At 39.2% G+C, this 144,179-nt stretch overlaps 1 protein-coding gene, 1 long non-coding RNA gene and 1 pseudogene across 7 annotated transcripts; 1 reads left to right on the top strand and 2 right to left on the bottom strand.

The window, feature by feature from the left end:
* Positions 1-31,732: 31,732 nt before the first annotated feature.
* On the top strand, positions 31,733-130,179 carry SOCS5 (suppressor of cytokine signaling 5). Of its 6 annotated transcripts, none has more exons than XM_043918090.1 (3): positions 31,733-31,966; positions 60,058-60,520; positions 126,014-130,179. In XM_043918090.1, exon 3 carries the CDS (start codon positions 126,026-126,028, stop codon positions 127,634-127,636), a length of 1,611 nt encoding a protein of 536 aa, XP_043774025.1. In that variant the 5' UTR covers positions 31,733-31,966; positions 60,058-60,520; positions 126,014-126,025; the 3' UTR covers positions 127,637-130,179. The 6 variants fall into 6 exon arrangements, with proteins under 6 accessions (XP_043774025.1, XP_043774024.1, XP_043774023.1 ...); XM_043918089.1 differs by having other exon boundaries at positions 31,734-31,966; positions 60,058-60,470; XM_043918092.1 differs by lacking the exons at positions 31,733-31,966; positions 60,058-60,520 and adding exons at positions 60,681-60,806; positions 78,639-78,700.
* Positions 46,298-48,440, bottom strand: LOC122703676. The gene is made up of 3 exons (XR_006343560.1): positions 48,195-48,440; positions 47,456-47,510; positions 46,298-46,749 (listed from the first exon to the last, which is right to left on the bottom strand). It is a non-coding gene; the product is annotated as an uncharacterized LOC122703676 (long non-coding RNA).
* Positions 79,826-90,315, bottom strand: LOC122703127 (annotated as a pseudogene).
* Positions 130,180-144,179: the final 14,000 nt, after the last annotated feature.

Raw genomic sequence — 144,179 nt, 5'->3', positions numbered from 1 at the left:
TTCTCCAAAGATCCTTAGTTTTTTTTTAGTGGACAATGGTATTTAGAAACTAAGATCTAGACCTGCTGGCTTGTCATTGCTTATAGGGTCCTTCAACAGAAAGAACTAAGAAACATTTATTAGAAATCACCAGTTTCTCTAATACCTTCAATTCCAAACCAGCCCCACAGGGTTCTTTCTTGCCTTTACCCATTTGATATTTGTATCTTCTTCCACAGTGAGAACCTGGGTCTCCAGCATCATTATTGCAGAACTCTGAATTGTTTAATACTGCTCATGTATTTTGCAATTAAAAATTGTTTCTTAAAAAAAGTTTCTTAAAAATCTAAGTAAGCCAACAGAATGATACATGTGAATGTCGTTCATCAGTATGTTAGTGCAGGATAAAAGCTTGGGAATTTTTGTGCTTACACTGCCTCCCAGATAAATTTGGTAAGTGAATAACTGGTACTAAATACTTGTTTCAATTCACCTAACGTTTATTAAATCTATACTATGTTCTCATCCCTAATCAGAATACTTTTATTGGCTACAAGTTTTTTGCTGATAACCATCAGCAAGACTGTCATAAACAACCTATCAATTAATATAGTATTATAAAAGTAAGGTACAAAGAAAATATATTGAAAGAATAGTAACTAAAGAGAGAGACCGTTTCAAAAACAGCAATTCTAGCAGAAAAAAAAGGAACTCTACTAAGGTGAGACTCAGAGAATGGAAATGAAGGGACAGATTCGAATGACCTGTTAAAAGATTTGACTGCCTTGTTGACTAAATGAGGAAATGAGAAGTTGAGTTATAGTGGGTCTCCTTTATATGTTCTAATAGTAAGTTCCTCCACTAGAGGGCAATGGTGTTCTTTCTTGGTTTTTAATTTTCCATCATGCTATAAAAGATTTGCAGTTTGGGACTTCCCTGGTGGTCCAGTGGCTAAGACTCTGTGCTCCCAATGCAGGGGGCCAGGGTTCAATCCCTGGTCAGGGAACTTGATCCCACATGCTGCAGCTAAGGCCGGGAACAGCCAAATAAATAAATAAAATAAATAAATATATTAAAAAAAAAAAAAAAAAGATTTGCAGTTTTAGACGGACAAATAGAGGGACTTAAGTCTCCAACAACATTGTGAAAAGATAGCCAGAGAAACTTAGTCATACAATAAAAATACTGTAAGCCATTTATTTACATGTATACATATTCATATAAGTATATAAAATTTCTGTGTACCTATTAACTGGCAGGAAATAATGATGATTCTTAGAGCCCAGAAACAAAGAAAAAGAAGTCCAAAATGTACATTAGTACCAAAGCCCATGCTTGCCTTAAAAGAATTATCTTCCAACCTGTCAGTGTCTAAAACCTACTTAAAGCATCAAGTGCATAGATGACAAAGCCCTGGACTTGAGCAAGGTGGGAAGGTTAGATCAGACATAGGTGCATAAAGCATGGATCCCTACAAGGCAGTGTTTTCAGTGTATTTACTATAAAACTCCTCTTAGAAAAAGGCAGTGGGAATATGTTTTTATCCTAGCCTTAGCCTTGGGAAGACATGGGGAAGAAAATTAAAATCTCTCCTTAAGAACAAGGATGAGATAGACATTTTTAGGCAAGCAGGTGACTTTAAATCAACCAAATCCTCAGTAGAGGACATTCAAAAAGGCATATTTCAGGAAGAAGAAAATGAGCTCAAAAATTAATGAAATACAAGAGAGAATGGTCAGTTCCATAAAATAATAAATATGCAGCTAAGTATGGACAAACATTGATTATGAAACATGTTAACATGTAGTTTGTGGAGTTAATAACTAAAATACTGGAAAATAATAAAATAGTTGATCAGATTAACTACTCAAGAAGAAAAAGGTATTGACAGATTTTCAACTTGGTTAAGTTAAAAAATACATTTTAAAGCATACATGTTAAAATTTCTTAACAAAGAATAAAATAAAGAGTATATTTTCCAAACTGAGGTATATGGAGTAAGAGAAAATATATCAATCCAAAAGAAGTCAAAAAAGGAGAGTGCTGGGAAAAGACATTTAGAAAACAGACGGAGCAAAGTAATATGGAGGAAATAAATTCAAATGTATCTCTAACACAAATGATGTGAATATACTAAATTTTCCAGTTAAAGGAAACAAATTATCACATTTCTTTTAAAGTTCCAGCCATTTGCTGAATGTACATTTATAGTAAAAGGATGGGAAAGTATACCAGGCAAACATTAATTAAAAGAAAACTAACGTGGCTATAGTAATATAGAGAAAGAAAGTCTTCAGGTCAGAAGCATTACTAGAGGAAAAAAAGACCATTACATACTGATAAAAGGTTCAAGTTTTCAAGAAGATAAAAACAAGTCTTGGTTGTATACTGCTGATATCTTCAAAATATATAAAGGAAGAATTGAAGAAACTGTTGTAGTGAAAGGTTTTATATACTTCTTGCACTAATTGATCAAACAGCAGAAATATTAAAAATTCAGTAAGATTTGAACAGTACAATTAATAACTTGATCTAATGGACACAGAAAAGATCATCTCAGTAACTGAATAATATGCATTGTTAAGCATACAACCATTAGCAAAAAATCATCTACTAAGCCATAAGACGTATGTCAACAATTTTCAGAGATTTGATACCAGAAAGACCAATGTCTAATCATAACACAGGTTAGAAATCAACAACAGAAAGATAATTTTTTTTAGAGTGTGTATAGTCGGCCCTCTATCCTTGGGTTCTGCATCCACAAATTCAACCAACCACGGATTGAAAATATTCCCCCCAAAATTTCCAGAAAGTTCTGAAAAGCAAAACTTGGATTTGCCATGTGCTGGCAACTATTTAGACAGCCTTTACACTGTATTTACAACTATTTACATAGTATTATAGGCATTATAAGTAATCTAGAGATGATTCAAAGTATATGGTAGGAAAGCTGTGCATAGTTTATATGGAAATACTACACCATTTGATATAAGGGACTTGAACATCTGCAAATTGTGGTGTATTGTGGAGGGTGATCCTGAAAACAGTCCCCTGCAGATACGGAGGGACAACTGTATTTGGATAAAACATGCTTCTAAATAACTGAGTCCAAACAGTCATTGTTGAATTAGAATTTACTTAAGATCAAATAATAATTATCAAAACTTGTGGGATACAACTAAAGTGGAATTCAGAGGGTTGTGTATAGCTTTAAATGCTTATCTAGAAAGAAAAGAAAGTCTGACAGTGAGCTAAGAATTGAAGTTAGAAAACAAATCCAAAGAAAGTAAGGGTAAGGAATTAATAAAAATAAGATTATAAATGAATCACATGTAAAACTAAGGTACAATAGGAAATGAATAGAGCTCAAAAAATTCATTCTTTATAAAGACCAGTACTCAAACCTATAGCAAGACTGATTTTTAAAAAATCAGAAATAGACAATTTTAATAGATATTAGAGCTTAATTCTAGACACAGCAAAGAAAAAGAATACCGTGGACACATGTCAGTATATTTGAAAAATAGATGAAATGGATATTTTCCTATAAAAATAATTATTGAAATTGACAAGAATAAATTTAAAACCTGAAAGATCCTATAGTCACTAAAGAAATTTTATCAGGAATCAAACATAAGAATGAGATAATTTTGCAGGTGAATTATACCAAAATTCTATTAAGTGATTCCAGACTTACACAAACCTTTTCAAACGAGAAAAAGTGGGACTACTTAACTCACTTTATAAGGCTAGTATAACCTTGTTACCCAAATCAGGCAAGTACTGTAAAGAAAAGAAAATTACAGAGCATTATCAGTCATGAGCAAAGATGGAAAATATTAGAAAACTAATTGCTCAATTCTTAACAGTTGATAATATTTTGTGACCAATACAGGTTTATCCCAGAAATGCAAGATTGGCCAACATTTTTTAAAAATCTGTCATTTACCCACATTAAGAAATAAATGGGAAAAAAAATACTATATGATCATTTTTGGTAAAATCCAACAAACAATGAAAACTAGAATGGAAATTCTTAACCTCCTAAAAGGTAACATCAAAGTCCACAGCAAAGATCATGTCAAGTGTTAAATGTATCACCTCTGAAACTAATAACAAGACAAGAATGCCTACTCTCACCACTTCTTTTTTATTTGGGCTTCCTTGGTGACTCAGATGGTAAAGAATCTGCCTTTTTTTATTTGGCTGTTCTGGGTCTTAGTTGCACCACATGTGATCTAGTTCCCTGACCAAGGATCAAACCCAGGTCCCCTGCGTTGTGAGTGCAGCCTTTACCACTGGGCCACCAAGGAAGTCCCTCACCATTTCTGTTCACATTGCACTAGAGATTCAAAGCCAGTGCAGTTAAACAAGACAAAGAGGAAAAAAGTATAGAGGTCAGAAAGAAAAAACAAAACTAATTGTTTGCAGTATTTCACTGTGTTGTGGCTTTCCAAAGAATCCCCAATGAATTATTACACTGAATAAAGAGTTTATGCAATTTACTGCTAAGGAGATCAGTATACAAAAGCAGAATGCATTTAAGCATACCAGCAAAAACTAAATGTAATTTGAAAATATATATAATAGAAACTATATAAAAATAAATATAACAAAAGGTGTTCAAGTCCTTTTGGAGAAAGTTATAAAATTTATTGAACAAGACAGAACTCAGCAAGCTGATAATGAAGTTTATATGGAAGAGCAAAGGGCCAAAAGACAATTTTAATGATTAATAAGTTGGAGGGACTTGATGTACCAAATATCAAATTTTGTTATAAAACTGAATTATGAGGACAGTATTATACCAGCACAAAGACAGAAACAGAGCAACAAAGAGTAGATGAATACATGTGTGGAAAGGTGGCATGTGACGCAAGTGGCGTTATAAATCAGTGGGGAAATTCTTCAGTAAATTAAAACTGGATCCTTGTAAACAAAAGTCAAATCCAGGACTTAGATGTGAAAGTCAGTCCTGTTGTCCAATGTCAGAAAACAGTTTTCTAGACTTGTCTGGATTCCTAATTGTTTGGCCCCTGGTAGTCCATCATGGTCGTAAGTGGGAGGCAAGTGTAGTTTTGTAGTTTTTTTCTTCCCGCAGTCTCTGTTTCCTCCATGTTGCTTTTATCTGTTTGTTTAGGTCTCTGTTCTTGTTTTCCTCAAGTGTCTGGTCTTTTTTTCTTTCTTGGAGAGACTATTGGAAACTCTGCTTGTGTTGGTAGAAGTTGACTATGAGTTTCATGTAAGGCAGAGGTTATCAGCAGTAACACTACTGATGTTTTAGATTGGGTAATCATTTGTTGTGGGAGGCTTTTCTTGTGCATTGTAGGATATTTTAGCAGCATCCCTTACCTCTACCCTTTAGATGCTAGAACCCCCCACCCCACCAAGTTTTGTGAAAAAAAAAAAATGCCTCCAGACTTTGCCATATATGTCTTAGGTTTAGAATCACTGATTTGGGGTGATCTATCTAAGGTATTTGCAAAGGGACTCCTAAAGTCAGTATGTTTAGATACTTCTTTTTGAGATGGTCATATTCTGCACAGATTAGTCCTCTGGTTTCTCTTGGCTGAAGGATAAAGTGTCAGAAGAAGCAGAAAGTCTTAGTATTCAATATACATGCATCCACTTATTTTTCTTGTTTTAAGTACTACCCACCCTCAACCATGACTGGTTTTCCTCCAACCAGAAACCATCTGTTTTCCCATCTCTGAAGCCTAAACCTCTAGACTTCGGCCAAAGTGTGGGAGGGGTGATCAACCAGTGATGTGGAGTGGGAAGAGGAGAAATCCAGGAAGCTACCTGATCCTCAAGCAACCTTAATTCAACCAGTCTTCCTTATTTCAACACCTCATTTAACCCCTCTTCTGGAGATGCCATCAATCCTTGAGTTTTTTGAGGATTCTAGAGTCCAGTAGTCATGTATGGATATGATAGTTGGACCATAAAGAAAGCTGAACGCCAAAGAATTGATGCTTTTGGACTGTGGTGTTGGAGAAGACTCTCAAGAGTCCCTTGGACAGCAAGGAGATCAAACCAGTCAATCCTAAAGGAAATCAGTCCTGAATATTCATTGGAAGGACTGATGCTGAAGCTCCAATATTCTGGCCACCAGATGCGAAGAAGTGACTCATTAGAAAAGACCCTGATGCTGGGAAAGATTGAAGATGGGAGGAGAAGAGGATGACAGAGGATGAGATGGTTGGACGGCATCACCGACTCAATGGACATGAGCCTGAGCAAGCTCCAAGAGTTGGTGAAGGACAGAGAAGCCTGGAGTGCTGCAGTCCATGGAGTCGCAAAGAGTCGGACACGACTGAGCAACTGAACTGAACTGAGAGTGCTTATACAATTTGTCTTCACTTAATGTCAGCTTACTAACTTACTTGTGGTCTCTCAAAGTTTGCCAAGTCCATTACTATTTGTCTGTTTTCTACTCCAAAATTTGGTTCTTTTGGTATCCTCTTTCACTCTCTTTATCCTTAGGATTTATGCCACCCCTTTATTGTATTTTTATGTGGGGAGATTGAGAAGGATGAAAACTAGATGTGTTTCATCCCACTGTCTTTATCCAGAAGCTTCAATTTCATGTACTTTTAATACTTGTTATGTTTCTAATTGTATTCAGACACTTACCCTTTGGAATGTGGACTATCAGGTGGAAGAGAACAGATACAGCCTTTTTTTCCTTCCCATCCTTTCTTATAGATAATATTATAATTAGGAAGTAGGAATGAAGAGAAAGATGTTAACAGAGCTTATTGGAGATTAAGTGGTTGAAATTGAAGTTCATCTTGAAGGATTATGGGAGATATGAATACAATAAATAAGGTGGGATCAGATTATGAAGCCTAAAAGACTGGTTTGTTGATATCATATTGAATCCAGGAGGCAGTCAGAAAGCATTATGGACTTTTTAATCTGGAAAGTGATTTGATGAAAGTAGATTTTATAAGTATTAATCTCAGAGCTCGGACAACAGATGGAGAAGAATAGGGAATGAGCAGAGGCAAAGGAGCCTTCCAGGACTGTGGCTGAAATTCAGATAGAGTGATAAACTAGGCCACACTGGGAACATGGGAATGGGAAGGACAGACTAAAAGTCACTGACAGGGAAAATTTGATTGTTACCTCCAGCAGGAATAGAAGTTAGGTCATAGTCGGATGTATAGAATCTTACATTCATGGGTGGTAGATCTGAAACACCAAATAAAATGTCATTTGTGGCAAGAAATGTGCCTGGTTGAGCACCACATGCTTTACTGAGAAAAGGCCCAATCAAGACAAGTCAAGAAAAGGGAAAGGGAGGCTATTATAAATTCACAGAGTGGTTGCACTGGAATATCAAGATTCCTGAAGAATAGCCAGTCCTCTGGAACTGGAAACAGAAACGCTTTCTCTTTTTTACTTCTGCTTTTATCGTGAACACATCTGGCACAAGGACCACAAAGGGCCATTCTAATTCCCGAGGTCACGTGACCTTTTTGGCTTCATCTCTCCCACCAGCTATTTCTTTCCTCTAGTGTTTCAGTTCAAACTACTGAAAGAGAATTAGGGCCCGCTCTACGTTTCAATTCAGGGTACATGTTACACATGCCTGAGCCTCAGTGGCCAGTAGTGACAGAGGATGGGTTGTGCTGTCCATTCAACAGCAACAGCAAATGTGGCAGGCACATTGATTTGCCCAGACAAAAGAGTTGTTTTAATGACTCTGAATTAGAACAGAAATGAACCTTTTTGGTGTACAATTTTACCTTTTGAAGTTGGTGTCAGCTACAGCATCCCCAAGCTACCTTACAAAGCTACCATGAGTGGTGGAAATGTGAAAAGACTATGGGATTGGCTTAGTGTGTTTATTCCTTCTGTGTAAGTAGTTTGCACTTCAGACTAACAACTCTCTGAATCCAGCACCAGATCTGCTGCTTGCAAGCCAACTAGCCTTATGACAGCACCTCATCCAGATTTTCTTATGTAATGTTTGTAGAAAAAGGGCACAGTTTGCTGACAAATGGACCAATACACCCTCATCTCAGCCCTACAGAAACCGATCTGCTGAGGTGCTCCAGGAAACTTGTAATTCTTTCAAATGAGCTTGCAGTTTTTCTACATCTATGTAGTTGTTCAAGAGTCAGCAAATTATGACCCACAGACTAGTTGCCTGCTTTTGTGTATACATTTTTATTGGAACACAGTTATGACTATTCATTAATAGATTGTCTGTGGTTGCTGTTGTGGTACAACAGCAGAGTTGCAAAGCTAAAATATTTACTACCTGACCCTTCAAGAAAAATTTTGCTGACTCTTGTTCTAGATAGTTCTAGAAATGATCAGCATTTTGGGAAAAATCTGGAGTAGATATAAATGGTTAGTGGCTGCACAGTAGTGGCACAATGTTTTCCCATGCTGCTACTTTTATTGTTTCTTAATTCCTTCATCACCTTATGGGCCACATTTGGCCAGAAGTCTTTCAGACATCTCTCAGGGTTATCTTACTGGCCTAAGCTAAAGCTCATGTTATTCTATACTGATGGATTAAACTGTTAAGTAATTCAATCTAGATGACTGTTTACAGTTTAATGCAAATGTCTTTAGTTTGTTCCGATTATTTACCCCAGGATTTTCTTTTCTTGCTACATGCACTCAAGAGTAATAGTACATCGTTTCCTGTGTGATCTGGAACGTTGAGGTCTCTTGCCAAATGCAGTCCTTTGATTTGTTTCCACATCACCGAGTTGGCCTTCAGGTGATGTTGTTGAAGTTCCCCAAACAGGATATTAAGTTTTGCACAGCTGGAGAAACATCATCCTATTTCATGATATAGTGGGCCAGAGATCCTCCTGCCTTCTCATACTATCCTTCATCTATAAAATAAGTGTTAATTTGCTTTCTTTGTGGATCGTTTGCAACAAACCTCTATTTTCAAAACTCTCTCCTCAAACTCAGGTGAGCATACTCAACTAAGATAGTCCATTTGGAACACTTGAGCTTTGGCCAAGAGTTTAATGATAAAAATACATTGCTTACAAAAGTTGTCTGGTGTCTGTTGGTTTTGCCAACAGATTCTTCTTCTCTTGAAATATAGGATCTTTTCTTAATTTAAAAAAAAATTTTTACTTTTATTTATTTGGCTGCCCCGGATCTTAGCTGCAGCACGTGGGATCTTTAGATGTGGCATGTTAACTGTTAGTTGCAGCATGTGGAATCTAGTTCCCTGACAAGGGGTGGAACCTGGACCTCTGTATCAGGAGCACAGAGTCGTAGGCACTGGGCCACCAGGGAAGTCCCTGAAATACAGGATCTTTTAAGTCAACTGCCATTCTGTCTCCAAGAGGCCAGGGGGAGAGTTTGTGGCTGTTGCATGATGAAGGACCCACCCCACTCTCACACCCACCCATTTCTCCCCTGCTGCTGCTGCTGCTAAGTCACTTCAGTCATGTCTGACTCTGTGCGACCCCATAGATGGCAGCCCACCAGGCTCCCGTCCCTGGGATTCTCCAGGCAAGAACACTGGAATGGGTTGCCATTTCCTTCTCCAGTGCATGAAAGTGAAAAGTGAAAGTGAAGTCACTCAGTCATGTCCGACTCTTGCAACCCTGTGGACTGTAGCCCACCAGGCTCCTCCATCCATGGGATTTTCCAGGCAAGAGTACTGGAGTGGGGTGCCATTGCCTTCTCCACTAGGCTCTTGATTTAGCACAAGTTGAGAAACAGGGAAATGGAACATTCTGGCTTAGGCTTGCAGTTAACAAGAGCCTTCTGAATGAGAAAAACATATGTTCATAATCATCAAATTTGAAAGGTATGGCTACTGGAAATTTGGGCTGTTTCAGAGCCTCCCGAGTTTGCCCTGCCCCCAAAGCCCTGGTGCTCCTTCTCTCAAGTTCTACTTGTTCCTTCTTCTTCTACCCCAGAAGCCTTCTCTGGCACCTCCAGGCTTGACGCAGCGTTTCACTACAGCCTGCATTTTCCCGTCATGATATTGACATCACTCCTTCTCCTGTCCTTTCCATGGGTTCCACTCCCTCCCCAACTGAATTGTAAGGTCTTGAAATCCAGTGACCATGCCTTTTCTGTTCAACAAGACTCTTAAATAAATTCACCAAGACCAAAGCAGGGTTGCTTGTTCTCTAGAACATAGGATAGGAATTCAGTGGTTATGAATGAATGAATGAACTGAACAAACACACTTCAGATCTACCTAGGGCAGGAATATCAGAGTTAGTGGCAGTTGCCTTTCCAACAGCCCTAGGGGCAAGGAAGTTCCAGAGAGAGCCTGAGAGGAGAGCCACAAGTGATACCCTGGCAGTGTACAGCACCTCCCCTTTCTTCCCATCCTTACCCTTCCTCTCCCAACATCCAGTCTGACTGGTTGGAGAGCCTTCATATTCCACAGAGGGAGCTTTCAACCTTCACCTCATCCCTAGAAAAGATCCTTTTATTATTCAGCATCATGTCTAAAAGTCATTTAGTCTTGGATACAAACACTGCAGAAAACGTGAAGAGCCTTAGAAAACCTGCACCACTGCTGGGAGTCTTATTTTAATTATTCTTTAAAAGTTCACTCTTTGCTCAGTGTCTGATTTCATTTGGGGCTGGTTTCTTCCCTTGCAGGCCCTGGACCCATGAAATTTGTCTTAATTTATATATGTGGCAGAATAGTACCAGCCTATCCCTTTCCCTGTGTTTAACTGCCTTGTTTCTTCCCCTCACTCAAGCAACTAACCTACTTTTTGCTTCTTACCCAGAGGAGGGTTGTGATAGCTAGAAGTAGAGAAATGACTGTCAGAGAAAATGGCTTTTGGTTTCAAAAGTTGCACTTAGGATAAAGAAGAAGAAAACTTACACCATAGACAAAATATTTGGAGGAAAAGATAATAAGCATAGAAAAGAGCCTCCTTATTCCTGGTGTGGGGCGGGGGCAGTGAATTCCTGGGAAAAGACCAAGGGCAGAAACGTTTCCAGGTCCTGTGCACCACTCTACAGGCTCACCCAGGAAAGGAGGCACAATCCTGGATGGTTGTATGGGGTCTGGGAGTAGAGAAAGTGTTTCTTACACCCGCAGGAGAGCCCCAGGAAGGCTTCAAGACCTCAGAGAAGGACTAGGTGCCTGGTGGCTCCCTGATGAAGGGGCTTTAGGTAGGCTAGTAGAATTTTTCATACCCCAGTGAGACATAAAGCTTTCCTCCTTGTGCCTGAGAGGATGCCAGAGAAATGGAGGGTGCTTCTGAACCTGAAGGGGTCATGCAACCAGGGTAATGGATGTCTCAGTAAATACCAGCATGTGTGGTAGAACAACCTTGGGGAGCAGATTCAGCACTCCCTCCACTCCCCCTCCTCCACCACATACCTTGACACCTCATAAACCCCTCCTAGGAACTAGACACAATCAGGGGAAAGGGGAGGCTGAAATCTACAAATTCACTGAGATTAAGTTACTGACAATGCCAAGAAATGGAAGACTGGAATAAAATTTAGGTTCTACTTCTTAAATAAATTTGTGGATTAAGACATGTATCCACTATTCATACCTTATATTTAGGGGTGACATTTCCCACAGAGCAGCTGTGTTCAAGTAGCCAATAAAATGTCTTCTTAGGTTTTAAGTTTCTAGAAACCAAATGGTGAGTGTACTACCCAACATATGCCATGAAAGTGGAGCCAATAACTGGAGGGAAAGGTTCTCTCCTAATGGTAAAGTGTCCAAATTCCCTGACCCAATAACAAAGTCAAATGATCCAAGTATAAAGACTGCATGTCAACGTTGAAAAAAATGTTTTTGCTTAAATTCAAGCATGATATTAACTCTACTTTTTTTAGTATCTACCTGATTAAGAAAATACATAACAAAAAGCTGAGATATATTCGGCAACATTGTAAGATCATTTCACTCATCATAAAAACATTTATGCGTGTTTGAGAAGGAATCCATATGGATGCGCACATTTTTCACTTAGTCTACAGACAGAACACGCATGTGGGTTTGCAGATCCCCTCAGGTAACTCCTCCGCTCCCAGGGGTCTGAGGTCCACAAGTGGGAACCTGCTGGGCCAATTCATTTAAAATTAGTCTTATTTGGCAACTCCAATATCTGTGATGGCGATGTCTTGCAGAAATACCTCTTTTAGTATTCCAGTCTGTGGACTCTGGCAGAAATAATAGTTTGTTGCAAAACAGATCACTCTTTTTTGTTTGCAAAGTCTTCATACCAGCTGAATCACAGCTTGCTTTTCACTTCTCCTAACACCTTGCAACATCGCAAAATATTTGCTGGAGTTTGTGAAGGGCGGCTACAGAATTAGTAAACTGAAAGGAAGCCTGCCTTCACTCCCACCCCTGTCAGCACCTTCTGTTCTAGCAGACCGAAAGGCAGCTTGAGAACTCTGATTGCTTCTCCAGATAAGGACTACTCTTGGCACCGTTGCCTCGGCGAGAATGGAAGCAAAGGAAACATTAGGGAGCTGTGCAGGTGCCAGTTCATGATACTGTCACTTCACAGAATGAAATCAGTCAATGACTCCATAAAGGTGAATTGCTATGGTAACCAACCTTCTCAACTTCTCTATCTGTAAGTGAAGACAATATGGACCGTCTCTATTTGGGAGTATATAATCTGGTTTCAGTGAATGACCACCATGCTCTAACTCCTACTTAACTAGGCTTATACAACGCTAAACCAGGGAGGGACCTTAGCAAGTATCTAGCTCACATCCCAGGTTGATAGATGAGGAACTGACACTCAGAGAAGTGAAGATATACAGCTAACATGTCTCAGACCTGATCCCTTGTTTTCTCATTAGTTTTCTAGCGCTCGTTTCCTTTTTCCATGCTGCCTTCTGAATGGACTCACCCAGCTTCCATGAGTGGATAAGAGGAATGGGACCACTGTTAGACCTAAGGCCACCATCACTTCTTACTGAGAGGTCAAAGCAAATGTTATGGATATGCTGGTGTCTTAACTTTCTCCAGAGTTATCACAGATTTCATATTCCAACAATTTTCATTTATCCAGCTGATATGAGTAGAGTTAATATCACACTTGAGTTTAAGCAAAAATATTTTTTTCAATGTTAAAATGTAGGCTTCACACTTAATCAGATCATTTGACTTGATATTATTGGGTCAGGGAAGTTGTACACTTTACTATTAGGAGAGAACATTTCCTCCAGTTATTGGCTCTACTTTCATGGCATATGTTGGGTCATCAAAGGTACTAGGGGAAGACATAGCGTGGAGAGGTAGGGTGTGACCTGAGGAGATGATCCAGTGTTATGGTTCTATCATACATAGGTTAGAAAAGAATTAGAATGTACCAAAATTAAATTGAACAGAGTAAGAATAAAATAAACTTCTTTGGTTTATTGTCAATTTTTATTTATTTGTTTATTTTTGGCTACACTGGGTCTTCAATGCTGAGTGTAGGCTTTCTCTAAATACAGTGGGCGGGGAGCTACTCTAGTTGAGGTGCATGGGCTTCTCATTGTGGTGGCTTCTCCTGGTGGAGCACGGGCTCTAGGGCATGCAGGCTTAGTAGTTGTGGTTCGTGGTTTAGTTGCCCTGAGGCATATGGAATCTTACTGGACCAGGGATTGAACCGGAGTCCCCTGCATTAGCAGGTGAATTCTTATCCTCTGTACCATCAGGGAAGTCATACACTTCAGTGATTCGGAAAACATCCTGTAGGAATATGCAAAGCCTAGTTTCCTCAACAACAGTTTCCACTGTATAAATACATGTGAAGGTGCTCTGAATTAAAGATTTCCTTTCAGTTAGTGAATCACAAGCCCACAGACAGTGTGGCTATTAGGAATCTTCATAGGTTCTCATAGACAGAAATGGCAGAAATTTGAAGTACTTAATACTATTCTTTTAAAAGCAAATCAAATGCCCTGTGGTGACCTGAATGGGGAGGAAGTCCAAAAGGGAGAGGACATATGTGTATGTGTGACCGATCATTTTGGTATATAGTAGAGACTAACACATTGTAAAGCGACTATATGCCAATAAAAATTAATTTTTAAAAAAGCAAATAAAAATCTAAAGTTAAACTTAACAGTAAAATTGAGGAGCATTTTAGAGAGAGTTCTACTTCATTTTAAAGGGACATGTGAATACTGATACTTAGTCCCCAAAAGTCTGAAACCATCTGGAGATCCTGTTAAAATGCAGATTCTGGTTCAGCAGGTCCAAGACGAGACCCACAGTTCTACACTTCTAACAAGCTCTCAGTGGTGTCAAAGCAACTAGTCCTGTGTCCACACCTCTAAGAGAAAGGGACGAATTTACTTGGTGCCCATATCTTTAAATGTGTATTCTGTGGAGGTCGACCCTGACTTTTTCAAATCTACGACTACCCTCAGTCATAGGAATATTTCTGCTTCTGAATTCCTAGTACACTTATTATAAATACCATCCACAAGCTCTTAGGTACTACAGTGTATTATGTCCTGTAGAGGCATGTCTTGTATCCCCTACTAGATTATAAGCCTATCTGTGTTTGCTCAGCCCTGTGTATACATACATAGATGCTGAGTGAAGAACTACTGATGACTGATCGATACACTGAAGATCATTCCCCACTTCCTCAGAATGCTCCACCTAGCTCATGAATGAGCTCAGGACTTAAATCAAATGTCTGGTCCAAGAGACACTGAGTCTATTCTGCCTCTCATTTCCCCTCTCCAAGTTGGTGTTTTAGAAACCAGTGGTTGTGTGGAGAGTTCTGCTTGGGTATGTGATAAAACCACAACCAGCTGTGAGGGAAAAAAAGGTCGGGGTAAGAGTGGGGAGACCGTCGCAGCAGGAAGCATGTCCACGGGCTGCATTAGACTACCAAAGTAAAAACCCTGGAAAGAGCAGAGGATTGGAGGCCGACATCCAGTGTTCAGAGCCTCACGTCTCCCGGAAGTCGTGTTGGATAGTTTTCATGCAGGGAAGTAGCACCATCTAGTGGCTTACTGCTGCCTAAGTTCCCTCCCAAAACTATGTCTTCTCCTAGTACAGTTGATGGTCATTTGATTCATCCATTCATTTCATTCAACAGCATTTACTGAATGCTTACTGTATGCTGAGCATTTGTCTGCTAAATCTACAACAGTGAACAAGACAGACAAGGTTCCTGCCTTAAGTGAGTTTGTGGTCAGATGGGAAAGACAGAAATTAAATAGTTTGTCAAGTACATTTTTGTTTTGATTTTTGTCTTTTTAATTTTTACTATTTTTAATTGAAGTATAGTTGATGTATAACCTTATAGAAGTTACGAGTGCACACTATAGTGATGCATAACTTTTAAAGGCTGTCTTCCATTTGTAGTTATTATAAAACACTGGCTATATTCCCCAGATTGTGTAATATATTCTTGTAGGCTATTTTATACAGGACAGTTTGTACCTCTTAATCCCCTTCCCTCTTGCCTCTCACTACTGGTAATCACTAGTTTGTTTTTTATATCTGTGAGTCTGCTTCTTCTTCTTATAGTCACTAGTTGGTTGTATTTTTAAGATTCCAAGTAAATTTGAATTCAAATTACAAAAAGTCATATGAAAAAGTATAGGATCCTTCTTATGAGTCTGTAGTAAGGCTTCCTTAAGGAAGTGATGTTGAAGGTAAGAAGAGAAGAAGTTGGCCAAGAGACAACATCAGGCATGAACCAAACACCCAGCAGCGTCTCTCTGGAGACCTCAGCTCCCGTTTCAGATCAGGACCAGTTCATTGGCAGCTCCACCCTTGAGCTACGGCCTCTTTCATCAGCCATTTAGCATCTATCAGTCCACCCTGTGCAAATCACTTTATATACCATCACTGGTCTTCTTATATTATCCTTTTACGACAAAATTCAGAGAGGTTAACTTACTCGCACAAAGGTCTAAAATGACACATCAGAGACAGGATTCATACCTTAATCTCTCTGCCTCCAAAGTCCATATTCTTTCTTCTACTCATGGGGTCTCCCTAAAGTCAAGGCCAGATCTCTTTATTCTGCTGCTTGCCTTCCCCTAAAAGGAAATCATTATGAGAAGTGTTTAGGAAGAGTGAAAATGTGAAAGGAAAACAAAATAATAGCTTGGTGGGTCATGTTGAAGCGCCTCTTACTGAGGGACCTGAGTCACTCTTTGTCTCACCTTGTCTGCCATGGTCTATGAGCAAGCCCTGTACTGGACCCCAGGTTTCAATAACTGCCCCAGCCTAACTTTCAGACTCTCCCAGTCTGGCCCATCTCTAGGGTGGCCAAATCAACATGGTTTGCTAAGAAATGTCCCAGTTGTAAGGCTGAAAGTCCTGTGTTACAGAAAACCTCTTAATCCTGGGCAAACCAGAATGGTTGGTCACCCTACACACCACACAAGCCTGCAGCCATTTTTTGACCCATTGAAGTTTTGCTCTTGGTGTTAAATCACAAGATCATAGGAACATTGTTGGGGAGACTTTCTTTCCTAATGGAGGAGATTGCTCCAGTTTACTTTTTTTAAAAAAACACACTGATCGACCATAACTAGCCAAGCCAGCAGAGCAGCAGTGCCTAGCCCATAAGAATACGTGAACTGTCACAGTGGAATTCTCAGGAAGAGAAACTCATGTGTCACCCTGTTCTGATCACTTCTGTAGCTCAGTCTGCCCATCTTTGTAAAGTGGAAATCAAAAGCCCTGTGAAAATTTCCAGAAGAAACAAAACGGGCCATGATCAACAAGGAAATGGATCACGGTTAGTAATATGTGCTCTGAAATCAAACCGCCTGGGTTCTGCCCTGCTCTGCCAGAAGGTCATTTGTTATTTCACCAACACTTATGGGCCAGGCACTATTCTGAGCACTTAAACATTCAGCTCCTTTAAACCTCATAGAAGTCTTATCAGGTTGGTACTGTTATTCATCCCATTTTACAGAGACTGAGGTGAAGCCCAGAGAGGTTATTTAACTTGTTCAACTCACACAGGAGTGAGAATCTTGGACTGGTTTGTTGACATGTCTGTTCCCCTACTTCCCCCAGAAAAGTGGGGATAATAAATTATGATGCCTACTTCATTGGGTTGTTATGCAGATTAGCTGAGAGAGTCTGTAAAGCCCTTAGCAAAGGGTCTAGACCATAGCAGGCTCTCCATACTGAATCACAAAGTATGTACTACTTAATTGGAGTGACAAAACACATGTGCTGTAATGATCAAAAAATATAACTGGCAGTTTAGGATAATGGCTAAATGAGTAAAGTAGAAGTCTGGGGTGAGGCAGATACATAAAAAGCCCTGAGTTTAGGAAAAGGAGGGCACAATTAAAGATCTTATTTACATGAAAGACAATTCTCCCATCTCTTTGGGGAGAAATGGCAAGGAAGGCTTCTAAGGATTGATGATTGGTCCCAAAGCCCCAGGCTTTCCTTTCCCAAAAGAGGAACAGTAAACAAGTCCTCAGTTCTGGGAATAAGTTCTTGAAAGCCCCAGATAGGTGAGCTGAGGTACCTGGAGAAGCCCAAACCTGGGCCTGAGCTGGACTGGCCAGGGAGGCCTGAACATGCTACCTTTTTGGGCCGCTGGGGCAGGGCTCCAGCCCACACCCCAGATTTCTACCAGGACTTGCTGGCCAGTGTGAAGCCACAGTTGTCTTGGCATTGTCTCCCTGGCTTCATCCACTTAGACTCTCATCTTTGGCTCATAGAACTCAGTCCTGTCTTCTTTACCTGTTCTGGTTTTTTTTTTTTTTTTGCTCCCCTGATTCCAGGGAAGACACAGGACTATCTGTCCCAAGAAGGGGGGAACTTGAAGGCAGAGGGAACTGGCAGGGTGAGAGGAGTAATGCTGATCAGAGATGCGGCAAGGTTGCTCACAAATAGCTTTAGACTCTTGGCAGGGTCCTAGAAACTCACCCAGGTCCTTCATCAGAGAGGGCATTTTCATTTCAGCAACCTAGTAAGTTGTAATTAGCAGCATGGGGAGAACAAGAATCTTCTCTTCTGGGCTGAGTGACCAGAGCAGTAAGCCTTGAATGGACATTGCTTATCCAGTCAACCCATGGTCCCTTTCTTCTTCTTCTCCCACTTCTTACAACGTGGGTGAAGCTGTGCTCTCAGGCTCAGGGACTTCGTCCTGGTTGCACTGCTTTGCCTGCAAATGGATTCTCCATCTCTCCAAAGCCCTTTTGGATTGATGACTACATTGGATGGGACCAGGTTTGCATTTCCATTTCTCGTCTGGATGTTGCTCTCTTCAAATCTTTGGCATCCAGGACTGGAGATTCTATTTCTCCCCCTTGTGTGGATGCTACACCCTGCCCGGAGCCAATGCCTCTGGACCCCTTGTCTGTGTGGAGGATTCAGATGATGGTTGGTGCCTGACACATCAACCTTGGTTTCTGGGGTCTTTAACTGTGGGTTTCTGGGGTCTTTAACTGTTGCAGAATGGAGCCACCACATGGCAGGGTGGGTGGGGTACAACAATGGGGAGATTCCCTTACAGTGATTTTTGGGGGAGGAAAGGAGCACATGGGAACCCAGGTGGTCAAAGGCAATTGAATTGTAACCAACAAATTAATGTTGCCCAGGGAGACACAGTAAGGTCATCATGTGCCTCTAGATTTCCTCTAAAGAAGCTTTCAAGAAGAGACCGGAATTGAGCTTCAGTTGGGCTTGAAGGATGGACCACCCACATCGTGCATTCAGGTCTGCATTTCAGCTCAAGGTGTTGCAGGGAAGTGGAGCTGGAGAGGATGGTCGTGTCCCAGGTTGCGGATAAGTACCCGGGATGGGCTGCCAAGTGAGGCTCCTCGGCTTTGTGCAGGAAAGAACTCAAGACTGAGCCACGGCAAAGTGAAAGCAGATTTATCCAGCATGATACACACTCCATTGACAGAGTGTGGATCATCTCAGAAAGCAAGAGGCAGCCCCAGGGCATGGGGTCATCTGGGAAAGTGAGAGCAGCCGTAGAGTTGGTTAGTTTTTATGGGCCAGGTAATTTTATAGGCTGACCAGTGGGAGGGATATTCTAACTATCTTGGAGAAGGGGTGGGGGTTTCCAGGAATTGGGGCACGACCCACTTTTGGCCTTTTATGGTTGGCCTCAGAACTGTTCTGGAGCCTGTGGGTGTGTTATTTAGCATAGGCTAATATATTATGATGAGTGTATATTGAGGCTCAAGGTCTATTAAGTCGAATGTTCCTCCATCTTGGATCTAATCAGTTCTAACCACTTTTTTGTCATATCCTCTCGGATTTGAGGTGAGCCTGTCTATGAAATAAGGTGTGGACATATTTTTGTTTATTGTGATTTCAAAGGGCAAGGAGGAGAAAATGAAGATGAGAGAAGGAATGAGGAACTAGCATTTGTTGAGCCCTTTGAGTGCTTGAGATAGAGGCCTCACATGCATTAACTTTCTCTTCCTCACACTGATCTTGGGAGGTGTTGTTTATTCCACTTCACAGAGGAGGAAACAGAAGGTGCATTATAGCACAAGTACCACAGCTAGTAAACAGAGAAGCCAGTTGCTACTTTGTTCTTTATTTAGTGTAAAAATTGATGAAAACATTTTGAACAATTCAGTCCTAAAAAATAAAAAAAGACTTCATGAAGCATGCCATCCAATCCAATGAGCTGTGTGACCTGGGACAAGTCAGTGAACCTCTCTGGGCTATTGTTTGAATATCTCTATCAAGAAGCTATTCTGGAATGATCTATCATCTCAGAGCTTCTGACCCAGTCTCTAATTACTCTTGTTCTCAAAGAAGGACTTCCTCTTGCCCAGTCCGAATCTCTCAATGACCTAAATTGTACTGATAGGAAATAAGGGATTAGGACTCATCAGGAGTACATCAGGAGTTCACATCCTCCTTGGCTGGACAGCACTTGCAGAGCTATGCTATAACTCTCCTAAATCAGGCCCTTGAATAGGCAGGAGAATGAAAACACATAGTGAGTGCTGAAGGGGTTCTGCATCACCTGGGTTTCTACCTCACTGCTCCCCCACAGCCACCGCGCAGTGTACCTTCACCCTGCCACGGGTCCCTCTGCAGCTCAGGAGCTCCCCACAGCTGGCCACCTGCACCAAGGCAAGAGCCAGGGGCCACCATGCTTTATGCCAGGGCAGGCCTAGCCAAGACAAACAGGTTGGAGTTGCATGGCCTCCCCTGTCCCCTGGGAGAGCACCGCCCAGGTAGGGACAACAAGAGAATATTTATGAGAAAAAGTATAATCTATAGCAGCACATGCACCTTGACATTCTGGGAGCTCTGCACTGCAAAGGCACTCCCTGGTTCCCTGTGCAATTCGTACTCACTTGGTCTCAGTGGGCAAGGGAGCACACATCCACACACATATATGCAAGTACATGGACACACATACACACATATGTATTTATATGCATGTATGCATACCAAATGTCTCCTTGGGGTTTGCTAAGCCTCTCACATGAAGCACCAACAGCCCTAGGAAATTGTACTTATGAACTCTAATTCCACTGGAGCTTGCCAGCATTCCAGGGCCAAGTCAAGGCTTTTAAATAGCTGTGGACTAGATTCTAACCTTGGAGCACAGACTGGACAAAAAAGGGCCTAAAAATGCCAGGGAAGCCAAAGTCTACCTTCCTCACCATCCATGTCCCTCTCTCCTACCCAGCCTCCTGTATTTACCCTACAATACATACACGAAAAAATCAGTAAATCCCAAAATGAGCAATTGGCTGTAAGAGAGACAGATGCCAGTTGAAGCTTTGTGTGAGGGTGTGTGTAGCTGTGCCCAGAGCTTGATCCAGGGATGGCCACCAGAGGCAGTGTCATAATTTAAGTTCAAGTTGTCTTTGGCACCCGCCTGCGGCTCACAGATTAGCCTCTTTGTTCCCATCCCAGCCCTCCTCAGGCACCCATCCAAGCTGCTCTGTGCACTTCAACTAAATTTATAGGACACTGCTCCACTCGGCACTGTGCTGAGGAGTACAAAGTCATTCTGGTATCAGGTCTGTTGCAAGCTCTGCAACCTTGGGCTTCTCAAGTGACTATGCTCTTGCTCCACCTTAGAGATGCTGGCATGATGCAAGAAAGAGGATGAGGAACTCATGCTCAGAGGAAAAGCCTAGGCTTCTCACCAAAAGACTGGCAAATAACCCCCTACCTGTATGTTTTAAGTTAAAATAAGGCTCCTCAGGTGGCACTAGTGGTAAAGAACCTGCCTGGGAATGCAGGAGATAGAAAAGATGCTGGTTTGATCCCTGGGTCCAGAAGATCCCCTGGAGAAGGGAATGACAACCCACTCCAGTGTTCTTGCCTGGAGAATTCCATAGACACAGGAGCCTGGAGGGCTACAGTCCTTGGGGTCACAAAGAGTTGGACACAGCTTAGCAACTAACGCTTTGTTTCTTTCAAGAAGCTTAAGGCTTATGTATTTCATTGTCTTATCTGCTCTAACCAATGTTTTCAAGTAACTGATCAACAACAGTCCCAATTGCATTTGATGAGAACATCTACAATAATATCCTAATTCTCTTTTTTTAAATTAGCACCTACAATTTGTAAGAGACTAAGGAGGCACTAAAGAGACCCTGATGCTGGGAGGGATTGGGGCAGGAGGAGAAGGGGACTACAGAGGATGAGAGGGCTGGATGGCATCACCAAATTGATGGACATGAGTTTGAGTAAACTCCGGGAGTTGGTGATGGACAGGGAGGCCTGGCGTGCGGCGATTCATGGGGTCGCAAAGAGTCGGACATGACTGAGCAACCGAACTGAACTGAACAAGGAGGCACAGTGCTGGAGGGGAAAAGGAGGAGTTACTTGGAGGGGTGGGGCTTGGGGGTGGGACTAGAGCCAGGCTGATTGACAGGAGAAAGCATCAGGCTGAGGAAGGACGCAGCGCATGAACCCAGGCCTGGATGCAAGGCCAGAGTTGGGGGTCAGGGAGGAGATGGGGTTGCTGGGACACTGGAACTTGTAAGAGAGTAAACAATAGGACATAGAACTGGATTAGATAAAATAGAGAAGAAGAAAAGACTATTTATTATGCACCAATTAGTGCATAATGATTTTACATATTAATTTCATTTAATCTGAACATCCCTGGGAAAAGGTGGGGCTGGGGACGGTGGTTCTCAGCCTTTAACAGGGTTCATCAAGGAAACTAACCTATTGGCTTAATCTCAAACAGCTAGTTAGCAGTAAAACCTAGGTTCTAACCTTCCATTTCCATCTCCAGGTCCAATGGCTATTTCTTTTCATTTTACTGCACCTACCAAGTTTCTATCATGTTAACTTTCTAAAAACAGAATGTGACATGGATTGTATGTGCAAATAAATAGAAATAATATAACATGTATTGTTTAAGAAAATTAAGTCCTTATGAACCCACCCCTCAAGTTAAGGAATAATATACTACCAATGTGATTGAAGTCCCATATTCCCCTCTGTTCCCAGTCCTGGAGGTAACCACAATCCTGACATGTGTTCCAGCGATCACTTTGTGCCTTATAATTTTACCACATGTGTTTGCTGTGGCTTTGCCACTTGCCCCTCCAGTTCCATTCTCCAGTCTTCTTCATCATTCCCGGTGTCCCCTGAAGCTGCCCTGTATTGCCTGTCCTGGGAGGCTCCCTTGATCCCTGGCTTCCTGATGGGTTTGGCTAAAGTGAAGTGCTGGCAGGAGATCAGAGGATGAGGAGAGTGAGGCCGGGTGTTAGCCCCCCTGCCCCTCCCTGCTGGGTCACCCACTGTAATAAATCAGTTGCATTCCTCTACTAAAGGTAGGCAGCCTTCCATGCAGCTATTCCCTCCCTGTCCTTCCCCCTGCCCCCACCAGCTCCTTCAGGCTTAGGGATGGTAATGCTTCTGGACTGTTTTGCTAGCCCCAGAGCACTACACCATTCTTTGTGGTTACCCAAACCTAGTGTTTCTCAAATATTTTTTTTCCCATTTTCACCACCCACCTCAACCACCAAGTAGCCTTTTCAGACTTTTTTCCTAATCTTCTTTCCCACCATGAAATTTTAATACCACAGATGTACTATGTATCTGTTTATGTACTATACATATCTCTGCTTTACACATGAAAAGAATAATACTTCTTTGCCCCCTTAGGGATAATATGGCTCCTCATTGAGAATGTATACCTCAAACCAACTCATGTTTTTTGTAAAGAGTTCCTTTAAAAAGTGTCCTCAGCCACCCAGCTTGTGTAGGCCAGTTCTTTCTTGCCAGAGCACTGATTGACGAGAGAGTACATACCTGTGTCCCTGAACAATGCATCTTTAGTTTTTCTGGGTTTTGTCTTTACATAAATGAAATGACATGGTGTATTTTTCTTGGTCTTGCTTTTCTTAATGTAGTTTGTGGTAGTCATCCATAATGAGGTGTGAAGCTATTGTTTATTTGCTGTATAATACTGCATTGAAAGGAACACGTCAACATTGACCTGTTCACTTAGTGTTGATGGATATTTGGGTTGGTTATTCTGAACATGTGGCACAAAACATTCTTGGACGTGTCTCTGGGTTTAGATACAGATATCCATGAATGTGGATATGGATATAGGTATAGGCATAGATATAAACATAGATACAGAATGTCTACGGTACATACCTGCATGTAGAATTACTGGATGGTAGGGTATGCCTGTCTTGACCCTAAGCAGGAAATACCAAATTTTTTTCCTGTACCTGTACCAGTGTACATTCACACTAATAAGGAGTTTTGGTTGCTCCACATTCTTTTCAGCATTTGTTGTTGTTAGACTTTAAAATTTTTGCTCATTGGTTGGGTATGAGATGGGTATCTCATTGTAGCATCTTTTTACTTTTTCATTAGCTATTTGTCTTTCCTTTTCTGTGAATGCCCGCTTATGACTTTTGTCCATTTTTCTATTGGGGTGTTTCTCTCTCTTCTTGATTCATTGGTATCCTCCTTATATTGCAGGCAATAATTCTTTACCAGTTATATATGTTGCAAATACTTTCCCAGACTGTGACTTATCTTTTTGCTCTCTTTAAGGTGAATTCTGATTAATAGGAAATTAAAAATGCAATGTAGAAAAAATGTACTATTCATTTCCTTAATGGTATATGCCTTTTGTGACTTATTTGAGATACTCTTTCCAGTGCTGAGTTTCTAAACTTATTTTGTAGTTCTTTTTTAAGATCTTTTAAATTGTGCCTTTTACGTTTAAATTTTTATTCTATCAGAAATTCATTTTTGTACATAGTAGGGATCAAGTTTCTTTTTTTTCTTATGATAAAAGGAACTAATTTTCCAGTATCACTTACTGAATAGACCCCTCATCTCCTTTTCCTATCTTTAGTGCTTTCTCAGTCATGTATTTATGTGTGTGTGGGTCTGTTTCTGAGTTCTTCCTTATATTCCATTAGTCTAGTAATATATCCTCATACCAATAATAGTTTTAATTTCTATAAGCTTAATAATAAGCCTTGATATCTGGTAGAGTAAATCTCTTTACTTTTTTAGAAGTATCTTATCTATTCTTTGCTCTTGGCTCATCCCTGAAAAAAGTTTTAAATGGTTTGTCAAGTTCCTGAAAGGACTTGTCATGGGTAGAAGCAGGAGCAGGGGGGCATCCACATGCACACCAGTGAGGACCACTTGAGGCAGAGTAGGTGATGAAAGGTGCTACCAGTCACCACAGCATATCTGAAATCCAGAAACCAAGGCCTCTGGAGCCAGAATACCACCCAGCATGGGAAAGCTCAGCCAATGTCAAAAAGTGATATGAGGCTGTCTCTGCTTATTTTTCTTAACCCAGTGGCCCAGGGATATCATAAAGGTACTAAACCTCCACGTTTGGGGAGGTTTCTTGAAGAACCATGGCTCAGGTGTTCCAGGTGGCACAGTGGTGAAGAATTTGCCTGCCAATGCTGGAGACACACGTTCAATCCCTGGGTTGGGAGATACTCTGGGAGAGGGCATGGCAAGCCACTCCAGTATTCATGCCAGGAGAATCCCATGGACTGGCGGGCTACAGTCCATAGGGTTGCACAGAGGTGGACATGACTGAAGTGACTTCACAAGCATGTATACACTGAAGAACTGGAATTACTTATCCTGAAAAAAGAGGAAAACTAGGAGTGACTTAATTGTTGAATACTGTTCTAGGCTGAGGAGATTAATGAAAATTGGAAAAGAAGCCAGAGTTGGGGATTCAGACTCATAGGCATCAATTAATATCACAAGAGACAAACCTAGTTGAACCCACAGCACCAGCCTGTTTTCTTCCAAAAAGAACATAGATGGTTCTGGTGTGAATCCTTGTCCATTTACTGATATTTGTGTTTGTTTGTTTAGACACCACTGATCATTTACTATGGGCCTATCTCTATTCCAGGCACTTACTCCATGTAGTAATTTATTTAAATCTCACCTACTCCAACCTAAATCAACTCAGAGTATGTATCCAGCTTATGCTTTTTCTGTTGGTGTTCTCGCATGAGGAATAGATCACTGAGGGAGGTTGAAGAATTCTATGTATAGACCGTCCACGACCACTCCTCAAACCAGGCTTTCAAACGTTTTCTAGTGGGTCTTGTTTATTTGACCTAAATGGGACATTGTAAAGCCAGGTGTCAAGTCATGCAGTTTAAAAATAAAAAGCAACAGGATCGTGGTGACTATGTTTTCTCTGAGGAAGCAGGTAGAAGGAAGGGGGTGAGCAGGAAGACGGGGTGCTCAACAACAGGCTGCCTGGAGCAGCCATTGTATCCTCCGCAGAGACTGTACAAGTAAGACTGGACCCTCTGCTCCAGGCGGGGATGTCCACGGCATCGAGGATTTTTTCAGCAAGAAGGCAGCGCCTCAAATCCTTTGTGGAGCAAGACAGGTTATAAATAGATCTATAAATTTTTTTTAACTAGAAGGCAACAGGCTTAGCACAGCTATTCTTCCCCGTTGGTTCTCTTCCCTGGACCGCTTTGCCTGTTAAATCCCTGCTACCAGGCAGATCCACCTGCCTCTTAGCCAATCCGCTGCAGGAGCCTCAGGAGAGCCAGGCTGCAAACTGGCTTCTATCAGGGCTCCAGGTTGTGACCTTGCTTGTGGAAAAGACTAAATCTTCCTATCTTATCTCTGGCTAATTGGGCAGGAGGTAGAGGAGACAAGAATTTATGGGCCAATTTGCCACCTGCTGACCGAAACACTAATGTCTCCATTTCAGAGGCAGGCTCTGATTTTAGTGACAGGCTGAGGAGAAAAATGATGTAGGCTGGTTTTCTGGAAAATGTAGTGAAGACCGGCTCGTGGGGCTTTTAACTACAAAATCCGAAGACTGGTATTTTATTGGCCAAGTTATATGTGGCTTGTGTTTTGTGTGTGCATGTGTGTGTGTGTGAGAGAGAGAGAAACAGAGAGAGAAGCAGAGAGATTGATTTCCTCTCTCCTAACAGATCCAAAGGCATTTGAGCATGCAGGGACTTAGAAATTATTTAGCCCAGGGCATCTCAAACTTTGTTGTACATCAGGATCACCTGCAGGCTTGTTAAAGCGCTGACTGCTAGGTCTCGACCCTGTGTTTCTGACTCCGGGTGAGGCCTGAGAATTTGTAGTTCTCACAAGCTACTAAGTGACGCTAATGCTGCAAGTCTGAGGACCACACTTTGAAAACCACTAATTTAGTCCAATGTCCAGATCACCGATGAGGAAACTGAAGCTCAAGAATTAAAACTACATGTTTAAGGGCCCACAACTGATTACCAGCTAAAGCCGGACAAGAACAGAGACACCTGACCTCTAATCTGGTGCTTTCCCACTGCTTCAAGCCGGTGCATGGTCAGAGTGCCAGGGAGGCGCCATTCCAACGATACACATGTTATCCTTTATGGCTGGAGATGACCAGTGTCCACGCTGTTTTCTGCTGTCCTCCCTAGCCGAACATCACTGGCTCTGCTGGCTCAGTACATAAATAGACCAGCCCAGCCCACTTGCTCCACCATCCAGTGGGACTGACAACCAAGGTGCCTACTCACTCCCCTCATATCCTCACGGGCAACTGAGCTGAGATCTGAGGCCTCTGTGGTGACCACTGGTCATGCATATTGGCCCTGAGGAATAGCTCTTTCTACATCCTCCCACATTCACCAGAACTTTGACCTTAGTGTCTGACATTTAAGCCCTTTATCCTGCTTAGCAACTAAGTCCCCTTCTGAGGCTGGAGCTCACTCTGAATGACCATCCAGCACTGGGGGACTATCCTTCTGTTGGTCCCCTTCCTGGGCTGGAGTGTTGGCCTATACCCAAATCCTGTGGTTGGGTCCTACATCCCATGGGCCAGCCTCCTACATGGTGTTTGTTCATTCAGAGGTCTTCTGAGCACTAATTGTCTTCTGAATTCCCAGGGTCTGTGCTCTGCCTGCCAGATTGGAAATCCCAAGTTTGACCTGGTATAAGTCAAAGCTGGGATTTTCATCAAGCCTTGGGATGCTTGTCTACCTATCATGGGCCAGTTTCTCCATTGGATCAGTTCCCCAACTCCATATAATCCTAGCCACATTCCTTGGTTTGCCCAGTGAGACCCAGCACAAGGATGTCCTAAAGAGGACAAGTGCTTTGAGTGGGTTTTCCCCACCATGGAGAAGGGATACACTGACCCATCCACAGTGGTACCTTACAGGCCTCTTTTCATTTGGAAGTGATGCTCCAAAGACATGGTCTGATAGGAGACAAAGAATTGGCTAGATTATTCTGCATAAGGAGTTGGTAGATACTAGAGATGAAGGAAAGAATACAAAAGAGAGGGCCCTGGAGAAGTTTGGAGTAGTTTGAGTGACATAGAAAGATGCTGGAACCTAGGGGGAAAGGAGCCAATAAGAGATTCCCTATGTGACATGGCCAGAGGACTTTTGCTGTTGAATTTTAATTTGCCTGCTGTCAGGCAAGATGATCTCTTCCCTGCTCCAAATCTAGATACACCTCGATAGCTTTTGTGGTGGAGACATGAGGAGGGAGACAGCAGGACAGTATAGAGAAACATGGTCTGCTCCACTCACCTCTGCTGAGACTCATGTAGCTAGGAGGGCTGGATCTCGACTTTAGGCTGGAAACTGCTAGTTCCAGCTGGTCAACACTAGTGGGGTGAGCAGAAGCTAAAAGTGGGTCTGGGAGAAGCAGGGAGGAGTGCTTGACACAGAAGCAACTGCCAGGTAGACTTAGGCAGGGACAGGGAGCATATGCCCTGTTTGCCAAACACACCAGAGGCTTTAAAGGCAACTCTTAGACAACTGTGCTGGGTTGTTCTGGGATTCATTGTCATTACACTCTCACCATTTGAGAGAGCTAGCCTGATATCAGACACTCTAGAGTCTCTTAAATTTGGATCCAATTAACTTGGAATCTGTATTCCCATGGTAAGGGGTTTGGGTGAGATTACCTTTTTCTTGTCTGTGAAGAAACAAATCAGACAAGATGACAAGATGGTAGGAAACATGTTTAGCCTATGCAAATCCTTGGCTTACTGCCTTGGGGGGAAAAGGCAATAAATGCATTGATAGTTGATGGGGGTTTACAGTTTTAGGGAAAAAAAATTTAAAACACTTGATTCTATTCTTTTTTTTTTTACAATTTGAGGATGGTTCTGAACCTCTTTTCTAGTGACTCCCTCCCCTGTAGAGTTGATTCTTTTGTTTCTCCCAAGCATACCTTACCTGGTGAGAAGATGGTGTGGGAAGTCAGGTTGCCATTTTAAAGTGTCCCTCAAACATCCTAGAATGGGACAGCTTTTCCTTCTCCCCTTCAAGTAAGTGTCAACCATCAGGGCTGCAGTAGACTGTCAGGATGTGGCAGTGGGAATGAAAAGGAAGGCGAGGAAAAGGTTCTTGCTGCAACCATTCCCTTCCCTTCATTTGTTCCTAGTCCAAGAGCGGCTGGAATGAGTCACTCAGAACACACCTTGGTCCTTTTCCTGAGAAAGCCAAACTTGGAAGTGACTAGCAGGTCTAATTGTGCCTCTGTGGAATCTAAATTCTGGAAGGAGACAAAGAGAGGCCTGGAGGCCTCTGACTGGAGAGCCTGATGGATTAAATCCAAGCCGCCAACCGTCCCAAGAAGCTGTCAGGGTGCCTGGGCCGTGTGGAGTCGATCTGGACGATGCATTCCAGATGGTTTGCCTTTTTTCCTTGGGTTTGGGGCCAGTTGGAGCTCCTGGGCGGTCTCCCAAGGTAGACCCCCAGAGAGCATAGGGCAACTGTCCAGATGGGAGGGACCAAGCTGAGGATCACTGTGGCAGGCTTGAAATTAGAGGGAAGAGCCCCCCTCCTTTGTGTCGAGCATCTGGATATCATTTTTCAGGCTATTAAAAACACTAACTCTACTTTGCTAAATGCAGCCAATTCATTTTTTTCAAAAAGCAGTTGGGGGCCAAGCAGTTGCCCCAAAAGGGATCCAAATAACTTCGGGCTGTGATATGCGGTGGCTCAGAAAAGGGGCTCCAAACCTTGCTAACAAGCATCCAACCACCACCTCCACTCCAACCTCCCAACTTCACCAGTTCACAGGCAATGACCCCACCTATGACAAAGACTCAGGACAGTGCCAGGGTTTTGCAGTGTATTTTACTTTTGGTTTTTGTGCAAAATGTATGAGGCAGATGAAGAACCTTTTCTTCCACATCGAAGGCTTTCCGATTAGGTTACTAAAAAGAAGCAGGAGATAGACAGAAGGGTGGGGGCAGGAAGAGCATGCGAGAGAACAGAGAGAAGGAACAGACTAGATGAACCACTGAAAATTCTCTATGGACTCCAAGGTCCGTGAATCAGCTCTAGCCATGACTGAATTTGCTGCCGTGGAAAGAAGGCCTGTTTACCTGTGGTCCTGTTGCAACAATGTGGTTGGCCAGCAACCTGAGGGCAAGCAGCTAAGAGCAGCCCACTTCCCAAGGGGCCTGGGGAAGAGACAGGAGGTGAAGGATGAGCTTCTACCCATGAGCGTCCCAGGCTGGTTGGAAGAGAAGTGGTCCCAGCTCTGGGGAAATCCTGGCTACCGAGGCAGCAGGCCCCAGCACTGGGTAGCTTCTGGCTTACTAGAAAGAGAATAATTGCAAAGTACCATGGAATAAACAACTGCAAGGGAAGGGAGTTCGTAAGTACCAAGGGGACGCAGGGACAGGGTGGACAGAATCGTTTGGGATGCTTTGGAAGGAGAAAAGCTGCCAACAAAGAAAAACCTTTCCAACCCAATAACCTTACCCAGAGGAATCAGAGGAAGCCCAAGGATAGATCCTGCCCAACCATCCCAATGTCTGCTCTGTTGCTCTGAGAACTGTGCTTTAGTCAAACTATTTTGGACACATTTCTAGAGGGTAGATGTCAGAAAGTAAAAACCTTACACATCCAATCAATCCCTGAAAGTATCCTGTTTGAGGGGTGGAAATGTCTTCTATATATATCTCCTAGCTCCAGGCACTACCTGTGATGGCAAAAGCAAGCTTCCTAAAATTTTCAGCCTAGTCCATATTGGGGGAAAGTGATGACATTCAGGACATAAATGCTTACTGTAAATATACATCATTATACATGAACAAACCAGAAGTAATCAAGTACACAAGTCTGTACACTGCAAACTTGTGATGACACGCCCCTATGCAATGTATCCATGCCCCTAACTCTTATTCATGCTTTGTCCTTAGGAATCAGCCAAGAGGATTGCTCTCCCCATTATTTAGAGACCTCACTTGACCCTGGTCCTCACGGGTGCCTCAGCATGAAAATCTCCAGCTCCAAGGCCCAGACCCTCGCCTATCTTGACAGGGCAAACAGCTCCTGTTGTGTGCCAAAGTGTTATTAATGAGCTCTGATCTCACTCATGGCAGCTCTGCTGTGAAATGCCAGTCCTGTTAATAGCTCACCGCCAGGCTCTGTGCTTGTCTTCGTGGAGTCGCACCTCAGGACTAACCTTTATCTTCCTTTTATGATCCCAGAACATTGACAGATTCTCAAATGCCATAACAAGAAAATACGTCATGAGCACCAGCCAGTCCTTCTGAGATAATATTGATGTCAGTGACAGGCACGCTATTTTCACCTCCAGATTTAAATGGGAGTGTTTTGATATGGTCTCCCAGACCAGGAGACTTACATAGTAGAGAACTTCCACAGACTGGATCTTTCTTGCTCACTTGAATTTTAAGAGAAATTTTCTCAAGGGACTCAGATAAGTGTTGCTCTCACTCTTTACACAGAGCAACATTAGTGCTTGTCTTGTTCACACTTGCTAACCAGCATTACTCTTCTGCGTGAAGTTACATCCTTTCCCGCTGTGGTTGGATCTCCACCTTTGTGACTCCTGCTTCTCCACAGTAAGTTGATGAGGGAGCCTGGGATTCTCCCAATGAGTAAAACCTGAGCCTGGCCCCAAATCAGGCTGCCTAGGGAACAGAAACAACAGGTGAAGGGCATTGCTACCCAGCCCCAACTCCACGGCCATCCCATCCTCATTTTTTTCCTGGAGTTGCCACGAGCTTTACTTGAGGCGGAAGCTCTGGTACTTGCTCAGGAAGGAGATGTGTGGGGAACTACTCCCTGATGAACTGGAGTCCTTGAGTCCCTATTCCATAGGGGTTTCTTCTAGATTTTCTAGGATAACTCATCCCACCAGAGGAAATGAGCTCATGTAGTCACTGGCCTGACAGATGGCAATGACTTTGGTCAAGAGTGCCAAGGAAAACACCCCAGAAGACGGCTGCTCCTCCCTGTGGCTTTGGTGGCAGCGCCACGTGGATGGGTCTGTCTGCCTATAGCCTTCTCATACCCGCAGAGTGTAAACACCAGGAGCAGCCACATTCCTTGGGCTCTGCATACGGGGTGCCTCAGTGGGCATCTGACCTGATCTGAGTCCACAGAGAAGACGCTGTCAAGCCAACTCTCATCTGGGAAATGCAGAGCTGTTTTTAGACTCTGACCTGGTCGAGTCCATCCTGGAAACATGAGCCAAGGAAAGTTGGCTGAAACGAGCAAGACTCATTTAAGAAGCTGTAATGGAGGAATGCCCATTCTGCCCTGTTGGCTGGCTGCCAAAGTAGATTGGCTCCAGGTAAGTCACTGGCAAGGACAACGATGCTTCTTCCTGCTCCGCATCAGTAACCTGCGCGTGGGTCGTGTGCTGCAGGAGGAAGGGCACGGTGTGGAGCTGGAAGGGCGCCAGAGGTTTATGTAGTCTGTAATCCTGGGGCTCAGTGACTTCTTCTATCTGATCTCTTACTTCCAGGAGGCTTCCTCTCCTCACTTCTCTCCAGGTACTGTGATGATTTGATATCGAGGCTCTCATTTAATATTTCCATTCCATCTCTGTCCATGCTTTCATCTGAGATTTTGTTGTGTTCTTGGCTGACCCAAATGATCATAATTCTGAGTTGTTTCCTCCAGTTTCTTCCACTTGTAACTGAGAAATGAGATTATCATGTAGTAAGTACTCTAAGAAAAAGGTACACAGGTTTGCTGTTACCAAGATTATCTAAACTGACTTTAGTCCATACAGTTCATGTTAGAGGGAAAGGCACAGCAGTTTCCTTTTTCAAGAGTTTTCCCTCTGATTGTTCATTTTGTCCTTGTAACTCTTAGGACCATGTAGAGATGAGTCAGATTACCTCTGTTTGACAGCTGAGGACAATTCAGCTCCGTAGTGACTTGTTTGAGGGAGTCCAGGTAATTGGTGACAAAGCTGATGTCTGGTCTCCTGATTTCCATTCTGGGGTTCTTTTTACCCATCTTCCTTATTTCATTCATGCATGTGTGCTAGGTCACTTCAGTTGTGTCCTACTCTTTGCAACCCTACGGACTGTAGCCTGCCAGGCTCATCTGTCTAGGGGATTCTCCAGGCAAAAATATTGGAATGGGTTGCCATGCCCTCCCCCGGGGGATCTTCCTGACCCAGAGATTGAACCCTTGTCTCCTGAGGCTCCTGCACTGCAGGTGGATTTTTCACCGCTGAGCCACCCGGGAAGCCCTTTTCATTCATTCAGTGTAGCGATTGAAATAAAAAATTGCCCCTATATGCCATGGTAGAAACAGGTCTGTAGTCTTATCTCCTAGCCCGCCCACAGAAACCATCTGTCCAGTCACACAAAAATAGCACCGTATTTCAGCCTCTGCACCTTTGCTCCTGCCATCACTTGCTTGAACTGCCCTCCCTCAGTTCTCTGCTTAATGAAATTTAACTGTCCCTTAAGCCCAAGATTAACTGTCTTCTCTTCTATATTGCTCTTCTGATTATAGCAGCAAAAGTAGTTTTTCTTACTTGGGACAGAGTTAATTAAAAAAAAAAGGTGTACAAAGCCATCATATACTGCCTTGGATTATAGCTTTTTTTGCAGGTGAATTTTTTTCTCCACAAATAAACTGTGAGTCCAAAAAGACAGAAATTGTGTCACACATCTTGTGTTCTCTGGAGAGTCTCACATAGACTGTAAGCCCAGTCTTTATTGAATGAGCAAATGTGACCTGGAGGAGGTTAGCTGGCTCCTCGACATAGTCACAGTACTGAGACTTGAATTCTGAATTCCAGAAGCTGGCCTCCATGTTCTTTCCACCAAGAAAACAGTGCAGTTTTCACTATGATTAGCCTCTTTGCAGGTCGACAATGGTTGAAAATAGGCTACTTCATATGGATCAGTCTAATACAATGCATATTGAGTTATTCTAAAAAAAAAATAGAATAGGTTAAAAAAAACCCCGAATTTCCTGGGTTGTTGACTAGTGGTAAATGAGTAGCCCTCTTTCAAGGATGCTGCTTTCTCTCACAAACTTGAAAATTGATTCTCACCATGAGTCAGTGTGGGAATAAAGTATGGTGGTCATTAGGCTGGCTTCGTGGGCCAAAGAAAGAGGAGACTGAGAGTGACCCAGTGTTAATCTTCTTTTTTTTCTCAATCACTTTTTAAAAATTTAATTAACTCGTTTTTCATCTGTGCCGGGCTTTCTCTGGTTACCGTGCAGGGGCTTCTCACTGCGGTGGCCTCTCTCCTTGCAGAGCACGGGCTCTGGAGTGCGAGCTTTAGTAGTTGCAGCACGTACGCTTCCTTGCCCTGCAGCCTGTGGGATCTTCCTGGACCAGGTATCGTGCCTGTGTCTCCTGCATTGACAGGTGGATTCTTAACCACTGGACCACCAGGGAAGTCCCAGTATTACCTGCTTTTATCACCCATGCACTGTTTCCATCTGCATTGAACTAAGCATGCTCTGTCTGCCCACAGTGGACCAATTTATGTAGATACAGAAATAGCATGGAAATCCCTCATGGAATGCCAATCTTGTGATCATCTGTTGCTATTGCAAGTCATTTTAGTAAAAAGCTTTGATTTAGTGGATATCTTTTGTCTCTCTTCTTTTTGTTTTATCTTAAGGGTTGAATTAAGGGTAGAACTCCAGGCCTCATTCTATAGATGAAATGTACACTCAGTCTATATACTGAATCAATCTGTATACTGAAATAGAATGAAATAGAATAAAATAGAAATAATTACGCTTACTTGAAACCTCTCAGGAAGCTGCTTGGGTTCGAAGACTCCCAAGGGAATTATGCAAGTGACAACGGTATTTCACTCACCTGCCTTTAGAGTGGGGTGGGATATGGTCAGGTGTAGAGCTCACTTCTGCTGAGCAGTACAAGTTCGGGTCAGAATTAAATGGCTCAAGCCAATAGAGGAGAGACAGATTCTATCCTCTTTCACTTGTGGTTATGAAGCTGTCTTTAAATAAATATTAAGCACATATTTAAATATATGTGTTTGAAGCAATACAAAGTTGTCCCATTAAGGCATCTGTCTGTCTTGGTCTGGCCTTGTTTATCAGTGTCATTTTACTTATCAAAGGGAATGGACCACTCCTTGAACAGTCACAGAAACCACAGTGGAACTCAGGAATCTTAACCCAGTCTTGCATCCTATGCATTCACATCCTGTTGCTAAATAACAATTCATTCCATTTGTTTATTTATTAATGACAATTATCTGCATTGCTCAAATGACTTCCTCATTCAAATTAAATATTAGGATACTAGGTCACATACCATTCATACTGTTCATGGGGTTCTCAAGGCAAGAATACTGAAGTGGTTTGCCATTCCCTTCTCCAGTGGACCACATTCTGTCAGAACTCTCCATCAAGGCAAATCGGAAGTGGTCAAACAGGAGATGGCAAGAGTGAACGTCGACATTCTAGGAATCAGCGAACTAAAATGGACTGGAATGGGTGAATTTAACTCAGATGACCATTATATCTACTACTGTGGGCAAGAATCCCTTAGAAGAAATGGAGTAGCCATCATGGTCAACAAAAGAATCCAAAATGCAGTACTTGGATGCAATCTCAAAAATGACAGAATGATGTCTGTTCATTTCAAAGGCAAACCATTCAATATCACAGTAATTCAAGCCTATGCCCCAACCAGTAATGCTGAAGAAGCTGAAGTTGAACGGTTCTATGAAGACCTACAAGACCTTTTACAACTAACACCCAAAAAAGATGTCCTTCTCATCACAAGAGAAGACTCTACACATGGACATCACCAGATGGTCAACACCCAAATCAGACTGATTATATTCTTTGCAGCCAAAGATGGAGAAGCTCTATACAGTCAGCAAAAACAAGACCGGGAGCTGACTGTGGCTCAGATCATGAACTCCTCATTGCCAAATTCAGACTGAAATTGAAGAAAGTAGGGAAAACCACTAGACCATTCAGGTATGACCTAAATCAAATCCCTTACAATTATGCAGTGGAAGTGAGAAATAGATTTAAGGGACTAGATCTGATAGAGTGCCTGATAAACTATGGACGGAGGTTCGTGACATTGTACAGGAGATAGGGATCAAGACCATCCCCATGGAAAAGAAATGCAAAAAAGCAAAATGGCTGCCTGAGGAGGCCTTACAAATAGCTGCAAAAAGAAGTGAAAAGCAAAAGCAAAGGAGAAAAGGAAAGATATTCCCATGTGAACGCAGAGTTCCAAAGAATAGCAAGGAGAGATAAGAAAGCCTTCCTTAGCGATCAATGCAAAGAAATAAAGGGAAACAACAGAATAGGAAAGACTAGAGATCTCTTCAAGAAAATTAGAGATACCAAGGGAATATTTCATGCAAAGATGGGCTCAATAAAGGACAGAAATGGTAGGGACCTAACAGAAGCAGAAGATATTAAGAAGAGGTGGCAAGAATACACAGAAGAACTGTATAAAAAAGATCTTCACGACCCAGATAATCATGACGGTGTGATCACTCAACTAGAGCCAGACATCCTGGAATGTGAAGTCAAGTGGGCCTTAGGAAGCATCACTATATCACTAAGAACAAAGCTAGTGGAGGTGATGGAATTCCAGTTGAGCTATTTCAAATCCTGAAAGATGATACTGTGAAAGTGCTGCACTCAATATGCCAGCAAATTTTGAAAACTCAGCAGTGACCACAGGACTGGAAAAGGTCAGTTTTCATTCCAATCCCCAAGAAAGGCAATCCCAAAGAATGCTCAAACTACCGCACAATTGCGCTCATCTCACACGCTAGTAAAGTAATGCTCAAAATTCTCCAAGCCAGGCTTCAGCAATACGTGAACCATGAACTTCCAGATGTTCAAGCTGGTTTTAGAAAAGGCAGAGGAACCAAAGATCAAATGGCCAACATCCGCTGGATCATCACAAGAGAGTTCCAGAAAAACATCTATTTCTGCTTTATTGACTATCCCAAAGCCTTTGACTGTGTGGATCACACTAAACTGTGGAAAATTCTGAAAAAGATGGGAATACCAGACGACCTGACCTGCCTCTTGAAAAACCTGTATGCAGGTCAGGAAGCACCAGTTAGAATTGGACATGGAACAACAGACTGGTTCCAAACAGGAAAAGGAGTATGTCAAGGCTGTGAAGTAGGGTGAAAACCCTGCTTATTTAACTTATATGCAGAGTACATCATGAGAAATGTTGAGCCGGAAGAAGCACAAGCTGGAATCAAGATTGCCAGGAGAAATATCAATAACCTCAGATATGCAGATAACACCACCCTTATGGCAGAAAGTGAAGAGGAACTAAAGAGCCTCTTGATGAAAGTGAAAGAGGAGAGTGAAAAAGTTGGCTTAAAGCTCAACATTCAGAAAACTAAGATCATGGCATCTGGTCCCATCACTTCATGGCAAATAGATGTGGAAACAGTGTCAGACTTTATTTTTTGGTCTCCAAAATCACTGCAGATCGTGATTGCAGCCATGAAATTAAAAGATGCTTACTCCTTGGAAGGAAAGTTATGACCAACCTAGATAGCATATTAAAAAGCAGAGACATTACTTTGTCAACAAAGGTCTGTCTGGTCAAGGCTATGGTTTTTCCAGTAGTCATGTATGGATGTGAGAGTTGGACTGTGAAGAAAGCTGAGCACCAAAGAATAGATGCTTTTGAATTGTGGTGTTGGAGAAGACTCTTGAGAGTCCCTTGGACTGCAAGGAGATCCAACCAGTCCATCCTAAAGGAGATCAGTCCTGGGCGTTCACCAGAAGGACTGATGCTGAAGCTGAAACTCCAATACTTTGGCCACCTGATGTGAAGAGCTGACTCATTGGAAAAGACCCTGATGCTGGGAGGGATTGGGGGCAGGAGGAGAAGGGGTCGACAGAGGATGAGATGGCTGGGTGGCATCACTGACTTGATGGACATGAGTTTGAGTAAACTCCGGGAGTTGGTGATGGACAGGGAGGCCTGGCGTGCTGCAGTCCATGGGGTCGCAAAGACTTGGACACAACTGAGCGACTGAACTGACTGACCTGAACTGAGGTCACCACATGGCCTTTCTGAAGGCCATACCTCTCTGATGTACAAAAGAGAATCAACAAACCAAGCAAAGACTAACAGCCTACTTCCTACCAGGCACTGTGCTAGGTACTGGATAGTACAATACGTTGGATCTAGTTTGGCTTATTCAGAAGACAACCCTGAGGCAAACCAAGGACTGTTTTTATAGAAGGATAAAAATAGTCTTCAATACATCATCTTTACAAAATTATAAAGCAGCTCTTGCTTCCTTTAACAACTCATTATGAATTCTTTATGCATGCAGTTACCTACATTGCAGTCGCATTTATTTTGTTCATGTCTCTAGTGCTTCTTGGTATGATGAATTTATAACGCAAAGACTAAAAGTAGAATCCCCTCTTACGTGTTCTAAAATTACTCCTTTCAAAGTTCAAAAGCTCCTTCTCCCTTTTAGTTTTAGTGGTGGAAAATCTGGTGAATCATTCCTGATTACACAGTATATAAACTTCATAGTTTCATAAAATCTAATCATGTTCCTGTTCAGTCTTCCTGCCAAAGAGCTTTACCCCATTCAGTAAGTCATCACTCCTCAAGTCATTTCTGAGACCCTTCTGGAGCTTTTCTAGATTTTCATATTTGTATTGATGTGTACGGTTTCCAGGAGAGAAATCAATAACTTTTTGAGGTTTAGACTGCCATGCTTCTACAAATATCCAGGTTGATGTTTACATGGCTCTTTAATAATAAACAGGTCAGCAATTCACAACATCATTTGTCATTAATCCTTGCTTCTTACCCAGATATTTCTTGCTGTATAAATGTTCTTACTGCAAAAATAAAACAGTTATACTGAAGCAAACACCTGTCTAGAACACTCCTTCAAAACTCCTTGTCTGCTGCTGCATTCTCTTCCCTGATTTTGGTTTTCTGTGTACATTTAAACACTCATCCATGTGCTCAAAATAAACAAAGATGCAAAACAAAACAACCAATATATTCTTCCTTTCCTCCTGCAGAATCCCAATCAACAAACCTTCTCGTTATGCCCTACCCATCCTCATTTTTCTCTTTACCCTATTTCTACACCCTCACTAAACTCTCTTTTCTCTTCATTCTTTGTCATCGTTGTTTGTCACAGGGTATACGTTGAAAACACAACAAAAAGAAAAGACTTCCCATTCTCCAGTTAATGTGTAGCCAATGCAGTGAGGAGAAAATAGCTCTCTTAGGCCAAATAAATTTTAGCAATTAACAATATCTTCTGTGAATCATACTTAAAAATGTAGCTTTCGACATTTCATACTTCACAAATGTCAATTGTGAGACTTGCACTTAGGTAATAATTAACTACTTTAAAACTACTCCACAAACATTGAATATGATTTAGCATGGCGCCTTGAGTATAGGAAATGTATCGTAAATAATTGATGAGGCTTTACTCTGATAACTATATGAGAAATGCCTACTGTCCTGTAGGTTATACTACTTAATGCAGATGTCTGGCGGCAGTTTAGTTAGCTTTATGAATGTTCTTGATGGATGAATAGAAATCACGTAGTGGATTGATAAGGAATGGATGGAGTGTATGGGTTTAAGATTTTAGGAGGTAATAGTCCCGTTGGGATCTTCTAGATAGTTTGTGGGCTAGTACTCTGCAGAATTAACACAAATAAGACAGCAATATATATTTAAGGAAATTAATTAGTTCTAGAAAATGATGCTTTTTAATATTTAATTGGTGTATTTTCTAAAAAGGCAGGATTGCACCCATTCATTCAGGAAAAGCATTTTTAAAAAAAAAAAAAAAACAGGTTAAAATTAGAAAATTGTCCAGAGTGTCTTTAATCTTTCATTGAACTGTCCACTCTTAAGTACTTCTATTCTAAGGACTCATCACTGCTCTCCAAACTTCCCCAAAAAAGCCTCTACTGAAGTTTCATCCTGAGTTTTCTAGTGACAAGTTCAATGCCAGCAGGGCTCCATGGACATGTAAATGGGATCTTCACCTTTACATACAAAAGCCACTGAGTAGGTGGCATCATATTTCAGTGAATTGGGAGTGAACACGAAATTCATAGGGACAAGCATGTTGACCCAAACATATGAAGATTGCTGAGTCTAATATTCTAAAATACGTAATTAGTCAATGACTAGGAAACCTTCCTCACATCAGTCTGGAAAGATAGTCAAATACAGAATGTTTTCTTTTTCTTAGATAACTGCGCTAGTTGACTAGTCAATACTATGAGAGTTGCTAATTTTAGAGGTTTTGGGCTCAATTTAACAGTATAGACATAAACAAAATATAAGGACCAAAAAAGGCAATTTTTTTTGAGACCATAACAGAAGTCCCTGTCAGTGGCTGCACATCATTCATGAAAAGTCTGTTGAAATAGAAGAATATAATAAAAGCCAACTGTCCCTCCCAGCTGACTTAAGAAAGCTGAAAAAAAACACAGACATATGACCCGTGGTTTGAGAGATGCCCAAATAGACTCCTCTAACATATTCGTATTAAAACTTGACCCCATGAGTTCTTCAGTTTCTGCTTCAAAGACTCTGTGACTTATGGAAGGATCCATAGGCACGTCCTCCTGATTTGGTCTCTGAAAGGCAGTGAGTCCCCTGGCCTCCAGCTGCATTGTTCATCTCAGAGCAGTGCATAAAGATTCTATAAAGATCCTACAGAACTGGAGATCCTACCAGCTCTTATTCACAAACTTCTTTGATATCTATTCACAGACTTTGGTTCAGAATGAAAATGCATAGGACATACAGTCTCTTCCTAAGATTTCACTATTCTCTTTCTGCTATTTAGGAATAGGAAGTCTATTAATTTAAAGTAAATGTCCATGATTTCCCTGGTGGTCCAGTGGTTAAGAATCTGCCTGCCAATGCGGGAGACATGAGTTTGATCCCTGGTCCGGGAAGATTCCACATGCTACTGGGTGACTAAGCCTGTGAGCTGCAACTACTGAAGCCTGCACATTCTAGACGGTGTGCACTTCAACGAGAGAAGCCACCATAAGCAGAAGCCGTGCACAGCAACTAGAGAAAGCCTGCGCAGCAATGAAGACCCAGCACGGTCAAAAGTAAATACGTACTTTTTAAATATTAGGCAAATGTCCACAGAAAGCACATCATCCTCCAGGTAATTTGATCACATCTACCAAATTCTAATTAATTTGCGAAAGCAAAGAGGAACTGAGGACCCTCTTGATGAAAGTGAAAGAGGAGAGTGAAAAAGCTGGTTTAAAACTCAACATTCAGAAAACTAAGATCATGGCATCCAGTCCCATCACTTCATGGCAAATAGATGGGGAAACAATGGAAACAGTGACAGACTATTTTCTTGGGCTCCAAAATCACTGCAGATGGTGACTGCAGCCATGAGATTAAAAGACACTTGGTCCTTGGAAGAAAAGCCATGACAAACTGAGACAGCATATTAAAAAGCAGAGGCATTACTTTGCGGACAAGGGTCCATCTAGTTAAAGGTATGGTTTTTCCAGTAGTAGTTTATGGATGTGAGAGTTGGACCATAAAGAAAGCTGAGCGTAAAGAATTGATGCTTTTGAACTGTGGTGTTGAAGACTCTTGATAGTCCCTTGGACTGCAAGGAGATCCAACCAGTCCGTCCTAAAGGAAATATCAGTCCTGAATATTCACTGGAAGGACTGATGCTGAAGCTTAAACTCCAATACTTTAGTCATCTGATGCAAAGAACTGACTCATTGGAAAAGACCCTGATGCTGGGAAAGATTGATGGCAGGAGGAGAAGGGGACAATGGAGGATGAGATGGTTGGATGGCATCACCAACTTGATGGACATGAGTTTGAGCAGGCTCTGGGAGTTGGTGATGGACAGGAAAGCCTGGCATGCTGCAGTCCATGGGGTCGCAAAGAGTTGGACACGACTGAGCAACTGAATGAACTGAACCAAATTTTAAAATGAGGAGGAAATTCTGGGAAGATGGAGGAAGTGGTAGCATAGCTTTAAATCTCCCTGGATCCCTTCCCCAAAATAAATAACTGGATAGCAGAACTCAAAACCCTTGAAAATATTTACAGTAAAGCTTAGGTGATAAAGTAGCTTTGTGAACATCAAAATACCAACCAAATGGGATAGCCAGAAGACATGCCGGTTATCAGCACCTATGCATGAGGAAGCAGAGAGATCCATGAGAAACAGTGTATCCAAAAGGTCAGGGGACGGAAAAGTTCAATAACAACCAAGAGGTATTTGCTGAAAAGCATTTGGGCTCGGGTGATAATAGCCCTTGCATGGAAAAGAAAAATTTGAAAGGGAAAACTGCAAATTTAAAGAGATTTGAAAGATATATCCATAGTTTTTTTTTTTTTTTTTAATGGACAAAACTAAACTATCATATTTATGGATGACACTTGGGTGGTAAAACCACAAAAGAAATTGATTTCTATAAAAATCAGTATAGTGGTTAATATCAAGGAGGGAGGCAGTTGTGATCATGGAGCACATGGAAGGCTGGCAAAGTTCTCTTTCTTGACCTGAGTGATGGTTAAAGGGGTGTTGCCTTATAACAATCCATTAAACTCTGCATTTATTTTGTTTGGTTTTCTGTATTTGTATTTTATAATAAAAAGAGGCTTTAAATTTTTTAAATGAACATATCCTTTGGCCTAGTAATTTCACTGCTAGGGATCTGTCTGTAAGAGAAATTCACCAAAGTATGCAGAGATAGGCATGCCCATTGCAGCATTGTTTGAAATAGCCAAAAAGTTGGGGGAGGGGTGGATATGAATGTCTATTAGGTGGAGACTCAGTAAATAAATTATAAAACAGCCAACCATTTAAGAGAATACTATGCAGTCAAGAAAAAAAATTGAGATGGGTCTCATCTATACACGTTCCCAGACATATCATTATGCTTTTTTTAAAAACCAAGATATACAACAAAATTATTATGATCCCATATATGTAAATACATACACAGACACACAAGTGTGTCTTCACACTTAAAATATTTGGAGGAATATCTAAGAAACAGTTAAAAATCTTTACCCTTAAAGTTGAGTGGGAGTAGGGAGGGAGTCAAAGGGTGAGAATTCAATTGTCATTTTGTGTGCTTTTGTATTTTTCAAAAGTATGTGTGTATTTTATTGTTATTTTTAAAAAGCTGATGCCTTGATTGCAGTCTTGTAAAAGGCCCTGAGAGGGAGAAACCAGCTAAGCTGTACCTGTATTTCTGACAGAAAGAAACTGTAAGATAATAAATTTTGTTGTAAGCTCTGTTTTAGAATATTTGTTACACAGTAACATAGAACTAACACAGTTGACTAAATCCATTCCCTTTTGGAACTAGAGCACATATGCTAAAACACTTGCCTTTGGGAGGCTATATGATACATTGGGTGGATGTAGCAAAGTCAGTATGGTTTGTTTTTTTTAGCAAATGTCCTCACCTGTGCCACTTTGTTTTGTTTCAACTCTTTTCTAGCCAGGTGACCTTATCTCTGAAGACTTTATTCAAAATGGGCTTTCTTTACAAATTCATTTTGTTTTCTTTTCTAGCAGTGAGTTTTTTCAATCTCATCTTTTATTTGAAAATTGCAGTTTGAAAGTGATTTAGTTAAGAATCATCCCAGATTCCAACTTATTACTCCACACACTTCTTACTTTCTGTCCTTGACTGCTTTGCTCCATTGTCTGCATTCTTCTACCTTTCTTTAGAGCTTTTCTTAATTCTTTCAGTGCTTGGATGGAGCATAGGAATCTGCTTGAGTAAGCCCTCCTATTATTTCCATATTTCAACATTTTTTTCTTTTCTTTCTTTCCCTGGAACTACATTTTTTATATTATAGTCATTGCTCTGAAAGCTTGTACATGACTTCCTTTTATTTCTCACTTAATTAAGAAAGAAGGAATAAATCCTCCTGTAAGAGATAGACCATATGACCACATTTAGTAGTTCTATTGGGAGAACAATATTTGCATTAATTTTTGCAGAATTTCCAGAATGCTTAGTTCTTTGAGCAACATAAGGAATCCCAGATTTAGGAGGCCTGAAATTAGAGGAATGCTCTTCCCTCCCCTCCCCCAGCTTCTCAGAATGGCAATTCCTCAGCTATATAGGAGAATTCAGAAAGGTAAGTGGAAAGGGAAGATTTTTGAATACCATTTTCCTTTGTTTACCAAGTTGGTGTGAAATACAAAGGGACCTAAGGATTTATTTTGGATGAATAAAAATTATAGGCTCTCTAAGTTACAAATAATAACAATAACAACAAAACAAAACAAAACACGTCACTTTTCCTTCCAAAATATTTGAGATGCACTCTATATGAGGAAAATGGCCTTAAGAAGAACATAGCAATATATATCTTCTGCCACGAAAAACTCAGATGAGATTGTGTCAAATAAGAGATCAAAAAAGCTGGCAACCTATCCGGCAAGGTTTTGACTTGCACTAAGTGTTTTACCCCTTTCTAAGGGCAGCACGGTCCTGACATAATAAACACATTCTTCGGCAATCAAACCGCAGCAGTAACAACAATGAAGACAGACACATAAAAGATTTGTTAGGTTTTATTTTGTTTGTTTGTTTTATTAGCACATGGCCTCAGAGAAGCTAAGTGAAGATTCGCCCCTCCAGCTGTTGGTGTTGCTCCTCAGGGCAAGGCTGACATTAGATACAGGTATTTGGAAATGAAAGATACTCCCTTCCAACCTCGAAGAAATTATTCAGGAATCTGGGAGACAGCATATGATATTTTGCCAGGTGCCACCAGTCTTTCTCAATAAAACATCCCTAGTGAAAAAACGTGGAGGCCAGAAAGGGCTGGTGAGGGAAAGCAGGACGAGGAGGCTGGCAGCAGTATACCCTCAGTGAATTCAATGCAAGGGAGAACATGCAGAGAGACGCCATAAACGTGCTTTCTCACCAAGTTCCTTTCGTTTTAGAGCTGGGAAAACTGAGGTGCAGGCATAATCACCAAAGGCATACAGCTAGTTGCTGACAGAGCTGGCTGTCTCTACTCTATCACACTGCTTCTTCATTTTCCTGATTTCCTACCTCTGTTCTGTTCTGGTCTAAACTGCCTTTGTTAATTGGCACTAAAGCCTCTGCACCTAGAGTTTCAGACATGTTTGGAAACTTCCTTTAAATGTGTTGATCGACTGAGCGCTGAATTATTTGTGAGAGCAAGAACAACTCCCTCCAGGATGAGGTATTCAGAGATCAGTCATGATATGTTCCATTCTTCCAGGCTCTCTACATTTTCACACAGGAGGAATCAGTTTCTTGAGAGTGCACAGGCCCCCAAAAGCCATTGTAAAGGTATCTGTGGAGAAAACAAGGCAAAATCCCATGGGTCCAGCTACGCTCCACAGTCATCCTTAGGATGACCTTGGAGAACCTGATTCCTCCTGTGGTGATGATGTGTGTGGACTGGGTGATTTGTGAGAGACAGGTGAATGAGCTCTATGTACAGCTGGTCCTTGAGTCTTCGGTCCTCCTCAGCATCAGCTGGCAAGACGGTGTCCTTGTCCCACTGCCTCTGAGAGACACGGAATCTTGGCAGGGAGAGGAAGAGGGAGTGATACTGCATCTAACTTTGAGAATGATCATTACCATATCAGTGTGCAAACGACATGTTCCAATGGGCAGTGTAGGAGTATGCACGTTTGTCTAGTTATCTTGAATATTATAGGCATGGTCTAATTCTTCTTTATATTTTCTTCTAATAACGAACTGCAAAAGAACAAGATGTACGGTTGTGCTTTATAGTTCAGGCAAACAATACAGGTTTTGGCTAACATGGTTTGATATGATCAGCTTTTTTTTTTTAAAGCCGATCTGGCAGAAAAGCAGTGGACTATTGCAGGAGTTGCATTGGCCCTTCCAACACTTCTCTGTCCAGTCCATTAATCAGTGGCCAAATCGCCAAGACACCACATTACTGCGCTGTAGCTCAAAGAGGTCTGTGGTTGTAATTGGGTTGACTGGGAACAAAGTTATATCATTCTAATTCTGATTGATTAATGCTGAAGTCCTTGCTAAAAAGTGGTTACCAGTCTGTCTCCACAAATCATTCAGTGGTGAAGGAGGACTAAGCTAAACAAACTTGGGCCTGTGAACACAGATTTTTCTTGCAGTGTGGGGCAGAGGTGTAGAGATGGTGGAAAGGGAAGAAAAAAAACTAGATTTGACCGAAGGAGAAAAAAAACCCTGCAGTCTAGGTTCTTATGGCATCTTGGGCACTTCCCTTTCTTTTGTTACCTTGTTCCCATCTCTGCATTCACTGTCTCTCTGCAGTCAGATTACCACCAAATGGTACCACCATAGTCATTCCTTTCTATCACCCTTGGCTCTTTCTTTACAGATGCTCATTATTAGCCAGATAGAGTTATTGCCTAGTCAAATGATTTAAACCTCCCCTCTCTGAAAGCTTTTCTACCCAAATTCTCCAACTCCACCCAATTCCTCCCAATTACTTTTTTCTAGTGAAGCACACTCCCAGTCATCCCCTTTGTCTCTCTCAGTTTCTCTTTTTCATCACTCCCATATCTAAATTTGCTCATTCATGGAAAGATAACATTCCTCTACTTGGGTTAGATAATCTTTTCAAAAATGCTTAGTGTATTTCCACCAGTCCTGGACACAGAGTAGGTAGGGTATTAGAATTGCAAGAATGTTTTGGACAAAATCAAATTTAAATATTGCTTTTCTGTTTGGGGTTCTTCGAGATATATCCAAACAAATAATAGGGGGAAATGTTTTTTCAATTTTAAGTACGCTCTGGTTCAGTGTCAGCAATCTCAAGCATTACTTCTTGCCAGCTTTCCATTTGGTAGAAGGTGCTTCCTAAAGATGAACTTCTGTGGAGTCAGAACAAGCACTGATGAGCCAAATCACGATTAAAATGCTTGCTGGCTGCTGCTTTTTGCCAGTGTAGCTCTGTGTTTCCACTTGTTGGAAATCCATCTGCCTGTCAGTGTTTATGAACGCCAGTACCTTTTTTGATATAACTCACAGTGTTCCGCTTCAAGAACGCCATAATTTTTAAGTCTCCAACTTTAAAGAAATGGAAGCAACTGAATTTCTCTTCATTTAAAAGTAGAAATAGAAAAAAAAAAAAAGTAGAAATAGTAGTATTACATAGCTAGAAATTTCTGTAAAGTGGATTAGCAATAACGTTACTTATGCTTTCAAAAATAGGGTTCTTTGAAGTTTATGCCTGTGTATCGGTCACAAGATAATACATTCTTTGACTTTAAACTATTTTCTTTCTTGTCCTAGAAATCCTGAATGATTGTTACTCTGTGGACATTTACAGGAATTTGGCTTGAGAAAAAATGTTTCAAAACTCAGGTAGAGGTAAATTATAACTTATTACTGGGAGGAAAACACTCTTAGTTGCAACATCTAACTGGAAAGCTTTTGAATTTTCTAGATATGACATAAAGATTTATTAGGTGTGATTTCACAGAAGAAAAAACATTTTGGTAAAAACTTTTTTTTGGTAGGTAAAATAGGAACTCACAAGAGTAACTAGATGAACTTTAGTGGAAGTCCTCTGTGAACTTAATTGAGCAAATGAAATCCATTAAACTCCAGGAAACTAAACCTGCATGTTTATTATTTATTTCTGGCACTGAGTCCTTTCCATTTCCCTACAGAGTTGTTTGAGGAATCTAATATTTTGAAAACATGCTATTTTAACTTGAGTTAAAAACTTGATCCTAGTAATTTGGTGAAAGGGCATGAGATCAGAGTATGGCCAGGGTCTCATTCTCACTCTGCTACTCACCGGATTTGTGACTGTGGTCATCTCTCTTCCATATTTTGGACTTCTGTCTTCTCATCTGTTTGACAAGAATAAGAAATACCTGATCTCGTTGCCTCTTAACATTGTTGTGAAGATCAAATAAAGTCCTAGTTGTTAAATCATTTTGAAACTATCCAGTGCTATACAATATAAGGCAGTCTATTCATTATCACCTCAGAATTCCTCTCCGATTACATTGCTTCAAATGCATTATTTAGGAAAAGTACAAACTTGAATGCCATATGGAGTCCCTGTTGACACTGCAGATGTTGGTTAATTTTAGATTCTAAAAGAACAAAAGAACAGAAGCAGTACCAAGCAAATTAGCCTCTCTTTAGCTTTTTCTTCGAAATCTCCTATTATACAAATACCAAACTAAAAATGGCAGGCTAAATATTATAGAAAATTACATCATTTGAAGCATCGAAATTCTGTATATCCAAGCCTTTTTGCAGTTTATTTTTGCGGGAGTTTATTCCCTTCAAAACACATCACCAATGAATTTAATGCTATAAGATTAATCATGGTTATTTCTTCAAGGACCAAGTAAGAGGATTTTAATCTTAAATTTTAACCACAAATAACAGAGTCAAGGGAAATAGAAAAGTCTCAGAAAGACTCACAAAAAGCCATTTTGGTGGTCATAGTCTCTCTTGAACTAATGGGAAACTGAACTAAGCTCAGCTAGCCTTGGTCTCTGATTCTGAAGATTCATATTTACCAGTGGGAATTTCCTTGAAGAACAGGTGTGGCAGACTTGCACATACTCATGACAACTGCTTTTACAGCCTCATCAGCTTGAGAAGACCTGTCCTCCTCACATGCGCCATCTGTAAGACATCTCTTTGCATTTTGTCAAACCTGACTCTGCTTACACATGCACAAGCAAGAGGTGTTTTTGTAAAACATATAGATGGCATCTGTCATTCTATCTCTTGTTTGTACACCACCCACTAACAAAAAAATATCCTGGAACAAGCTGAGCATTCTTTAAGTGCCTTGTAATTATTTATATTATATATAACATTTTTATATTATATATTATTAATATAATATTGCTTATATTATATATATACAAAGGTCCAGTTGATATTCTGAACCTAGATTTTTACTTTCTAGAGGATAATCATGTCCCCAAATTGTTCACTAAGTCTATCACTTTAATTAGAAATAATTTTCAAACACAGGCCATAAGTGTTTCAACTATAAGGCACCTGCTCCTCTAAAAGAGGCAAAAATTTTAAAAGTTTGTCTTAACCTATCTTTTAGTCATTTGGTGGATACAGTCTGATGTTTCAAAGTATACTCTCATGTGGATTAGAATTATTAAAAGCAAACCCAAAGAGTAGATTTTATGACACAGCTTATTATGGATGCAGTCTAGGCTGATTATTTTTGTATTAAGTATATTAGTAATCACCTCCCTATCCTGCCCATATACTGCCCCTATTAGCACAAAAGGCCTAATAAGACAGGTGCAACTTGATTCTACATTACATGGTTCCCTCAAACTGGAACAAACTTTTAACTCCCTCAAATATTTTCCCCAGTGAAGGACTTTGGATTACTGCAGATGATTACAGGCCTAAAGAAGAAATGGATTCAAACAACTCTCATTCACTGCTGAAACTGAACTGGAACTGACCCCTAAAAGCAATTGGCTTAATTCCTATAAGAGGAATATGAATCAGGTTGCCATCTGTTCCCTTCCTTCTTTAACTTCCCCAGTGAGCTGGGTTTAAGCATAGAACTGGAGGAGTCTTTCAGGGAAGGGAAAGAAGACTCAGGTTTGGTGTTTAGATGGGTTTGCTGCAAGGCTTAAGTCACTCTAGATGTGAGAAGAAAGGAGTCTGGGAATTAGCTGGGGAAATCACAAAATTTGGCAAACCATGGGCACAACATGAGTTTAATTTGCCAAATTTTGTTTGAAGATGTTACATTAATCAAAAATCCTTTGCTCGCCAAAGTTGAAAAAACATAACCCAAAGTAGCTGAATCAAAAGGTAAATTTATTGACCCATGTAACTGGATAATTTAGAGTATCTGGTGCAGGTGAAGCTTGATCCAGGCCTCAAACAATATGACCTAGGACTTGCTTTCTCTCTCTCCATTTCTCAGCTCAGCATCTTCCATCTGGGCTTCATTCTTGGACAAGCTCTCACCTTCTGTACCCAATACGGATGCAAGCTGCTACTTACCCCTAGGTTCAAATCCAGGACCAAATTTTCTAGCAGATCTAGAAAGGATCACTGTGACCAGGGGAGTAGGATATACTAGATGACCTAGACCAAGGTCACATGTGTCACCCCACAGCATGGTGGTGGAGACATCACTATTCTCACCAAGCCCTGAGAGGAGGGAGGACCAGAGTCCACAGAACAAAATTAAGAGTGTGGTGAGTAGAACTGATGTTCTCCACAAACACGCAGGAACCAGACGCACAAATAAATTTACTGAGTATTATCCCTCACTTAAGAAGGAATTCTGGATATCTTCTAGAATCCAAGTCTTACCAGCTGAAGAGAAAAAAAGGAGAATGTATAACTCACATTTCCTAATGTTTACATAGAAGAATTAGTGCTTAATGAAAACTTGAAGGATAAATATTGCAAGTACAGAAACCAAAATATATGAGAAGGAATTTAAATTTAATTAATTTAAAACAAAAAAAGAAGTGGATTCCATTTTAAAAAAAGAAAAAGATAATGGCCAAAGGAGAGACTATAGAATCCTCATGTGAGACATTTTAAAAATTGAAGGTAGTTTCAATTAGAGCTACAAGTAGATACTCTTCAAAGATACTGGGCAGTTCTAGCTTCATGATTTGTAGATTTTGCAGTTTCTGAGGAAGAGAACTTTAGAGCTAAGGAAAGCTTTATAGGTGGCTATTTGTTGAAATTGTCAACTCATAGTTTGTTTTTAAATACTTTCATTCTATAATTGAAACAAACAAACAAACCTCCCCATACATGAAATGGAACCAAAGAGAAGTCCTATGTGGAAAGAAAATTTTATTTTCTAATAGTGATAGTAATATGGCTAGGCTAGCTTGTTACGATATTTACATATATTTCTTAAATGGCAGCTTTCACTGCCATGTTACTTGTACATATTTCTACATCTGTATGTTCTCCTAAATTTGTTGTTCAGTCACTAAGTGTGTCTGACTCTCTGCAACCACATGGACTGCAGCATGCCAGGCTTCCCTGTCCTTCACTATCTCCTGGAGTTAGCTCAAACTCATGTCCATTGAGTTGATGATGCCCTAAATAGTTCTAAATATTTCATGTAAATTAAGTACCCTAGGATTTTTCCATCCTGGTCTCATGTATCTGGAATCTAATAATAAAAAAAGTATGGAGGGAGGTGCCTAACATAAAGACAGTATGCTCACTTTACAAGGCTCAGTTATAAAGCACATTTACCAAAGTCTATCCATTTTACCAGGCCCTTAAACCTATTTTCCAAAAGCAACCATGGGAAACTGAAGAATTACAGAGACAAATGCAAAGGGATGCTAATTAAAAAAAAAAATGGCTGAAGGATATTTGAACCTGGGGCTAGGGTAGCACTAGAGCTGTTTGGGGCAGTCTATACCTTATAAGCTCTCAACTCCAAGCCCATTAATCCCATCATAGTCTTCATTCAAAAGATGCTTCCATATGTTGAATTAAGAAAACTCAAGTATTTTCTAGAGCTTGCAATTTATTAACTGGCACAGAATCAAGCTGAATATTATTCTTTCTTTTCTTCTTTTTAAAAGTACGCCAGCCATTACTGGTTATAGGAGAAGCAGATTAAATATTTTAAAATTTTCTGGACTTCCCTGGTGGTCTAGTGGTTGAGAATCTGTCTGCCAATACAGGGGACATGGGTTAGATCTCTGATCCAGGAAGATTCCACATGCCACAGGGCAACGGAGCCCATGCACCATAACTACTGAAGCCCAGGTGCCCTGGAGCCCGTGCTGAGCAATAAGAGAAGACTACACACTGCAACTAGAGAAAGCAGGCTTGCAGCAACAAAGACACAGCCCAGCCAAAAATAAATAAGTAAATAGATCATTTTAAAAAATAGTTAAACATGATGAAATACCAGTAAATGCTCATTGCAGAAGTTTTTTTTTTTTAAAATTATTAGGAAATGATAAAAGCTATAATTTGCAGACCAAAGAATGAGGAATTATTTTTAATAGAACGTGAGAGCTAATCCTTTGAAAGTTGATGTTCTACTTTGGAAACCTAGTCATGCCACCTTAGAATATTCCTTTGGAAGATTTCGTTAAAGTGTTTGGGAGACTTCTGGGGATTTATCCTAAAGATATACCTGCAGACATATGTGTTGGGTTATTCATCTCAGCATTGTTTATAATAAATAGCAAAGACTGTAAACAGCTCAAGTGTTCATCGATAGGGGAATGGTTAAATAAACTGTAGTGTAATGTTATGCAGCTGTTAAAAAGAATCAGGAAGCTCTCTCAGTACTGATATGAAAGAGCTCGAAGAGACATTGTCAACAGGAAAAGCAATACACAGTTCAGGAGATATAATATGCCACCTTTTGTGTAAGCAGGGAAGAAAAGAACTGCTTACATGTGCATGAAAATCAGGACACATGGAAAATCCAATATAAGTAACTATCTCTACCCAGGAGGGTGGGTGGGCATGAAGAAGGGGTGGAAAAAGCAGGGTGGGAGGGAGAATTTTCACCATACACCTTTTTATTTTGTTTTGATCTTTTTTAAAATTTCTGATGGAAATTTTTTTTACGTTTATTTATTTATGTATTTATTTTTGTCTGCATGGGTCTTTGTTGCCCTGCACAGACCTTCTAGGGGCTACTCTCTAGTTGCGGTGCCCAGGCTTCTCATTGCTGTGGCTTCCCTTGTTGCAGAGCACAGGCTCTACAGTGTGGGCTCAGCAGTTGTGGTGCACAGGCTTAGTTGCTCCATGGCACGTGGGAATCTTCCTAGACAGGGATCAAACCTATGTCCCCTGCATCGGCAGGCGGATTCTCAACCACTGGTCCACCAGGGAAGTCCTGTTTTGATTTCTGAAACATCTGAACGTATCAACTGGTCAAATATTAAAAATTAAATAAATACCAGAAAGAAAAAAGCTTGAGAGAACTCATTCAGGAGTCACACAGTAATTTCATGAAAGTTATACTTACAATAAAAAGAAAAAGAAATCTGAATTCATCCTCAACCATAGGTATTCTGTTGGTCAGGTATGAGTAGGTGGAAACAGCAGAAGCTCAGACCACAGAGACTCCCATTCCTGTTAGCAGAGCACCTTGCTTCTGTCCAGTATCTTAACCTTGTGGTTCTTTTTCCATATCCTTCTTTTCTCTTCTCTCAAGAAAAAAAAAAAAAAAAATCCAAGCTCTCAGAAGATGCCACCAACAGAAAAGTTACCAACAGAAATTACCAGGGTAATTCTATTGGTAGAGGCAGTCCTCCCCACTAGCCTGGGTTGTTTGAGGACAAGTACGTTTCTTACTCAATGGGCTTTGTAGTCTCAGAGCCTAGTGCAGCACCTCCATAGGCACTGTGTAAATTCAGTAAGCTGAACTTCTATCTGCCTGCTTAGCTCCTAATCCTAAGAGTCATCTTTTAGCATCTTTCCCTCACTTGCTGTCATTAAATCCATCAGTTAGACTCATCAGTTCTATCTGCCAAACATACCCCCAAACTACTACCCTTCACCATCTTCAGCACTACCACCCTAATCAAGATCAGCATCTCTGTTCTGGACAGAAATAACTAGTCTGCCTTTGGATCCTCACTCCCAACTCCCCTGGAACACATTCTTCATATGTAGTTAGGGCTATTTTTTAAAAAACCAATCAGATCATACCATACTCCTGCTTATAATCCTCCAGTAGTTTCTATTATGATTAGAATATGATTTAAAGTCTCTGCCAGTCCAAGCTCTGTCTGCTTCTTTGACTTCACCTCCTACCACCTCCCCTCCCTCCCTCCACACCGTATCAGCTAACCTTCAGTTCCTCACAGAGACTTTGCCTTCCCCTGTCTCAGGGTATCGTCTGTGCTCTTCCCTCTGCCTGGAAGGCTATTCCTCCTTCTTTCTGTAGGACTGTCTCCTTCTCATTCGGAGAAGGCAATGGCAACCCACTCCAGTACTCTTGCCTGGAAAATCGCATGGGCAGAGGAGCCTGGTAGGCTGCAGTCCATGGGGTCTCGAAGAGTCGGACATGACTGAGCGACCTCACTTTCACTTTTCACTTTCATGCATTGGAGAAGGAAATGGCAGCCCACTCCAGCGTTCTTGCCTGGAGAATTCCAGGGACGGCGGAGTCTGGTGGGCTGCCGTCTAAGGGGTCACACAGAGTCGGACATGACTGAAGCGACTTAGAGCAGCAGCAGCAGCTCCTTCTCATTATTGATGCTCAAAGGCCACTTTCTCAGAGAGGCTTTTTATGACCACTCCAGTTACGTCAGTACCAACTCCCCATGCTCTTTCTGTAGAACCTTTAACTATATAGATTAAATATCATTCAGTGGCTCTGAAAAGTTTTTGTTGAATAAAGATAAAGACTTTTAAAATTAATCAGGGATAGACTATATAGTTTATTTCCTCAGAGACCTTTTGATGAAACTATTTAATTACAAAGGCAATAAACAATTATAAAGGGCTTTCCAGGTGTTGCTAGTGGTAAAGAATCTGCCTGTCAATGCAGGTGACATGGGTTTGATTCCTGGGTCAGGAAGATCCCCTGGAGTAGAAAGTAGCCACCCACTCCAGTATTCTTGCTTGGAAAATTCCATGGACAGAGGAACCTGACAGGCTACAGTCCATGGGGTCTCAAAGAGATGGATACAACAAAAAAAGAAATTAAGTGTCATGATTTGCTTTTATATTGTACAAAGTAGGCTAAGAGAATAAATGAAGAGAATATGGTTCTATTAATAGAAGAAATAGTAACATGTCATAAACCAATCTAGGCAACAGGCAGCTCGAGCACTAAGTTAAGTAGAAGGAATATAAAGATGGCCAGATGTTGATTTTGCACTCAAGGAGCTCAAAATCTAGCAGAAGACATTTTAAATATCTTAGTTGCTCAGTAGTGTCCAACTCTTTGCTACCCCATGGACTGTAGTCCACCAGGCTCCTCTGTCTATGGGGATTCTCCAGGCAAGAATACTGGAGTGGGTTGCCATGCCCTCCTTCAGGGGGTCTTCCCAACCCAGGGACTGAACCCAGGTCTCCCACATTGCAGGCGGATTCTTTACCATCTGAGCTACCAGAGAAGCCCAGCAGAAGATATAGCTTTGTCGTTATAGTCTCTAATAATCTGTATAGTGCAAGATACATTCACATTTATAATTATACTTAGCTCATTTAATCACCAGAACAGTCTTTTGTGGGGGTATTATTAAAAGTGTTATCTCAGTTTTGTAGTTAAATAACCAAGATTCAGAGAGGTTATGTGACTTGCCCTAGACGGTGCAGCAAGTGGTGAATGAGATTTTTAAGTTAGATCCAGATCTTCTGACTCAGCTTTCCCGTTCTTTTGTTGTTGTTCAGTGTTCACTTGCTAAGTCATGTCCAACTCTTTGTGACCCCATGGACTGCAGCATGCCAGACTCCTCTGTCCTCCACTATCTCCCAGAGTTTGCTCAAATAAATTCATGTTCATTGAGTGGGTGATGCCATCCAACCATCTCATCCTCTGCTGCCCACTTCTCCTTTTACTTTCAATCTCTCCTAGCATCAGAGTCTTTTCCAATGAATCAACTATTCACATCAGGTGGCCAAAATATTGGAGCTTCAGTTTCAACATCAATCCTTCCAATGAACATGGAGGGTTGATTTCCTTTAGGATTGACTGGTTTGATCTCCCTACAGTCCAAAAGACTCTCAAGAGTCTTATCCAGCACTACAATTCAAAAGCATTCATTCTTTGGCACTTAGCTTTCTTTATGGTCCAACTCTCACATCCGTATACAAATACAAGAAAAACCACAGCTTTGACTGTATGGACCTTTGTTGGCCAAGTGATGTCTCTGCTTTTTAATATGTCTAGGTTTGTCATAGCCTTCCTTTGAAGGAGCAAGCATCTTTTAATTTCATGGCTTCAGTCACCGTCCACAGTGATCTCCTGTTCTAATTCATCACTGTGTCTGTTCAGTGTGATAAATATATGTGCAGCATGCTATGGGAGGTCAAGTGTAACAGATGGAATGACTATTTTTATCTGGAGAGGTCTAGGAAGGCTTTATTGAGGAAAGTCATATAAGTGGGGCTATGAAAGGTGGAGGAGTTTCCAGGTGGAGGAAGAAGCACATTTCAGACAGAAATCTGATACAAAGCACAGAAAGATGAAAATGTATAGCACGCTTTATGTGGCAGGGAGCAGAGGAATCCAGGAGGGGAGGTTGGGGCCATACTGTGAAAGATTTTCAGTGCTACTTTGTATGCAGTTCGGCAGTCTCTGAATGCAGAGGTTTGCAACAGTCAGCTCTGGGTTTTCAAAAGAGAATTAGAGTGGCAGATTGGTGGATGAATTCGATCATGAAGAATCTAGTTAGGAGGTTTTTTTTTATAGTGATCGTGTGAGCAAGCTGTATCTGAATGATGGTATTAGAAATGGAAAGGACTGATTACAAAATGTTTGTGTGAAATAGAATCCCTTTTTTGGGAGGTTGAAGAGAGGGAAGAATGAAGATTATTATTTTTTTTAAATTTTCTTGCTTATATGACTCAGTGGATGACGACTTCTTCAGCAGAATTGAAGAATGCAGAAAAATGATTTGAAAAGGGAATTGGAGGAGATGGTGGTTTTCTTGTAGCTAAGATAAAGCTTTTAGTCCTATTTGGTTTGAGGAGCCTGCTGGCCTCCTCTGTCTATGGGATTCTCCAGGAAAAGAATATTGGAGTGGGTTGCCATGCTCTCCTCTAGGGTAGTTTCCCAATCCAGGGATCGAATTCACGCTGGCTCCTGCATTGGCAGGTAGTTTCTTTTACCACTAGTGTCACCTTGGAAGCCCAGCTCTGTCAAGTAGATGGCTATAAATATGGGTCTAGAATTTGAAAGCAAGGTTGAAGTTAGAGACTAGATTTTGGAGTATTCAAAATATAAGTTGTATTAAAATTTCTGCTGTGAAAGGGGCACAAGGGAACTTTTGGGGATGAAGTAAATGTTCTATTTCATGATTATGACAGTGATTACAAGGGTATACATGTCTCAAAACAAATCAAATGGTGCACTTTAAATGGGTTCATTTTATATAATCTTGAATTCCTTAAAAAAAAAAACTGCTAAAAATAAAAGTGAACTGCCTTGTATAACATACTGCTAAATTGTTTTTTAAAACTGTTGTTTTATAAGAAAGAAGAGAATAAGAAACTGTTCTATACACATCAGTTAAAAACAACTGATAGGCAGCAAGGAAAGCTGCCATGGTTTCATTGGTTCCAGAAGCCAGTGCCTGAGGTGCCAGTTTATGGGCCGTTTGGGAGTCCTCCATTCAAAAACTTATTCCCTCCCCAAACCACCCTCTTTCATCCTCAGCCCACCCTTGTACCACCTGGGTTGACTTCCCCATTTGGAAGAGCTGAGATAATAAAGGTACTTGAAGAATACAATATGACTCACTGCTGAACAAGAAATCTTTCCATATTGATTGATTTCAGGCTTATGGCCAATTTGGCCTCCTTGTTTGGCACCATTCCCTCAGCATCACTTCTGAATTGTTCTTTCAATGTTCAGCTTAAAATCTACTTTGTTCAAAAAACCATGTTTAATTTGACAGGAGGAGGAGGAGTCTGATACCTGTATTCACCACCCAGTGTGAACACATCTACCATGAATATACAGTAACCAAATTTGTACATTTATGTTGGAATCGCAGTTCTGTCACTAAGTCTTTGAGACCTTGAAGAAAACAAGGATTATAAGAGGCACCTTGCAGGGTGGTATGGATCAAGTCAGTTAGCATATGTGAAAATGCCAAGTATGGCATTGAGTAGGCGCTCAATAAAAGGCAGATGCCTTGTCAAGTCTGACTATACTTTCTGAATTATTTAGTCTGTATTATAAGTTTCTTGAAAGTAAAAGCACTCTTTTCTGCATTCTGCACTCCCACTCTAATATATCCTCCAGAGACATGGGTGAATGATGCTTAGAAAGCTGGCAGGTCAAGGATAAAGTTGAAAAAGATTTACACAATAAATATGTAGATGAGAAGAGATCATTCTGGGGACGTGGAGAAAATGGAACTCCATTTAGAGGAGGTGGCAAAGGTCTTTCTTTACATTTCCTCTTTTCATTCATTTAAAATTTTATCTTGCCAAGAAGAGGGGACAGAAGGTTTCATCTTGATGAGCTGCAGGACTGTGTGCCAATACACCTGGTATTGATTCATGCCAGCTGGGAGAGGAGCTTGGCTTCTCCGTGTTTTACTACTGTGGTTTTCTGGGCTGGGCAGCTGGGTGCCTAATAATGATAAAAACCATAATAGTACTTCATAATTATGCACTGCCCTTTGCCAGAACTTGGGTTTAATTACAATGACTATGACGGAACTGGCAACATCTCACTCCCTGTTGGGGTGCAACACCCAAGGGCCTGGAAATAGAGTCAAGTGGCAACTGCAACCCTTCTCCTGCAGAGCCTCTCCTGGCAATTTACCCAGAGTGCTCTGGGTTTGAAGCTCCTCATCAGAAACAAAGAGTACTTTTAAACTGCCCACGTGTACTTGGCACTGTCAAGTAAAGTAGTGTTTATGATGCAACTCCTGCCCCACATGGGATACAGCATCATGGAATCCCAGGCCTGGAAGCAACCAACAGAGGTAATCTCATTCATTTATTACTCTGCCCCCTGCCAGGAGGCATCCCAGCCTCTACCCTCTAATAGATGAGCTTACTGACCTACCATTCTGATTGGGCTCAAGATGCTTTTATGGAGCCTGCTTCAGGGGTCAGGAGATTTCACCAGTTCATTTCAATATGCATTTTGTGAGTCCTATTCTGAGCCAAAACACTGTGAAGGCCCAAAGATGTATAAGGTGTGACCCCTGCCCTCAAAGTAGCTTATCTCCTAGCTGGGGGGTTGGTATTAAGGCAGCCCTACCCAAAAGATAGAGGGAAGTCCTCACAGATGAAAGGACATAAAACTGCTCCGGATGAAACAATCAGGGCCATCTTTTCTTGGAGAACAAGAAGGAAGGATGAGAAGATACTAAGCAGGGTGGGGAGGCTGAGGGGGGTGGGGTGGATGGAGGGGGAGACTGAGGTGAAGAGCTGGGCAACAACTTCAGGAGGTTCTTGCATGTTTCTCTGTTTTTTGGTGGGAGATCTTTATAGTATCTATTACCCCCTGAATTATTAATTTGCTACTTTACTCATATATGCTTTATTTCGCCCTATTCAGGAACTTTGTCAATTTTGTTCACCACTATATCCTAAGCACCTCAAACAGTGCCTGGCACATTGTATAATGCTTAGTAAATACTGGGCTAATGAATAAACGGCCCGGTGAGGCAATGGCTGTTGAAATTGAGAGGAAAGAGCAATTAGAAAAGATAATCAACAGGACAAAGCTCAAAGAGGTACAGAAGTGTTACAGCAAGGAGGGAGTAGCCTGGAGGATTGCTCCCAGGTTCTGGTTTGGTTAAGTGAATGAATGGTGATGTTATCAAAGAAGATAACAGACAGGGAGGAACAGGTTTTGTGGACTTCTTAGGGTATTTCAGTTCCGATTTGGATGTGTCAAGATTAGATGTAAGTGGAAATATCCAAAAGCACTAAGACAGGCAGATTGGAACCTCATTAAAGGTACACTCAGTCATCAGAATGGTTAGACCACCTTAGTGTGCAGCAGAATAACTCTGTACCTACTGAGGAGAGGACTAAGGATTAGATCCTGGGATTCTCTTCAAAAGCCAACACGATTGAATTAGCAAGGTTAACTGAAAAGAAATACAATCTGAGAGTTTATGGTCTCAGGGAAACTGGAGTGAGGGGAGACCTTAGAAACTACCGCAAAAGAGATCACCTTATACAAGCGACCCTTGAACTCGATCATATGGATGTCACTGGTGGCCTTGAGAGGGGCACTTTCAGTGGATTAGTAAGGAACATAATTTAGTCTGTACTGGAAGCACGAATTGAAATACGACTGAGAGCTAGACAGGGTCTCATAGTCAAGCTTGTTTTGTTTGGAGGTGTTGTGATACGACCATGGGTATGTCTAACACAAAAGTGGCCGGTAAATTTGTGAATGACAAGGCTTCTATAAGTTCAGATGGCCTGTCCTGGTGGAGTCAGATTGCCTCAATTATGTTTTTATCCTTTTAGCCATTTCTAGGGCGGGGGCCCTTCCATTCAAACTGCAAGCAAAAAGTGGGAGACACCCCTCCATCCGATCTGAGTCATGTTTGTGACAGCTGGCAATAGGGATGGGAATACCTGAATTAACCTAAGTGCCTAGGTTCCCCTGAATCTTGGAATTTAGTAATAGGCTCCTTGCTGGAGGGACTAGGGAGACTCATTCACATTTTTCGACAAGGAACTCACGCCTCCATTCAACATTTTTCCTTTCCTTTTCCCTAACAGAGTTGAAACCAGGGACAAAGCGTTCTTCCTCCTACCATTTCAAGGCTGACCTTCCGCCCTCAAGCCCACCGCTGCCCCTTCTTGGACCACGTGACCCTGCTCAGACCCAGTGACTCGCCGCCACCGACCCCTCCCCTTGGGCCCGTTTTACTCCGCCCCTCAAGCCCACGTGACCTTATATCGCCCATCTGACTGGCTCCTCCCTTTCCCCGGGCCGGACCCGGCCGCCGTCGCAGCGGCCCGACTCCAAAATGGCAGCCGCGCACAGAGCGTACCCGAGCGGCCGGACCTCCCTGACTCCCGGGCCGCCCAACTCTCGCTCCCAGCCTCCCTCCTTCGGCCTTCACCTACACGCCTTCGGATTGGCCGCTAGGAATCCCGCCCCTTCAGAGCCCCGCCTGCTATTGGTCACGGTAGGCTGCCCTTCAGAGAGGCGTGCCGCCGCCGCCCCCCGCCCCGGGAGGTATTTTCCATTCCGGTGGGGGTTGGGGGGTGGGGGGAGGGGTAAAGGGTGAAGAGGGGGAGGCGGCCCGGGAAAGGGGTGGGGGCTTGGAGGGGGCATCCGGCTGAGCTCGGGTCCCCGGGCTCCGTCCGGAGGAAGCGAGACTGCGCTCACTCGGGCAGTCGCTGAGAGCCGGACGGGACCGGCGGGCTGGCCAGGGGACTCGCTCTCGGTGACTGCGCCGTCCGGGCCCGTCCTGCCTGGCCGCAGGTGCCCCTGGATGAGGCCGCCCCGCGCGCCCCGACCGGTGAGTGTCCCCGCGGCCGACCTGGTTGGTGAGCGCTCCCCGGCCCCCGCGCCGCCGTTAGATGCCGCCTCTCCGGCCCCAGGTGCTCGCGCCGGGTGCAGTCCGTCTCCGGCCGGCGCCTCCACATCCCGGGCGGAGGCAGCGCCGGCCCTCCGGCCGGGAAGAGGACGACGGGCGGGGGACGGCGGACCCGGGCCGCGAGCCCGGTGCAGACCGTGCGGCGCATAGTGGGAGCTTGCGCTTGGTAGGCTTTCGATGCATTTCGTTGAATTATTTTTCTGGTTGGAGGAATGTGGGGCGCCGAAGGGGAGAGGGATCTCTCCAGGCTAGTCAGAGGGCGTTCATGATCAGGGTCGTGGCCAACCTCGGGGGTCACCAGAGACTGGGGCATTTGCACGCGCTGCCTGGAAGAGGGCACCCGTCAAAATACTGGGCTCTGAGGCTCCAATCCGGGGGTCCTCAAGGTCGACGAGAAGGTCCACCGGGAGATGAGAGAGGGAACTGGGAAACTTGGATGGGGGAAGTGGCTGGAGCACCTCCGGAGTTTAACCCGAGGTGGAAAGGGATGCTCAGGCGGGCTCTGGAAGACCTTCTGCAACTACTTGGGGTCCTAAGATTCTTTGGTACTGGGATTTGGGGATTCAAGTAGCTGAGGCGAAGTGACTTTCTGGAGAGGGAGTTTTATTTAAAGAAGGATGCTCAGAAACAGTTTAAGCGCTCATCTTGGCTTGGTTCTCAACTTTGAGAGGCTGGAGGATTGGAGTCGCGAGGTGATTTTTGACATTTTCTTTCGGCATTCCAACCAAAAGGTGGACCTTGGCAGCTACCTTCTAAAATGTATGTATGCGTTCGATGGTGTTTTACCGGTTATTATTTTTACTGGAAATTCTCAAACTGCACCTTGAAATTCACAAACTGCACCTCTTGTAGCACCTTCTCCATCTGCTGAAGATCTCACCTTCAGGTCTCTCCATCCATAGCAGTAGTTTACTTCCTTTCAATTTAACATTTAGACTGGTGTGTGCTATTATTACAGTTTGCTAATGATTTTTATTCTATAAGATTAATAAGTAATTCACGGACTTTCTTTCCCTTGTTATTGTTTCTTTACAAGGTCATATAAAATTGAACCACAAATTTTATAGAAGTTTAAAAGAATTTAACTTTGTTGAGCTGGGAAGATGTTTGGTAGGCTAGCAGCTCTAGAAAGCAATACGAAAATCAGGTTCATTTTTCTAACAGTTGGGAATTTTAATGCCTGAAGCTTAGTTTAACTTTAATAATCTTGTATTTTGCATAACACTCTTGAGAATGAGTTAAGAGCATAGAAAATGCATACCAGGGTTAGTCCACAGAATCCACTTCTGTGGCAGCCCACGGAGGTTCTTCATGTCGTTTAGAAGATGAAGCTAAGAATTTCACAGCTAGATTTTTAATCTTTTCACAATCATATATCTTACTGATTCATCACAATTTATAAAATAAAAGCTTTTTTATTTTTTTAAGGGCATATTTAAGCATAAGAGAAAATTTTGTAGATCGTATTTTCACTTTGATGTAAAATGTAATTCATCCGTCAGAGAAAACATTTCTGCAAAAGGTTGTTAGTATATTCACTTGGCACCTTCTTAGTTATTGAATAAATAATAGAAAATTAAAATTTTTTCTCTCTATTGTCCTTGAATTTTACTATTTGTCCTTAGGGAGAATGTACTGGCACACAAAACAGTAGCCTAAAATATTGAAACCTAACACCTTTTAACATTATAATAGCTTCTACATTATTCACCTTCTGATTCATTTATGGCAAACCAGTGGTCAGAAAGGCTTTCTCCTCTTAGCTTTGTTTAGAATGGGATATTCTCCCATTGTAAAAATAAGGAAAAATAATGCTTAATACCTGCAAAGTAATGGTAATAACTAAAGAGGGTGAGAATAGGAAGCTTGGAAAAAAGATTTATGTGTATGAGTCACATTTCTTTTAGAGCTGGAACAGTAGAATTTGGATATAATTATTTTGCAGATCAGGAACTGAGACCCAGACCAGTGGAAGGGTCTAAAATGCTAGCTAGTGATGAGCCAGAATTGGTGGGCAGGTCTCTGGACTCTAGTGCAGGGTTTTTCTACTTTATCATGTTCACATTGTTTATTTCTAAAGCATTCTAGTGCCCACAATAAGTGGTTTTAGGATTATGGGTGATGTTCCCTTCTAAGGATGGCAAAACTTGGGTTGACTACCATTATACATGAAATGATAGACAATAAGATGAGCTTTTATTGAAAATTTTACAACAGTCTGCAGCCTTGTTAGTGCAAGTGCTGACATTTCCCTCTCATTGTCATCTAGATTGAAATATTAGGTGAACTAGTGTTCTATAATTTTTGTGCTAAAACTTAATTGCCTAAAAAATTTTCAGTTCAATAGGCTTAGATATTTTCAAAATAAATTATACAAAAATTATTATTTTAATTAAGTGTGGGGGTTTTGTTAAAATGGATTTTAGTACCTTTAAAAAGAACAGTAGTAGAATTGCATAATTATAAAAACATGATTTTGATCATAGTTGTAGTAAAGGCTGGATTTGTATAATAACATCATGATCCCTGGCAAATTATGTTAACCACTGTGTACCTAAGTTTCCTCACATGTAAAGTGAGGTTAGTAAATATACCCCCTCATGGGTATTGGTGAGGATTAAAAATACAGGGTAAGGGTACAACAAATATTAGATATCATTTGTCATGTTCATTAGGTACATACAAGCAGTTATATGTCCAATTGTTTACTCGCTATTAATGAAGTCACTTTGTGGCTACACAAATTTCCTAGATAAATACATGATCAAATAACAGTCTGCTTTAGGGGACACTTAGAGCAAATGATGCCCTCCTTTATTTATTTACTTATTTTTAGTCTTACTCTGCTCACCTTGGAACTTGAGTTAGAGATATATATATCAAGTTAGAGTGAGTGTGGCTGTTCTGAATGTCATTGGGAGACCCTTGTAGAAGTTTTGTTATTCTAGAATTAAAATGTTAACAATTGATTTGCAGATATTCTGTTGAAAATACAGTGAGTTCTGCAGGCCTCCTTGTTCAACTTAGATGAGGAAACCAGGTCTCTGTAAGGTCTATTACTATTTGCAACCCCCTTCTCCCAATGGAACCATGAGAAAATCATCGAACATTGTTTTCTATTAAGTGAATATTTTGATGACTTCATTCATTAAACTGTTAGGTTTTAGTGATAAAATTTGTTTAGCTCTAATTTTATAACATTTAATTCTTTTTGATTTGCTGTAGCCCAGATCTCACTAATCTCAAGAACATGTGGTTTAGCAAATGTGCTTCATGGTGACAGTGGTGGATTTTTTCTCCTGGACATTTTGGAGTTCATCCTCATCAGGTTCTTCAGTTGATGTTATAGCAGCTTGTCTTCCGTTTATTGTTGTTGTTTAGTCTCTAAGTCGTGTCTGACTCTTTGAGACCCTATGGACAAGTAGTCTGCCAGGCTCCTCCATCCATGGGATTTCCCAGGCAAGAATACTTGGATGGGTTGCCATTTCCTTTTCCACGGGATCTTCCCCACCCAGGAATTGAATCCGTGTCTCCTGCATTGGCAGCACGTTCTTTAACACTGAGCCACCAGGGAAACAGTCACACAGGAGCTTACTTTTTTTTAATACCTTTTTTTTTTTTTTTACATTAACTTCAATTATTTTTTAACTGATATCACATAATATTTAAAAGTTGCCCTTATTTTTAGAATTTCACTGAATTGAGCCTATTTTACATGTTTGAGATTAAAACAAACAATAAGTTGTAGTTCAAAAGCATTTTTGTTATGCCAGTACTTGATTTTGACTTATTTTGTTCTAGATCTCAGGTAGGCATTCTTTTGGTGGTACTGTAGATGATAAACACACAGGTCATCCCTTTACTCTGAAGTAATGCTGACCAGCAGGGCTAAGAGTTACACAGAGTCACCAAAAGTTTCCAGGGTCATTTTTTTTTTCTTTCATTGGTACAGAATTTTACTGTTTGAGAGTGACCAACCCCTAGTCCTCTTTTGATAAATTGTTACAATAAAAATTATGAAAAAAAAATTATGAAATTACTAACAATTTGTTGGTCATTTTTGGCCTCATGACATACTTTTAGGAATTTTGTAGAACTTAGACATACAGATCCTTTCTTCACACATACTATATAATCTAATTATGTGAATAAAATATTTAGTTAAGTATGGTTTCAAAAGATATCATAAATACCATGCTATAATAAAGAAACAAACCATTACTCAATTTTTCATTAAGTTGATTTTCTTCATGTACTTGAAAATAATCATGGTGGTGTGAATTGCCTGTTAGTCATATTGAAAATTCATGGATATGGACTGAGTAGATACAGACCATGCAAACTAGTTTTCTTAGCCTCAGTGTAGATGTTAGAGAATGACAGGGAAAATATAAATCATTTGCCTTGCTCAACTTAATGAATTTTTCATCTGAGTTATCCAGCTATCCTACTTTTAAAGCGGGGGGAGGGGTTTTGTATCTGGTTAGAGCAGAAGTAATCTTGAAGGGTAATTGGCTGAGTTGGACTGTTGGTGTTGGGTAAGTTTGCATCTGAGTAGTTTAACTGAGAGTTAGTTACCTGTCTTTACTCTCCACCTGGTCTTCCCTGGTGGCTCAGTGGTAAAGAATCCGCCTGCAGTGCAAGAAACATGGGTTTGATTTCTGGGTCAGGGAGGTCCCCTGGAGAAGGAAATGGCAACCCACTCCAGTATTCTTGCCTTAAAAATCCCATGGACAGAGGAGCCTGGTGGTCTACAGTCCATGGGGTCACAGTGAGTTGGACATGACTTAGCGGCTAAACAACAGCAACTCTCCATGCAGGTGACAAATTCTGAGGAATACCCTGAGGGAAACCATAGTGATAGGATTGCTAAATACATATAGGGAGAATATATGTCTGCAAGTTCACTAATAGTATATAAGCATTTTACTTATAAGCTGGTTCACATCAAAATTAAATTTACCTTCCCTTTGGTGAGATGTCATACAGTTACTCTATCTTTATTAAAGCTAATAAGAAGAAGCAGTGTTGAAAATAATTTTGAAAGTTATTTTTGAAATGAATTTATCTGCTCTGGGATTGTCTTCAAATAATAACTTCCTTATTTTATTGGAAAACTACAGAGCTTCCCTTGTGGCTCAGATGGTAAAGAATCTTCCTGCAATGCAGGAGACTGGGGAGGTGGAGTTTGATCCCTGGGTCGGGAAGATCCCCTGGAGAAGGGAATGGCTGCCCATTCTAGTATTCTAGCCTGGAGAATTCCTTGGACAGAGGAGCTACAGTCCATGGTGGAGCTACAGTCCATGGAGTCACAAAGAACTCAACATGACTGAGCGACTAAGCATGCATGCATGCATACAGGAATAATATCCAGTCTTTCTATTCTGAGCCACAGTCTTCAGTTAGAGGTGGTAATCAAGTATTCATATGCGGTATTTCAAGCTATTGAAAAGGATAGAAGCTTATTTAAATTATATATATAAATACACAGGCTTAAAATGGAACATGAAAGATAGAATGATGGAATGAAAATGATTTGGGAACTGAACTTCAGGCCTGCATGTGCGGCAGGTAGTCAGAGGAAGAAAGTTAAAAATTAGAGGTTGGATAGAGAATGTTGAAGAAAACTGGGCTTTGGTAGGAGTTTAGCCCTAGCATTGATCCTAGGTTCTATGTATTAGGTGTATCTTTGTATCAGAAAAACTGCTGAAGGATAAACTTAGTAAACATTAAATATAACCTGTTGGGAGAAGTCCAAGTACTTTAAGAGTTAAAATATGCATGTAGTCAAAGGGGAACTAATTTATCTAATTATTTATTTAGTCTTTGACCTTGGTTATTAACATGAGAAGTAGGCCATCCTTATTACTCTTCAGATGATCAGTGCTGGGACTAATTTTATTTAACATTTTTATAAATGGTTTAAAGACATACTGGCATTGAAAGTTGCCAGATTTGCAGCTGACTCCGTGTGTCGTTCCAAGCAGTTAAAAGCCAAGCCAACAAGAAGAAGCTACCGGAACATCCTTCGATGAGTTTTTGTGTGGCAGAGAACAAGATAATGCATTTAGGAGAAGATAGTCCAAATTATATTTATAGCCTGAGCTGTGACCCAGGAAGGGGATCCAGAAGTCATGGCGATAACTTCCTTGAAGGTGTTTATTATAGTTACTGCTTGGCCACAAAGTCCAAGGAGGAACATGTTGAGTGTTGTGGGGCCAGGTTCTGAAAACAAGAATGTTGTTGTACATGAAAATAATTACACAAGGGGTTACCATTTTTACTATTATGTTCCAGGCCAAGAGATTTGCCATTGTGCTTTGATTTAATTCTGTTTTAACAGTTTCGAAATGTAGGTGGCATTCAGTTTTATCAAAGAGGGAATTTGATTCGGAGAAGTTAGGTAACTTTCCCAAGTTGGCCAGTATGTGGTAGAATTGGGACTGAGGCCCTGGTTTTTGTTTTATTGTTAACCCTAAACATTTCCTGATATGTTAGGGGGCAACTCTTCAAACTTGTCATCATTTAGGGTTTATGGACTACGGTTGTACTCCTTTGCTGTGGCAGCTTTGGATGTCATTACCAGAAGAGACAGTGTCCAGATATTTTGAGAGGACTTAAAGATGTTCCTTAAATTATTGATTTTTAAGGAAAACTAGGGATGTTTGGGGTTTCCTAGGCGGCTCAGTAGTAAAGAATCCGCCTGCCAAGCAGGAGACGGGGGTTCAATCCCTGGGTCGGAAAGATCCCCTGGAGAAGGAAATGGCAACCCACTCCAGTATTCTTGCCTGGGAAATCCCACGGACAGAGGAGCCTGGCAGGCTACAGTCCATGAAGTCGCAAAGAGTTGGGCATGACGTAGCAACTAAACAACAACAATAAGAATGTTTTAGTGTATAGTCTTACTCTCAGTGCTGGCTGCCCATAAAATGTTTCTCCTGTTGACCTTATAACATGCTGGGTTATTATTGGGCATTACTAAGGGAAACATTAACAAAAAATAGTTTTGGGGTGGAAAAGACACCAGAGTAGGAGTCCAGAGACCTGGGTTCTCCTAGTGCTCTGAAAGAGGGGTGTGAAAACATTTGGATAACATTGAAACAGGCATTAATTTTCTTGCTGTGGAAGTAGGAGAAGGCTTGAACTGTGTTTTAAGAGATGAGAAGGTGAAGAGAGAAATTGTAGTTTCTTTAAATGTGAGTTAAAATGTAAGAAAACATTTTATATTTCACTTACAAGGATGACATCTATCGTGTATAAACTGTTACAGGTATTTTGTATTTATTGATTTTGGCACCCTCGAAAAAAGAGGTTCTAAGAACCAGGTGAGTAAGTAAATGTGAAAGTACTTTGTAAATTTTTAAGTGTTCTTTCAGTAAGAGTGATAGAGGAATACTGATTCTCTTGAGAAGGGTGGACAAAGAGGATGCTGTGAAAACTTTAAGTAGGAAGAGAAAAGTACAAGAGGAGAAACAGCAGACGTGGTGAAGGAAGATGTTCAAGATGAAAGAAAGGAGGTGGATGAATGTGAAGAAGATTGAGCTGCAGTTCTCTGGGCCAGTTGATCAAAAGGAGAGCCATACATCTGTACTGAGGACTTTGTAATCGTGACTTACGACAAGGAGGTAGCCCAGCAGGTAGTCTGCATGGACCGTGTTAACAAGGCTATGAAAATAGGCTCATTGAGAGTTGACTGTGTTGTCTGTTTCTCCACTTCTGTATAGGTTTAGCTAATGGTTTTAAGTTGTATAAGGGTGCTCATAAAAATAAAATAAGCTGGACTGAGTTACTGTTTATTCTAGATTATTAAAAATAAAAGGGCACAGTGTGTTTAAGGAAAAGGGTGAAATTTGATCTGTCAAAATAAGTGCAAAAGAAAATTAGGGAATCAGACTAGAACCAAGGTAGAATGGGAACAAAATGCAATAGTACAAGGTAGGGTTTTTATTTTCTTTTATAGATGAGGAAGTGATTAAAAAATAGTTTGGTCTTTTAAAAACAGTTACAGGTGTGATAAAGAGAGCAGCCTAGAGGAGCAGGTAATGGAGACATTTATTCACCAGTAATGCTGCCCTGGTGGCTCAGTGGTAAAGAATCCACCTGCAATGCAGAATCAGACCTGATCCTGGGTTGGGAAGATCCGCTGAAGAAGGAAAAGTCAACCCACTCCTGAGCCTGGCAGGCTACAGTCTACGGGGTCACAAGAGTCAGACACGACTTAGCGACTAAACAACCACCAAGAGTACATACAGTAGAGTGAGTGAATGAGGTATTTTCTCTGGTCTCTGGTAGGCAATCCACAGTCAAAGATGCCATATAAGGCTCTATAATTCTCGTTCAAGAATGAGATTATGATGGTCTGAATTAAGGAATTTGTAGTAGGGATAGAAACAAGAGCACTGATTTCAGTGATACATAGGAGTTTTAACTCCTCCAGACTTGGTTTGTGTTTGGAGTTTAAGGAAGTTGAAGATGAGTCTAAGGTTCCTGACTTGGCGGTAGAATAATATGTGCAAGTGAGAGAAGGGAAACCCTGAGTTTGCTTTCAGATAAGTAGTTATGCTTTTTAGATAGATAATAAGTGATCAGTTGGAAATAATGGGTCTAGCTCAGGAGCATGGTCAGGTTTATAGATATGATTTGGAAGGTATAAAGTTTGTAGTTGAAAGTTTTGAAATTAGACAAGTAATGACCATAATTCCTAAAAAATAATGCATGCAAAACGAAAAGTAACTGCCAGTGTTAACACTAAACTCAAGAATGTAGACATTTTAAAATATTTGTTTGAAATTTTGCCCACCTCTAGTCAAACACCCACCACGTAGCCTTACAAAGAATACATAGAAATATTTACTGCGAGCAAGCCAGAAATATTTTAGTGTCCTTGAAATAGTGTACCACATCCTGTCTGGCCATCCAGCATAACAGGGAATTCGTAGACAAATGCACTTCCTTATTCTTCACTTTAGTCTCTTTTTGGAATCCTGTTTGCTTCCTTGAGCTGGCAGGGTTGTCTGAACAGATACTGAAGCCTGAAGGCTTTTTTTACCTTTAAAATCTCTCCCAGAGCAGCTCTAATTAACCATCTCTTTACCTCTCTTTCCTACTTTTCCGGCCCTCTGGAGCTCAAGGCTCTGGCAGTAGAATGGCACTCTTAAGAGGGAAAAGTAAAAACATCACAAGAGAAAGAGCCTTGAAGAGGACTATAATCTTTTCAGTTCTCCCCCAAGGTTCTACTCTCTAATCCAGGGGATGGAGTTGGTGAGTCATTAAGAAGAGATGTCCAAATTCAGTAAAATAAATACATCTATTAGGAGCTTGGTCTTCAAGTGCCGAGGGAATCTGGAAAGAATCTGAGGTGGTTCAGTACTTAGTGGAAAAGATGAGTTTTTGGTTCAGTTTTAAAGGAGGTAGCAAGACAAGGCTGTGCAGTGCAAAGTAAGAATAACACTATTAAAGAGCTAGGGAAAACAGTATGTACCAAGAAGGAAGAACTTTAAGAAAAGCAAAGGAACTGGTGAACAGGATTCTTTATATAAAATGCACAGTTTGGGATGTGGTTCATGAGAAATTGGTGTTAAATGACTGAAAACTAAAATTTGGAGTTAGTACTCCTTAAAGTACATAAGTAGAAAGTTGAATGTGAACAGAGGGGTATTATAACATGATTTAAATAGCAATTAAGCAATTATGGAAGATGACAATTGTTATATATAGGTTATGATGTAATTATGATGTATGTGGCAGTGATTAATTTATATACCATCCAAATTCCTTATATTTTCTTTTTGTTTTTGTATTATGTACTTTTATACTGGTAGTTCTCAAACTTTACTGGGCATAAAAATTATATAAAGCTCTTGTTTGAAATATAGATTCATCCTGATACATGTAACATGTCAGTTAGCTGACTAGTGTTTCACTGTGTGGATATACTGTGGTTTTTTATTGTGGAAGAAAGGGTTGCTGCAGTTTTAAACTGCTATGAGGAAAGCTGCTTTGAACATACCCATACAGGCTTTCTGTGACATGTGTATTCCTTATTTGGGGGTGAATACCTAGAAGTGGAATTGCTAGATGTATGGGATAGGTGTGTTTAACATGAGAAGCACAGAACAATTTCCAAGGTGGGTTTCCCAATTTACACTCCTACCAGCAGTGTTCCCTCTTCCTTTTTTGGGGAAGAGTTTGGGTACAATTGATGTTCTTCCTTAAGTGTTTGATAGACCTCACCAGTGCAGCCATCTGGACCTGGGAGTTTTCTTTGTAGAAAGGTTCTTAATTAAGGATTTGATTTTTAAAGAGATAGCTCTAAGACTCTTCAGATTTTCTATTTCTTTTGGTGTCTGTTTTGGTAATTTGTGTCTTTTGAGGAATTTGCTTCATCTAACTTGTCGAATTTATCAGCTTGAAAAATAAATTACACATTTTATGAAACCGTATTTTCTTTTAATGTAAGATATGTACTGGTGTTCCCTCTTTCATTCCTGGTTATTGGATTTATTGTCTTCTTTTCCCTCCTGATCACTCTAGCTAGGGGTTATCAGTCCTTTCTAATAATCAACTTTTGGTTTTGTTGATTTGCTCTGTGATTTATCTGTTTTCTATTTCATGATTTAAGTTTTTTTATCTTTTACTAATTCCTTACTTCCTCTATACTTTGATTTTAATTTGCTTGACATTTTCTAGCTTTTAAAGTGAAAACTTAAATCATTGATTTTTAATTTTTTGAAAAATGATCAACATTTAAAGCTATAAATTTTCATTACCATTACATTCAAAATAGTTCCTAATTTCTCTTATAATTTTTCTTTGACCCATGGGTTGTTTCAAAGAGTTTTGTCAAATAATTTCCCAATATTTGGAATTTTTCAGCTATTTTGTTACTGTGCTTTCATTTAATGCCATTGTGATTATAGAATAAACCTAGTAATTCCAGGCAACTTAGGCTTTTTTATTATTTTATGGCCCAACAGATGGTATATCTTGGTGAATGTTCAATGTGTATTTGAGAAGAGTGTGTATTCTCCTATTGCTGTGTGGAATGTTTTCTAAATGTCAATTAGGTTAAATTGGTCTTTGTGATCTTCTTATATTTTTACCAATTTTTTGCCTGCTTGTTGTATCAATTACTGAGAGTAGAGCTGAGGTTTTCACCTACAATTTTGGATTTCTCTGCTTTTCAGTTCTGTCAGATTTTGTTTCATGTTTTAAGCATTGTTACAGCACTCTTAGGTGCATACATATTTAGGATTGTTAAGCCTTGTTAATGAATTGGCCTCCGTGTCATCATGAAATGTCCTTTTTTATTCCTGATAATTTCCCTTGTTCTGAAGTTTCTGTGTTCTTTTGATTAATGGTATATTTACCATTGTTGTATGGTATATATTCTTCCATCCTTTTAAAAGCTTTTAACCTATCTGTATCATTATATTCAAAGTAGGTTTCTTGTAAACAGTGTGTAGTTGCATCTAACTTTTAAAATCCATTCTGATAATGTCTCTTTTAATTCGGTGTGTTTAGACCAGGAGTTGGTAAAGTTTGGCTGTCAGATCAAACTCTACCACCTGTTTATGTAAATAAAGTTTTATTGGGACATAATCATGCTCATTCATTTACCCATTGCTTGTGGTTGCTGTTGTGCTGCAGGTGGCAAGGTTAAGTAGTTGGGACAGAGACCAAAGCATAAAATATTTTCTGGTTCTTCATAGAGAAAGATTGCCAACAACTACCTTAGACCGTTTACACTGAATGTAATTATTGATAAGGTTGGATTAAAATGTACCATGTTACTATTTGTTTACTCTTCATTCTTTTTTTCCTTGATGTCTTCATTTGGATGGGTTATTTTTTATGGTTCCGTTTTATTTTTTCTATTGGTTTATAACATTTTTCTTAAAATTTTTTATTGGTAGCCCTTATACTTAATTAATAGTCTGCCATCAAATAATATCATGCCACTTCATAAGTAAGAATCATACATAATATTACACTTCCAACTTCTTCCCATCTTTTGTGCATTTTTGTCATACGTTTTGATATATGTGCTTTAACCCTGTTGCTGTTTTTTTTGCTTTTGTTAGGCAGTTGTACCTTTTAGAACATTACAGGTGAGAAAAATGTCTTTCATATTTCTATCATTTTAACCATTTCTTTGTGTGGATTCAAGTTTGTATCTAGTATCATATTCCTTTTATTTGAAAAACTTTGTTACCTTTCCTTTAGAGCAACATTCTCTCTTTCCCTCTCCTCTTGCTTTCTCTCATTTTGCCTTCAGCTTTGGAAGTTATTGTTAATAGTTACAGAATTCTAGGCTTTTTGGATTTTCCCCTTTTTTAGTACCTTAAAGATGTTATTTTCCTATCCTCTCATTTGCATACTTTCTGATAGGAATTCTGTGGTGATTTTTATGTTTGTTTCCCTATATGTAGTGTATGTTTTCCATTTGGCTGGTTTTATAATTTTCCTCTTTATCGCTAGTTTTCAGCAACTTTATTATGATGTTCCTTGGTGTGGTTTTGTTTATTCTTTCAGTTTATTGAACTTTTAGATCTGTGGGTATATTGTTTTCACCACGTTTGTAAAATTTTTAGCCATCTAACTTCAGATTTTTAAGTTCCCAAGTATTTCTTTTCTCCTAAGACTACAGTCCTACATATGTTCATTTAGCCGCTTAGTATTAATTCACAGGATCACTGAAGCTCTTTTCATTTTTCTTCCAATCTATTTTTCTTTTTTTCATTGTAAAAAGTTTATGTTAACCAGTCTTCAAGGACACAGATTTTTAAAAATTCTTCTTTGTCTAACATACTGTTATACCCATCCAGTTAAATTCTTCTGTCAGGTATACTTTTTAAAAAATATAATTCTAGAATTACCATTGATCTTTAAAAAATAACTTCCACTTTTCTGTTAAGGTTTTTCTTTTTATTATGTCTGTGTTTTCCTTTAAGCCTTTGAACTCTTTTCTAATAGCTATTTTGAAGTCCTTTTATTAAGATTCTCTTTATCCCTGCCACTCCTGGATCCTGATTATAGATAACCATTTCTTATTTTTTCATACATTTGGTAATTTCTTATGGGATTATGGTGTTGAATATTTTTTTCTTTTTTCCTGTTTTGAGTATTAAGTTTAATTCTGGCAGGCAGTTACTTTGTGGATCAGCTTGATCTTTTGAATTTTGTTTTCGGGGTTTTTTGGGTTTTGGTTTTGGGCGGTTCTAGAATAGCTTTTAGTTTAGGGCTAGTTTAGGCTCATTACTGAGGCATGTTCCTTCTTGTGTCTCATTTGATTGCCTTATGTGTTCATCAAGGTTTATTCATCCTGGCTAGTGGAAATGGAATGATCCTGGCCCTATGTGAGCTCTGGGAGTTGTTAGAGCTCCCTAATAGTTGTTTTTTTCTTAGAAGTTTTCCTCGGAGAGTCTCATAGATTTATATAACACACATATGCAGATTGGTGTTTAGCCAGAAACTCAGAGGCCTTTTCTGTAGATTGTTGAGGGTTTCTGTTTAGTTTCTAGCTTTCTGATCATATGCCCTGCAAATCCTACCCATCTCAGACTCCACAAATTCTGAGCTCTGTGACCTTAACTTGGTGAGACTGTTGACTCTGTTTGGGTTCCCCCTCCTTTTGTTGTTGTTCCAAACAGAAAACTAGAGCAATCTTTGGGTTGACCTCATTTGTTTCCTTCTTTCAGAGGTCATATTTATTTCCATACTGCCTGTTACCTAGTGTCTGAAAATAATTGATTTATGTTTTGTCTAGTTGTCTACTTGTTTGTGTCAGGAGGACAATTCTGGACTTTGCTGGTCCCTTTTGCCTTCATTTTTGAAGGATATTTATGCTGGATGTAGAATTTTAAGTTGGCAGCTTTTTTTTTTTTCTTGTAGCATTTAAAAACCGTCATTTCATTACTCTCTTAAATTGTTTCTGATAAGTTATTGGTCATTCTTACCATTGTTCACTTGATGTAATATGTCTTTTTCCCCTCCTCTGGCTGCTTTAAAGATTTTCTCTTTATCTTTGGTTTTCAGCAATTTTATTTACTCTAGGACTGGCTCAGCCCTAATACCGAGGCATGGCCTTTCTGAGATATCTACCAAATGCATGTAATACTCATTGAAGTCCCTCCTCTCCAGCTGCCAGGAATTTGAATGTCTCCCAGGTAGTTGTTCAGCGCATGCTCCATAGCTGTTCTTTCCCCAGATTTTGTTCTTTGGCCTCATGGAGTCTTGCCTTGTGCATATTTAGCTTAGTCTTGGCAAAGAATTAGGAGATCTCTGTATAGGTTTTTGAAATGTTTTCTCACCACATCTCCCTTCTTTCTTGTATTCTCTTTAAATTCCAATGATTTCAGTAGCCTCAAACATGAAGGTCTATTTTTTCAACTCAGTGAGATCTCTGTGTTTTTTGGAGGTTTCCCTTCCCAGGTACATGCAGAAAACCAGGGTGTTCATGAGTCTTTGTTTCCCTCCTCTGAAGAATTGCAGTCTGATGCTGCCTGTTGTCCAACATCTGAAAATAATAATGTGTATTGCCCAGTTTGATGGTTTTTCACAGCAGGAGGTCTAGCCCTGTATCAGTTACTCCATCATAACTGGAAATGGAAATGGAAAATTTCATTTTAATTTTTCTTCTTTTTAAAAACTTCTTTTGTTGTGTGGCTTGTGGAATCTTAGTACTCTGACCAGGGATCAAACTCAGGCCCTCAGCAGTGAAAGTGCAGAGTTCTCACCACTGGACTACCAGGGAATTCCCTAAAAACCTTTGTAACTTTTGGTATAGCATATCATCATATTTTAATTTTCAAGCCATACTGAAAGCTATAAAGAAGAAAGTTCAAAAGAAAGGAAGAAAGCTTAATATCCCAAAATGAGGTTACCATGGTTACCTTTATCATGTCAGATCTCTTATTGCAAATACACACATAGAAAAATAATTTTTAAGGTAGATTTATGCAATTCATACTATTTTTAATTAAAAGCACTTTAATTAACAAGAGTAAATTTATTAAGCAGAATCAACAGTGGAAGAATGGCTCAGCCACAGCTAAATATTTATTTACTACAAGAGATACTTCCTAAAAGGTTTTTCTCTAAGGTTATGAAATAAGATGATGGGAAAAAGCCCAAGAGGTTAGAATCATTACATCATAGTCAGCATGCTTCAATAGGTCTTTCATATTAAAAAAAAAAAATAAAGTGTTGGCAGATACTTGCTGTTGTTAGGAGCATAAATTGATACAAGTTTCTAAATGACTATATTAGCCCAAGCTTCTATAACAAATACTATAAATTTATGGTATTATAACCAACAGGTGACTTATAAACAACAGAGTTTACATTTCTTACAGTTTTGAAGTCTTGAAGTTCAGGATTGGGTGCTAGTGTGGCTGGGTTCTGGTGATGCCCTTTTCAGAGTTGCAGACTTCAGACTTCCTGTATCTTCACATGGAAGAAACAGAGCTAACTAGCTCTTTGACTGCTCCTTATAAGGCACTAATCCCATTCTTGAGGGCCCCATCCTTGTGATCTAGTTACCTCCCAAAGGCTCCACTTCCAAATATGATCACATTGGGTATTAGATTTCAATATATGAATTTTGGGGAGACACAAACATTCAGACCACTACAGTGGCAGTTTGGCAATATATATCCTTTGCCCCCAATTCCATTTCTAGCAATTTATTTTAAGGAAGTATGAGATGTATATGTATATATGAGTGTGTACGTTATTCATTTCCATGCTATTTATAAAGTTTAAAAATTAGAAGCCTCTTAAATGATTAAATTATGCTACAGCCATATAACCAAATACCATAAAACCATTGTAAATTATGTTTAAATTTGTGTTTAATATACTAAAAAGGAAAAATTGCAGGTGACAAAAATGAACTCTAAGATGTTTAAGTATAAGAAAATGTTGAAATATAGTAAATGAAAAAACTAAGATGATACTTTTGAGTTTCTTATAAAGGAAATATTTATCTAAAAGAATATAAAAGCATCCTAACTTTAAACAGTTAAGTTATAGGTTATTTTCCAATTATCTGTTATTTAATATTTTTCACACTTTTCTATAAGAAGCATGTGCTATGTTCACTTATACAAAAAATTTTTAAAATTCTGATAAGATAAATGGAAGGATAAGGGCAGAAGGATTTAAGTGATTATAGTTTTTCTCATCTTAATCATGCCTCTCCTCCACTTTTGCAGTTACTTTAACTTGAGCTTTATCAGTATAGATTTAGTGAAACATTTATTCTTACATTATATGTATAATATATATCCTAACTTTTTCTATTTTAAGGCAGTCTCCCATGTTTCATAGTTTAAAATTGTGGATTTCTATCAAGCACTGCTTTGTACACTTGAAGAGATTAATATCACTTTCTTTCCTTTTTTTTTTTTTTTTTTAAGTTTTTGTCTTGCTTTCTCAGCCACCTGTTACTGTGCACCTCCTTGCAGATGTGGATACCCTTATGGTGTAAAAAAGAATAGTCTTAAAAAAAAAATAGTCTTTACTTTTCTCAATAAAATACTACATTTGCTGTCTCAGTCCCTGGCATCTTAAAGTGTATGGACCTGGTGCTCTTTAGGAACTCACTCTAGTGACTCAGCTTCACATTTTTTGCTATATATAGAACATGCTAGAAATCCATTGGGGAAAGTTAATATACCAAAGAAGAGACAAAGGAATGTTGTGGTTAATGAATAAAGAACTAGACATATCTTCCAGGGAGGTACCATTTATATCAGACCTTAGAAAATGACCTTAATTTGGACAGTCTGGTGTCTGTTCCTTAGCAGTTGCAGATGCAGAAACTTATTTTGGTCACGGGAACTGATTTCATGCTACGCAAAGTTACTGAAGACTCCTATGGGAAACAAGCAAATTATTTCTTAATAGTATCAAGCCATAATAGCTTGATAGCTTACATCTTCACAGTAGGGCTACATCTGCCAATGGGATGTGAACAATCAGGGTCCAGCTAATCAGACTGTGTTTTCCTGAAGGCTCAAGGCAGTACATTCTTCTTTGATTACCCTATTTTTAGACTTTGTGAAAGATTCTATAGCTGTGGGCAAATTTTTTAATCTCTGCAGTCTCAGTTGTCTCATCATTAAAATTGTGATAATAACTAGCTACTTCCTAGACTTGTTGTGAGAACTAAATAAGGTAATCTATGTACTGCAGTGCCTACTAGGGAGTTGCCACTCAGTAATTGTTCAGATGATTTGTTGTCTTCAACATCTAGATTTGACATCTGGGAGTTAAGACAGGCACTCTTTATCTTTTCTTGCTCCCTGCAGGCATTGATAGGAACTCTACTCGGCTAGGTGTATTGAGGTACTAACACTATTTGATTTCTAAGAATATTGTTGTGAGTGATAAGTTAACTCAACCTGTTGAAGAACTGTGACGAATCTTTGCGGAAGTTACTTTTTACTGTGAGATCTCACCATTTTCATATTTTTAAAACATTCTATTTATTTATTTATTTTTGGCTATGCTGCATGGGCTTTCTGTAGTTGCAGAGAGCAGGAGTACTCTCTGGTTGTGTTTGCGGACTTCGAATTGCACTGGCTTCTCTGGTTGTGGAGCACAGGCTCTAGGGCACGTGGGCTTTGGCAGGTGAGGGCACGTGGGCTCTAAAGCACAGGCTCTGTAGTTGTGACGCAAGGGCTTATTTGCTCCGTAGCGTGTGGGATTTTCCTGGATCAGAGATTGAACCCATGTCTTCTGCATTAGCAGGTGGATTCTTTACCACTGAGCCATCAGGGAAGCCCCCATTTTAATACTTTGAGACTAAGGTAAGAATCATTCTTTTAAGGAATTCAATAGTGTTTTCTTTTCAAATTTCTGAAGAGCCTGGTATTTCTTGTAAAACAAACAAGTCCAGGTAACGGATTTAATAAACTGTTTTTACTTGTTGCTGACAACTTAGTAAGGTTCATACTCTCTTGTTAATATTTCTAATTTATTACATTTGTAGATTATAATGTTGTAAAGGACTTGATCCCATTCCCTTTCCTTCAGATGAGCTTACTGAGACCCCAAGAACCAACCTGAAACTAAGTCAGACTAAGCTGATGCATCATAGTGGTTCTCTGGGACTGTGAGGTGCTGGTGCAGCTGGGTCCAGGACGGTGCAGCCCTTGATGAATTTGTACTCTAGAGGAGACAAGGAGAGCAGCTGGCTCCTTCCTTTAGGTGTCAGCATCCTTTCTTTCACATGGTTGTGAGAAGGTGTTACTGAATGCAAGCAGGGAGCTTGCGGTGTCTGCCTGAGTAGCAGACATCCTAAGTAGGTCCCTTCTAGAAGGAGCCCCTGCTTGCCCCTCCTTCTTGCTTAGCCAAATCCAAATCACAGTGAATGAACAAATGTCCTTTTTGTGTCAGGTACCATGTCTACTCCCTGGGCACTGTGGAACAGCTGGGATTTAACCCTGGAGTTTTTTTTTTTTTGGAATTTATTGTATCATTTTTTATTTACAACTTTATTGGCAAAAAAGAAAAGGGAGTGGTTTCAAACAATTTAACACAGGGCATTGCAGTTGATCCTGTCAGATTAATGAAGTTTCATTTTAAATGTCCATCTGATTGTCCAAAGATATACAATACTGAATCTGCATATGCAGTTTCCTTGATGAAGTACAGGTTCATATCTTAGGCAGTCTTTTAAACATATAAATACAAAGGAAATAGAATCACTTATTAAAAATTGCCTTAAATGAAGGGTAATTTAAATTTATGTTGTCCTTGTAACAACACATGCCCAATGAAAATCAAAAGCTGGAAAAGCAGTTTACACTTCCTACTTGAGTGGACAGTTACAACCATCAATCATTTTCTGCAGTGACCATTTATCTTTAATTTATCATGAACTACTCTGAACTTACTATGAGATGTAGCCAAAGTCAGAAAGCAAGATGTAGGGAGGAAGTAAGCCCTCCATAATCAGCATGGGAAACAAACATCCTGTTGAAGAGTTTTAGGTGGAAAAAAGTTAATGTAGTCAATTTCAACTCATGCTGAGCTGGCTCAATTTTTGCATTGACTTGTTTGGTGTCATTCTTCTAAATCAAGTGTGTTTAATTCTTCTTCTAGTTCATCCAGTAAACAGATTTTCATCCACAGGAGCAGCATCGATGGCTCCGTTTTCCTGTCCTTCCCCTTCGTTGTCCTCTTCCAAATCACTTCTCTCACCATTTTCAGCCCTACCTCTGGAAGCGTCACTTAATTTGTTTTCATCCTTTTCTGAAGTATATGTGCTGAATCTTTCAAGACTGGCTACAGTAATACCTGTCTCATCTACATCTCTTGGGATGTACAGGCTTAAATCTATGTCATTTACACTCACTGAATCATCAACCTCATCACCACCTGTTCCCTAGGTGTAAAGGGTGTCATCAGCTTCCTCATCATCGTCGTCAACCAGTTCAGGACAAAATTCAAACACCTCACGACCACTGATCACTAGTGCTTTCCCAGCTTTGAAGTCTGCTTTCCTTCTTTCTATATCTTGCTCAAGTTTATCAATCTTTTCTTGTCTTTTTCTTTTCTTCCATGCAAGAAAAGATTCTAGAGTGATTTTGGTAACATTTGGACCTAGGGCAGAATGCTCTCTTTCAATTAGATCTTCTAATGAAATTTCATCCTCTTTCTCTTCTTTCTTTTTAATCTTTCTTTTTACCTTTTTTCAAGACAAATCCAGGAGGAAGTGCATGACGATACATGCAAATATCACCCCCTCCAGGACATACCCAAAACCAGCCCTATTTGTTGTTTTCAATAGCTTCAAGGAAATGTTTGCACACTATTTGAGTTTTTGGTTTTTTCTTTTCCGCCTCACCGTGCTTCTTGTTCACAACTTCTTCCAGTTTTTTCTCATCCCAGTTATCCATAGTATCTTTTTCAAGTTCTTCATCTCTTGCATCACTGTAAATGCTTCGCTTTTCACATTTTCTCTCCAGAGTCAAGTCATGAGAGAACTTACACTTATCTCCTTTAGTACACTGTCCGTGCTTGAAGAATGCACATACTACAGATTTGGGGTCTGCACCTTTACTTATTTTTTGAGCAGCAACTACAGGTTTGAACAACTCATTTAGCTCTTGTAATTCTTTCTTCTTGTCATCTTTCTTCAACTTCTTTTCAGCTTCACTTTGTGCTACCTGATGTGGATTCTGTTGACCAAATTTAACTTGATGAGTGACAGCCTTGATAAACTTCTGTTGCTTCGCTCCTTTCTTATCCTCCCTCCATCAGATGAATTTTTTCTTCTCTTCTGAATTACCATTTGACTTATATAGGAGACCTGTTAAAGAGTGTTTTGACATCTGTTTAGATGTTATTCTTTAATTGTTCTACATAGTACTTTCTTGCTTATAGTCCTGGTGTTTTATTATCTCAACAGATGTGTACTGTGTCCTCAGCTAAATCATTGAGGATTTGTGCCATTTTGATCTCTTTTCTGTGACCCTTAGGGCTTGGAATATTTTAAGCATTCAGTAAATTGTTGATCAATAGGTAAATATTTTATCAATTTTTTAATTACACCAAATTTTATATTTTAACATACTTGCAACTTGAGAAAGATCTGTATTTGCTACTTAAAGCTTGTATCCTTGGAACAATTAAGATTGAAAAAAATTACAAAAGTGCTGTTATCATTTGGAAGAAATTGAGTGCTGTCACAGATAACTGTAATGCTTTAAGAACAAGGAAAAGTTGCAGATGGTGAGGTTGGTCACTTATTTGAATAAATGACTTGTGGTCATCTGTTTGTGTTTTTGTTTTTTACAGTCATAACCTAAGGTCTAATTTTATGGCACCCATCACATATATATAATTATGGAGAATAGCTGTCTCGAATTATAATCCTCTGTGTGTTTTAGTAGATTTGCTCTGGGTTTATTTCTTGAGAAGAAAAAAAAATTATATCATGGCTCCTTAGGATGGTACAGAGTGGTACAGTTATGACAGTCTTAGTATGTGGTCTCAGTCAGCAGTCTTTTTTTTTTCTCCCAGTTTTATTGAGGTATAATTGATGAGTAAAATTTGTATATAGTTAAAGTGTATGTGTGCGCATGTGCACTTAGTAGCTCAGTTGTGTCTGATTCTTTGCAACCCATGGCCTGTAGTACAGCAGGCTCCTTTGTCCATTGGGATTCTCCAGGCAAAGAATACTGGAGTGGGTTGCCGTGCCCTCCTCCAGGGGATCTTTCCAACCCAGGGATCGAACCCAGGTCTCCCACGTTATACTTGGATTCTTTACCATCTGAAGAAGGGAAGCCCATGAATACTGAAGTGGCTATATATTTAAAGAATATAGCATGGTAATTTGATACACATGTACATTGTGAAATGATTATTGCAATCAAGCTAATTTATATTTCCATTGCCTGACATAGTTACCCTCTTTTGCAGGGGGAAACGAAAACATTCAAGATCTACCCTTTTTGCAGATTTCAAGTATATAATACAGTAATATTAACCATAGTCACCATGCCATGCAGAAATTATTCATCTTATAAATGAAAGTCTGTACCCTTTTACCAACATCTCCCTGTTTCTCCTACCCGCCCAAGCCCCTAGCAAACACCATTCTACTCTCTGTTTCTATGTATGTCACCTTTTCTTTATTGATCATGTCAGCATTCTTAAAAGTGTTTTTTTTATATCAAGCAGAATCAGTTGAGAAAAATTTGGATAAACCACTGTAAATCTGTAATTACTATTAGGAAAAACAAGGGACATACCATACTAATAATAAACAATGTCATTTTTATTTCAAGGACCAAATGAATATCTAGTACGAATGTGGAATCTTTCTTTTGACTTAATATATGCTCTATTTATTTCATCTCAAATTATCTTTTTTACATGGTGATGTTAAATATTTGTCTTTAGTTGTTACTACATATTACAGCCTCTATTGTTAATTGAGGGATAGAATTTGAGTTTCTGAGTTTAGAATTAATATCTTTGTATATCTGCCATATCTTTGTATAATTTTTAAAAATTTAAATCTCCTGTCCACTATCTCTTTGTCCTCCCATCTCATTGGTTTTCGCATGCTCAAAACATTTATTTTGAGCCTTAATTCATGACTAACTAGAAAAGAAAGCTCTAAGATAACTTAAACTATATATTTTTAAAAGTGTAAAAAAAAATCTTGATTAACCTACAGTACAATAGACTTTTTGGTGGGGAGGGTATTGTTAAGTCGCTAAGTCAGGTCTGACTCTTTGCGACCACATGAACTGAAGCACGTCAGGCTTCCCTGTTGTTCAGTGTCTCCCTGAGTTTGCTCAAACTCATGTCCATTGAGTCAGTAATGCCATCAAACCATCTCATCCTCTGTTGTCCCTTTCTCCTCTTGCTGTCAATTTTTCCCAGCATCAGGGTCTTTTACAATGAGTTGGCTCTTCGCATCAGGTAGCCAGAGTATTGGAGCTTTAGCATCACTGTTGATTTCCTTTAGGATTGCCTGGTTTGATCTCTTTGCTGTCCAGAGGACTTTGCATAGTCTCCAGCACCACAGTTTGAAAGCATCAATTCTTCAGCGCTCAGCCTTCTTTATGGTCCCTCTCACATCCATACATGACTACTGGAAAAACCGTAGCTTTGACTATACGGACCTTTTTCAGCAGAGGGATGTCTCTGCTTTTTAATACACTGTCTAGGTTTGTCTTAGCTTTTCTTTCAAGGAGCAAGCATCTTTCAATTTCATGGCTATCATTGTCTATATTGATTTTGGAGCCCAAGAAAATGAGGGTGTATGGTTGTATACATTTTAACTTGTATGTACATCCATGTACCCACCACCACAATCAGGATACTAAACAGTTCCATCGCCCCTAGAACTCTCTCATGCTGTCACACCCCAAACTCCTGGCTATCCCCTCTTAACCCCTGATAATTCACTAATGTCATATAAATGGAATCATACAGTATGTAATCTTTTGAGACTGGTTTCTTTCACTGACAATAATGCTTTTGAAATTCATCCAAGCTATTGCATGTATTGGTAATTCATTCCATTTTATTGCTCAGTAGTATTCCACTGATAAACTATACTAAAGTTTGATTATCTGTTCACCTGTTGAAAAACATTTGGGTTGTTTGCAGTTTTAAGTGATTATGAATAGAGCTATTATAAACATTTATGTACAGGTTATTGTGTGAGCACAGATGCTCATTTCTCTAAGATAGATACAAGGAATGGGATTGCTGGGTCATATAGTAAGTGTATATTTATTAATAACTTTATAAGGAGCTGCCACACTTTTTCAGAATTGCTGTCCTTTTTGCCTTCCTGCTGACAATATATGCGAGTTGTAGTTGCTATGCATCTTCTCCAGCATTTGGCATTGTCACTCTTTAAAAACAATTTTAGCTGTTAAAATATCGTTATGCCTTTAATTTGGATTTACCTAATGGCTAAAGTTACTGTACTTACTTTAGTGTAGTCAGTTGCCCTCTGTCTAGCTCCTTGGTGAACTTTTTGTTCAAGTCTTTTACCCAATTTTTAATTGGAGTCTGTGTTTTCTTACTGCTGAGTTTTGAGAGTTCTTTACATATTTACAATACAAATCCTGTGTCAAATATGCTATTTGTAAATATTTTCTCCAAGTTATAGCTTGCTTTTAATTTTCTTTCTCTTTCACAAAGCAAAAGTTTTAAATTGAAGTCTAATTTATAATTTTTTTCTTTTATGGAGCATGCTTTTGGTGTTGTGTGTAAAAATTCTTTGTCTATCTCCATGTCATAACGGTTTTATACTGCAGATTCTAAAGGCTTTATCTTAGTATTTTACATTAAGATCTGTAATCCAGTTTTAGTTAATTTCTATAAGATATGTGGCTTGGGTTATATTTTTGCCTATGGATGTCCGGTTGTTCCAACACCGTTTTGGGAAAAGTCTGTCCTTAAGTTGCCTTTGCTTACAGTTTCCTTTGCCATGCAAAGGCTGTTAAGTTTAACTAGGGCCCACTTGCAGAGAAGGCAATGGCAACCCACGCCAGTACTCTGGCCTGGAAAATCCCATGGACGGAGGAGCCTGGTAGGCTGCAGTCCATGGGGTCGCTAAGGGTCGGACACGACTGAGCGACTTCACTTTCACTTTTCACTTTGATACATTGGAGAAGGAAATGGCAATCCACTCCAGTGTTCTTGTCTGGAGAATCCCAGGGACAGGGGAGCCCGGTGGGCTGCCGTCTATGGGGTCGCACAGAGTCGGACACAACTGAAGCGACTTAGCAGCAGCAGCAGCAGGAGGGCCCACTTGTTTACTTTTGTTTTTATTTCCATTACTCTAGAAGGTAGGTCATAGAGGATCTTGCTTTGATTTATGTCATCTAGTGTTCTGCCTGTATTTTCCTCTAAGAGTTTTATAGTTTCTGGTCTTACATTTAGGTCTTTGATTCATTTTGAGTTTATCTTTGTGTATGGTGTTAGAAACTGTTCTGATTTCATTCTTTTACATGTAGCTGTCCAATTTTCCCAGCAATACTCATTGAAGAGGCTTTCTTTGTCCCATTATGTATTCTTACCTCCTTTGTCAAAAATAAGGTACCCATAGGTGCGTGAGTTTATTTCTGGGCCTTCTATCTTGTTCCACTGGTCTGTATTTCTGTTTTTGTGCCAGTACCCTACTGTCTTGATGACTGTAGCTTTGTAGTATAATCTGAAGTCAGGAAGGTTGATTCTTCCAGCTTCATTCTTCTTTCTCAAGACTGCTTTGGCTATTCAGGGTCTTTTGTGTTTCCATATGAATTGTGAAATTTTTTGTTCTAGTTCTGTGAAAAATGCTATTGGTAATTTGATAGGGATTGCATTGACTCTGTAGATTGCATTTGTTAGTATAGTCATTTTCAAAATATTGATTCCTCCTCCCCAGGAACATGGAATATCTCTCCATCTGTTTATGTCGTGTTTGATTTCTTTTGTCAGTGTCTTATAATTTTCTGTATACAGTTCTTTTGTCTCCTTAGGTAGGTTTATTCCTAGATATTTTATTCTTTTTGTTTCTATGGTGAATGGGATTGATTCCTTAATCTCTCTTTCTGATTTTTCATTGTTAGTATATAGGTATGCAAGTGATTTCTGTGTATTGATTTTGTATTCTGAGACTTTGCTAAACTCACTGATTAGCTCTAGTAATTTTCTGATAGTATCTTTAGGGTTTTCCATGTATAGTATCATGTCATCTGCAAACAGAGAGAGCTTTATTTCTTCTTTTCCGATCTAGATTCCCTTTATTACTTTTTCTTCTCAGAATGGGAGAAGATAATAACAAATGAAACAACTGACAAAGGATTAATTTCAAAAATATACAAGCAGCTCATATAACTCACTACCAGAAAAACAAACAACCCAGTCAAAAAGTGGGGAAAAGACCTAAGCAGACATTCCTTCAAAGAAGACATACAGATGGCTAACAGACACATGAAAAAATGCTCAACATTGCTAATTATTAGAGAAATGCAAATCATTACTACAATGAGATATCACCTCACACTGGTCAGAATGGCCGTCATCAAAAAGTCTACAAACAATAAATGCTGGAGAGGATGTGGAGAAAAGGTAACCCTCTTGTGCTGTTAGTAGGAATGTAAATTGATACAGCCACTATGGAAGACTGTATGGAGACTCCTTAAAAAACTAGGAATAAAACTTCCAGATGACCCAGCAATCCCATTCTTAGGCATATACCCTGAGAAAACCAAAATTGAAAAAGACACATGTACCCCAGTGTTCATTGCAGCACTATTTACAACGCCTAGAACATGGAAGCGATCTAGATCGATGCCCATCGACAGATGAATGGATAAAAAAGTGTGGTACATATTCACAATGGAATATTCAGTTCAGTTCGGTCACTCAGACATGTCTGACTCTTCGCAACCCCATGGACCACAGCACGCCAGGCCTCCCTGTCTATCAGCAAATCCCGGAGTCTACTCAGACTCATCTCCATTGAGTTGGTGATGCCATCCAACCATCTTATCCTCTGTCATCCCCTTCTCCTGCCTTCAATCTTTCCCAGCATCAGGGTCTTTTCAAATGAGTCAGCTCTTTGCATCAGGTGGCCAAAGTATTGGAGTTTCAGCTTCAGCATCAGTCCTTCCAGTGAACACCCAGGACTGATCTCCTTTAGGATGGACTGGTTGGATCTCCTTGCAGTCCAAGGGACCCTCAAGCGTGTTCTCCAACACCACAGTTCAAAAGCATCAATTCTTCTGTGCCCAGTTTTCTTCATAGTACAACTCTCACATCCATACATGACTACTGAAAAAACCATAGCCATAACAAGACGGACCTTTGTTGGCAAAGTAAGGTCTCTGCTTTTTAATATGCTGTCTAGCTAGGTTGGTTATAACTTTCCTTCCAAGGAGTAAGCGTCTTTTAATTTCATGGCTGCAGTCACCATCTGCAGTGATTTTGGAGCCCAGAAAAATAAAGTCAGCCACTGTTTCCCCATCTGTTTGCCATGAAATGGTGGGACTGGATGCCATGATCTTAACTTTTCTGAATGTTGAGCTTTAATCTAACTTTTTCACTCTCCTCTTTCACTTTCATCAAGAGGCTCTTTAGATCTTCACTTTCTGCCATAAGGATGGTGTCATCTGCGTATCTGATTTTTTGATATTTATTTATATCAATTATTTTGATATAAATAATGCAGATGGTGTCATCTGCATATCTGATTTTTTGATATTTATTTATATCAATTTATTGGTATTTCTCCCGGCAATCTTGATTCCAGCATGTGTTTCATCCAGCCCAACATTTCTCCTGATGTATTCTGCATATAAGTTAAATAAGCAGGGTGACAATATACAGCCTTGACATAACTTCTTTTCCTATTTGGAACCAGTCTGTTGTTCCATGTCCAGTTCTAATTGTTGCTTCCTGACCTGCATACAGATTTCTCAAGAGGTAAGTCAGGTGGTCTGGTATTCCCAGCTCTTGAAGAATTTTCAACAGTTTGTTGTGATCCACACAGTCAAAGGCTTTGGGATAGTCAATAAAGCAGAAATAGATGTTTTTCTGGAATTCTTGCTTTTTTGATGATCCAGTGGATGTTGGCAATTTGATCTCTGGTTCCTCTGCCTTTTCTAAAACCAGCTTGAACATCTGGAAGTTCACGGCTCTCGTATTGCTCAAACCTGGCTTGGAGACTTTTGAGCATTAGTTTACTAGCATGTGAGATGAGTGAAATTGTACTGTAGTTTGAGCATTCTTTGGGATTGCCTTTCTTAGGGATTGGAGTGAAAACTGACCTTTTCCAGTCCTGTGGCCACTGCTGAGTTTTCCAAATTTGCTGGCATATTGAGTGCAGCTTTTTCACATCATCTTTTAGGATTTGAAATAGCTCACCTGGAATTCCATCACCTCCACTAGCTTTGTTCATAGTGGTGCTTCCTAAGGCCCACTTGACTTTGCATTCCAAGATGTCTGGCTCTAGTTGAGTGATCACACCATTGTGATTATCTGGGTCATGAAGAACTTTTTTGTACAGTTCTGTGTATTCTTGCCACCTCTTCTTAATATCTTTTGCTTCTGTTAGGTCCATACCATTTGTGTCCTTTATTGTGCCCATCTTTGCATGAAATATTCCTTTGGTATCTCTGATTTTCTTGAAGAGATCTCTAGTCTTTCCCATTCTATTGTTTTCCTCTATTTCTTTGCATTGATTGCTGAGGAAGGCTTTCTTATCTCTCCTTGCTATTATTTGGAACTCTACATTCAAATGGGTATATCTTTCCTTTTCTCCTTTGCTTTTGCCTTTAGCTTCTCTTCTTTTCTCAGCTATTGGTAAGGCCTCCTCAGACAGCCATTTTGCTTTTCTGCGTTTCTTTTTCTTGGGATTGTCTTTTCCCTGTCTCCTGTACAATGTCACAAACCTCCGTCCATAGTTCCATCAGGCATTCTGTCTATCAGATCTAGTCCCTTAAGTCTCTTTCTCATTTCCACTGCATAATTGTAAGGGATGTGATTTAGGTCATACCTGAATGGTCTAGTGGTTTTCCCTACTTTCTTCAATTTCAGTCTGAATTTGGCAATGAGGAGTTCATGATCTGAGCCACAGTCAGCTCCTGGTCTTGTTTTTGCTGACTGTATAGAGCTTCTCCATCTTTGGCTGCAAAGAATATAATCAATCTGATTTGGGTGTTGACCATCTGGTGATGTCCATGTGTAGAGTCTTCTCTTGTGTTGTTGGAAGAGGGTGTTTGCTGTGACCAGTGCGTTCTCTTGGCAAAACTCTATTAGCCTTTGCCCTGCTTCATTCCATACTCCAAGGCCAAATTTGCCTGTTACTCCAGGTGTTTCTTGATTTCCTACTTTTGCATTCCAGTCCCCTATAATGAAAAGGACATCTTTTTTGGGTGTTAGTTCTAAAAGGTCTTGTAGGTCTTCATTGAACTGTTCAACTTCAAATTCTTCAGCATTACTGGTCTGGCATATACTTGGATTACTCTGATATACTTTGAAACAAACAGAGATCATTCTGTCATTTTTGAGATTGCATCCAAGTACTGCATTTCTGACTCTTTTTGTTGACTGTGATGGCTATTCCATTTCTTCTCAGGGATTCTTGCCCACGGTACTAGATATAATGGTCATCTGTGTTAAATTCACCCATTCCAGTCCATTTTAGTTTGCTGATTCCTAAAATGTCAAGTTTTCCCCTTGCCATCTCCTGTTTGACCACTTCCAATTTACCTTGATTCATGGACCTAACATTCCAGGCTCCTATGCAATATTGCTCTTTTCAGCATCGGACCTTGCTTCTGTCACCAGTCACATCCACAACTGGGTGTCATTTTTGCTTTGGCTCCAACTCTTCATTCTTTCTGAAGTTATTTCTCCACTGTTCTCCAGTAGCATATTGGGCACCTACCAACCTGGGGAGTTCCTCTTTCAGTGTCCTATCTTTTTGCCTTTTCATACTGTTCATGGGGTTCTGAAGGCAGGAATACTGAAGTGGTTTGCCGTTCCCTTCTCCAGTGGACCACATTTTGTCAGAACTTTCCACCATGACCTTTTTTGTCTTGGATGGCCCTACAAGGCATGGCTTAGTTTCATTGAGTTAGATAAGGCGTCTGTGTGATCAGATTGGCTAGTTGTCTGTGATTGTGGTTTCAGTCTGTTGGCCCTCTGATGCCCTGTCTCAGCGCTTACCGTTTTACTGGGGTTTCTCTTACCTTGGATGCGGGGTCTCTATTCACGGCTGCTCCAGTACAGTGCAGCCACTGATCCTTACCTTGGACGTGGGGTATCTCCTCAAGGCTGCTGCTACTGACCTTGGACGTAGGGTATCTCCTCTGGGCTGCTCACTGCTTCATCACCGTGCAGCCTCTGCTACTGACCTTGGACAAAGGTTACTCCTCTCGGCCGCTCGCTGCTCTGGCATCGTGCAGCTCAGCCATAAAAAGGAACGCATTTGAGTCAGTTCTAATGAGGTAGATGACCCAAGCCTATTATTACAGAGTGAAATAAGTCAGAAAGAGAAAGAGTAATATCATATACTAACGCATATATATGGAATATAGAAAGATGGTACTGATGGATTTATTTGCAAGGCAGCAGTGGAGAAACAGACATAGAGAACAGACTTATTGACAGGGGCAGAGGGGAGGAGAGGGTGAGATGTATGGAGAGTAACAAGGAAACTTACATTACCATGTGTAAAATAGATAATTTTGCTGTATGTCTCAGGGAACTCAAACAGGGACTGTGTATCAACTTAGAGGGGTGGGATGGGGAGGGAAATGGGAGGGAGGTTCAAGAGTGAGGAGACACCTGTGGCTGATTCATGTTGATGTTTGACAGAAAACAACAAAATTCTGTAAAGCAATTATCCTTCAATTAAAAAATAAATTTTATAGTTTCCTTTGTTGTGCAAAAGCTTTTAAGTTTCATTAGGTCCCATTTGTTTAGTTTTGCTTTTATTTCCAATATTCTGGGAGGTGGGTCATAGAGGATCTTGCTGTGGTTTATGTCGGAGAGTGTTTTGCCTATGTTCTCCTCTAGGAGTTTTATAGTTTCTGGTCTTACATTTAGATCTTTAATCCATTTTGAGTTTATTTTTGTGTATGGTGTTAGAAAGTGTTCTAGTTTCATTCTTTTACAAGTGGTTGACCAGCTTTCCCAGCACCACTTGTTAAAGAGGTTGTCTTTTTTCCATTGTATATCCTTGCCTCCTTTGTCAAAGATAAGGTGAAAAGACAGCCCTCAGATTGGGAGAAAATAATAGCAAATGAAGAAACAGACAAAGGTTTAATCTCAAAAATATACAAGCAACTCCTGAAGCTCAATTCCAGAAAAATAAATGACCCAATCAAAAAATGGGCCAAAGAACCAAACAGACATTTCTCCAAAGAAGACATACAGATGGCTAACAAACACATGAAAAGATGCTCAACATCACTCATTATCAGAGAAATGCAAATCAAAACCACAGTGAGGTACCATTACACGCCAGTGAGGATGGCTGCTATCCAAAAGTCTACGAGCAATAAATGCTGGAGAGGGTGTGGAGAAAAGGGAACCCTCTTATACTGTTGGTGGGAGTGCAAACTAGTACAGCCGCTATGGAGAACAGTGTGGAGATTTCTTAAAAAACTGGAAATGGAACTGCCATATGACCCAGCAATCCCACTTCTGGGCATACACACTGAGGAAACCAGATCTGAAAGAGACACGTGCACCCCAATGTTCATCGCAGCACCGTTTATAATAGCCAGGACATGGAAGCAACCTAGATGCCCATCAGCAGATGAATGGATAAGGAAGCTGTGGTACATATACACCATGGAATATTACTCAGCCGTTAAAAAGAATTCATTTGAACCAGTTCTAATGAGATGGATGAAACTGGAGCCCATTATACAGAGTGAAGTAAGCCAGAAAGATAAAGAACATTACAGCATACTAACACATATATATGGAATTTAGAAAGATGGTAACGACAACCCTTTACGCAAAACAGAAAAAGAGACACAGAAGTACAGAACAGACTTTTGAACTCTGTGGGAGAAGGTGAGGGTGGGATGTTGTGAAAGAACAGCATGCATATTATCTATGGTGAAACAGGTCACCAGCCCAGTTTGGATGCCTGAGACAAGTGCTCGGGCCTGGTGCACTGGGAAGACCCAGAGGAATCGGGTGGAGAGGGAGGTGGGAGGGGGGATCGGGATGGGGAATACGTGTAAATCTATTGCTGATTCATGTCAATGTATGACAAAACCCACTGAAAAAATAAATAAATAAATAAATAATAAAATAAAAATAAATAAATAAATTTTAAAAAAAGAAGAAGAAATTGCCTTTGCAAACACCTTTGTCCAAAATCATATGGGCTGTATTCATATGGATCCGTTTCTCAGCTCTAGTCCATTGATTTATTTGTCTGTTCTTTAACCCAATGTCATACCCTCTTTACTACTGTAGCTAAGAATTGTTTGGCTTTTTTAGCTCCTTTGCTATTGTTTTAGAGTAAGTTTGTCTATATATACAAAAAATATCCTGGAGGGTGGTAGTTTGATCAGAACTGTGTTTAATCTACAGCTTAAATGAGAAAAATTGACACCTGTACTATGTTGCACTTTGAATTCATGAATATAATACGAATTTCCATTTAGATCTTTGATTTTTTTAATAGCGGTGTTGTTTTTGGCATATAGATCTTGTACCTGTTCTATTAGATTTATACCTCCATATTTAAAATTTTGGGGAGGTATTGTAGTGGCATTTTAAAATTTTGGTTTCTACTTGTTCATTGCTGGTATATATGTGATTGATTTTTTTGTGTGTTTTCCTTATATTTTATGACTTTTTATAATTTACTTATTAGTTCCAGGAGGTTTTGTGTAGATTCTGTGAGATTTCTATGTAGACAATCAAGTTGTCTGCAAATAGGACCTATATTCAACATACTTTTATTGTTAAGTATGATGTTAGCTGTAAGCGTGTCCTTCCTTCTACTTGATTTGGGTTTATTTTGCTCTTTTTTTCCCCTGACTAAGGTAGACACTTAAGATTATTGATTTGAGAATTTTCTTCTTTGCTAATATAAGCGTTTAATGCTATAAATTGTCCCCTGAGCTTTGTTTAACTGCATTGTACAAATTCTGATGTGTTTTAATTTTCTTGGAAGTAAAAATATTTTCTCACTTTCCTTGAAATTTTGTCTCTGACCTGTGGATTATCTGTATGCTCACCATTTAACTTTCCAGTTTTTAGAGATTTTCCTGTTGTCTTTCTGTTATTGATTTCCAGCTTAAGTTTATTATGGCTAGAGAACATATTTTGTGTTACTTCAGTTGTTTTAAATTTGTTAAGATTTATTTTCTGACCAAGGATAAAGTGTGTCTTGAAGAACATTCTGTGTGTACTTGGAGAGAAAGTACACTGCTCCTGTTGGGTGGAGTGTTCTATAAATGTCAGTTAGATGCAGTTGGTTGGTGGTATTCTATATCCTTGATGATTTTTTGTCTACTAATCATATAGATCACTGAGATAAGAGGGTTGAGGTCTCCAACTATAGAGATTTCTGTATTTTTTCTTCCAGTTTTGTCAGATTTCACTTTGAAGTTTACTTTATTTGAGATTAATAAAGCCATTCCAGCCTTCTCATGATTAATATTTCTGTGATACATCTTTCCCCATCCTTTTACTTGTAACCTACTAATATTATAAGTTTTTGAAATACATTTCTTGTAGGCAGCATATAAGTGGATCCTGTTTTTAAAATCCATTTCATAGTCGTTGTCTTTTATTTGGTGAGTTTAGGTGCTTTACAATTAATATAATTATATATTTGGATTTAGTGCTACCATTTTATTGTTTTCTTTCTGTTCTTTTTTCTTTTTTCCCCCTTTCTGCCTTTTTGGCAGAAGCTAAAACAGCTTTTAGTGTTTCATTTAAGTTTATTATTATTTTTTAAATTATATCTCATTCTAGTCTTGGTGTGGGTGTGTGTGTTTGCTCTAGGGATTATAATATATCTAAATTTTTATAGTCTATTTAGGATAAATGTTTTCCCACTTAAGTGGGGTGTAGAAGCCTTATTACTGTCTATACATCTTGCCTCTTTTTTTGTTGTATTGTCATATATTATATCTACATACCTAGAAAACTCCATCAACCAATGCTACGGCTTTTACTTTTAACCACTAAACATTTTAAAGAATTCAAGAAGAAAACAAATAGTTTATTGAATTTACCCATATGGTTATTAATTCTTTTTTATTACTAATGTTCCATTTTTCCATTGGCATAACATCCCTTGTGCCATTCAGTAATTCTTTCGAAGCTGATTTGCTGGTAGTGAATTTTTTTTACTTTTCCCTTCACCTGAAGGATATTTTCACTGAATATAGAAATTCTGCATTGACAGTTTTTTCCTTTCAGTCTTTTAAAAATATGCCTTTTCTTTCAGAACTTAATGGTTCCTGGTGTGAAATTCACATCCATTCAAATTGTTCTTCCCCATAAGTAATTAATCACTTTTATTCTGGCTGCTGCTGCTAAGTCGCTTCAGTCGTGTCCAACTCTGTGCGACCAGAGTGCACAGGCTCCCCCGTCCCTGGGATTCTCCAGACAAGCACACTGGAGTGGGTTGCCGTTTCCTTCTCCAGTGCATGAAAGTGAAAGTGAAGTCGCTCAGTCATGTCCAACTCTTCGCGACCCCATGGGCTGCAGCCCACCAGGCTCCTCCGTCCATGGGATTTCCCAGGCAAGAGTACTGGAGTGGGTTGCCATTGCCTTCTCCGTTATTTTATCTAGTTTCAGATTGTTTCTTTGTTTTTAGTTTTTATCAGTTTTACTGTTTTTATCAGTTTTACTGTTTACTGTGTCTGGGCACAGATTTCTTAGGGGATTATTGTGTTTGGGTTCTTTGTGCTTCTCAAATCTGTATGTACATTGTGTCTGTTATCAAGTTTGGAAAGTTTTCTGCCATTCTTTTCTCAAGTGCACTCTTTCATGTTCCTTTTACAATGCCAGTGACACCAAACTTAGACCTTTTAGTATCCCAGAGGTCCTTGAGGCTTTGTTTATGTTTTTTTCCTCCTTGTTGTTCATATCTGATCATTTCTGTCAGTCAATCTGCAAGCTCACTGACTTTCTTTTGTCACCTCCATTTTGCTTGTTGAGCCCATCCAGTGAATTATTTCAGTTGTTGTATTGTTTAAATCTAAAATTTACATTTGGTTTGGTTTCTTTGCTGAGACCTTTTCTTTTAGTCTTTTAAAGTGTTAGTTTAATATAACTTAGTTTATATTAGTTAATTTATGTAACAGTACATGCTTGTAAAATAGATACATGGAATTTTAAAATTTCATTGTATGGATGTTACTATTAATGGTCATATAAATTGTTTTTACTTTTTTTCCATGTAAACCAACATGTATGTTTATATATGTATATTCATGCACACACATACTCACTTATATATCTGTAAATTTTTAGAAGTAGAATTCTAGGTAGGCATTATTTTTAATGCCCACAAAATAGTTCACATAATCTTTCCCTATTGAGGTGTAGATTATTTTCTGTTTTACACTAGTATAAATTCTAAAAAAAAAAAAAAAGCAAAACCCAACTATTCAGTGAAATGGCTTTGCAGAACTAGAATTAGTATGTTAAGTGTTATGAACATGTTGAAATTTTTTTTAATAATTTGTAAATTGATGTCACAAAGACTTGGTGACAAATTTACACTTATAACTATGGGACTTAAACTCAGGAATAAAACCTTTGTGTTTCTCCTGTCAAAGAACAAGAGACTACTGGAAATATTTAGAGACCTGTTTGTTTCGAAGGTGTTTGCCTTCTTGGAGCATTTTTATAACAGCTGCTTTAAAGTTTGTCAGATAATTCCAGCAACTATGTTGTTTCGGAGTTGATGGCTCTTTATTGTACCAAGCAGGTTGAGATTTTCCTGGTTCTTCATATGCCAAGTAATTTTGAATTGCATCCTGATATATTATGAGACTCTGGGTCTTGCTTAAATTAAGTGGAGAATGTTCATGTTTGTTTTTTAGCAGGCAGTGGGCCCTGTTGGTTTAGGCTGCGAGTTGCAGCTAGCTTTCTGTGGGTTGAGATTTCAGTATCAGTTTGGTTTTCAAAGCCTGTAGTGCTCTGCTGTTTGGATCTGTCCTGTGTGTACCCTGCCCATTGGCCATTTTGAGATAGGTGACTTTGTGTCTTTGTTTGATTCTCAACCTTTTTCATTTGTTATTGAGGATAAATTCAATGCTATGTTCAGCTCTGGGGTGACCCCAGCTGTTCATAATCAACCTTATGGAGTTGCTTTTCTGAATTCCTCCCACTCAGCTATTTCCTCTACCCTTTCTGCTTCCCTGGAATCTCCCTGAATGCTGTCTGCTGTGCTTTCTTCCTATGATTGTGCCCACATGCCGGGACCAAGTTGCAGGGGAGGAAGGGTTAGGAGAGGGGTTTGCCCCACCCTGTTGAAACCACAGCTTCTGGGATTAAGAGAGGAAGATTTCTCTTGCTCATACTTCAAAGTACCTGTGGGCCCCCTGCCATTACTGCCTCCCTTTTCCTGCCCAAGCCTTGAACTAAAGGATGCCATGTGAAACACAGTCTGCATTACTGCCCACTTCCAGGTTTTTCCCAGTGTAGGTGAGTGGTAGGTAGGATACAAGAGGGAATAAACCCACCTCTGGTTCCGTGGTACTTTGAATTCTGGTCTTGCCCAAGCTACCTGCTACCATTCAGTTTTTAGAGTCTTTAAATAACTGTTCCAGACATTTTGTTTAGATTTGATAGGTATATACAGTAGAAGGGACAGGGTGGAGTGTTTTTACTTTATCTTAATTGCCACGGGAACCCTGTATTGTGTACTTTTAAGTAGGTTATTGTTTATTCAGCCTATATATGTCCTTATCATTTGAGTGAGGACCATGTGCTTGGCAGTTTAAATATGTTATTTGTTTACTTCTCTGACAACTGTCTGTCTTTGGACATGAGGAAGTTGAGGAGTGAACTCTCAAACTAGGTCCAAAGATAGTAAGTGACAGGCTGGGAATTGAACAGAGGAGCCTAGGTGTGTTCCCAGGATCAGCATCATCCAACCCACTTGAGAACTTGCTAGAAATGATCTAGTCTCACCTCAGGTCGACTAAATCCGAATTGTAGGAAGGGGGCCCAGTAAATGGTTTTGATGAGCCTCTGTTAACCTCATGGATGCTAAATTTGAGGACCATTTCTCTATGCTATAGGACTTCACAATACTAAGTATGTTTTAGTTTCTTTTCTGAACTCTGAAGAAACAGAAGTAGCTTTTCACCATTGTTTGAGACATATGGTAGTATGCTGAATGAGAACTAATTTTCTTACTGATGTAAATAACATACGTCTTTAAAATTACACTTTATTATTCAAGTTGACAGTAGTTAAAATATTAATACTATGAATTTAAAAATTTAAATGTGTGTGTGTGCAAAGATATCAGTTTAAAGAGGTGGTTTTTGGCCAATAAGTCACTTAGTCTCTATATTATATGAGAAAGTGAAAGGGTTAGTCTCTCGATTGTATCCAACTCTTTGTGACCCCATGGACTGTAGCCCCCCAGGCTCCTCTGTCCATGGAATTCTCCAGGCAAGAATACTGGAGTGGGTTGCCATTCCCTTCTCCAGGGAATCTTCCCAACTCAGGGATCGAACCTGAGTCTCCCACTTTGCAAGCAGATTCTTTACCATCTGAGCCACCAGGGAAGTCCATGATCTGTATTTTAAAGTTTAGGATGTTAATACTTATTTCCCTAGATTTCAGGGTAGTTTGTTATACAGGTTGAGACTAAGATTGGGTTAGATAAAATGGCCCAAATTTGCAGATAGTCCTATTTTGTGTAATTTTATTTTTTTCACAAAAGATTAAATGTACACCTAAGTTTAATTTGCATGTCCTTATAAGACATTTTATTTTTTTTAATTGAAATATGTAGTTGATTTAAAATGTTGTGTTTCTCTCTGACATAAATCACAGCAGGATCCTCTATGACCCACCTCCCAGAATATTGGAAATAAAAGCAAAAATATACAAATGGGACCTAATTAAACTTAAAATCTTTTGCATAACCAAGGAAACTATAAGCAAGGTGAAAGACAGCCCTCAGATTGGGAGAAAATAATAGCAAACGAAGAAACAGACAAAGGTTTAATCTCAAAAATATACAAGCAACTCCTGAAGCTCAATTCCAGAAAAATAAATGACCCAATCAAAAAATGGGCCAAAGAACTAAACAGACATTTCTCCAAAGAAGACATACAGATGGCTAACAAACACATGAAAAGATGCTCAACATCACTCATTATCAGAGAAGTGCAAATCAAAACTACAATGAGGTACCATTACACGCCAGTGAGGATGGCTGCTATCCAAAAGTCTACGAGCAATAAATACTGGAGAGGGTGTGGAGAAAAGGGAACCCTCTTACACTGTTGGTGGGAATGCAAACTAGTACAGCCGCTATGGAAAACAGTGTGGAGATTTCTTAAAAAACTGGAAATAGAACTGCCATATGACCCAGCAATCCCACTTCTGGGCATACACACCAAGGAAACCAGATCTGAAAGAGACACGTGCACCCCGATGTTCATCACAGCACTGTTTATAATAGCCAGGACATGGAAGCAGCCTAGATGTCCATCAGCAGATGAGTGGATAAGGAAGCTGTGGTACATATACACCATGGCATATTACTCAGCCATTAAAAAGAATTCATTTGAATCAGTTCTAATGAGATGGATGAAACTGGAGCCCATTATACAGAGTGAAGTAAGCCAGAAAGATAAAGAACATTACAGCATACTAACACATATATATGGAATTTAGAAAGATGGTAATGATAACCCTATATGCAAAACAGAAAAAGAGACACAGATGTACAGAACAGACTTTTGGACTCTGTGGGAGAAGGCGAGGGTGGGATGTTTAGAGAGAACAGCATCAAAACATGTATATTATCTAGGGTGAAACCAGATAATCACCAGCCCAGGCTGGATGCATGAGACAAGTGCTCGGGGCTGGTGCACTGGGAAGACCCAGAGGGATCGAGTGGAGAGGGAGGTGGGAGGGGAGATCGGGATGGGGAATGCATGTAAATCCATGGCTGATTCATGTCAATGTATGGCAAAAACCACTACAATATTGTAAAGTAATTAGCCTCCAACTAATAAAAATAAATGGAAAAAAAATGTGTTAGTTTCTGGTATATAGCAAAGTGATCAGTTTTTTATGTATACATACATACGCATACACACATTATTACTTTTCACATTCTTTTCTATTATGATTTATTACAAGATGTTGAATGTATATAGTTCCCTGTGCTTACAGTAGGACCTTGTTGTTTATCTATTTTCTATGTAGTAGTTTGTTTCTCCTAATCCCAAACTCCTAATTTATTCCTCCCCCACTTTCTTTGCCCTTTGGTAACCATAAGTTCTTTCCCATGTATGTAAGTTTGTTTCTGTTTTGTAAATAAGTTCCTTTATATCATAATTTAGATTCCACGTATGAGTAGTATCACATGTTATTTGTCTTTCTTTACCTGGCTTACTGCACGTAGTATGATAATTTCTAGGTCCATCCATGTTCCTGCAAATGGCATTATTTCATTTATTTTTATGACTAATATTCCATTGTGTATATATGCTACTCCTTCTTCATCCAGTCATCTGTTGATGGACATTTAGGATGCTTCCATTTCTTGGCTACTCTGAATAGTGCTGCAGTGAACACAGGGGTGCATGTATCTTTTCCAGTTGTAGTTTTCTCCTGACATATGCCCCTCCTGCTGGATCATATGGCACCTCTGTTTTTAGTTTTTTAAGGAACCTCTATACCGTTTTCCATAGTGACTGCACCAGTTTTACATTCTCACCAACTAGTATAAGAGGTGAGAATCATTTCCATGGAAAACCATTCAATATCACAGTAATTCAAGTCTGTACCCCAGGCATTAATGCCGAAGAAGCTAAAGTTGAAGGGTTCTATGAAGACCTACAAGACCTTCTAGAACTAACACCAAGAACAGATGTCCTAGAAAAGGGAACCCTCTTACACTGTTGGTGGGAATGCAAACTAGTACAGCCGCTATGGAAAACAGTGTGGAGATTTCTTAAAAAACTGGAAATAGAACTGCCATATGACCCAGCAATCCCACTTCTGGGCATACACACTGAGGAAACCAGATCTGAAAGAGACACGTGCACCCCAATGTTCATCGCAGCACTGTTTATAATAGCCAGGACATGGAAGCAACCTAGATGCCCATCAGCAGATGAATGGATAAGGAAGCTGTGGTACATATACACCATGGAATATTACTCAGCCGTTAAAAAGAATTCATTTGAACCAGTCCTAATGAGATGGATGAAGCTGGAGCCCATTATACAGAGTGAAGTAAGCCAGAAAGATAAAGAACATTACAGCATACTAACACATATATATGGAATTTAGAAAGGTGATAACGATAACCCTATATGCAAAACAGAAAAAGAGACACATAAATACAGAACAGACTTTTGAACTTTGTGGGAGAATGTGAGGGTGGGATATTTCAAAAGAACAGCATGTATACTATCTATGGTGAAACAGATCACCAGCCCAGGTGGGATGCATGAGACAAGTGCTCCGGCCTGGTGCACTGGGAAGACCCAGAGGAATCGGGTGGAGAGGGAGGTGGGAGGGGGGATCGGGATTGGGAATACATGTAAATCCATGGCTGATTCATATCAATGTATGACAAAACCCACTGGAAAAAAAATAATAATAAAAAAAAAAAAAAAAAAAAGAACAGATGTCCTTTTCATCATAGGGGACTGGAATGCAAAAGTAGAAAGTCAGGGGATATCTGGAGTAACATGCAAGTTTGGCCTTGGAGTACAAAATGAAGTAGAGCAAAGGCTAACAGTTTTGTCCAGAGAACACACTGGTCTTAGCAAACACCCTCTCCCAACAACCCAAGAACATCACCAGAAGGTCTGTACCAAAATCAGATTGATTATATTCTTTGCAGCCAAAGATGGAGAAGCTCTATACAGTCAGCAAAAAACAAGACCTGGAGCTAACTATGGCTCAGATCATGAGCTCCTTATTGCAAAATTCAGACTTAAGTTGGAGAAAGTAGGGAAAACCACTAGACCATTTAGGTATGACCTCAATCAAATCCCTTATGATTATACAGTGGAGGAATTAGATCTGGCAGACCAAGTGCCTGGGGAACTATGGACAGAGGTTCATAACATTGAATAGGAGGTGCTGACCGAAACCATCCCAAAGGAAAATGTGAGAAGGGAAAGGGGTTGTCTGAGGAGGCTTTTCACATAGCTGAGAAAAGAAAAGGAAAGCAAAAAGCAAGGGAGAAAGGGAAAGATACACCCAACTGAATGTAGAGTTCCAGAGAATAACAAGGAGAGATAAGAATGCCTTCTAAGTTAACAATGCAAAGAAATAGAGGAAAACAAAATGGGAAAGGCTAAAGATCTCTTCAAGAAAATGAGATAGCAAGGGGACATTTCATTCAAGGATGGGCACGATAAAGGACAGAAATGGTAAGGATCTAACAGAAGCAGAAAAATTAAGAAGTGGCAAGAATACAGAGAAGAAGTATACAAAAAAGATGTTAATGACTGGGATAACCACAATGTGGATAACCACGTGTGGTCCCTCACCTAGAGCCAGACATCTTGGAGTGTGAAGTCAAGAGGGCTTTAGGAAGCATTACTAGGAACAAAGCTAGTGAAAGTGATGGAATTCCAGCTCAGCTATTTAAAATCCTAAAAGATGATGCTGTTAAAGTGTTGCACTCTATATGTCAACAAATTTGGAAAACTCAGCAGTGGCCACAGGACTGGAACATGTCAGTTTTCATTCTAGTCCCAAAGAAGGGCAATCCCAAAGAATGTTCGAACTACCATACAATTGTGCTCATTTCACATGCTACCAGAGTGAGTGAAAGTGAAAGTCACTTAGTCCTGTCCAACTCTTTGAGACCGCATGGGCTCTAGTCCATGGAATTCTCCAGACCAGAATACTGGAATGGGTAGCCTTTCCCTTCTCCAGGGGGTCTTCCCAACCCAGGGATCGAACCCAGGTTTCCCACTTTACAGGCAGATTCTTTACCTGCTGATCCACAAGGGAATACTCAAAATTCTTCAAGTTAGGCTTCAGCAGTACATGAAGCAAGAACTTCCAGATGTAGAAGCTGAGTTTAGAAAGGCAGAGGAACAGAGATCAAATTGCCAGCATTCCTTGGATCATAGAGAAAGCAAGAAAATGCCAGAAAAACTTCTGCTTCATTGACTACACTAAAGCCTTTGACTGTGTGTATCACAACAAACTGTGGAAAATTCTTAAAGAGATGAGAGTACCAGACCATCTTATCTGTCTCCTGAGAGTCAAGCAGCAACAGTTAGAACCTTACATGAAACAACAGACTGGTTCCAAATTGGGAAAGGAGTATGTTAAGGCTATATGTTGTCACTCTGCTTATTTAACTTACATCCAGAGTACATCATGTGAAATGCTGGGCTGGATAAATCACAAGCCGGAATCAAGATTGCGGGGAGAAATATCAACAGGCAGATGAGATAGGCAGATTATACTACCCTAATGGCAGAAAGCAAAGAGAACTAAAAAGCCTCTTAATGAAAGTGAAAGAGGTTAGTGAAAAACTGGCTTAAAACTTCAACATTCAAAAAACTAAGATCATAGCATCCATTCCCCTCACTTCATGGCAAATAAAAGGGTAAAAAATAGAAACAGTGACAGATTTTATTTTCTTGGGCTCCAAAATCACTGTGGATGGTGAGTGTAGCCGTGAAATTAAAAGACACTTGCTCCTTGGAAGAAAAGCTATAACAAACCTAGACAGCATATTAAAAAGCAGAGACATCACTTTGCTGACAAAGGTCTGTATAGTCAAAGCTATGGTTTTTCATGTACAGATGTGAGAGTTGGACCATAAAGAAGACTTAGCGCCAAAGAATTGATGCTTTTGAATTGTGCTGGAGGAGAGAGGAGAGTCCCTTGGACTGCACAGAGATCAAACCAGTCAATCCTAAAGGAAATCAACCCTGAATATTCACTGAAGGACTGATGCTGATGCTGGAGCTCCAGTACTTTGGCCACGTAATGGGAAGAGCCATGAGTTGGGAAGAGCCAACTCATTGGAAAAGACCCTGGTGCTGGAAGAGATTGAGGGCAAGAGGAGAAGGGGGCGACAGAGGGTGAAATGGTTGGATAGTATCACTGACTCAATGGACATGAGTTTAAGCAAACTTACGGAGATAGTGAAGGACAGGGAAGCCTAGTGTGTTGCAGTCCAGGGGGTTGCAAAGGGTCAGACACAACTTAGTGATCTAAACAATAACAAGTGTAAGAGGGTTCCTTTTTCTCCACACCTTCTCCAGCATTTATTATTTGTAGACTTTTTAACAATGGCCTTTCTGACCAGTGTGAGGTGATAACTTATAGTAGTTTTTATTTGTATTTCTCTAATAATTAGCATTGTTGAGCATCTTTTTATATGCCTTTTGGCTGTCTGTGTTGCTTAGTCGTGTCTGATTCTGCGAACCCATTTCCATCTGTATGGGAAAACATTTTATATGAATTTACCAATCAGAAAAAAGTCTTATTAGACCACATCTTCAGAATTTTTTAAATTAGCCTACAATCCACCTATGCTTTTGAGGTATGTGGATTAGTTAATTAGATTAGTAGGTTAGTTAGGGAACATTTTCTTTTGTGATAATCCCTCTTACTGGCAGAATAGCTGGGGATTGGGGTAGAGTAGGTATTAATTCTCTATTGTAGAAGTAGGTTTTATAGTTACTATTTATATTAGATTTTTAAGTCTGTTACCCCATGGTATCTGCATTAGCAAGACACATATTAATCACTGAATACTCTTGTAAGGTAAAAAGGGCCCTGCCCTCAGGGAGCTTACAGAGAAACAATTGCTATTCCAAAAAATTAGTTACTCTGACAAAGATATGTAGAGTACTGTGAGTGTGGTGTGTTGGAGACAGGCTGGACGTGTGAACCGAGCTGTTAGTATGTGAAATCATCTGTGGTGGTATGTACAGCACACAAATCAGAAATGTTACGTACATAGTCAGTTCTGCTGTAACAGGACAAATGTATTCCTAAAAATCACTGAGTGTAGGGAAAAATGGGATTGGAACACACTACTCGAAAACTTCCTCAGCCACACATTTCTTTTTTTTTTTTTTTTTTTTAAGGAGAAACCTAATTAAAATGGTAAACAATTTTGCATATTAAAATGGAAATGGTTAAGAAAAAATAAACATTATTATAAATAGGGTGCTTTAACCTGAAAAGCACCCTGTTTGCTTGTGAAGTGGGTGTGGGGGAGATTACCTTTTGTGAGTTGTGGAATGGTGGAGGGAAGGTGTCTGATACCTGAGGCAGGTAACACCTGACGTGGATGGGTGAGGCTCCCTACAGGAGGTGGGCTGAAGCAGCTGGGGGATGTTGGAGGTATGCGTGTGTTCTGTGTATTCCTAGGCACAGGGCTCAGTGCATCTGGGTGCCATTTTCTGCATTCATCTAGCGTTTAATCGTGCATAAGCAAATGCATTCCTGCGGTGCTCTTGTTGTTCTGTAGTGAAAGAAGGGCAGTGAAACAAATTTAAGTTTTCTAAACAAATGTTAGAGCAGAACTGAATGTAATAGGGCTTTTTTTCCCTTCTGAGACCTGGTTTACCAGCACATCTCTGGAAGTGGAGCTCTTTGGTCAACCTGGAGGAGTCTTGGAAGACCTGACAGAAGAGACAGTTGAACTGAGACTTGGCAAATAAATATAGTGTTTTGCCAGGAATGACATAGGTAGAAGGAGGGCATTCCAGGCAGGGTGAACAGCAGCACCTGAAAAAACAGGCAGATGTAAGCCTGGTATGTTTGAGAAACTCTTATGTAGTTCAGCGTTAAAGAAGGTTAGAACTTGGAAGGAAGGAGAGAAGGAAAGAAAGGAAACATAGTTAATAAAACATAATAGTTAGGCAGGGGCCAAATTATCAATGGCCCTGAATACCACTTTAAAGAATTTACATTTTATCCCTTAGCAGGTACAGAACACTGAAAATTTTTCAACTGTGAATTATATTTTTCTGTCACTGACTTATATAGCACTCACTGTGACAGTATGGAGGGTGGACTGAAGGAGACTCAGCTGGAATCTGGGAATCTCGTGGAATAAGGAGGAACTAGTGTGGTTCTTTCATAGCCTTGACCCGTTTGAGAGTATCATCAAAGCTGTAGATGCTTACTAGCAACTGTGTCTTTTCTGTGTTCCTAGAAGTCACTACTGTAACCCTGTTTCTTGGTTTTAAGGGCTAGGACCTTGAAAGTTAGTCTTCTGTATGGTGAGGAGTCCAGTGAATTTATTAATATAACCAGCTTCCACAGTAGCTAGTTTCACTGTTAGCTTTATTTATATAATGTTTAAAAATGATGTTGGCTAATCACTACTGGAGAAGGTGTATCATCGTGCAATCATTGAGAAATAATTACATGAGCCAAAAGTCTCTTTGCCCATTGGAATTCCTATTTTTGCCCAAATTATTTATTAATAAGGGATAACTATTGTTAGGGATAAGTAGTTATCAGATGAAATTCAGGGGTTAAGAAAATGATATAACTAGAGTCTTCCCCCGGAGAAGGCAATGGCACCCCACTCCAGTACTCTTGCCTGGAAAATGCCATGGACGGAGGAGCCTGGTAGGCTGCAGTCCATGGGGTCGCTAAGAGTCGGACATGACTGAGTGACTTCACTTTCATTTTTCACTTTCATGCATTGAAGAAGGAAATGGCAACCCACTCCAGTATTCTTGCCTGGAGAATCCCAGGGACGGGGGAGCCTGGTGCGCTGCCGTCTATGGGGTCGCACAGAGTCGGACACGACTGAAGTGACTTAGCAGCAGCAGCAGCAGAGTCTTCCCAGCAAAAGTTAGATACAAACGATTTTAATTACAAGTTCAAATAAAGAAAGCCATCTAGCCCACCCCTTAAAAAAGTGTATCTTTCCTCACAGGATTCCATAGCATGTTTTGATGCCAGTTACCAGAGGACGATACTGATAAACCTCACAATCTGGTTGAAGATACCAAAGATACTCTAAAACTAATTGAAAACAACAATATCAGAATAAAATATATATTAAAAAAAACATGTCCTGCAGTTTTCTAGTTAATAAATTCCAGTATTCCATACAGTACTTAGAGTCTGGTCAGCAAGTAATAAACATTTATTAGGAGGCTAAAATGCTATACTTAAGTTTAGGGAGAACTAGAGACAAAAATAATGAAAACATTGAGAGACTTCTTAAAAGAATTTTCGGATTTTTGAAATTTTGGAGAATATAATTATTAGATTATGGATTTATGGAGGCTGTATACTCTCTCAGTGTTTTGTCTGTAATACTTTAAATAGTTGCTGCTTTTTTATTTTATTTTATTGATGGGGCATTGGTGGTTGCTTGTTTCCTTAATTATAAAACTAAAACATTTGAAAAATAATATATGATTATCGCAGAAAATAATGCTACTTGCATGAATAAAAGTTAAAACTCTTAATAACCTTAATGCTGTTTTGTTTGTTTGTTTTTGCTCCCTCCTCATTTTTATAACTCTTCTTTGATGGTGAAAGGAGTTTGACCATCAAATACCAAGTTCTTACTGTGGACTAGAAGCTGTTCAGTTATTACTTACATGATAGTCTCTGATAGCCACTTTGAAAAGAAACCACGGGTATAGGTATACAATAAAAATAAAGTGTGTTACAATCAGATGGCCATATTTATACTGTAATTCACGGACCTCCGTTTGCTTTTAAAGGCAGATTCTAATCTTTGCCTCATCCAGACGTTGCCATATTGTATGTATGCTCCTTTCTTTGTACTGTCCATGTTTTCTCCCTTCATGCTCTCAGAACTCGTAATCTTGGTGCCAAATATTACTTCTTCTAGTCCTCAGGATTTACAGAAATAACAGTGTGTCCTTTTCTAATAGAAATAATGCTTTGTTTTCTCACTGAGCCATTTGGCTTTTCTAGAATATGCAGAGAATCATCCGTGGAGTCATAGTCATTCAGTACAACCAAGTACAGGAAGAGAAGCACCCTTTTTAAGCATGTCATGTAAGACCCTTTAGAGTCTTTATTTCCAGCATTTCAGGTTGCGTTTTCTTTTTATTTCACTCTACCTACCCTGTCCTTCAACCACCTGAACACACCTCTCCTCTGGGAGGCCAGATCCTGTCCTCTGTCTCTGCCTTAAATACCTTTCTCCACTCACTCAGCAGGCAGCTGTTCATTTTTCAAAACCTAGCTCAAAATCACCTTTTCTGTGAAGTTTTCCTTGACCCCCTGTGTTAGTTAGGATTAGGTACAGTGGCAAGCAACAGAACCTACAAAATAACAATAGTCTGAAGAAAGGATTTATTTCTCTTCTGTAACAGTGGAATATGCCGCATAGAGCTGAAATGACAGCTCCGCTTCATGATGTCATTAGAGAAGAGATGTCTCCCTCAGGGCGGCAGAATCTCTCAGATTTAACCCTCGTCCTCACCATCCAAAATGGAGGTAATCTATTTTATGTACTATCATGTACAAAGGAAAGGAACAAAAAAAGGGACTAAGGATATTCGTGAGCTGTCTCATAAAATTTCCCTAAAGCTGCCAAATTATGTATCTGCTTACATCTCACTGGCCCCAGGGAAGATCTGGAAATGTAGTCTTTATTCTTGGTGGCTCCGTACCAGCTAATCGTATTATCATGGAAGAAAGGGAGAACATGTGTGGAACGCTGCTAGCCGTGTGCCACAGTTGCCCAGCTAGAGATGGCTTAATTGTGCTTGTGTTCTGGGCAGCACTCGAATTAGCATTTAGGTTGTATTAGAATTCATGTGTCTTCTCCACCAGATTGTGGACTTCTAAAGGCACTCAGGAAAATTATAGCAAAATTATCAGAGACAAAAGCAGGCAATGGTACTTAAATAGCCATGTGAACAAGGGAAATTGCTTATATAGACACTGATTTCTTAGACCTAAGTTTTGTTTTTTTTCCCCTTTTTTTGCCATTTTGTAGAGGGAAGTGGACACTGCCAATAGTAGAGGGCATGGCTTCTTTTCAGTAATGCCTCAAAATTGACCACACAGAACACAGAGTTACTTGAAAGGTTGTATATAAACAAGAATCGTGCTTCATTTAAAAAATTTTTACTGAAGTATAGTGGATTTACAATGTGGTGTTAATTTCTGCTGAGCAGCAAAATGACTCGGTTACACATAGATACATGTACACTTTTATATATATTCTTCTCTATTATGGCTTACCAGGATACTGGATATATTTCTCTGTGCTCTACAGTGGAACCTTGTTTGTCCATTCCATATATCATATGCTTCTTGATGTGCCATGAGTAATAGAATTCCTATGTTTCTGACAAAGAAAATAAATAAAAGTGACTAGTGTCAGGAACAATGAAAAATAAAAGGTTGTATATTTTCTGTATTATGCCATTTTTAAAAATTGTAGTAAAATTTACCTAAGAGTTACCGTTTTAACCATTTTTAAGTATACTGTTCCGTTGCGGTAAGTACATGCACATTGTTGTGGAGTCGTCACCACCATCCCTCACCAGAACTACAGCATGTCTGATGCCTAGAAAATTCTGGATATTGACCTCTATCCCACTAGATACAAAGTCCCAATTAGCAATTAAATTATTTTACTAAAATTCTGATTAAACTTTCAAAATTACATAAATATCAAAGTACATGTCCAGTGGTTTAAACAGAATCTCATAGATACCTTCCCATTGCAGCTGATTGGTCAGTTTGGCAAAGTGTGAGCCATACTTCTCTAGCCAACCACAGACCAGCTGTTGATTTATTCAGTTATGTGAACCAAGACCAAAGCACCAGAATAGAATAGAGAACCTTGGCTCTGTTAACATTTTGTCTTTTCCCTGAAAGTCTGGATGTAAGTTTCCATCCTTCCCCTAGGTGTTTTGAGTTACAAGAGGCAGTCTCAGACTTCCTTGTCACTTAAATCTTTTAGTACAGTTACAGAGATAAAATCGACATGCCTGAAAGGACCTGAGGAGAAAAGAACACAGTGTGGTGTTAGCTCTGAATTTTAGGGAAATCAGAAATTGATATAGACATTAAAAATCGAAGTGAATAGTAAAGGACAAAGTAGTGGAGGTGTTTTAGAGTAAGAAGTAAGTTCGAATAAAATGGGGCCTGATTATGGATGGCAGTGAGTGAAAGTGAGGTGCGAGAAGGTGTGTGTGACTGTTGAATGTTCCTGAAAGGAAATGAGTCTGGCAGGAAAAGAAGAGAGACTAAGGTGTTGCCGAAATCTAGGAAAGTGGCAATAGAAATTTGGACAGGGTTACTGGCAGTGAAAGTGCAGGGAAGAAGGTAAATTTGAGAGCCATTCTGGAGGGAAAAAAATCTATCGAATTAGATAACAATAAGTATAAATGTGTCAAGTGGAAGAAGAGCAAAATAAAAAATTTTCTGAGAAATTCCATAAAAATGTGATTGATATCCTATTTTGGGGAAAGTTCTTGAATTAACTTTAGATATGGTGAATTTGAGTTGCGAAGGAAAATAGCCAAAATGAGACAGATTTTTTTTTAGGCTCGTAGTGGACTGAAAAGTGGGTGGAATGTGTGGTACAAATCCAGCTGTACTCAAGGAGGTGAGAACTGGTCCTGGAAAATAAGATCACTGATTATAACAGTAACAGCGAGAGCACATTTTCTCTTAACTGCTGCATACCTGAGAAACTCTTAAATAAGTGTTTTAATTTATTTATTTTTAATTGGAGGATAATTGCTTTACAATATTGTGAAGGTTTCTGCCTTACATCAACGTGAACCAGCCGTAGGTATACATATGTCCCCTCCCTCTTGAGCCTCCCTCCCACCTCCCACCCCTTAAATAAGGTTCCCCCCCCATTAGCTTCATTTCAACTGATGAGACTAGTTAAATAGATGTAATTCATAAGTTACATCCAGGATGCTGAGGTTCTTCTCCCATACTATTAAATAAGAAAGTAGAATCTATGCCTTACATAGAAGGATGCAGAATAGGGACAAGAACTTCGATTCTTTCACAAAGAAAAACATCTTGGAATAAATATTGTGGTACAATAATGTCTTGCCAAGGAGCATTATATTCTTAAATTTTATAAGCTACTGAATTAACTATTTAATTTGTTTGATTTATAACATTTGAAGTAATCTACTAGTGTATAATTGAATGTTTCATGTTTTCCTTTAGTGGAACATTTAGTTGAAGCTGCTATGCCAAATGTTTATGGCTTTCTGTCTCAGAATGGCTCTTTGTGTATATAGCAAAACATTTATAACCATATGGAGTTAAGAAAAAAACCTTGGCAATAGAGTGTTTCTCTTATAATTAGAAATTGCCTTAAGATACAATATATTACAGTAATGATAAAGGTAATATAATTGGAGAAATAGTCTATTAGCATAGAGATGATTGGAGTTTCACTGAAGATTCTAAGGTGGTAGGGTTGAATTCACATCAGAATGCTGCTTTTTTTATTAATATTTTTATAACATGGAATTCCCACCATTCCTACCACTGCTTTAGTCTTCTTTTTATTACTTGCTGGAAACTCATCTTCTAAGCTCAGCTGTACTAGAAGTGTTAAAGTTGTATTGCATCACATGATCTATTTCTGTTGGTTATCCTATAAATAGTATTATGATACACGAAAGAATGCATATTACTTATTATCGGTACTCTTTGGCAAAGGATATTTCCTACTTCCCAGTCTGGTGTTATTTACTGCTGATCCCAAATACTGTTTGAGAATCAGGTTGGCTTTAATGGAGAGCTCTCTATTTGTTATTCTTTTCTCTACTGATTGTGTTTATCAGCCCCTTCAACCCCCATTTCTTTGTATCTTTTCTAACTCACTGTTCCCCCACCTTTTCTTTAAAAAGCTTTTAAAAATACTTTATTTCTTCTTCATTTTACACATAATTTGGGTTTTATAATATGAAGTCAGATTGGTGTTTTTCAAGATCTACTTCCTTTTGAAATAGCATTTTTCCAACTAGGTAATTAATACACTACATTTGAAAGTTTCTGTCTTGGAAAAGACAGAAAAGAAAGAAAAAAAATGAAGTTACAGTAATTAAAAACCGCCCAAAATAACTACAGTGGTATTTCCTATCCATAATCTTTTTATTAAAATGTTTGTATTTATGTGTTGAGGTAAGTTTACATACTAATGATATTTTATTACCATATTTATTTTATATCATGAACATTTCCAAAACACTCAATGCTCCAGAAACATGGTTTTAATGTCTATTATCCCAGTCAATGAAAGCACTACAATTTATTTAACTAGTCCTCTGTTAACTGAACAATACAGTTTTTCCCCAATTTTTTCTAATATTAGTTAGGCTATGAGGAATATTTCTTTGTATATAAACCTTTGTGTCTTTATCTGATTATTTTCTTGGAATATATTTCTAATTGTGAAGCCTTGTCAAAAAGTATACACATCTTTTTTAAAGTTTTGATAACATAAAATTTCCTTCTTGGAAATGCCGTGTGGATTTATGTTCTCAGGTTAATATGTAAGAATACAAGCTTCTCAATACCATATTTAGATACTACCATTAAAATGTAAGAGAAAGAAAAAAAACTTTGCCAAGTTCATAAGTAAAAAATCTTATACTTTGATTTGGATGTCTAGTAAATTCTAAGAATGACCTTTTTTCATACATTTATTGGTCAAGTGTTTTATCTGATTTTGTGATTTATTATTTTTTTCTGGACATACCCTTTTTTGTTTTCTATTTGTGGTGTTGTGCTTTATCTTTTTCTTATAAATGTATTAATACTTTCTCATATGTTGAAAGTTTTTTATGTAGCATACTATTTGTCCTTTAATTTTGTCTATGGCATTTTTTGACATTTAAAAGTTTAAATTATTCAGCCATTAAGTACTTTGATAATTTCCTTTTGGTTTCTTTCTTCAGCATTGTTTAAATAGATAGAAATAGACTCAGAATTGTATCTGATGTGCTTGCTGCGGGTAGATCTTAAATAACGTGACTTTCCCATCTCTCTGATAGGTTAGATGGTCTCTTATGTTTATTTTTTTATTTATGGTGAGTCTGTTTACAGTTCATTGAAATGCTCATCAATTCCTTTTGCGTTGGAAAAATTACAAAATTTTAGATTCAGAAGTATAGAGTTTTCTAGTTTAAGAAAATCTGTTAACTTTATTTTTACTCCCATCTCCTTAAGGGAAAAAAATGATTTAACAATAAATCTACACTTGGACACTTATTATGGTGATAATTGACTTATGCAAGGGAGTGGGAGGGGTAATCTCCAAGTCTGTAGGCCTTCCATTCAGGTTTCCTGTTAGTAATAGCAGAAAAGAGGAGGAACAGTGAGTTACATGATTCTCATTGTTTGCTTAAAGGAAGCCTATCAGTTTTCTTAAGAGAGAAATCTTGGCAGTAAAGTCAGAGGAATTTTTTGTATGGGTCTTTATATGAGGAATGATGTCTTTGATACCATTTTTATAGGACATAGGATAATAGAAGGCCATTTATTTTATAAACTCTTAATAAAAGTTAAGGGCATAATATTAAGTTTTAATTCTAGTAAAATACTATATCTGCAGGAGTCAAAATAATATAAACCACATAGGTGTCTTTCTGGTGAAGTTATTTGATAAAGGGGAGAATTTAGAAAATGTCTGTGGTTGGTTAGATATTTCTCTTAACTCTTTCAGCATAATAATTGAGATTTTTAAAAATTAGATTTTGATCTGTGTGTATTTGTGATTCCAGTTAGAAATAGCAATTGTGGAATGGTTCATACACGTTAGACCCAAGTGTTTAACTGGAAAGTGTGACATTTCATTGTGAAAATTAGCCAATTATTTGACAGGGTCAAGAATTATCTCATATAAGTGGTTTTCCAGAATTACCTGCAAGCAATAGTATTTTTACTTGCTATTTTTACTTCAGACAGTTAAAATGTGAATAGTTTAAGTAAATAGTAAATCTTAATTCATTTCAAATCTGACAGAATATCTAAGAATTTTTTTAAATAAAGTACTGCTTTATTATCAAAGAATATTGAGAATGAACTGTACTTCAAATTGCTCAATTTATCTTTGACACAGTCTAAACTTACTTTATCTATAAAAATAACCCTAATTTTTAAGCTGTATGTAGAGCAAGTAAATATCTCTTAAACTGTGCTGGGAAACTTTTTGTAAGGAAAGACAGGATGGAGAAAGTTTGTGACAGAGTAGTATTGCTATTATGAGCGGTTTTGTTGTTGCTTTGCAGCTGACCCCGAACCTTTAGTGTTTAAATTGAACATTAAATCAGCACCTGACTGAAACCTGACTAGTTACTTAGAGTACAAGACTGTTAGAATAGCTCAGCATGTTGGACATTGGGGGATTATACTTTAATCGCACGGTAGTATGATTAGGACTCAGAATTGTATCTGATGTGCTTGCTACTGGTAGATTTTAAATAACGTGACTCTATTTGTAGATTGCTATACTTAAATTTTAAGTTCTGATATTTTAAAAAATCACAGGTCGTTGAGGTTAGTTAATGTAGTTGCTTGTAGAGAGAGGACTCCCTGGGCTGGCTGGAGACAGAGGGTTGCTTATCCTCTTTAACATCTCCCATGAAAGACTCCTTACAGCCTTCTTCTGGTTGTTTATTTACATTTTTAACTATTTGAAATACTAATTTTTTCTAAGAGTTTCTTTGTTTTTGTCTTCCTGAGGATTAAAAAGTGACCACTCAGAATTCTTCCTGGAGAAAGACTCTTTATATCCTTACAACAACCATCTGGTAACCTGGTTACATATAATACTGATAACTGTTGATTTGTTGCTCCTTTTGTGCTGAGATCTTAAAATGTAGAGGAAGAGCTGGACATAGAGTCCCTTGACTTTTCTTCACTGCTTGAAATCTTGGGATCAGCCTTAAGGCAGATAGATGTTCTAGAGGGGCATGAGAGTGAAGGAAGATGCATTACTTAAGCAGCTGTTTCAAGTAGTGTATGCAAATGATGATGAAGACTGAACCTGGGCCAGGGCAATGGAAAACAGGGGTCCTGACAGGGCTCTCGGGTGGTCTATAGACCACATTTTTCCAGTTCACCCTTCCCTAGGGGAAGTGTAAAGGCAGTGGTAACTCTAGGATGTCTGTATTTCTCTCCTTGCAATTTGAATCTCATACTTCCAAAGCATACAAAAGTTAGGGCTTTGCCTAAAGAGTAAAGAAATGACCTACCAGCCCTTTAAGGTCATGTTCATTGTTGCACTCTTCAGTTTCCATGTGTTTATTTTTAGCATATAGATCTTGTCTCCTGCAACCCTGCTGGGTTTTCTTTTCCTTTTTTTTTTTTTTTTTTTAGGGTTCCTTAGGTTTTTCTATGTGGAGAATCATGTCATCTGAAAATGGGCAGTTTTATTTCTTCCTGCCCAATCAATTAACATTTCTTTTTCTTGCTTTATTGTGGTGGCTTTCACTTCTCTTTTTTTTTTTTCTTTTTCTTTTTTTTTTTTCACTTCTCTTTTAACCCTAATCTCTTGCTCTGGCCACCAGTGATTTAGAAATCATAGTTGTTAGATTGATTTCTGCCTGGAACACTTGCCTGCATTGGTGCTTTCCTTATGCAAAGATTTTTCATTACAGATTCAAAATCTTTTAGAGTTATGGGCTTGGTGTTTTTTATTTTTTCTTGAGTCAGTTTTGAAATTTTATATTTTTCTAAAAATCTAGCCTTTCTAAAACCCTTTTAAATTTATTGGCTTAAAATTTTTCATGTTTTATATCTGTTTGTTCCTTTTTAAATGTCTTAACAGTGTGTATCCATGTAGTTTCTGACCCCAGGCTGTTATGCTTTCTAAGGTTGTTTAGTCTCTTGCTCTGGTCAGCTTACTTCCTCAAAGCACTTTTCTTTAAACTTTTCTGCCCCGCCATCCTTTTTTCATTTGCAGTTTCCAAATTGCTGTGCACTTCTGCATGTAGTATCAGTAAACGTTAAAATGAATATATATTTTTATCGTCTTTTCAGATTACTTGTTTTTAATCTTTTGTTAGGTGAGGTTTTATTTCAGTTGTTAGCAAACTAAAGATTTTTTGATTGTCCTATTTTAAAAAAATTGTATGTAACATGGTAATACATAAAAGTGGGGTATATTATTACGTAGAGTTTCTAGTCTATAATTTTGGTCAGAGTGCTTCTCTTGAAATTAGTTTTCTTAAACGGTTAAAAGGTATCCTTTTTGTCTTTACTTCTCCCAGTATTGCTCCCAAATATCTTTCTAAAGAATAGACTCATTTCAAGATGTTTAAAATTTCTTTTACTTAGGCCAATTTAAGGATCTAGATAAAAAACCAAAGAAGTTGTCCTGTTTATGGGGCTTCTTCCTTTATTTTACTCATTCATTACAAGCTGTCAAATTATTTGAAGACCATGGATTATCTTCAGGCCTATAATTTGGTATAGAAGGAAGTAGTATCCTTTAGTTTGTATAATAGTGATAATAGAAGGAAAGTGTTATTAAAAAAATCATTTTATTTTAGTCCTTGGAATCTTTGTATTTCTTGTGACACTAAACTCCTGGAGTTACAAAATGGTTATCCTTCCTCGAGAAGGAATGCTCCAGATGACAATTGCTCACTCACCATTGGTAACTAAATATTCTTTGTAAATTATTAGCAGGACTGCAGTGAGCTCATTGTTAAACAGGCCCCAATCAGCAATGAAGGCTAACCAGTGTAGTCGCTTGATCCACTAAGTTCCTCAACTGAGAGCTGTTTTCCTTTGTAGATATTTGTTTCTAGTTTACTTTTTGGTATTAAGGGAGATTTGTGTATGTGTGTTGGGGGTAAGGGGCTGGCCCTGTACTCTAGGAAATGTTACAGGCATTTCTGAGAAGGTACTGATCACATTGGACTTCCTTGGTGGCTTAGTGGTAAATAACCTGCCTGCCAGTGCAGGAGACCCAGATTCGATCCCTGGGTCAGGAAGATGCCCTGGAGAAGGAAATGACGACCCATTCCAGTATCCTTGCCTGAGAAATCCCATGGACAGAGGGAGCCTGGCGGGCTACAGTCCATGAGGTCGCAAAAGAGTTGGACATGACTTAGCAACTAAACAGCAACTGATTGTATCCTGTTTTGATGCTGAGTAAAAACAATTTTGCATTTTGCTGCTATCACCAGCAGGTACTTTCTGCTGCCCTGTAGATTGTATAACAGAAGCTACCTTCTCTGAGCTCTTGTTATACATACTCGGCTATACTTACCTTTATGTCATGTTATCCTCTTAAAAACCCTTGTAAGAGAGGGGTAGTTATTTCTATTTTTAGATAGAAAGGCTGAGACTTAGATTTCACAGCTGGTGAGTGCTTGAATTTGCTTTTAAGGCTTTCTGAAGTGAAAGCACATGTTCTTTGTGTTCTACCACAGTCTGCCAATAATGCTGGCCAGATAAGAAACATTTCAATGAATAGTATGTTTGTTAGTATATTACATAAGATACTTTATCCATAGAAAATGAAGCATAACTTACTAGGATTTTATGCCTCCCTAGTGTGCGGTATATATATGGTAGAATTTAAATTATGGCAGTGTTATAAACTAAGAAGAAATTTTGAATAAAAAAAAAAAGAATGAGGACTATGTTCCCGGACCTTGCCCAGTACTGTACAGATTAGCTATGCTTAGTTTAGGTTGTAGATGAGCTATGGCTTCAACTGCTAAGGAATACTGAAATCCCTGTAATATTTCTTAGGAAATAATATAGAATTTTAAATGATTAATGATAGAACTTTCAGTCGGGCAGATTTTGTACATAGGAAAATACTGACATTTGTGGCATGACCTAGAAGAACTGAAAGGGAGAATTATTTTAAGAAGAAAGGAAAGCTAAAGGTTCATGCTAGATAGTACTGGTAACAGCCACTGTCTTTTGAGTGTCTCCCATGAACCAAAGGCTTTATAGATATGGTTTCTAATCCTCACATCCAGCGCATGGGGTAGACACATTTCTCCAAGAGGGACACTGAGGTTCAGAAATGTGAAGGACTGTTCTTACTCAGCCTCCTCCCCCCTCGCCCCTCAGTTGACTGTCTTATGCCGGTGCCCTTTGCACTGTGTTGTCCTACACAAAGTGCAGGCAGAATCACTACAAGTACTCTGTGTTTAAGAATCTGGGATTTTGATGGTTTGGAGCACTCTCTTGTATGACACTGGAAATTATAATTGTGTGAGTAAAATTTAAGAAACATGCAAATTTTAGATACTTTTTTTTTTAATCAGAAAAATAAATAGCTCTTAAGTTGTCTTTTGGGGGATTTATTAAGGCAGTCTATATAATACTATGACTCTTAATTTGATTTAATGTCCATTTTTTCTTTTTTAAGATGTGCTATTGTATTTACCTTAATATGCAGAAAAAAATACAAGAAATTACTAAGCTTCATCCCTTGAAATTCAGCATGTGGTTCCAAATATAGTCTTTTATTAAAAATTTATTTATTCCCAGTGCACCAGGCCCGAGCACTTGTCTCATGCATCCCACCTGGGCTGGTGATCTATTTCACCATAGATAGTATACATGCTGTTCTTTTGAAACATCCCACCCTCACCTTCTCCCACAGAGATCAAAAGTCTGTTCTGTATTTCTGTGTCTCTTTTTCTGTTTTGCATATAGGGTTATCGTTACCATCTTTCAGAGGAATCGGATGGAGAGGGAGGTGGGAGGGGGGATCGGGATGGGGAATACGTGTAAATCTATGGCTGATTCATATCAATGTATGACAAAACCCACTGAAATGTTGTGAAGTAATTAGCCTCCAACTAATAAAAAAATTTAAAAAAAAATTTATTTATTTTAATTGGGAGACAGTTACTTTACAATATTGTGATGGTTTTTGCCATACATCAGCATGAATTGGCCATAGGTATACATGTGTCATCCCCCACCCCCCGCCCCATCCTCACCCCCCCTACCACCTCCCTCCTCACCCCATCCCTCTAGGTTGTCCCAGAGCACTGGCTTTGGGTGCCCTGCTTCATGCATCGAACTTGCACTGGTCATCTATTTTACATTTGGTAATGTATATCCAAACATATTCTTAATTGATCTTATATTTGAAAGTAGTATTCTAGAAAAGAATTTTCTAGAAGTTTGATTTATCTGTTGATCTGTCAATAGATCCATTAGTTATAATAATATCAGAATGTTTCTGAGTGGTATGCACGCCTACAGAAAGTTACGACTTTCACAGTAGGTAGGTGTAGAATAGAGACACCAGGACATTCACAGCGGGCCTGTGAATACACCTTTGCTCTGGGTTCTTTTTGTCAGTGTTGTTTCACACATTGCACTTAAAAGGGAACAAGCCAGTGGTTTTCTTCTGAGTGCTAGCTTTGTCCCATTTTAATATCAGTTCCATCCTTTAATGGAACATTTTGATAAATCACCAAATTGCATATAGAAAAAAAAATCTCCCAAATGTTAACATGCTATTGTCTAAATCATCTGTAATTTTCAGTTTTTAATTCTTCTACCAAAGAGTTATGAGAGCCTTTTATTTTCCTAATGGCTTTTTAAATAGTGTTTATTAATTCCCATTGTGGTCAAAATGTGGCTGTATAATTTTGAAACTGTTATTGTGCAGTGTACTGTGTACAGGAAAGATTGTAAAATTGTAAGTGAAGTCTAAAAAATATTTAATAAATAAAAACCATCTAGCCATTACCCAACCAAAGAAACAGAAAATTAATAGTGCTTTAGAAATGCCCTAAGTGCTTCTCACTAACTCTGTACCCCCTCCCCACAAACGTAACCATTTACCTGCTTTTTATATTCTTACTACTAGTGTGTATGCCTATCTCAACAACATATTTTGGACTTTAACAGATAAATTGATTCATAATATATCTATCTTACATATCATACCGTTCTCTAAGCATTGCCTTTGAGCTTCATAGGTATAGATGCAAGTGGGTTATCACTCTTGCTTGTCTAGTTCCATCATATGGATATACACTCATGGACTGATGAGGTTTCACTAGGATGTCTCAGTGACAGCCTCAACTGCAATGTTTCCTAAACTGAGTTTATTAACTCTCTTCAACCTCTCATGTGCCAAAACTGCTCTATCCTACTGAGTTTTCTATCTCTGAAATAGCATTTCTTTCCACCCATTTACCCAAGCGAGAAACTCATTTTGGACACCTTTTTCTTCCTCTTTCACCATTTCAAGGCAATCATTAATCTTGTAGGTTTGACTTTTAATCGTTTCACATCTGTGTCTCCACTGTTAGCAGCCTCGTGGAGTCCTTGCCTGGCCTCTGAGGTGGCCTTTGTGCAGCACCAGCGTCCTTCCCTGTCCTCTCTCCATGGGTCACAGCCCTGCCTCTTGTGCTTCACCCCTCATTCCCTCCACTTGCTCGTCTCTGTCAACTTCAGCCACTGTTCATGCCATGCTCCTTCCTGCCTCACGACCTTTGCAGATGCTGCTTCCTCTGCCTGTACAACACTGTCCTAGTATTCTACAACAGTGTTGAACACCATTCATTCTTACTCATCCTTCCTGACAGAATTTTGAAATATCACCTCCTCAGAGAGAAGTCTTCCTTACCACCCCTGAATCTAGCTCATGACTCCCTGTTAACATTAGGACTTTGTACCACTCCCACGTGGCATGACTATAAAATTAATTAACTGGTTATTAAGGAAGACCTTTCCTTTGATTCTGTCAGTACCAGTAGTCTACAAAGTCTATTAAAGCAAGAAATCATTAAAAGGGATGCATGCCTTAAGTATTTTACTCTCAGAACATGACTCCATGTTCATTTGTCAGTCTTTTTATTAAGGGACAAAGGCCTTTTCTTTGGGAGTAGGTCCATTAGTTGCCAGTTCCATATTGTTTATCTTTTAGAAACTATACTCTTATCATTTAAGACTTATAGTTTGGGTTTTCTAAATAGAACAGGAGTTTAGACTTTTCTGATGCATTCTAATCTTAGAATCCTTGTATATTTTTGTAGTATTTTTTCTAATTTTTGAAACTATTTTCTTGCCTATACCTAATTCAGCAACAGAAGTATCTCACTTTTATCGAGTATATCAAAAGTTATTCAATCAGTCTTCTCATTCCCCCACATTTTGTTAGGTTAATTAACAATTAAATCACCTAATTACAATAATAAGTATAAATGACATGAACAGATCTAGAACTCAGTAAAACTCAGCTGATGGGAAGAAGTCTGAGTATAGTAGGTCAGTGGATTCCACATGTACATGCTCTACTATATTAACATAGTGTGTATAGTATAATACTGTAACTGAATTATACGACCATTTATTACCCACAAAACAGCAGTTTTATATGGTCTAATATAATATTAAATAACAGTGTAAAAGACATATAGGCATACAGTTGGATAATGTAGATCATGTCACAGACAATAACGTATGTTAAAAATATTTAAAAATAATTTTCTAAAAAACCCCAGTGGTTCTCAGATTCTTTTAAGGGACTAGAGCTATGACAGCCATGCTTCTCTGGATTTCTGGATCAGTCTTTAATATTAAACACTGTATTTTTTTTTTAAGTTATTGAAATGTCACCAAAGTATCAATCAAAAATGGAATCTCCTAAACTGCATCTTGTACTTGACTTTGACACAGAAATACTTTAGCCTCAGTCCATGTGTCCCAGTTTTTGTACTGTAACTGAAGAGCTTTCTATTGAAAAGGTATTATGGTTAGTAGTCTACATAGATTAAACAGTAGAGGAGAGGTTTAGTTGGGTCACATGTTTCCTCTTTGCCCACTGTGGCATGCCATTTAGTCTTAAAATTTGTTGAATTTAATTTATTTCTGATAAAGTATGGATTAAGTTCCACTGGAATGAACTGCTGGGAACTATTTCAATGACTTTGTTTTGTGGAAATTTTGTAATAGATACTACTTGGCATTAAGAGGGCCATTGACTACAGTCTTTACTTTGTTAATATATGTAAATTTTCTAGTAATGGAATTTGACCTCTCATTTTTCATAATTCTGATTTATAGCTTATCCTGTTAATTATCACTTTTCAATAAAAGCTGTTTAACTTACTACAGTACTATAAAATCAATTTAATTATCATTGTCCTTCAGGGAAGGAATGACTTTTTAGAAATTTGCTTTGGATAGGTTTAAAGATAACTCTGCAGGTGTAGAAACGTGAAAGATTGTTAATGGATGATTTCAATCTAGAATCAATACAATTGAAATTTAACACTTTTTCATAAAAAAGCCCTGTGTAACTTTATATGAAATCATAAAGTAATAGAGTTGTAATTTAGTTCTCAAATGGTTTCAGTTGTATTTCCAAAAATTTAACCAGAAAAACAAAAGAACCTCAAAACTGACATTGTAAATATTAAGATAGTTGGTATGTCTTCCTGATTCTTACATGGACTCTTCTATGAATCACTATTGGGATTTTCTTTCCACTATTACAGCCACCCACATAGCATTCCCCACATCAAGAAAAAATCCATTTTCTGTCGCCAAGGAGTTTGGAAGCATGCTAGTCTTTTAAGTTAGGATATTTTGTCACAATGCAATCTAGCAGCAGCCTTCCGCATTAGGAATAGAGAGATCACTAAATTTCATGCTCTGTCTATGAAACTGAACCAGAGGTTTAGTGTTGGAAACTGCCTGCTGTCACCTGGCCTGTCATGCAGCTTGTTCATACAGCTTACAAAGAGCTATATATGAAAATAAGTGGTTTTAAGTTTGGTCGCTTTCTAAAATGAATGGTTATTTTTTTAGGTATAATTTGCTTGTCAAAGAAGTATCTTTAGATAGCTACAAAATGTATCTTATAAACATGGAGATGAGAGATTTCTGTACTTTTTGAATATTACTCTTACAGTTTCTGCAGTGGCATGGCTTATTATCTTACATACACTAGACCAAGGTCAACAAACGTTTTCTGTAAAGAGCCAGATAGAAAATACTTTAGACTTTGCAGGCTACATATGATCTCTGTTGAATGTTCTTTCTGGGCTTTTTGTTTTTGTCTTTTTTAATCCCTTTAAAAATGTAAAAACCATTCTTAGCTTGAATCTGTACAGAAGCAGGCCACAAGCCAGATTTCCTCCTTGAGCTATAGCCTACTGACCCCTGCTCTAGATGAGCGTTGTCCAGTAGAAATATAAATTGGACCATATATGTAATTTAAAATTTTCTAGTGGCCACATTTAAAAAATAAAAAGAAGCAGATGAAATGAATTCTACTACAGTATTTTACCAGTTACATCCAAACTTGTTATTTCAATATGTGGCACTAACCACATTTCAAGGACTCAGTAACCACATGTACCAGGCAGCACAGTTCTGCACCAGAGCTGTTCAAAGCAGGGGCCGTGAGCTGGTGTCAGTCTACAGTTACCAGTTTTTGATAGGTTAAGTATAGAAATGAAAAACAAGCATTTAAAATATTTTATAGCAACTTAACTTTACGTCTGTTCAATTAGTAAGAAACTTGGCACTTACATTTCATGTCTTTTTTACATTTCATTTTAAAAGCAATTTTATTATATTTTACAGAAGAATCAGTCTATGAAATTAAAAAGAAACTGCTTTCACTACAGATAATTTAAGAGGCCCCTTCAGTGCTTCTGCAACCAGTTTATGCTCCTGGCTCAAAACTTTGAGGAACCAGTTACCTCCAGTGGTCAGGGTGGGATATGGAGCTGAAAACAGAACGGTGGGCAGTCTGTCTATCAGTCTCCCGTGCGTCTTTCACCCTGAGCAGCCTGGAAATGACTGTTCCTTTACCTTGGATAAAACTGGAGGTCAGAGCTGGGAGGAGTTTAAGAAGTTAGTCGTAACTAAAGTTGGGATATCTTTTGGAAATAAGCGCCACTTTTGAAAAACAGGAACTAAGTGAAAGTGAGAATATTGAGGTTAAGACCTCACAACTCGCCTTGCCTGTATTCAGAACATGGCAGTCAGGTGTGTATGCCCCACACAGGAGGCTGGAGCGTTTCCTTCTGGGATGAACAGCCAGGAGACAAAGCTTACAGATAGTAACTTTTGAGGTTTCCCTAATAAAAAACCAACTCACTGTTTCCTCACCTGTAATAAAGCCAACCAGTCAGCAAGCAACGCCCCCCTGCCCCCCATCCACCCCCTGCTTCCCAGCCCGCCAGGGAACAGAGCTTCTGATCAGCGTGTCAGTGATGATGCATCATCAGACACTTACAGAAAGCCTCTGAAGTCAAAAACAAAGATCTAAAGATTTAAGGAGAAAAAACAATATACGTAGAAGAAACAGATAAAAATATTTAAAATGTTAAAAGAAGAAAAAAGGAAAACAACATTTTAAAACTTTGTATTCTTAGAGAAATGAGATAGTATATCCAGGAAGCTGGAATAGGAAGCTATTAAAAAGAACATTCAGAGAACAGGAAAATTTGTCTTGAGAATTAAAACTGTGATACAAAGAACTGTAACTGCACTGGAACTGTTGGATGGCGATGTCAAAGAGATCTACCAGTAGAAAATGAAAAGAAAGACAGTCTTAAAAAGGAGATAGATGATAATCAGAAGATGAATCTAAGTGGTCTAGTGTCTAATGAACTTTCAGGAGGGAGGGAGGGAAGATGGGGGAGTAAAAAGAAATTGAAAGGGCATGGCACAATGAGTGTAAAAAAGGTCCCACACTATGGATAAAGTGTGGATAAAGAAGCTGCAGTGTTTCACGAAATAAAAACAGGTCACATGCAGAAGACTGGGAACTGGTATAACATTAGACTTTTCAACAGCCAAATTGAAGCTTTTAGAATAGTGGAATAAGGCCCTCAAAATTCTGATGGTGAATTATTTCCATCCTAGAATGTTATCAACTGCTATGAACACATTATCTAGAAACAGTGAGGAAAATAGCAGCAGAAACAGCTTAACAAAACTCAGAGTAACTTTCCTTGACCCCTGGGAGTGGGAATCAAGAATGGAGAGAGTGTACCAGGCAGCACTCCTTTTTGTTATAAGCCTTGTAGTAGTGTTTGCCCTTTGAAACTGTAAATGTATGAATTAGGTAAAAATAAAAAGCAACTTTAAGAAATGAGAAGGAAGCCAGGCTGAAAGGGGCCAGGATGTTGGAAGAGTACATCTACAAATTCTAGAGTCAACAAGAATGGAGCAGGAATTAGTCCTAAAAATAACAGGGCCATAAGTGAAATCTTAATATAAAAAGAATAACTGATAAAAGGTAAAACATGTTCAAATGGTGTAAGACTCAAAAAATGCTTACAAAAGATTTTTTTTGCAAGGAGGAGGAAGCAAAATGTTCTGACAGAGTTTAATAGATTTAACAGTCCCATCTAACATTTTATTAGAACATATACCACCTATCATGCAAATTTCTATGTATTTAACAGTATGCTTTTAATAAAGAGGACTCTAACAGTACATTTTATGATTTGAGAGACATAAATTATCTATGTTGGCATTGTCATTATTCCAAGAGCACTGTTAGTTCAAGACCCATTCTGTAAGAAACTAAAGGGAAGATACATAATTCTTCTTGAGAAAGTTTATTTATCTTGCTCCTAGTCAGCTTCTTGAAAATGGAAGTATTTCTGACAAAGAGATTTAGTCAGTTATGGAAAGATCAGCTCTAATGACTCATCACTGTTAAAACTCAGTTTTCCAATACTGATTCTGAACTGTGCAGAATAGTACACAATGAGATAGTAAATGAACATAAATAAAAAAAAGTCAGGGGAAAAAGTGCCATAAATATTAAATGGCAAAATAGAAGAAGAAAAAGATTCTGCTGTCATATTGTGATAAAACTGGTTGAAGTTTAAGTTTAGGCTTTTCTATTTCATCTGATGTTGATTTTTAGGTTACTAAATGAGACAGTGTGCCTATAAATGTCATAGTCTTAAAATAATTTACTTGTAAAGTGCCATGAACTACTTTAGATTTTTTTTAAAGGAGCAAGAATAAAGAACCCAAACTGCATAGTTTTTATTTTTTAATTACTATAGTATCATAACTTTTTTCCTATTACTCTGTTACTTCCAAGTTTTTCCAGGATTAAGAATCTGGACGCTTACCTTCTATTTAAATACTGTATTATCTTTCTTTTTTCCTGTTTTCAAACTACTTCAAAATCACAGAAAAAAATTATATCATAGGGTGAGGAGGACAGATTAGGAATTTTTACAAGTGATTGACATGTAAGGCTTAGATTGCTAGATGAGTGGAGTAGAGTTAGTTGGTAAGTGAAATTAGATTACTGCTTAAAGGTTTGTTTTTTTTAAAACTAATTTTGATGTATTACACAAATGTGGTCCTGATTATCACTTTTAAGAAGTTGAATGAAGATGTGTTTCAACAATGCAAAACATTTTCCCTTTATAATACTTGAGGCAGTACCTAAATTATTCAAAGGAAGGAGACAGAAACCAGTGTCATAATGACCTGATGACTCAGTGGTAAAGAATCCATTTGCAATGCAGGAGATACAGGTTTGATTCCTGGAGATCCCACAGATCCGGAAGATCCCCTGGAGAAGGAAATGGCAACCCACTCCCACTTCTTTCCTGGGAAATCCCATGGACAGGGGAGCCTGGTGGCCTACAGTCCATGGGGTTGCAAAGTGTTGGACACAGCATAATGATTACCAACAACAACACATATGAAAAAGCCACCAGAGTTTAATTCAAAGGGTTTGTTTCCTTTCCTCTGTATTCTGTTTGAAGGGAGGTAGAAAGTGAGGACTAGCTTGGGTAACGGTGCCACAGTAGGGTCTCATAACCCTACAGGTGCCAAACCTCATTGCCATAATGGGGTGATGTAAATTTCTGACCAGAACCACTGATATTTCTGATAAGAAATAGAGGGGTGGGTACTTACTGCCTTTTTTGTTTTCACACACTCCTTTGATTAATTTTTCTTCTTTTTCTATTTTTTGTCTTTAGGTCTTATAATCAATGGATAAAGTGGGGAAAATGTGGAATAACTTCAAGTACAGGTGTCAGAATCTCTTCGGTCACGAGGGAGGAAGCCGTAGTGAAAATGTGGATATGAACTCCAACAGATGTTTGTCTGTCAAAGAGAAAAACATCAGTTTAGCAGACTCAGCTCCTCAGCAGCAAAGCAGTCCCTTGAGAGAAAATGTTGCCTTACAACTAGGGTTAAGCCCTTCAAAGAATTCTTCAAGGAGAAACCAAAACTGTGCCACTGAAATTCCTCAGATTGTTGAAATAAGCATTGAAAAGGATAATGACTCGTGTGTCACCCCAGGAACAAGACTTGCAAGAAGAGATTCCTACTCTCGACATGCTCCTTGGGGTGGGAAGAAGAAACATTCCTGTTCTACAAAGACACAGAGTTCACTGGATACGGATAAAAAGTTTGGTAGAACTCGAAGTGGACTTCAGAGGAGAGAGCGGCGGTACGGCGTCAGCTCCATGCACGACATGGACAGTGTGTCCAGCAGGACTGTAGGGAGTCGCTCTCTGAGACAGAGGTTGCAGGATACTGTGGGCTTGTGTTTTCCCATGAGAACTTACAACAAGCAGTCAAAGCCCCTATTTTCTAATAAAAGAAAAATACATCTTTCTGAATTAATGCTTGAGAAATGCCCTTTTCCTGCTGGCTCAGATTTGGCCCAAAAATGGCATTTGATTAAGCAGCATACGGCCCCTGTGAGCCCACATTCAACATTTTTTGATACATTTGATCCATCCTTGGTTTCTACAGAAGATGAAGAAGATCGGCTTCGAGAGAGAAGGCGGCTTAGTATTGAAGAAGGGGTAGACCCCCCTCCCAACGCACAAATACATACATTCGAAGCCACTGCACAGGTTAACCCGTTATATAAACTGGGACCAAAGTTAGCTCCTGGAATGACTGAAATAAATGGGGACAGTTCTGCAATTCCACAAGCTAATTGTGACTCAGAAGAGGACACAACCACGCTGTGTTTGCAGTCACGGAGGCAGAAGCAACGTCAGGTATCTGGAGACAGCCATGCCCACGTTAGCAGACAGGGAGCCTGGAAGGTCCACACGCAGATTGATTACATACACTGCCTCGTGCCAGACTTGCTCCAGATCACAGGTAATCCCTGTTACTGGGGAGTGATGGACCGCTACGAAGCAGAAGCCCTTCTGGAAGGGAAACCTGAAGGTACATTTTTGCTCAGGGACTCTGCACAAGAGGACTACCTCTTCTCTGTGAGCTTCCGTCGCTACAACAGGTCCCTGCATGCCCGAATTGAACAGTGGAATCACAACTTTAGTTTCGATGCCCATGACCCATGTGTGTTTCACTCCTCCACTGTAACAGGACTTTTGGAACATTACAAAGACCCCAGCTCTTGCATGTTTTTTGAACCATTGCTTACAATATCCCTGAACAGGACTTTCCCTTTTAGCCTGCAGTACATCTGCCGTGCGGTCATCTGCAGGTGCACGACGTACGATGGAATTGACGGGCTCCCTCTACCATCGATGTTACAGGATTTTTTAAAAGAGTATCATTATAAACAGAAGGTTAGAGTTCGCTGGCTAGAACGAGAACCAGTCAAAGCAAAGTAAACCCTCCTGTCCCCCAAGGGCATTAACTAGATCTGCTTTTATGTGCACCAGGCAGTATACCTATAGCAAGCACACATATCAGTGTTAGGCCTTTCAGTCAGTATGTAAGCTTAGTGTTAGTATCTGTCAGGGGCAATCTGCTGTTACTTTGACTCAGTAAATGTGGTGCCTATTGAGACAACAGGGGGGTAGAGCTACAGGTTCAGGAAGGCTACAAAGACATTCTGCCGATTTAGCTGACAGTTTGGTTTTTAATGGCTGTTGTAACTGAGTGAAGCAACTCTGGGGCATTTGCTATGAAGAATTCTATTTCTTACTGAAGAACAAATTATTAATATTGAATGAGTATTTCAATGGTATGACTAATGTTTGAAATTATTATTTTTTCTAAGAATTTTTCTATAACCTTCCAAAAGTAGTGATGTTTATAGTTACTATAAGTCAAGTTTGGAAGTCCAAAAAAATAAAGACTGCCTTCCTTTTAGAAAAAAAAAAATGCAATTTTCTGGCCACAAGGGCATAGTGCAGTTCATGTAAGTGTTGATATAGTTTATAGTCAGTCTCCTTTTCTCTTCTGCAAAAGGTACTGTTAAGTAAACCAGGTTTTCTAAGTAGTAGTTCTTAAAATTTCAGACTTATAAAAAGTTGTAGTAGAATTTTATTTAAGGCCTTACGTATTCATTTTTTTATGAGTGCTTTAACTTAAAACGCATTGGAAATAGCTGCTGCAAGGTAGGCCTGCGTGTGATTTTTTTAAGTTGACATGTGCAGTCGAGTTGCTGGTTCGTTAAAGTTGGATCTTTTTCTATGCCCATGATGAGTTTGTGAACCATGAAGAAAGTGAGATGAGACGATACCCAGACAAGTCAGATGATACTAACTACAGTGGTTGCTGGTCATTGAGATTATTGTTAAACTGTAACTCATAATTTGGATGGCAGTATTTATCTCTTTGTTGTAAACTCTTATAGCTGAATTGCTTAAGTACAAGTTATAGAATTTCAGTGCACTTAATTTTTAATGGAAAATCTGAAACCTAAATTGCTGATTTAAAAGGTACTGTACAACCATTGTATCTGTAAATAACTTTACTTAGCTCCTTTTTGTCACTTAGAATAGTATGCAGTACTACTTGAGTGAACTATTTTGGACGTAATACCAAGTTCTAGTGTTTGCTTCTTAGTATTGAACCGAATTTACAGTCTGTCTTAGACATTTTGCACTAAAGTAGTCAAATCCGTTCTCGTGTCTTTCTGTTGACGTGCTCTGTACCACTGGTGAGTGCTCCCTAGTTTCCTTACCTGCTGCTACAGAAGGTTATTTTACATCCCAATGGCTGTCGCCAAGGCCACAAAACAGGAAAGCTGTGTGTGTATGCGACACTAACCCTCGGACTGCTGGTGTCTGTTTCTGCTTGCCGTGCCTTGTTACAGCTGCTTTTTTGTGCTAATAAAGTATGTTTGGTGTTCTCCTTGTATATCTGCTGTTTTATACATTTGCAACAATTTCTCTTGTAAATGGAATGGTTTGGGGTTTTTAAATAAGCATTACCTGGCAACCTACTATAGTTAATGCAGAATTACTGAACAGTCTAATATTGACTTATTCCAAGTAAGCTAATTCTAAATTTAATTCTGTACATCTTTTCAATCATAATCACATATACTGTGGAACAGTATCTCTCTAGTTACAGAAAATTACTGTATAGTTTAGGTTGTAACAGAAAATGAACAGAGAAATACTGACTAAACCTATTGATTTCTCTGCTTATAAGTGAAAGATTGAAACTATCAATGACATGTTACAATAAATGAGTATCTGTAGCCTCCTGCATCAGAAGCAAGTTAAATGAAGTCTTGTGAACTAATAATACAGTAGCACCATTTATTGGTTTGGGGACCATTTTAATTAATAATAAATACCCAAAATGTAGACACTTTAACCAAAGACTTGTCCATTTTAAAGCAAAATGGGGATTGAAGGGACTTATAATTCCTGTCATTTCTTATAGAAGTCCCTGAAGAACATATACCAAAGTGTTTGAGAACGTCATCCAAACCTACTTTAACGCATTATGTGCAATTAAGTTGTTATGACATAATTACATTGCATAATTGTTGGGTCCGTTTTCTTGAACTTATAATGTACCTGCAAAATAAACCTCTTGGGGAAATAAAGAGTTCATACTGATTATTGGAGAAAGACTATATATATGCAAGCAAGATCTTGTTTTAAAGAGGTAACTTGAAACTCCAAGAAAGCACTTGATGTTTTATATGCTTGTAGGAAATTGATGTTTTAATTGTAGTTTTATAGAAAGTATTACTGCTTTTATGTATTTCAGAAATTTCTTATGTTAAATGGAAATTGTTTTAAATGTGTAAATATTTGAGTTTATGTAAGCATGTATACACTGTGCTAAAAGTCACTTATGTTTCAGTTTGTGTGTAATATTCATATGCAACTTTTGGTTTAAATTTTTTCCTTAAAAAAATTAGTGGCTTACATTTTAAAAAAAGAAAAATCACCAGCATGAAACTGCACCTAAGTCTATATTCCCTGTGTCTTTTTCTGAATCCCACTGTAGTCTGTCAACTAAATTTATGTTTTCATGGTTTTTTTGAAGTGCATTTTAATACAAACTAGGAAATTCTTTAGAACTTTAGACACTTCATATAGAAGTAATTATAATTAACCCAAAGAAAGATTGCTCTGGTTCGTATACATTCTCGTTCTTAAGTTCATTATCCATTCATTCATATTCTCTATATATATACACACATACATATGTGTTTATGATGTTAATATTACTTTCAACATTAATATTGACATTTGATTCAAAATCATTTAAAGGCTTTATATAGATATAGATAGATAGACAGATATAGATATACACTCTATCCTTGTACCATTCAGATTTGATTATCTGCACCTGAAGTTTAGACTTGTAACTATAATCTTGTTTGTAATATCTTATAAAGAGAAGGCATTCATTAGTATTTTCTTTACTGGATAAATACAGTAAAGATTCTTTGAAGAAACAGCTTGGTTTAAATATAGTTATTAAGAGTCATAATTAAATTTATATTTCTTAGACAAAAGTTGAGCCCAAATAATCACACTTCACAAACTGATGTGTGTTCTTATTGTCCATGAGAAGATTTACATAAGATTTATAGTGGTTTGAACCATAAAAATTGATACTTGAATTCTGAGCTTCATTTGACAAAATTCAGAGTTTATGAGCACTTTAATTTGACATTTTGACCTTGTTGCTGTTCATTTTCATCCTAAGTTTTCTCTTGCTCCATATCACTAAATATTAGTTTGGTAAGTTTTATTGAGATTGGTCTTAGATCCCTTATTTTTATAACAAAGAAAGCTATAAAGTTGCTTTTTGGTAGTGACAAAGAGTCTGGAGTGAGCCAGAACTCTCCTAGGAAAGATGCAGAGCCTAATTCCATCTCTGGAAGTGTGTTAAGTGTTAACACGGGGCAGATCACATGAGTTCCTTCATATTCTGTACCACAACACATACAGTTTAACCCAGATGAAATTAGATAAACATGCACACTAAGGGCTGACTTAAAGGTGAGAAATATTATTTCCAAAGGAGGCTTGGTGCATAAACACTACATATCTCGGCTTATGTTTTGTTTCATATTTTTGCAACAGCCAAATACAGAACATAGACTTTCACAATGTGGTATATTTCTAAGGAGGTTTGGGATGGAGTTTTTGTGGGAGGTGGTTGGTGGTTTGGTGGGGGCGGGGTGTGGATGAATTGTCCTTGTAAGGATCAGTTGGAACAACTTTCCATACCCAGGAAGCTTGATTAAATATTAAGACTCATTTCAGCTATTCATTCAACAAATACTCATTGAAGACCCATGAATACTCATGAAGACCATTTTAGTGATGGGCACACATTGGGTTATCAGACAAAGTTATAGGGTCATTGGGGAATGGTGACCTTGAGTGATGAGAAAATCACCAATATCAAAGAAAAGTATTTTGATGAACAATAAAACTAACGATCTGAAAGGCAGAATGAGCTTTTATACTGAAAAAGAATGCTAGTAAGCCAAGTCCAGTGAGTTTGGTGGAAAATGGTAGGTGATAAGGTTGTAGCGATTGACAAGGGCCTGACCACTTAGGGCTATGGATCCAAAGTAAGGAATCTAAATTTTATTCTGAGTCTAATGGTAATAAGGGCGTGACATGGTCTGCTTTATATTCCTTTAATAGATAGAGAACAAGCTGCAGTGGGGCAAAATTGTAGTCATCTAGGTGAGAGATGGTGAGAGCCTCGATTGGAGTGGTAGTCATAGGGAGGAGACTTTTGCTGGGAAAAGATAACAGGATTTGGTGATAGGTTGGATGTGAAGAAAGAAGAAATCAAAGATGACTGATTTTGAACAAAGGATGGTGATGCTATGATTTTAGAATAACATTGGAGGAGCAAATTGGAGAGTATAAGTCAAATCTTGATCTTATGTATGTTGAATTTTGAAATTACTATTATCTCAGTAGAGACATTGGGATGTATGAATTACTATTAGTTATCTCAACAGAGACATTGGGATGTCTGAATTACTATTAGTTATCTCAGTGGAGACATTGGGATGTCTGAATGTAGAGTTAAGGGGGAAAAGAAAATATGGGGCATTGCTATATGACTAATACTTAAAACTACAGGACAGGATAGCAAGAGCTAGGAATTTCAGGGCTTAAGTATTTCTTTGGAAAAAGTGAAAGTGTTAGTTGCTCAGTCATGCCCAACTCTTTGCGACCCCATGGACTGTAGCCCACCAGGCTCACCTGTCCATGGAATTCTCAAGGCAAAAATACTGCAGTGGGTTGCCATTTCCTCTCCAGGGGATCTTCCCAACCCAGGGATCAAACCCAGGTCTCCTGCATTACAGGCTGATTCTTTACCATCTGAGCCACCAGGGCAGACCTACCAGGGTAGCAAGTATTTCTTTGGGAGAAGTAATTATGGTAGTACTCACCTTAATTTGTCAATTCAAGATTCTGTATCATTAACTTTTTTCGTTTTCTAAGTTATCTACTTTCAGTAGAGGACTTGCACTTCAAAATACTGGAGTCATACTACTTGTACCCAGTTTCAAAACTTCATGTCAAATTAGTTGTCATGTTTTCCATGTCAAATTAATATGTCTTTTTTTTAGTACAAGTGTTTATATGAAAAATGCAAGTTCATTATGGAATATTTAGAAAATACTGAAGATTATAAAGAATTGGTACCTCAGATGTGACTTCCCTAGCAGTTCAGTGGTTAAGACTCCATGTTCCCAATGCAGGGTGGGCACAGGTTTAATCCCTGCTTGGGAAACTAAGATCCCACATGCTGCACAGTGTGGTCTAAAAACTTTTTTAAAATAATCAGGACCACAGAAAAGTCCGTATTACCATTTCCTCTACCATCATCAACCCTGACCCTGACCTTCCCAACTCCCATTTTGTAGAGGTAACTGCTATTAACATTTATAATTTTCTCTTCCACTATTATCCATGCATTTCTAACAAAAGATGAAAGTTTTTGAAATATGGATAAAGAAAGATGATAACATACCAAGAGAGGAAGAGAGTTGTGGACCTTGAATCACTTTTAGGGCATACTCAGATATGGTTCAAACAGACCAGTTACCATTACTGAAATTGAATCAGTAATTTAAAAACTCCCAACAAACAAAAGTCCAGGACCAGATGGCTTCACAGGTGAATTCTACCATTTAGACAAGAGTTAATGCCTATCCTTCTGAAACTATTCCAAAAAATTGCAGAGGAAGGAAAACTTCTGAACTTTATGAGGTCAGCATCATCATCAGAGATGAAAAATAAAATAACTGAAATGAAAAATACACAGAAGGAATCGAGCAGAATAAATGAGGCAGAAGAATAAGGGAGCTGGAAGACAGATTGATAGAAATCACTGCTGCAGAAGAGAATTTTTAAAAAATGGAAAGAAATGAGGACAATCTAAGACCTATGGGAAAACATTAAATGCACCAACATTTGCATTCTAGGGTTCTCAGAGGGAAAAGAGAGAAAAAGGACCCAAGAAAATATTTGAAGAGATAATAGCTGAAAATTTCCCTAATATGGAAAAGGAAACACAAGTCCAGGAAGTGTGGAGAGTCCCATACAAGATAAATCCAAGGAGGAACATGCTGAGACACATATTAAATGGACAAAAAGAGAAAGAATCTTAAAGGCAACAAGAGAAAAGATACAAGGGAATCCCCATGAGGTTATCAGCTGATTCTTCAACTGAAACTGTAGGCCAGAAGGGAGTGGCATGATGTATTTAAAGTGATGAAAGGGGAAAACCTACAACCAAGAATACTCTTCCCAGCACGCCTCTTGTTCAGATTCGATGGAGAAATCAAATGTTTATAGACAAGCAAAAGAGAATTCAGCACCACCAAACCAGCTTTACAACAAATGCTGAAGGAACTCCTCTAGATGGAAAAGAAAAGGCCACAACTAGAAACAGGAAGATTATGAATGGGAAAGCTCACTGGTGAAGGCATAAGAGACAGCAAGGTACAGGAAACAAAGCACCTGTACTCTGAAAACTTTAAGATGCTGATGACAGAAATCAAAGATAACTCAAACAGGTGAAAAGATATGCTGTGTTCTGGATTGGGAGAATCAATACTGTGAAAGTCACTATACTACCCAGGGCAGTCTACTGATTCAGTGCAATACCTATCAAATTAGCAATGACATTTTTCACAGAACCAGAACAAAAATCTTCTAAATTTGTATGAAAACACAAAAGACCCTGAATAGCCACAAGAATCCTGAGAGAAAGAAAAACAGATGGAGGAATCATTCTCCCTGACTTCAGACTATACTACAAAGATGCAGTGATCAAAAGTATGGTATTGGCACACACACAAAGCAGAAATATACACCAATGGCGCAGGATAGCAAGTCCAGAAATTATGCTCACACTTACAGTCACCCAGTCTACAACAAAGGAAGCACAGAGATACAGTGAAGAAAAGACAGCCTCTCTAAGTAGTGCTGGGAAGCCTGGACAGCTACATGTAAAAGAATAAAATTAGAGCATTCTCTAACACCATATCCAAAAATAAACTCAAAACAGACTAAATACCTAAATGTAAGACTGGATATTATAAAACTCATAGAGGAAAACATAGGCAAAACATCTTTTAACATGGATCACAGCAAGATCTTTTTGGATCCACCACCTAGAGTAATGAAAATAAAAAATAACAGGATATAATTAAAAGCCTTTGCACAGCAAAGGAAACCATAAAGCAAAAAGACAGCTCACAGAGTGGGAGAAAATATTTGCAAATGAAAAGACCAACATGAGATTGATCTCCAAAATATACAAACAGCACTTGCAGCTCAATATCAAAAAAAGCAAACCACCCAATCAAAAAAATGCACAGAAGATCAAAAACACATTTCTCCAAAGACATAAAAATGGCCAGAAAGCACATGGAAAGATGCTCAATGTTGCTAATTATTAGAGAGATGCAAATCAAAACTATAATGAAGTGTATCACCTCATATTGATCAGAATGGCTATCATCAAGAAATCTACAAATAATAAATGCCAGAAAGAGTGTGTAGAAAAGGAATCCTCTTGCTCTGTTGGTGGAAATGTAAACTGATACAACCACTATGGAGAATAGTATAGAGGTTCCTTTAAAAACTAAAAGTGGCGTTACCACATGATCCAGTCTGGGCATATATCCGGAAAAGACAAAAGCTCTTATTGAAAAGATGAATGCATCCCACTGTTCACAGCAGCACTATTTATAATATCCAAGACACGGAAGCAACCTAAATGTGCATCAACAGATGACTGGACAAAGAATATGTCGGGGGGGGGGGGGTGTGTATGTGATGGAATATTACTCAGCCATAAGAAAGATGAAATAATGCCATTTGCAGCACATGGATGGACCCAGAGGTTATCATACTAAGTCAGTCAGATGGATAAAGGCAAATATGATATCACTTATATGTGGAATTAAAAACAATTATATAAATGAACCTATTTACAAAACAGAGATAGAATCAGACATAGAATACAAACTTAGGGTTGCCAAAGGGGAAAGCAAGAGAAGGGATAATTTAGGAGCTTGGGATCAACAGATACACACTACTAAACATAAACAAGAGAGATCTACTGTGTGGATCACAATAAACTGTGGAAAATTCTGAAAGAGATGGGAATACCAGACCACCTGACCTGCCTCTTGAGAAATCTGTATGCAGGTCAGGAAGCAACAGTTAGAACTGGACATGGAACAACAGACTGGTTCCAAATAGGAAAAGGAGTACGTCAAGGCTGTATATTGTCACCCTGCTTATTTAACTTATATGCAGAGTACATCATGAGAAATGCTGGGCTGGAGGAAAGACAAGCTGGAATCAAGATTGCCGGGAGAAATATCAGTAACCTCAGATATGCAGATGACACCACCCTTATGGCAGAAAGTGAAGAAGATCTAAAGAGCCTCTTGATGAAAGAGGAGAGTGAAAAAGTTAGATTAAAGCTCAACATTCAGAAAAGTAAGATCATGGCATCTGGTCCCGTCGCTTCATGGCAGATAGATGGGGAAACAGTGGAAACGGTGGCTGACTTTATTTTTCTGGGCTCCAAAATCACTGCAGATGGTGATTGCAGCCATGAAATTAAAAGACGCTTACTCCTTGGAAGAAAAGTTATGACCAACCTAGACATATTAAAAAGCAGAGACATTACTTTGCCCACAAAGGTCCGTCTGGTCAAGGCTATGGTTTTTCCAGTGGTCATGTATGGATGTGAGAGTTGGACTATAAAGAAGTCTGAGCACTGAAGAATTGATGCTTTTGAACTGCGGTGTTGGAGAAGACTCTTGAGAGTCCCGTGGACTGCAAGGAGATCCAACCAGTCCATCCTAAAGGAGATCAATCCTAAGTGTTCATTGGAAGGACTGATGTTGAAGCTGAAACTCCAATACTTTGGCCACCTGATGCAAAGAGCTGACTTACTGGAAAAGACCCTGATGCTGGGAAAGATTGAGGGCAGGAGGAGAAGGGGACGACGGAGGATGAGATGGCTAGATGGCATCGTCGACTCGATGGACGTGGGTTTGGGTGGACTCCAGGAGTTGGTGATGGACAGGGAGGCCTGGCGTGCTGTGGCTCATGGGGTTGCGAAGAGTTGGACATGACTAAGCAACTGAACTGAACTGATACCACAGGGAACTATATTCAGTATCTTGTAATAACCTATAATGGGAAAGAATCTGAAAAAGAATAGTTATAGGTGTTTAACTAAACACTTTATCATATACCTGAAACACTATAAATCAACTAATACTTTCAATTAAAAAATACCAAAAAAAAGATGAGGTAACTAATATGATAACCCTCCTGTGGTGAATGGGAAACATAGAACAAATGAATGCTAGAAAAACTAAGGCAGTTGTTTCACATAGTTGGAGGTAACTATATCTATGAAACTATACACCCTAAGTTTTATGGCATTGAAAGTCATGTTTTTAAAAACTAGAAAACAGTGCCCTTGAAGAAAAAATGTATGACAGTTTATGAGATCTTAGGGAGGTCAGATGTGATTGGGTTCCCTCACAGCTCAGTCGGTAAAGAATCTGCCTCGAATGCAGGAGACCCGGGTTTGATTCCTGGGTCGGGAAGATCCCCTGGAAAAGGAAATGGCAACCCACTCCAGTGTTCTTGCCTGAAGAATCCCGGGGATAGAGGAGCCTGGCAGGCTGCAGTCCCTGGGGTCGTAAGAATCGGACACGACTAAACCACCAACCAGAGAGGCGGGATGTGATGGGGTTAGAAGACTTGGGTTCAGGTTCAGAGATCACCACTCATGTCACCTTGGTCAAATTACAGTTTCTCTTGGCTTTTGCTTCTTCTCATTGTAAAGGAATTATCTGCCCCTTTCACAGAATCACATTTTGGAAATTATCTCAGATAAGAAATGATAGGAAGAGCACTAACCATTAATTTTCAGAACTCTGGCAGTTGAAAAAAATTTGTAATATGTGACTTAATATAAAGACAGATGTACGTAAAATGATTAAACTAAGAAAGAAGTCCTTTATATAATGTTTTTCTTTCGAAGAACTCAAGTTTATTTTAGGTGTGTAGCTGTTGTCAGACTGTCTGGGTTGTGCTTCAGTTCAGCTGCCTACTACCCGGTAAGTTTCTTAACTCTCTGCAGGCTCAGTCTATTCATTTAAGGCGCATCTCTACCCCCATTGTAGTGTGGAAATACATTTAATAATCCTTGAGAAACACATAGCACAGTGCCTGGCACATAGTAAGTTTTCAGTAAATATTGTTTTCTTATCCTTCCACCCATCATTGATTACATTAGCAGCTGTGCAGAACTGGAATCCAGAGCTTCTGATCAAAACCAGTCCTTTTTCTCTGTTAAGGGCTTGACTAAAATGTAAATTCAACCAGTAGTTCTCTTATATACTGTTGGCTTGATGTGGAGTTTTGCTGATGGACATAATCAAAATGTTGAAACATTATTTCTAAATCTCAGAAAATTATTGGGGAGCAGATAGGATAAAGAGAACCATAATTCTATCCAAATTTTTATTTCAGTTCTCATAAGGTGTTTTAGTTTTCCATAAAGCGAAAGAATGTATCTTTGGCATTGATAGATGCAGAGTTACTATGCATCTGGTTCATGTTTTTACATCCCGGGAGAAATGTGACAGGACACCTAGAAAAGTTTCGGGAATTATTTTTTTCCAAATGCACCACTTTATTTTCTAGCCTGGCTATGACTGTTAGGCTTAGGAAACACACACACACAGCATAGGCATGGCCACAGGATGTCTTAAAACCTGTTGCAGCCGTCGTTACCACTAATACAGATTGTCACAGTATCATCCTGTGACAAATCCAAACTGTTGTCAGTTGTTGCCTAAGACTCTGAAAACCAGTGTGGCTGCTTTCATGCCTGAGATTTCTGGGGAAATCGCCCTGTGTCCCTTTCCACCTAGTTTGTTGCCTCCCCACTTTACACACAGTGCTGTGCTTAGACGCTCAGTCACGTCCAACTCTTTGTGACCCGTGGACTGTAGCCCGCCAGGCTCCTCTGTCCATGGGATTCTCCAGGCAAGAACACTGGAGTGGGTTGCCATGCCCTCCTCCAGGGGATCTTCCCAGCCCAGGGATCGAACCCAGGTCTCCTGCCTTGCAGGCGGATTCTTCACCCACTGAACCGTCAGGGAGGCCCAAGAATACTGGAGTGGGTATCCTATCCCTTCTCCAGGGGATCTTCCCGACCCAGGAATCAAACCAGGGTCTTCTGCATTGCAGGCGGGTTCTTTACCAGCTGAGCTACCAGGGAAGCCCTTACACACAGGGTCATTGCTGTGGGTTTGTGGGCGTAGAGACCATAGCACCAAGTTCCTAGCTAGATCCCGAGAACCCAGCTCTCCTTGTGGCTCATGGCAGGCGCTCAGTAGATATTTGTTCAAAGAGTGGATTCTCAAAAATTAAGTAATTTAATATCTATTGTGGATACATTTATAAAACATAAAACATGAAGGAATTAAAAAGCAAGCTAGCATTGTGTAACTGCTAGTTTTAACTTACGTCAAAACATTAATAAAAATCATTGTACTTTTTTCTACATTGCAGATTGACTAATACAGTCATAGTACAGTCTACATTGCAGTCACTAATACAGATTGTCACAGTATCATCCTGTGATGTCATAAGACTAATGACTTAATTAGTTTACTGCCTTATAGTTAAAAGTCTCTTAATTTTGAAATTGAGACTTAACCTTTTTAGGCTTTATCGCATCTTTCTGCTGCTTAGGTAACTCTTTGAAACCGTAAACAGTAACTCCAGTTACTTAGGTAACTTAGGTAGCTTAGTAACTAAGTAACTTAGGTAACTCTTTAAAACCATAAACTCACATCTTTTGACTCTAGACCTGCTGGAGGTTTAGGAGCCAGTTTTGCTTTGAGGTTGCAGTGACTACCATTTGTTGAGAAGTGAGGCTCAGAGGCCCTGCATGCATCAGTAAGAGGCAGCAAGTGCTCCCACCTAATCAAGTATTTCCTGAAAGAGAGACGAGCTGGGGGACACAGATACAGGCCATACAGCTGTCCCTCCTGAACGTGTCTGTTCACACTGAATGGCTAGCACAGTGGTGCTTTCATTCTCTAAAGCAAAGTGTTCAGAATCTTGGGCCCTGCGCTGGAGCAGTTTCTAATGGAACATCTTGAAAACTCTATGACACTTTAAGGAATGTCTGAAAGCCATCATGCAGACCAAGCCAAAGAAAGCACTGTTTTGATTTTAATGGTTTGTGACTTGTACTGTGTGTCCTGTCCTTGGGTCCTGGCTGCTGTGACATTGTGTGTAGGCTTCACTGCAGAGGCATTTGTTTCTCTATGTCTGTCAGCTTGGGAAGGAAAGTCAAGGTGAAGACAGGTGAAACAAACCACTTTGACCATATCCTTAAACTGAAGCTAAATTCTACCTTAAGTCCGTTGATTCTAAATTCTACCTTCAGACAGTTGAGTTCAAGAAAGCTAATCATACATAATCAAACCAGAAACATTTTTCAGGAGAGAACAGTTCCAATCTCTTTGAGTGATTCTAGTACTTCCAGGTTAAAAACTTTATATTGTTTGATCCTATGATTATTTTTATTCTGTTATTGAATGAAAGAATAACACTGAATGATTCAAAATATATTTTAATTTGTAAGTTTTGGTTAAATTTAAGTGTTTAAAAACAATAATTGCCTGGATCTCTCAACCTCACATCATGGAAAAAGAATATCTCCATGCTTACCAGAAGTCTCTGTGTCCAATAAGACACTCCTTCAAGAAATGATATGGCTCCCACCCTCACAGAAGCTCAGCTCCAGTCCCCAGACAGTTGGGAGTGGCAGTTGTTCAGACTTTTACTTGTGTCTGTGTTCTGCTCTTTCTGAAATCAGAACCGCTCCCTTCCTCTAACTGATGTATACCTCACGTCATTTGAGCCCACTTCCCTGAAATCCTAAGTTCCCATTGGTTTACGGCAGCAGTTCTCAAACTTCTGGTCTCAAGACTTTATTACACTTTATAAAATTATTGATGACCCACCCAAAAGTTTTATTTACTGATTTATCTATCAATAGTTACCATTTTAGAAATTAAAACATAAATGTTTATTTCTTTTTAAAAATTCATTATACATTAAATACATAATATATTTTGGAGAAATTGGTGAGAAGAGCCAAATTGTTTTAATTTTGAAAGTCTCCTAAATATCTGGCTTAATAGAAGACAGCTGAATATTCTTATCTCCACTCGATCTATTGCAATATGTTGCTTTGGTTAAAGAATTTGAAGAAACTCTGGCCTTACATACATATATAGTTGGAATAGGAGTATTTTAATAACCTTTTCAAATAACTGTGGATATTCGTCAATAATACTAGAGTAAAACTCAGCAGATGATAGTTTCTTAAAGGCTGGTTACAAAGCAGAGTCTGCAACTGTATCAATGAACTAATGGTCTGTCTTGCACTTTGAATGAGTTTTGCAGCATCATGCATTGGTCATTTGGAAAATCTTAGTTCACTGAATTATGCAGTTCTTCCGAATATTTATGCCTTTTAATATGCAATATTATAAAATCACATTTGATAACAGCACTCCTAATCTCATTGATAAATAACTAGGAAACTTATAATATTTGATACCAGTTCTCCAAAATTCAAAATTTTGATTGAAAACTCAAATTTTATCATTAGCAACAAATTCTTTCAGTTATTTACCTTGAAGTAACACTTTCAAGAAAATGTCTGCCAGATAGAAATCTGAGTCACCACAGTTTGTCAGCCATTCTTTCAAATAAAAATGGTGTTTCATTAAGAAGTGGCTAGTTCAACTTGAAACTCAGTCACGCAAGTGCTTTTCACGGAAACACCCATTTATTTCGAGAGGCAGCAGAATGTTTTTTTTCACTTCCTCTGTTGGCACGCATAATATTAAAAAGATGTGTACTTAAGAGCTGAAATTGAATAAAACATCCTTTCTACTGCTTTATCAAGGACTTTCTTAGGTGGAGCTGGCTCTTTTTGTTTTGCCAGTGCATAGCAGTACAGAACACAATCATTCCTAGTACAGTTTGGTATCAGTGCCTTGATTCATGCAAGGGTACCATTTTTGCCCACCATGGCTTTTGCACCATCAATGCAAATTTTGACACAGTTGTATAGAATAAACCATGAGATTTGAAAAATACCTTTAAATTCCTAAAATTAGGTCGAGGATTTACCGATGCCTCAAATGAAATAATCAGTGGCTCCCAAGGTTAACAGTCCAAAAGCCATGGATTCAAAGTTGGATCCAGCAACTCCTTCCACCTTTGCTATGTGACTCTGGAAGCCTAGTCAGTTCTGGTAAAGAAGCTAGAAATAACTTTTTGCTATTTGATAAATTAATGAATTTAAATTCCCACATGCTATTCCTCCAGAACCCTTCATAATCATTCATTTTCTTTCAAATAAGAAACTGCAAAAAAAGAAACTGCAACAGCTAAAACCATTTGTATACAGTTAAAATTTAATCACTTTACATTTTGAACATTCCTTCTAAAAGAAATTTCCTCTGATTCAATACAAAATACATGAGTACCTATCATGCACTCAATACTAACTGGGCACTTTAAGGAATAAAACAAGTGCACATTCCTACTCAATTGTTTTTGTAAAGGCTTACTGCATGAAACAAAGGATGTATGGTTAAATGTTGCCTTAGATGTAGGTTATAAGTAATAAAAATAGAGATTTAGGGATTTCAAAGAGAAGCTGATGGATAGAAGATCCCCTGGAGAAAGGAATGGCAACCTGCTCCGGTGTTCTTACCTGGACAATTCCATGGACAGAAGAACCTGGTGGGCTACAATCCATGGTGTTGCAAAGAGTTGGACACGACTGAGTGACTAACACACACACACACACACACACACACACTGAAGCTGGAAACTGAGGGGTTGGAGGTAACCAAATCCGGTGTTCTTACCTGGACAATTCCATGGACAGAAGAACCTGGTGGGCTACAATCCATGGTGTTGCAAAGAGTTGGACACGACTGAGTGACTAACACACACACACACACACACACACACACACACTGAAGCTGGAAACTGAGGGGTTGGAGGTAACCAAAACTGTAAATATTTGTACACAGCCACATCCAGAGCTGGAGAGGGGAAGAGAAAGGGCTGGAATAGCTCTTTCTTCTTCACTCTCCTACCCTCCAGTTGCCTTTAGTTGAGCAAAGAGGATATTAAGTAAACCAAGGGACATGGGGGAGGCAACTCTAGAGTGAGTCACAGCCAAAAGGGATTGTCACAATGACAGAGTGAGACTTCCCTGGTGGTCCAGTGATTAAGACTTCCAATGCAGGCAGTGCAGGTTCAATCCCTGGTTGGGGAGCTAAGGTCCTACCCACCTCGGGGCCAAAAAGCCAAAACATAGAATGGAAACGCTATCATAACAAATTCAATAAAGACTAAAAAAAAATTTTTAATGACCCAGATTATCAGGGCACCATTGTCTGCTGGAGACCAGATGCACTGCTTAGATCTCCATCCTAGAAAGAACCAGCTATCCATCTATAGGAAGTGTTGGCGATCAATTTCCAACTGTCAGTTCCTTTAGAGTCGGCCTCAGCGGCAAAAAGCCATTTCTCTGCAAAAAAGGTACCATGCTCAAGGTCATACCCTTCCCAAGACAGTTTATATCCATTAACAGGGGCAGGGATGTAAAAGCATAGCCATTCTAGACAACTCTGCAGACAGTATTCACTCCAAAGCTCCCTGCTACCTTGGCTGAGGCCTTAATGCAATTCAACTTCTTCTGATCCATCCTTCTTTCTCCTTCTTCTCACAGGTGGGATTCCCCTGTAAGAATTCTTGCTCTCCAAATTCTGCCTCGGTACCTGATTCTGGAAAATCTAACCTGTGACATTCTCTCTTGCTGATCAGTACATATATATATGTGCATATGTTTATTTATACATGTGTGTGTGCTCTGTCGCTCAGTCGTGTCTGACTTTGTGGCCTCATGGACTGTAGCCTACCTGGCTCCTCTGTCCATGGGATTTTCCAGCAAAAATACTGGAGTGGGTCGCCACTTCCTCCTCCAGGGGATCTTCCTGACCCAGGGATCAAACCCACATCTCCTACACATGTACATGTTTATGTATATGTACATATGTCTATGTATACATATATTTTTAAATTACTTTCTCCATTCATATAGTATACTATCCACAAATTATCAGCAAATTGTGTTTTCAACCTGTTGGCTTATTTATTCTAAATATAGCCATTATTTCCCTCTAATGAAAATGTAGCCAAAAAATTTTTATAATGGCAAAATTATTTATTTTCCCACTAATCCCTACGTAATTTTTGCACATTTTGGAGATATTAAGATATTAAATATACATAATTTGTTCAGAACAGTGGGGCATTTTAT

Source organism: Cervus elaphus, chromosome 11, assembly GCF_910594005.1.
Source record: "Cervus elaphus chromosome 11, mCerEla1.1, whole genome shotgun sequence".
Taxonomy (NCBI): Eukaryota; Metazoa; Chordata; class Mammalia; order Artiodactyla; family Cervidae; genus Cervus; species Cervus elaphus.
This window is presented reverse-complemented; position numbering and strand designations above follow the sequence as displayed.

What these genes read in the sequence shown, in the direction of transcription:
- SOCS5 (XM_043918090.1), top strand. Translation starts at nt 126,026, where the DNA reads ATGGATAAAGTGGGGAAAATGTGGAATAACTTCAAGTACAGGTGTCAG.